Here is a 144179-nt window from a genome sequence, read left to right on the forward strand (position 1 = left end):
AGACTACATTTAACAATAATTTAACAATAAATGTAGTAGTTTTTTTCCACTTTTTTTAATTTGAATCTCTTTAAATTTCAAATAACAATTATGTATTTTGGCAGCAAACCTAGTTGTCAGATAGGCTTACTGGCTGACCATATATAGGCCATGCTTAAATCAATCTAATGTGTCTGTGAATTTGAAAAATGTTTTTTTTATGATTCTTCATAAATTAAAAAATCACAGACATATCAGCATTTTCCTGTATTACCGCATGTTGTCTTCTGTTAATCATTTTTTATTTACATTATGCACTGTTTTCTTTGTTTTGGCTGATCATATCACCTTTCATCATTCATATACACATATATTTAAGAGTGTTGGGATTTGTTTTTTGTCGAGCAAAGTTATTTTTTTTTTAGAAACAACTAAACTTGAATTATTTATAGTGAGTGGATTATGCAGGAGTATGTCTTATTTAATTTTAGGAACATCGAGAGTTTTGTATCATGCAAATGTTTGCTGGTGATGACATAGTCCTTGAACGATCTTACCTTTCTTTTTTTACACTTTTTTGAAATAGCTTCCATTTATATACTATATAAGAAATGGAACTCGTACTTCTTTTAACAATTTTTAATTTTCCATTTATTGTTCAATATAGGAGCAACTGATTTTCATATAGGTGGTAGTATACAGGGTGAGATAAAAAATTTGCAACAAAGTCAAACACCACAATTTTTACTTTTTTTAATTCATTGAATAAAAGTAAAAAATGTGGGAAATAGCATCAAATTTTAGCATATGTTTAGATTTATTCGAATTGGCCACTTTTGGCACGAATTATGGCTATCAAACGGTCACACGCTGTCCGAATGTTGATCTTCAGTATTTTGACCCATTCCCCGCTAAGCGCTTGCTTGAGGTGATCGACACTTTGGTATTTTTTAGTGCCAACCTTGCTTTCCAAAATACTACAGACACAATAGTCCAACGGATTGGTATACGGAGATTTTGATGGTCATTGTGCGATGGAATTGAAGCTAGGAACCTCATTTTGTATCCATTCTTTGGTGGCGCGTGTCGAGGCGATGATGCTGAGTCCTATTGAAATGTCCAAGGTCTGCGGCCAAAATGTGTTCGTACCCAAGGCTTTAATACACCCTCCAGAATATTTTTGCCATAATATTCGGCATTTATTCATGCCACGGTCGATTAATACGTGCGGAGAGAGACCATCGGCTGTTATGGCGGCCCACACCATCATGGCCGGTGCTTGAGGTCTGGTGCCCAACCGAAGGTGCACATTTTCAGCTGACCTCTTTGGCAAGTAAACACGATTATTTTGTTTGCTTACAAACTGCTGTACAAGGAACATTTTCTCATCGGAGCGGAGAAAACCAAATTCGGCAATCCACCACTTTCGACCAAGCGAAGCAACTCTTTAGCTTTTTTTGTCTATTTTCTTTCTTTTGCGGTGTAAGTTCTTGCACTTTTTGGAATTTCCATGGCTTTACCCCGAACTCATTTTTCAATATTTGGCGAATGGAATATTGCGATATGTTCAGCTCACGAGCCATTTTTCGGCTACTGCGACGCTGGTTTCGAACAAGTCGCTCTTGTACTTTTCGAACCTTTTCTGCTGATGTTGCTGTTTTCTTCCGTCCACTTCTTTGACGTCGGGCTACGTTACCAGTATCGCGGTAACGAGCGATGGTACGAGACGCAATATATTTATTCACATTTAAATGCAGGAGTGCTCTAAAGATAGCCACTTGTGATTTTCCAGCCAAATATGAAGAAATCACACTATCACGCTTAACTCCCATCACGAACAACTTTTTTTTTTTCTGGAAAATTCTAACCAAAATGCTTTTGTACGCTTGTCAACAATATAATGAGCTGTCACTGGAATAATTCTAACAGCTGTCGGACGAACGGCTTAGAAATGACATCAGTCTGACGTTGGTTGCAGTTTTTTCATCTCACCCTGTATTTGGAATTCAAAGCATTCCGAGCTGATTCTAAACTAAGTTCTCAATCCTCAGCACCAAATTTGTAAAAGAGTGAACTCACTGGAATTCGAGCGGTAACGCTCTCCTGGGATCAGGAAAGGAGGAGTGAGAGTGTTTTCCTCGTTGTTGAGTAGGAGCAAAATTCGTTCGAAAATAAGCAAATTTTAGTGTTAGTGACTTCTTTAATTTTTGTCATACCGTTGTTGTATTTATGTATTTATCACACCCCCTTCCCATTCCCCCTTCTTCTCCAATGCCTTTTGCTATTACACACAAATCAGAAAACTAAATATTTTGTCCACTCATATACTCTTATTAAGCAAATCATACTCCCTAATTAATTAAATTTAACTTTTTATAGCGATATCTATCTTAAATAGCGTAAAAAATAGATATAGTGAGTCTAAGCGCATTTCTCTCGATTTTTAACCTTAGAGACAATGGTGTATTTTATTTTTCATCAAATTTATTTTTTATATTTTCTTAATAGTAATATGTACTGACTGCATGGTTGGTTTCGGTTTATGCATGCATGGCAACTGCATCCGTTTATTTAACATTTTTCATAATTTATTAACAACCTTCTCTCATAATTCTATAATAGAGACAAACAATTATCCATTCTCAAATAATGTCGTCAATATTAATTCAGTCATCTTCATAATATTTTGCTTGGTTTTTGAGGTCATTAACTGGTTTTAATGTAGTGAATGTTATGTTAAAATCATAAATGTTATAAAAACACATTTTTTTGTATAATAATTATTTTTTATTTTATAATAATTATTTTATCTTATCTTTCTTTTGCCCCCTCCACAGGTATGCTGGACGTCCATCTGGCGCTTCAACTGCTACCGGATCAAAGGCCCAACATATACGCGAATTGAATGCCTTGTTGAATGATGCCATCCATGTTTAAGGCGTTTGCTACGGCTACGACTCTTGGCATCAGGCGACAACAGCGCAATGTTAATATATTTTATAGCATAACCCTTAAGAGATATTTTCAATAATTTTGCTAGTGACATTAGGGATGCCAAAAACCAAACATCCCTTTAACGATAGAAACAACTCAGTAATGATATTTGTTTGTTTACAAAAAAATGAAAAGTGTAACTTATTTTTTTCCTACATAAAAAACCCTCTACCAACATCAAACCTACTCTCTTTTCCGATTGACAACAAATGTTATGATTTATATTGCAAACATCTATTATAAAATAAAACAAAAATTAGATAATTTTTCTGTATAATGCAATGTGAGGGTAAGATGATGAATAGTCAAAACTTGTAAGCAAATCTCTCAACAAAAAAAAAAAACAACAACTTTAGAAATACGCAAAAAATAACGAATACAAAGAAATATTTTTAAAACTTAAAAACAAAACAACAACAATAATAATTTTTATTTTTAATTTTATTTATTTTAATTATAACAAAACAACAACAAAAAAACCTAATAAAAAAGGTAACAAATCCTTTGAAATTTATTTTTTTTCTCATTATTATTTTTCTTTTGCTTGTTTGCTTGTTTAAATATACATACATACAAACAATTGTGCACATGCAACAACCAACATGTTCGATGTAGATGTGCTGTGTTGAATACATACATAAATATTTACTTATCAGGGATTTATTAAATGTAAATTTTTATTCTGTCTTCATCATGTACTTTTTACCATCAAAACGTTTACGATTAACTCTCTCTCTCTATCTCTTGTCATTTATAAGTTCAATTTTGTTTCAAGTATTATTAGTTTGTTTGCTTTCAGAGATATATATATTTTTTAGTTTTTTTTTTTCTTTTTTTTTTTGTTTTTGAAATAAATTTATTGTGCCTCTGGTTTGAAAATCAAAACAAATATATGATTTTTATTTATTTATTTAATGATTAGTTTAAAAAAAGTGGGTACGTAAGAACATGGGGAAAGTTTGCATAAAAGAAAATGGGAATTCAATTTTCTTTCCGACAAACTTTACCCGAGGAAATTGGCCTAAGCAGATTATGATCAGCATTCAATTTGATAATGAACAAATAAAAAAACATTAAGTTCGGCCTGGCCGAACATTTAATACCCTCCACCTTTGGGTAAAGGAGACATTAGAACCCACAAGTACCACTTCCATTTTTTTTTAATTTTATTGAATGAAAGTAAAAAATTAGTCACCTTTGGCACGAATTAGTCACCTTTGGCACGAATTATGGCCTTCAAACGGCCAATTAAACCGTCACACACTGTCCGAATATTGCTCTACGGTATTTTGACCCATTCTCGGCCAAGCGCTTGCTTGAGGTGAACGACACTTTGGTATTATTTAGTGCCAACCTTGCTTTCCAAAATACTCCAGACACAATAGTCCAACGGATTGGTATCCGGAGATTTTGGTGGTCATTGTGCGCTGGAAATGAAGCGAGGAACCTTTTTTTGTAACCATTATTGGGTGGCGCGTGCTGAGTGCGAAGGTGCTGCGTCCAGGGTCTGCGACCAAAATGTTTGCGTGCCCAAGCCTTTAATACACCCTCCAGAATATTTTCACAACAATATTCGTTATTTATTCTGATGTCACGGCCGGAGAGTGACCATCGGCTGTTATGGGGGCCCAGACGATCACCATGGCCGGCGCTTGAATTCTGGTGGCCAACCGAAGGTGCACTTTTTCAGCCGACCTCTTTGACAAGTAAATACGATCATTTTGTTTGTTTACAAACTGCTGGACAGCGAATGTTTTCTCATCGGAGAATTCGACAATTCTCCATTTTCGGACAAGCGGAGCAACTCTTTAGCTCTTGCACTTTTGTAAGTTCTTGCACTTTTTTGAATTTCAATGGATTTTCCCCGAGCTCATTTTTAAATATTTGCAGAATGGAAAATTGCGTTATGTTCAGCTCACGAGCCATTTTCGGCCACTGCGACGCGGGTTTCGACCAAGTCGCTTCTTTACTTTTCGAACCATTTCTGCTGATATTGCTGTTTTTTCCCTCCACTTCCTTGACGTCGGGCTACGCTACCAGTAACACGGCAACAAGCGATGGTACAAGACACAAAATATTTATTCACATTTAAATGCTGGTGTTCTCTAACGAAAGCCACTTGTGGTTTTCCAGCCAAATACAAAGAAAGCACACTATCACGCTTAAATTCCATCACGAATAACTTTTCTGGAAAATTCTCACCAAAATGGTTTTGTGCGTTTGTAAACACGTATACTGAGCTGTCACTGAAATAATTTTAACAGCTGTCGAGCGAGTGGCTTAGAAATGACAGCAGTCTGAAGTCGGTTGCAGTTTTTTCATCTCACCCTGTATTCATGGGAAAATGTGTAAAAAATCATAAAAATACCAAATATCGGTCCTGTAGAAATTCCAATTTTTAGACAAATACGTGAAAAATGTGGCAAAAGTCATCAAAATACCAAATATCGGGAGGTAACGTTAATATACCCTCCTTTCCAAGGTGGAGGATATAAAAATAAAATCATATGGTAGTTCTGCCCTACCATGATTTTATGAACTTAATTTTCTTTCCACAAACTTTACACGTGCAAATTGGGCATATGCAAATTGTTATCATCATTATTCAACTTGATATTGAAAAAAAGATGGAAATTAACTGTTTACCCCTGCTCGACTTCGAGGAAGTTTCACTCCTTACTCGAATTCGAGCTAGTTTTTCTGTGGTCTGCTTTTTGGGAAATGAGATCGAAATCCTTAAAATTTTTGTCTATTTTCAGTTAATTATGGCTTAATATTGTTTTATTGAACGAAATGCCTTTTCATATTTGCAAATTAATTTAAAATAAAACTATTCTGTTTTCTTAAAGTTGTTATATAACTAAATGCGATTGGAAATTAACAAATATCTGATTAAAAAATACATTTTATCTACAAAAACTACTAACACATATATATCATTTATTATACAAAATCAAAATTAAACAACAAAAATACGGATCACAAAAAATAAGGACATTTATAATGAGTGATAAATTAAGATACTTTTTTATTGATAAAAAATTCAAAAAAAAAAATGGTAACTGGATCAAGACAGTGAAAAAACGGATGTTAACACAAACATAACTATCTTCAACATCTTTTTTTATTGAAAATTAATATTTTCACTAACAAATTTTACAAAAAAAAAGTAAAGTAAATTATATAAAACTTACTTACATGTTGACATAAATTCAACAAAAACTAGTATAACGTTTATTAACCATTTTGGCGAAACAAAGTTCGGACACGAACTTTATAAAAAAAATAAAGCTTTAGTAATGTAAGGCTTCTATAGAAAAATATTAGTATTGAAAATGATTTAAAAATTACAAAAAAAAAATATGGCACCTTCTTAAAAATAAAAAAACACTAGAAACAGAACACGATGACAAATCTTTGATACTGCACCTAACTCGATATTATACAGCTAATGGTAATAAGAATGGGACATTTTGTATGCATTATATTAGTTGTATATCGTACGTACAGACATATGTAAACAAGAATGTATAGTATGTTTACACCAATCTAAGGTAAATAAGTAAGTACATGGAGAAAACTGTGAAACCTCTGCACCAATCAGTTTATAAGAATGCATAAATATTTGTTTGTTTATTACGAAACAATAGAAATACAAAATGAAAAATCGAGAAAACCCGAAACTTGAAAAATTAATTCAATAAAATACCTACACCTATTTGAAAAAGGCATTTGGTGGTCTATATTTTTTTGGATAAGGGCCGATTGTAACAATCATTGGGAATGGTTTTTATTATACTGCATGACATAAAAACAAAGGTAAGGGTACATAAGCAGTTTGTCATCATGGCTAGGCATATTAATGTCATATTATAATGGAATACGATGGCAGCTGTAAAAAAGCTGTAAGTTCGGCCGGGCCGAACTTTGAATACCCTCCACCTTAAGGTAAAGGAAACATTAGAACCCATTATGACCCACAAATACCAATTTTTAGACATATTCGTGGGAAAATGTGGCAAAAATCATTAAAATACCAAAAATCGACACACGAACTAGGACCCATTATGACTTACAAATACCAATTTTCAGACAAATCCGTGAAAAAAATGTGTCAAAAATCATCAAAATACCGAATATCTGGAGGTACCGTTATATGGGAGCTATACCAAAACGTGGACCTATACATACAATGTTTCGCCACCGCAGCCAGACCCAATTATTAGACGTCCTTGGAAATCCTTGAAAAAATGTGGCAAAAATCATCAACATACCGAATATCGGGAGGAACTGTTATATGGGGACTATACCACAAGGTGGACCTATAATTACAATGTTTCGCCACACGAACTAGGACCCTTTATGACCTATAAATACCAATTTTTAGACAAATCAGTGAAAAAATGTGGCAAAAACCATCAAGATACCGAATATCGGGAGGTACCATTATATGGGGACTATACCAAAACGTGGACCTATAATTACAATTTTTCGCCACACGAACTAGGACTCGTTATGACCTACAAATACCAATTGTCAGAGAAATCCGTGGAAAAATGTGGAAGTACCATTATATGGGGACTATACCAAAACGTAGACCGATATATCTCATTTTCAATATCAACCATCCTAGACACAATAAAAATTGCTCTGCTAAATTTTGGCGCTCTACGTCAAATAATATGGGCTGTATCGTGATTTCAACAGACAGACGGACATCATTAAATCGACTGAGAATTTAATGCTGATTATGAATATATATACATTATGGGGTCTACGACGAATATTGAGGGATGTTACAAACGGAATGACAAAATTAATATACCCTCCTTTCCAAGGTGGAGGGTATAAAAACTGCAACAAAATATAAACGTCATATTTTTTTTACATTTTTTTATACTCTCCACCATACTATGGAGGGTATATTAACTTTGTCATTCCGTTTGTAACTCCTCGAAATACTCATATCAGACCCAACAAAGTATATATATTCTTGATCAGCGTAAAATTCTAAGTCGATTTAGCGATGTCCGTCTGTCTGTCTGTCTGTCTGTCTGTCTGTCTGTCTGTCCGTCTGTCTGTCTGTCTGCCTGTCTGTCTGTCCGACTGTCTGTCTGTTGTAATCACGCTATCTTTCGAATGAATTGAGATAGGTGGCTAAAATTTTGCACACATGTTTATTTTTCCAGTAGGCAGGTTAAGTTCGTAAATGGGCCATGTAGGTCCACGTCTTCGTATAGCCCCCATATAACGGTACCTCCCGATATTCGGTATTTTGATGATTTTAGCGACATTATTCACGGGAATTGTTTCAAATTTGGTATTTGAAGTTCAAAATGAAGTTCAAATACACCCTAAGGCGGAAAATTATCCGTGCAGGTCCACGTCTTCGTATAGCCCCCATATAACGGTACCTCCCTATATTCGGTATTTTGATGATTTTAGCGACATTATTCACCGGAATTGTTTTAAAATTGGTATTTGAAGTTCGTTTTGGGAACTACAGTCTGTGACAGAAAATTGTCTGTGCGGGTCCAGCTCTTCGTATAGCCCCCATATAACGGTACCTTCCTATATTCGGTATTTTGATGATTTTAGCTATATTGTTCACCGTTTATTTCAAGTTTCGAATTTGAATATGGTAATGGCTTATAACCACAATGCCTATGTATGTCCACGTCGTATAGACCCCAAAATAAAGGCTATATTCGGTATTTTTAAAATTTTAACAGAATTTTTTAAGGATTTTATTTTTTGAAAATTTCCAAATTCGTTGCAAATGGTGGAGGGTATTAAAAGTTCGGCCCGGCCGAACTTACTGCTCTTTAACTTGTTTTTTTTAAATTCTATCGAATGAAAGCAAAAATGTCGGAAATGGCATCAAATTTCAGAATAAATTTAGATTTGTTCGAATTGGTCACCTTTGGCATGAATTATGACCTTTAAACGGCCAATGAAACCGTCACACGCTACCCGAATGTTACTCTGCGGTATTTTGGCCCATTCCCGGCGCTTGCTCGGTGATCGACACTTTGGTATTTTTTAGTTTCAACTTTGCTTTCCAAAATACTTCAGACACAATAGTCCAACGGATTTTTATCCTGTGATTTTGGTAGCCATTGTGCACTGGAAATGCAGCGAGGAACCTCATTTGTAACCATTCTTGGGTGGCGCGTGCTGAGTGCGATGATGCTGAGTCCTGTTAAAATGTCCAAGGTCTGCTGCCAAAATGTTTTCGTGACCAAGCCTTTAATACACCCTCCAGAATCTTTTCGCGATAATATTCGGAATTTATTCTGATGCCACGGTCGATTAACACGAGCGGAGAGCGACCATCGCCTGTTTATGGCTGCCCACACCACACCATCACCAAGGCAGGCGCGTGAGTTTTGGTGGCCAACCGAACGTGCACATTTTCATCTGACCTCTTTGGCAAGTAAACACGATCATTTTGTTTGATTACAAACTGCTAAACAACGAATGTTCTCTCATCGGAATACACCAAATTCGGCAGTTCACCACTTTCGGCCAAGCGAAGCAACTCTTTAGCTCTTTTGAGTCTATTTTCTTTATTTTACTGTTGCGGTGTAAGTTCTTGCACTCAACGGCTTTACCCCTAGCTCATTTTCCAATATTTGCCGAATGGAATATTGCGATATGTTCAGCTCACGAGCCATTTTCGACCTCTGCGACGCGAGTTTCGATCAAGTCGCTTCTTTACTTTTCGAACCATTTCTGCTGATGTTGCTGTTTTCTTCCATCCACGTTCTTGACGTCGGGCTACGCTACCAGTATCACGGTAACGAGAGGTGGTATGAGACACAAACGATTTATTCACATTTTGCCGAAATGCTGGAGTGCTCTAACGACGCTTGAATTCCATCACGAATAACTTTTTTACGCTTGTAAACAATATAGTTAGCTGTCACTGGAATAAATTTAACAGCTGTCGGACGAGTGGCTTAGAAATGACAGCAGTATGAAGTTGGTTGCAGTTTTTTCATCTAACCCTGTATACCTAACTGAAAACATAAATTGACAATTTCAAATTTCATTATTGTCTTTTTTATTATTTCTTAGAAAAATAAAAGAATTTTAAATTTTATATTTTTGAAAATCACAAAATGTTGCAATTGAGGAGGAATTGCATTAAATCTATTGCAATTGTAAAACAAGGTCCATCATATTTTAGGGATGAATGTAAATTACTTGTGGTGAGTGATACAAAAACAAATGATACAATATCTTGGGAAAAATTCAAATAATCTTCCCATTCCCCCCTCTTGATATTAGAAAACCCAAAAAGCAATCACTGGATTTATAAATCGACGCCACGCCAGTAAAACTGCCAAATCGGAAGAACGCAGGCCACCACTGCCAACAGCGGTGGGTGGTGGTTCCAGTGCCACATATGTTGAGGATATGTATCGTGCCTGGCAACGAGATCCAACTTGTGTTCATACGGTATGTAATTTTGGGTTTCAATTGGAAATGGTTGTTCCTTATTTTGCATGGTTTTCAGTCGTGGGATTCTTATTTCCGTTCGGGTGTATATGAGCCTGTACCTGCCGAGTCCCATCCCCAGCGTAATACAATGTCCATATCCCAATTCTGTAGTGGTGGCGGTTCGGCCCAAAAAGCCATAGATGATCACATTTTAGTTCATGATATTATTCGCAGCTATCAAACTCGTGGTTTTCTGGCCGCGAATTTAGATCCCTTGGGGATTATAAGTCATAATAAGACGATGACAAAATGTGGAATGCAATTGAATGCAAATGAAAATGTTTTCATCAAGGCTGATTTTTTCAAAGGTAAATATATGGAGCTATTTTTTTTTTGGAAGACCTATAGATGTCAGAAAGCCTACAGATTGGAATCGGAAGACGTGTAAAAAGTTTTTTTCTGCATAATTTGGTATAGAATCTTCTCGTAATTGAATATAGATATCTGGTAGTAGTCCGTTATATAATTTTTATACCCTACAGTACATAGTGGTAATGCCTTTATATCTTTGTGCATTTATTTCTTACATGGAGAAGGAAGCGAGATAGACCCATAGTTACTTTTGAGGATCTTCATAGAATAACTTTTCGAGTCGATTTATGCATATCAATCCGTATATCCATGTTTTTTTGTAAACAAAAAAGTCGCATTTGTTATCCGATTGAGATGAAAATTTTTAACCTATTGAAATTGGTGAAAATCGGTTCAAATTTAGATATAGCACTCATTTATATTTTCAACCGATTTCGCGGTAATTGTGCACCAAATGGCCAATACCAATCCAAATGGCCTGAATATTGGCACATCCGACCAACTTCAGTCTAGAAGTAAGTACATCAAATTTGGTGAAAATCGTTTCAGATATAGCTATAGCTCCCATATACATGTTTTATCCGATTTGGTGTTTAAGTCCCTCATATGCGTAATATGCACTCCACAAGAATAATATTTAGTACCCGATATCAGATACAGCCCAGAAATACTTCTGTCAGATTTTATTGAAATCGGATCAGATTTGGATACAGCTAAATATTTATCCGATATCAGGTTTATTGTGCACCAAATGGCTCTTATCAACACAAATGAACCGAAATTTGGCCATTTCGCCCCTAATTCATCCTAGAAACAAGTACTTCAAATATGGTGAAAATCGGTTCAGATATAGCAATAGCTAACATATACATGTTTCGTCCGATTTTGTGTTAAAGTTCCTCACATGCGTAATATGCACTCAACAACAAAGATATTTGATACCGGACATCAGATACTGTTCGAAAATACCTCTGCCAAATTTTATAGAGATCGGTCCGATAAACATCTTCATCGAATTTTACGGTTATTATCCACCATACAGAGTGAGATTAAAAAACTGCAACCAACTTTAGACTGCTGTCTTTTCTAAGCCACTCATCCGACAACTGTTAAAATTATTCCAGTAAAAGCTCATTATATTGTTTACAAGCTTACCAAAGCATTTTGGTGAGAATTTTCCAGAAAAAAAGTTATTCGTGATGGAATTCAAGCGTGAGTGTGTTATTTTTTTTATTTGGATGCAAAGCAATAAGTGGCTATGGTTAGAGCACTCCAGCATTAAAATGTGAATAAATCATTTGTGTCTTGTACCATCGCTCGTTACCGTGATACTGGACGAAAAAAAAAACAGAAACATCAGCAGTAATGCTTCGAAAAGAAAAGAAGCGACTTGATCGAAACCCGCTTCGAAGTGGCCGAAAAATGGCTCATGAGCTAAACATATCGCAGTATTCCATTCGGCAGATATTGAAAAATGAGCTCGGGTTAAATCCATTGAAACTCCAAAAAGTGCAAGAACTTACACCGCAACAGAAAGAAAATAAACTCAAAAGAGCTAAAGAGTTGCTTCGCTTGTCTGAAAGTAGCGAACTGCCGAAGAGAAAACATTCGTTGTCCAGCAGTTTGTTGGAGGTTGGTCACCAGAACTCAAGCACCAGCCATGGTGATGGTGTGGGCCGCCATAACAACCGATGGTCTCTCTCCGCTCGTATTAATCGACCTTGGCATCAGAAATAATGCCGAATATTATCCTGAAAAGGTTCTGGAAGGTATATTAAAGCCTTGGGCAAGCAAACATTTTGGCCGCAGACCTTGGACATTTCAACAGGACACAGCACCACCGCACTCAGCACGCACCACCCAAAAATGGTTAAAAATGAGGTTCATCGCTTCATTTCCAGCGTACAAGGGCCACCAAAATCTCCAGATATCAATCCGTTGGACTATTGTGTCTTGAGTATTTTGGAAAGCAAGGTTGGCACTAAAAAATGGCCGTTTGAAGGCCATAATTCGTGCCAAAGGTGGCCAATTCGAACAAATCTAAAATTATTCCATAATTTGATGCTATATCCGATATTTTTTGCTTTCATTCAATAAAATTTAAGAAAGAAAAAATGTAAAAATTATGTCGTTTGACTTTGTTGCAGTTTTTTTTATCTCACTCTGTACAACAATGTTATTTGGTACTATAGGTACCAAAGCCTTTGCCAAATTTGTTAAAAATCGTTTCAGAAACCCATGAAACGCATTCCAATAAGGTTCGTAGTTGGTATGATCACATAAATTTCCAATATAAACCTTTTTATTACGGGAGCTCTACTAACTACCCTTAGAGGTGTAGGGTATCATATAGTCGGCCCCGCCCGACTTTTCACCTTTCCTTACTGGTTAAATTTAATTTTTTACAGAGGACAGAAATTTGGACCAATCCATCAAATTGACCGGAGCAACAACCAGTATTGGTGGCGATGAACAGGAACTAAGTTTCCGGTAAGAAATTAACACCTTTAAGATTTGACATTTTTTAAAACTCTTCCTGCAGTGAAATAATTAAACGTTTGGAAAACATTTACTGCGACACCATGGGCATTGAATACATGTATATATTTTGTCCGAAAAAACGTAGCTGGATACGGGAGCGAATTGAAAAACCAGGTCAACTGCAAATGTCGGCGGAAAAGAAGAAACTGATTTTATCGCGTCTGATCAGAGCAACGGCGTAAGAAAAGATTGGAAAAAGAAACTGAATTGAAGTTTTATTCATTTTATTTTTAGTTTTGAAAATTTCTTAGCAAAGAAATGGCCATCGGAGAAACGTTTCGGTTTGGAAGGCTGTGAAGTGTTGATTCCGTGTTTGAAGGAAGTTATTGATCGTTCATCGGCCCTGGGTGTTGAATCGTTTATTATTGGCCTAGCTCATCGTGGCCGTCTGAATACATTGGCGAATATCTGTCGCAAGCCATTGCATCAAATTTTTGCACAATTTCGAATACTGGAGGCAGAAGATTCGGTAAGAATCTTGAAATTGTATTTTGGGGGCTAGAGTCCTTTGCAATACTCTCCAGCATTTCTTGGTTACAAGCTCTTTTTTTGGCTACAAGTTTTTTTTTTTTTTGTGTTGAAGTTACAGTTATCAATCAATCAATTTAAAGCCGTAGTCTTTCTCTTTCTCTCTCTCTCTCTCTCAAGGTCTGGTCTAATTTTAAAACTATTTCTCGTATTTCCCTTACAGGGTTCCGGGGATGTCAAATACCATTTGGGCACCTACGTGGAACGTTTAAATCGTGTCACGAATAAAAACGTACGAATTGCCCTCGTTGCCAACCCCTCCCATTTGGAAGCGGTAAATCCCATTGTCATGGGCAAAACTCGAGCAGAACAATTCTACAAAGGCGATTCGGAGGGACGTAAAGTTATGTCGATTCTCATACATGGTGATGCTGCCTTCTGCGGTCAGGGAGTGGTGTATGAAAGTATACATTTATCCGATTTACCCTCGTATACAAATCACGGAACCATACACATTGTCATCAACAATCAAGTGGGTTTTACAACCGATCCACGTTTTCATCGTTCATCACCGTTCTGCACAGATGTGGCCAGGGTTGTGAATGCACCCATTTTACATGTCAATGCTGATGACCCCGAGGCGGCGGTGTTTCTTAGCGGTTTGGCATCGGAATGGAGAGCTACATGGCGTAATGACATAGTTCTCGATTTGGTGGGTTATCGTCGCAATGGCCACAATGAAGCTGATGAGCCAATGTTTACCCAGCCTCTGATGTATCAAAAGATACGAAAACATAAACCGGTGTTAGAATTGTATTCGGAAAAATTGGTTAAGGAAATGGTATTGAGTGCCGAGGAGTTGAAAGCGCTTGTTGCGGAATATGACCAGATTTTGGAGGAGGGCTTTAAGGAAGCCGACAAGGAACGAAGTATTAGTGTAAGTTGCAGGAGAACAATTTGAAATTATTTTTATAAATTAAAAAAAAATACAAATTTTTTTTAGTATAAGGACTGGATAGATTCTCCATGGTCTGGATTTTTTGATGGCAAGGATCGCATGCAAATGCCAGCGACAGGCGTTAAGGAAGAAGTTCTATTACATATTGCACAGAAATTCTCCACCCCACCACCAGCAGAAGCTCAGTTTGTAATTCACAAGTAAGAGAAATATTTTGAAGATAATTTCGGATTTATACCGAAATGCCGAATGTAACAATTCTATTAGGATCTATTTGACGAAGTGGACCTGCATAAGAAAAATTAGCCATTACAATATTCAATTGCGAAACTTGAAAAAAATTAGTGAATAATGTCGCTAAAATCATCAGCATACCGAATATAGGGAGGTACCATTATATGGGGGCTATACCAAAACGTGGACCTGCACAAAAAATTTTCTGTCATAGGCTGCTAATGCTATGGATGCAAAATTCAAATACCAAATTTTGAAACAATTCTGGTGAATAATGTCGCTAAAATGATCAAAATACAGTATATCGGGTGGTACTGTTATATGAGGGCTATAGGAAGACATGGATCTGCACAGACAATTTTCTGTTATTTGAAACATTCCGGTGAATAATGCCACTTAAATCACCAAACTACCGAAAATAGGGAGGTGCCATTATATGGGGGATATACCAAAACGAGGACCTACATGGCCCATTTTCCATACCAAAAGACATTTGAGTAAAATTTTATCAACCTACTTCATTTTGTTCGGAAGCTGGAGTAATTTCCACAGACGGATAGACGGACGGACGTCGCTAAATCGACATAGAATTTTATGCTGGTCAAAAATACAGGGTGAGATAAAAAAAATCTGCAACAAAGTCAAACGCCATAATTTTTAATTTTTTTTTATTTTATAGAATGAAAGCAAAAAATGTCGGAAATAGCATAACATTTTAGAATAAGTTTAGAGTTGTTCGAATTGGCCACCTTTGGCACGAATTATGGCCTTTAAAAGGTTAATGAAACCGTCACACGGTGCCCGAATGTTGCTCTGCAGTATTTTGACCCATTCCTGGCTAAGCGCTTGCTTGAGGTGATCGACATTTTGGTATTTTTTAATGCCAACCTTGCTTTCCAAAATACTCCAGACACAATAGTCCAACGGATTGGTATCCTGAGATTTTGGTGGCCTTTGTGCACTGGAATTGAAGCGAGGAACCTCATTTTGTAACCATTCTTTGGTGGCGCGTGCTGAGTGCGATGGTGCTGAGCTTTAATACACCCTCCAGAATATTTCCGCGATCGAATTAATACGAGCGGAGAGCGACCATTGTCTGTTATGGCGGTCCGCACCATCACCATGGCCGGCGCTTGAGTTCAGCTGACCTCTTTGGCAAGTAAACACGATCATTTTGTTTGTTTACAAACTGCTGGACAACGAATGTTTTCTCATCGAAGAGAGCGAAAACCAAATTCGGCAGATCACCACTTTCGGCCAGGAGAAGCAATTCTTTAGCTCTTTTGAGTCTATTTTCTTCCTGTTGCGGTGTAAGTTCTTACACTTTTAAGAATTTCAATGACTTTACTCCGAGCCCATTTTTCAATATTTGCCGAATGGAATGTTGCGATATATTTAGCTCAGGAGCCATCTTTCGGCCACTGCGACGCGGGATTCGATCACGTCGCTTCTTTACTTTTCGAACCATTTCTGCTGATGTTGCTGTTTTCTTCCGTCCACTTTCTTGACGTCGGGCTACGCTACCAGTATCACCGATACTGAGATGGTATGAGACACAAAAGATTTATTCACATTTAAATGCGGGAGTGATCTAACGATAGCCACTTGTGGTTTTCCAGCCAAACATAAAGAAATCACACTACTATCACGCTTGAATTCCATCACGAATAACTTTTTCTGGGAAATTCTCAACAAAATGCTTTTGTACGCTTGTAAACAATATAATGAGCTGTCACTGGAATAATTCTAACAGCTGTCGGACGAGTGGCTTAGAAATGACAGCAGTCTGACGTTGGTTGCAGTTTTTTCATCTCACCCAAATCTGAGCCGATCTTGATAAAATTTTAGGCACTTATTTTTGAGCTACGTCTTATAACTGGTAACAAGTATTATTCTTGTGGAGTGCATATTACGCATGTGAGGGACTTTAAAACCAAATTGAATAAAGGGCGCTATAGCTATATCGGAACCGATTTACACGAAATTTGAAGTACTTGTTCCTAGGTTGAATTCAGTCGATATTGCTAAGATTCAGTCCATTTGGGCTGATGTTTGCCATTTGGTGCACAATAAACCTAAAATCGAATAAAGAAATGTATGGGGGCTATATCCAAATCTGATCCGATCTCGATATAATTTGACAGAGGTATTTTTGGACTATATCTGATATCGGGTACCAAATATTATTCTTGTGGAGTTCATATTACGCATATGAGGGACTTAAACACCTAGTCGGATGAAACATATATATGGGAGCTATAGCTATATCTGTACCGATTTTCTCCAAATGATGTAGTTGCTTCTAGGCTGAATTCGGTCAGATTTGCCAAAATTAAGGTCATTTTGAATTGATATTGGCCATTTGGTGCACAATTAACCCGAAATCGGTTGAAAATATATATGGGAGCTATATCTTATTTTGAACCGATTCTTACCAGTTTCAATGGAGTTTGTCCTTGGGCCAAACAAATTTTGTTTGAAAAAAATTCATCTCATTCGGATAATAAATGCGACCTGTATTTTGTTCACAAAAATACAAGGACAGACGGACGGATGGATAGACGAACTGACATGTATAAATCGACCTAGAAAGTGATTCTATGAAGATCCTCAAAAGTAAATATGGGTCTATCTAGCTTCATTCTCCATGTTACAAACAAATGCACTAAGACATAATAACCTTACAACTATGTGGTGTAGGGTATAAAAAGGTCCAAAAGGACCACTTTGGTGACTCGCTTGAGTGTTAAAAATGTCCTCGTATTGTAACACTATCTGTAATATTGTCGGATTCTTAGGCCGAACATTTCATAAAGTGCGGAATACGGGGGAAATTTCCCATTTTATTGAGGTTACTTTGCGGTGTAAAATTTCAAAACGCCAATATACTATTCTTCTGCTGCATTTTCAAATCTGCTGAATATTTCTTGTAATTATTGAAAAATATTTATTTTATCGCGCAGTGCATTTTTTTAAAACAAGATTTTTTCGTGGTTTTATTCTGACGACATACATCAATTTTATCTTCATTTCAAATCCCCTCTTTTCCCCACTTTCAGAGGAATAGAACGCATTCTACAAGGTCGTCGGCAAATGATAAAAGATCGTTTGGCCGATTGGGCTTTGGGCGAGGCATTGGCCTATGGCACGCTGCTCAAAGAAGGTGTACACGTTCGTCTATCGGGAGAAGATGTGGAGCGGGGTACCTTTTCACATCGTCATCACGTTTTGTGGCATCAAACCATCGACAGACTAAATTACAATGTTTTGGCCAATCTCTATCCCGATCAAGCCACGTATTCTGTATCGAATAGCAGTCTTAGTGAATATGCTGTATTGGGATTTGAACACGGCTATTCGATGAGTAATCCAAATGCTTTGGTAATGTGGGAAGCACAATTTGGCGATTTCAGTAATACGGGTCAAGCGATTTTTGATCAATTCATATCTTGTGGCGAAATGAAATGGGTACGGCAATCGGGTTTGGTTGTTCTGCTGCCACATGGCATGGAGGGTATGGGCCCAGAACATTCGTCGTGTCGTCTGGAACGTTTCCTACAAATGTGTCATGATGATCCGGATACGTTGCCGCCCTGTGATTGTGAGGATATTGCCTTGCATCAGCTAAACGAGACAAATTGGATTGTGGCCAATTGTACAACCCCGGCGAATTTATTTCACATTTTGAGGAGGCAAATTGCTTTGCCATTTCGTAAGCCATTGATTTTGTGCACCCCCAAATCGGGATTACGGCATCCTTTGGCTAAAAGTCCCTTTTCCGAGATGGCGGAGTGCACGGAATTTAAACGCATCATCGCCGATGAGGGTCCTGCCATGGAAAATCCTGATTGTGTTACAAAATTGGTATTTTGTTCGGGCCGTGTTTATTTTGATCTATTTAAGGCCAGAGCTGATAAGAAGGCTGAAAAGAAAATTTGCCTGATACGAGTGGAACAGGTGGGGATTATATGCATGGATTTTTGGAAAAAAAAAATGTTGTTAAAATTTCTTTTTTTAGATTTGTCCTTTCCCATTTGACCTGGTGAGGGAGGAAATTTTGAAATACAAAAACGCTGATGTTATATGGGCCCAGGAAGAGCACAAGAATCAAGGTGCCTGGAACTATGTTCAACCACGTTTTCAAACGGCCCTTGCCGAAGATGAAGAGTGAGTACAGAATTTGTTTTTATTTAACAATGACATCCATAAAAAATCAGCATAAAAGAAAATATCATTTATAATACTCAATTATAAAAACAAGAATTTAAGATTTCAAAATCAAACAGCGTATTTTCCGTAAGAAAGTACGGGGTGAGATAAAAAACTGCAACAAAGTCAAACGAAATAATTTTTAATTTTTTTTTTTAAATTTTATTGAATGAAACAAAAAATGTCGGAAATAGCATCAAATTTTAGAATAACTTTAGATTTGTTCGAATTGTTCACCTTTGGCACGAATTATGGCCTTCAAACGGCCAATGAAAACGAATGTTGCTCTGCGGTATTTTGGCCCATTCCCAGCGAAGCGCGGTATTTTTTAGTGCCAACCTTGCTTTCCAAAATACTCCAGACACAATAGTCCAACGGATTGGTATCCGGAGATTTTTATGAGCATTGCGCGCTGGAAATGAAGCGAGGAACGTCATTTTCTAACCATTCTAGGGTGGCGCGTGATGAGTCCTGTTGGCATTTTGATGCTTATAGCTACGTTTTTCAATGGAATTGACTAAAAATCCATACAAGAAGTTCTTTATAGGTCCACGATATCGTAAAGCCCACATACAACGGTACCCCCCGATATTTGATGTTTTGACGATTTTAGGGAGGTGTTCCAAATTTCGTATTTAGAATTCATAATGGGCACTACAGCCTATGACAAAAAAGGCCCACGCCTTCAGCATTTTAGCGGCATTATTCACCAGAATATCTACAAATTTTTGTTGTATGAAGTTCGTAATGGATACTACAGCCTGTGTCAGAAAATTGTCTGTCCAGGTCAACGCCTTCGTGTAGCCCCCATATAACGGTACATACAGATATTTGGTACCTTCCGATATTTGGTATTTTCATAATTTTAAAAACATTATTCACCGGAATTGTTTAATATTTGATACTACAGTCTGTGTCAGAAAATTGTCTGTGCAGGTCCACGTCTTCGTATAGCCCCCATATAATGGCACCTTCCGATATTCGGTGTTTTGACGATTTCAGGTACAATATTCACCAAAATTATTTGAAATTTCCTATTTGAAGTTCCTAATAGGTACTACAGCCTATGACAAAAAATTGTCTATGCAGGTCTACGTTTTCGTACAGCCTTCATATAGCGGTACCTCCCAATATCCGGTATTTTGATGATTTTAGCGACATTATTCACCGGAATTGTTTCAAATTTGTTATTTGAAATTCGTAATGGATACTACAGCATATGACAGAAAGTTGTCTGTGCAGGTCCACATATTCGTATAGCCCCGATATAACTGTACCTCCCGATATTCGGTACTTTGATGATTTTAGCGACATTATTTACCGGAAGTCTTTCAAATTTGGTATTTGATATTCGTAGTGGATACTACAGCCTATGACAGTAAATTGTCTGTGCAGATCGACGTTTTCGCATAGCTCCCATATAACGATACCTCCCGATATTCGGAATTTTGATGATTTTAGCTACATTATTCACCGATTTTTTTAAGTTTCGCATTTGAATATTGTAATGGCATATGACAAAAGTTACCTATGCAGGTCCATATCGTCGTATAGACCCTAATGTAATAGCTACATTCGGTATTTTATGATTTTAACAAAATTTTTAACGGATTTTATTTATTTATTTTTTTTTTTTTTGAAAATTGCCAAATTCGTTCCAAATGTTCGAGCTTACAGCTTTTTTACTTGTTAAGATTTTAACAGAATATTTAACGGATTTTATTGTTTTTTAGAATTGCCAAATTCGTTCCAAATGGTGGAGGGTATTCAAAGATCGGCACGGCCGAACTTACAGCCCTTTTTTTTTCAAGGTTCGTATTTGAATCTTCTGACAAAACTTTCCTATGCAGTTCCACGTCTTCGTATAGACCCAAATAAAACGGCTATATTCCGTATTTTTAAGATTTTAAATGAATTTTTAACGAATTTTATTTTATTTATTTATTTATTTTTTAAATTCTCAAATTCATTCCAAATGGTGGAGGTTATTCAAAGTTCGGCCCGGCCGAACTTACTGCTTTTTAATTGTTTTAGGTTTTTTCGATTTTAATTATTATATTTAATTTTTTCCGGTCAAAATCCAATTATTTGGTCTATGCCGAACGCACTTCTATATAAATAAAAAAAAACGAAAAAATCCGAAAAGGAAAACTGTGCCAAGTTCTTTATTTGAATGGTCGTTGTCAAAAAACAAAAGACAGACAAATAGATTTAAAGAGAAAAGAAGCCAAAAAAGAAATGACCACAAAATGTTGATTTAAGTGTGCGTAAATGGCATTTTCTGCCGTCTGAATGTCAGGCAAAACAAACCCACATAATTTGTTTGAGGAACAACAAGAAAAAAAAATTATGAAGACTTCCGACGTTGATATGCAAAAAAACACATGTACATATATACAAAAAGCGATTGAGGCCCTCTAATAGCATTGCACACATACATCTATGGCTATATATGTTTGTTTTGTTTTTGGGAAATTATTAATTTAGCATTAAATTTTATTTTTGTGTGAAAACAAAAGCTTGTACTTGCTAAGTAAAACAACAAATAATGACAACATATTTTTGTCTATGATATGAATAAATGATAAATGGCATGCTTATGCATTTCCGGTGAATATGGTACATAACTACATACATATATGTATATATATGTATATACTAAGTAAACTAAATGTCATAAATACATATATTGTCATGGGATTATGTCAAAAATTTGCTTGCAAATAATAATATTTTCCAATCAAAAATAAATCGCCCCATTAGTCATGATTATTTTCTTGGAATTTATTTTATTTCGGCTGTTTTGCATTTTATTAATAAAAATCCGACGAGGCTAAAAATATGAATGAAAATCATGGGTAAATGTGCTTTTGTGTTTACATTTATTTCTATAAATATTTGAATTTACAAAACGTGTCACTGAAATTGCACAGCTATAATTAGAAAGGAATTCAATTTATATGTATAGGCTGCAGAAATTGTTCATGCCAACGATATTTTGACCCATTATCTTTTGTTATAACAAGAAACCTTATATGGCGCGTTAGTCCAAAATTAATTAATTTTTTTTTTAATTTGAAGTAACTCAAAATTCATAATATAATCAAAAATAATAAAAAAAACAACTAAGAAAGCTGTAAGTTCGACCGGGCTGAACTTTAAATATCCTCCACCATTTGGAACGAATTTGGCAATTCTCAAAAACAATAAAATCCGTTAAAAATTCTGTTAAAATCTTAAAAATACCGAATGTAGCTGTTATATTAGGATCTATACGATATACATGAACCTGCGTAGGTAACATTTGTCATAAGAATTTACAATATTCAAATGCGAAACTTAAAAAAAAATCGGTTATAATGTCGATAAAATCAAAATACCGAATATCGGAAGGTACCGTTATATGGGGCTCTAAGAAGACGTGGACCTGCACAGACAATTTTCTGTCGTAAGCTGTAGTATCCATTACGACATTCAAATATATGGGGGCTATACCAAAACGTGGACCTACATGGCCCATTTTCAATACCCAAAGTCCTGCAGACATAACATACATTTGAGCAAAATTTTATGAATTTACTTCAATTCGTTCGGAAGCTAGAGTGATTTCCACAGACGGACAGAAGGACGGACATCGCTAAATCGACACAGAATTTTATGCTGATCAAGAATATATATACTTTGTGGGATCTAAAATGTGTATTTCGAGGTGTTACAAACGGAATGACAAACTTAATATACCCTCCATACTGTGATAGAGGGTATACAAATATAACTTATTTCAGGGTGACTATATTTAAATTATTATAATGATTTCAGACTCGAACTAATAGCAAATGGGAGTTGGAGAATCATTTAGATGAAAAAACAGCATCCAACTTCAGACTGGTGTAATTTCTAAGCCACTCGTCCGACAGCTGTTAAAATTATTCCAGTGACAGCTCACGTGTCACAGTGGCCGAAAAATGGCTCGTAAGCTAAACACATCGCAACATTCCATTCGGCAAATATTGAAAAATGAGCTCGGGGTAAAGCCAAAAAGTGCAAGAACTTACACCACAACAGAAAGAAAATAGACTCAAAAGAGCTTAAGAGTTGCTTCGCTTGGCCGAAAGTGGTGAACTACCGAATTTGGTTTTCTCCGATGAGAAAACATTCGTTGTCCAGCGGTTTGTAAATAAACAATATGATCGTGATTACTTGCCAAAGAGGTCAGCTGAAAATGTGCACCTTCGGTTGGCTACCAGAACTCAAGCGCCGGCCATGGTGATGGTGTCGCTCTCCGCTCGTATTAATCGTCCGTGGCATCAGAATAAATGCCGAATATTATCGCGAAGACATTCTGGAGGATGTATTAAATCCTTGGGTACACAAACATTTTGGCCGCAGACCTTGGACATTCCAACAGGACTCAGCACCATCGCACTTAGCACGCGCCACCCAAGAATGGTTACAAAATGAGGCCACCAAAATCTCTGGATACCAATCCGTTGGACTACTGTGTCTGGAGTATTTTGGAAAGCAAGGTTGGCACTAATAAATACCAAAGTGTCGATCACCTCAAGCAAGCGCTTCGCTGGGAATGGGTCAAAATACCGCAGAGCAGCGTGTAGCGGTTTCATTGGCCGTTTCAAGGCCATAACTCGTACCAAAGGTGACCAATTCGAACAAATCTAAACTTATTCTAAAATTTGATTCTATTTCCGACATTTTTTGCTTTCATTCAATAAAATTTAAGAAAGAAAAAATGTAAAAATTATGGCGTTTGTCTTTGTTGCGGTTTTTTTATCTCACCCCTGTACTTGTTCAATAAGTCTAAATGATACTAAATATGGTATTTGAGGAAGGGATAGAGCTGGAATCCAGAATTTTGATATTGAACATGTCCAATTATCCGTGAAGATCTGATGTTATATTCTCTTTGACACACTGTGCAATCACTCATTGTAGAAACCACATTTTTCGGCCGGTCGAATAAAAGCCTCCTATAGCTTGTTTACTTATTGTAGTTATTAAAACACACTTTTCCTATTATCGAAAAATTAATCATAACGAAAATATTCAAGAAAAACCACACACAATTCTCAAAGCATTGAAGGTCGGCCGGCCACTCTTCTGAAAACATGAAATGTTTTAATAACTTTGAAAACATTATAATTTATGGTCGTGTTTTCCAAGTGACATTGGAATTATTAACAAAACAATGTGAATACTTTTTCGAAAACGTAATTTACGCAAAAAATCATGTATTTCTACAAAAAAAAATCAAAGAAAAAAACATGTGACATAATGCTAGCAATTAGTAATTGAAATATTTTCAAAAAGCAAGATTCGAAAAGAAAAATAAAGTTCAATGTCAAAGACATGGTTCTTTTTCGCTATGTAAATAGCGATTCTTAAGTGCTGACTGGCTGGCTGGCTAGGTGGTCAGCGACAAAAAATTCTATCAAAATTGACATTAACCTTGCCACAAATTTACACACCCCCACAGACATACAAACAAACATACAGACTTACGCATAACAGACATCGAACAAATTGCAAACTAGAAAGAAAAACCTCAACGATGCGGTAGAATGCAAGACATTTTTCATTAGTCAGAGCCCAATGAAGAAATCCCCAATAGAATTTTCGAAAAAAAAAAAAATGCCTAGCAGCCGCAACAAATCGATAAAATGTAAAATTTCCCAATTTTGATGGGACCTACTCAATTTGTGTATATGCCGACCAAAATACCTGAAACAAATGCAAACAAAAAATAAATAAATAAATAAAATTAAATAATCAAAGTGTGGCGATATGTAAGAAATTTGTTGTTGTAATGCCATTGATCAATTAGCAAATTATTTTGGGGCTAATCAATAATGACGTGTAAAACGATTGATGGCTTGTAAATCAAGTGCCAAAATATATAAACCACTTTTGAATAATGAAATTCGAAATTTCGAACATTCGAAATGCTTTGGCTACAAAACTACAAAATAGTTTTTTTGTGCGCTGTAATTGTGAAATGTCCTTTACACGCGGCATTTATCCAACAGCTCGTGTCTCTCGGACGGGGTCGGGGCAATTTAGAAGTGTGCCAAATTAGTTTTTTTCTGTTTTTCGGTTTTTTTCTTTTTCGATGAACAAAGTAGATGTGTGACCCTGATACTTGTTTAACAAATACCATTAAATCTAGACAAAAAAAAAAACAATCCAAACACCAAAAAGCTTGTTCACATAAAAATAGCTGGCCATATTACGACGAATGTAAACAAATTGATATGTCGATCAGTAGATGATAGAGGACAGAACCGATTTTTTATAAATTGTCATAAAGATTTACAATTATCACTCATTCAAACAATTATCACTCATGGTATCACTCATTCAAACAATTATCACTCATAGATATGAATATGATAGAAAGCGTGGCCATGTGGCGCACATGTGATTATTAAATACAAAAGCATTTTGGTGAGAATTTTCCAGAAAAAAAGTTATTCGTGATGGAATTAAAGCGTGATAGTGCGATATATTTATATTTGGCTAGAAAATCACAAGTGACTATCGTTAGAGCACTCCAGCTCGTTACCGTGATAATAGTTGCGTAGCCCGACGTCGTCGGAAGTGCACGGAAGAAAACAGCACCATCAGCAGAAATGGTTCGAAAAGTAAAGAAGCGACTTGATCGAAACCCGCGTCGCAGTAGCCGAAAAATGGCTCGGGAGCTAAACATATCGCAATATTCCATTCGGCAAATATTGAAAAATGAGCTCGGGGTAAAGCCATTGAAATTCCAAAAAGTGCAAGAACTTACACCGCAATAATAAAATAGACTCAAAAGAGCTAAAGAGTTGTTTCGCTTGGCCGAATGTGGTCAACTGCCGAATTTGATTTTCTCCGATGTGAAAACATTCGTTGTCCAGCAGTTTGTAAACAAACAATATGATCGTGTTTACTTGCCAAAGAGATCAGCTGAAAATGTGCACCTTCGGTTGGCCACCAGAACTCAAGCGCCGGCCATGGTGCTGGTGTGGACAGTCATAACAGCCGATGGTCACTCTCCGCTCGTATTAATATCGTATTAATCGACCGCGGCTTCAGAATAAATGCCGAATATTATCGCGAAAATATTCTGAAGGCGCAAACATTTTGGCCGCTGACCTTGGACATTCCAACAGGACTCATCAAAATCGCACTCAGCACGCGCCACCCAAGAATGGTTATAAAATGAGGTTCCTCGCTTTATTTTTAGCGCGCAATGGCCACCAAAATCTCCGGATGCCAATCCGTTCGACTATTGTGTCTGGAGTATATAATATAATACCAAAGTGCCGATCACCTTAAGCAAACGCTTCGCCGGGAAAGGGCATTCGGGCAGCGTGTGACGGTTTCATTGGCCGTTTGAAGGCCATAATTCGTGTCAAAGGTGACCAATTCGAACAAATCTAAACTTTTTCTAAAATGTCATGCTATTTCCGACATTTTTTGATTTCATTCAATAGAATTTCCAAAAAAAAAAATTAAAAATTATGGTTGTTGGAGTTTTTTTTTATCTCACCCTGTATTTGTATGAAAAGTACTAAATGGTACTGAATTTGGTATTGGGTGAAGGGATAGGGCTGAAATCTTCAAATTTGATATTGAGGTATCTGTTGGTATGTTTATCTGAGATATGGAGGTGGTTGTGGAAATTATACGAATAGTACTAAACAGTACTAAATTTGGTTTTGGGTGTGGGCATAGAGCTGAAATGCTGAAATTTGATAAAGATAACACTGCTGGTGGCTATGACATAGTACATAGTGACATAGTGATTAAAATCTGCAATTTTGATATGAGGAGGTGGTTTCGCAAATGTGTACTAAATTGTACGAATAGTACTAAATGGTACAATATTTGGTATTGGGTGGAGCGATAGAGATAAAATTCAAAAATTCGATATTTAAATTATATTGATGATATCTGTGTTTGAAATTCGGCGGTGGTTTGGAGATGCGACGTATATTTGTACGAAAAGTACTAAATAGTACTAAATTTGGTATTAGGTGAATGGATAGTGCTCGAATCCTCAAATTTGATATTGAATGAAATGAAATGAAATTTATAAACTATAATTATTGGAAATGTACTAAATAGTCCTAAAAAGTGAAGGAATAGTTCTAAAAAGTGAATGAAGGAATAGAACATGAATACCGAAATTTTGTGTTGAGGCCTCTGTAGGTAACTGAGGTTGAGATTCGGAGATTTAAATAGTTTTGCCCAGAAAAATTTGATGTGGATCCATTGTGCAATGTTTTTACTAAAATCCTCCTATCCCAAACAAAAATGTTAAATTTCAGCAAAATCAATTTAAAACATACTCCCTTTCAAAGAATTAAAATTATTATGAATTGTTATGATACTATTCAAATTGTGGATCGATATTAACATTATTTTGCAAGGACATCAGGTATCCATTAAGAACAACAGATACCTATTTGCACCAAAAATGTACCTAAAATCTTCAAATTTCTTTAAATCGGAGAGACCAATCTTCACAATTTTTTGATAAGTGATTTTCCCCTTAAGATTCAAAGGAATAATGTTTCCATTCATTCCTCTTTCGTAAATTAATTAACAAATTCTTTTTGCATTGTAAATAGGCTACAAGATGTACAATAAATCACATTCGAATCAATTTCCCACGTAATTTCAATACATATACTAAAGATTATTAATAATTAATTTTTTTTTAATTCATTAAGAAATTTCGTTTTCGTTAAAAACAAATTTTGAATGATGGTCAACGTCATTGATGCGAACCCATGAATGAAATAAATGTTAAGAATATTTGCGATGTTTCGGGGAAGGAGAGGCAGAGGGAGAGGAGATATTTTTGCCGTAGATAATTTGCCAGCTGGTCAATGTTAAAAATTATAAAGGAATGCTATGCAATTAAATTGGCTTTTTTCGGGTACTTACAGCCATAATATGTGCATATGTATGTACATTCATATATGTCAATATCAAAAGCAAAAGAATTTAACCATAAAACCCACATATTAATATTTGGATACATTTTCATATATTATTTTTATAATCAAAAAGTTGTTGTTTTTTAAAGAAAATTTCTCTTTAATGTTTTAGTAGCTAGAAAATATAAATAAATTTAATTTGTTTTGTGTTGTGTTTTGTTTTTTCTTCTTTTCTCTCGCTACGAACTAAAAACGATGAACTTGTGGCATGACATGGTTGTTGTTGTTGTTATTTTTCATTGTCAACAATAGGCGTCGGTCGCTCTTTTTGCTCTTTTTGTCCGTTGTCGGCACAATGGGGCGTGGGAATATGTTGAGTGTATATATTAGTATGTGTATATGGAAATAATTTTTTAACACTGCCCAAGGACAGCATTAAAATGTTTCGTTAGCCTGTCTATCTGACGAGAGGTTGAGGGACGGCCATTGTGTAGAAACAGAAGTTCAGGTGCAAGGTCTCTCTAAAAAAAATTACAATATTTTACGGGACATTGTAAAAATGTCTCATCGAAAATTTATGTTCGATCTTTCGGGGCGGGTGACTAACCTATAGCATATGTTTCGTTATTGTCGTTAATTTGTTGGGAATAGATTTATGAATGTTTACACGTTGAGGATAATAAAATATTTTACGTTATGTAAAATCAAAAGGGTCAACAATGATGAAAAAATCTAGAAAAATTATTCACATATTTGTTCAGGGACCAGACAATTTTTAAACAATATTTCAAAAGTCCTACAATTCATGCTTTTTAAGCAACATTTTCAGTGACCTTCCAATCATTAAAGTACTTTTGTATTAATTTGTGAATTTGTGAAAAGCCAACCATGAATTTTTTTAGAATATACAGGGTGAAATTAAAAAACTGCAACCAACTTCAGACAGCTGTCGTTTCTAAGCCACTCATCCGACAGCTGTTAAAATTTTTCCAGTGACAGCTTATTATATTGTTTACAAGCTTACAAAAGAATGTTGTGGAGAATTTTCCAGAAAAAAAGTTATTCGTAATGGAATTCAAGCGTGATAGTGTGACTTCTTCATATTTGGCTGGAAAACCACAAGTGACTATCGTTAGGGCATTCCTGCATTTAAATGTGAATAAATCTTTTGTGTCTCGTACCATCGCTCGTTACCGTGATACTGGTAGCGTAGCCCGACGTCAAGGAAGTGGACGGAAGAAAACAGTAACATCGGCAGAAATGGTTCGAAAAGTAAAGAAGCGACTTGATCGAAACCCGCGTCGCAGTGACCGAAAAATGGCTCGTAAGTTGAACCTATCGCAATATTCAATTCGGCAAATATTGAAAAATAAGCTCGGGGTAAAGCCATTGAAATTCCAAAAAGTGCAAGAACTTACACCGCAACAGAAAGAAAATAGACTCAAAAGAGCTAAAGAGTTGCTTCGCCTGGCCGATAGTGGTGAACTGACAAATTTGGTTTTCTCCGCTCCGATGATAAAACATTCGTTGTCCAGCTGTTTGTAAACAAACAAAATGATCGTGTTTACTTGCCAAAGAGGTCAGCTGAGAATGTGCACCTTCAGTAGGCCACCAGAACTCAAGCGCTGGCGATGGTGATGGTGTGGGCCATAACAGCCGATGGTCGCCCTCCGCTCGTATTTTTCGGCCGTGGCATCAGAATAAATGGCGAATATTATCGCGAAAATATTCTGGAGGATGTGTTAAAGCCTTGGGCACGCAAACCTTTTGGCCACAGACCTTAGACATTCCAACAGGACACAGCACCATCGCACTCAGCACGCGCCACCCAAGAATGGTTATAAAATGAGGATCCTTGCTCCATTTCCAGCGCACAATAGGCACCGAAATCTCCGGATACGGAAAAGTACTATTTCGTACAAATATAGTACACACTTCCGAAACCACCTCCATATGTCCAGGCTGCACGTGAACAGCGTCCCTAATACCAAATTTCCGATTTCAAGCACTATCTGTTTGCCCAATATCAAATTGTACCAAATATGGAGCTATTTAGTATATTTAGTGAACTTGTAGTACGCCTTTACAAAACCACCTCTTTATCAGAAATCTACAACCAACAGGCATCCCAACAAAAAATGTAGGCTTCATCCGTTCACCCTCATTGTGGTTCCAAATTTAGTACCATTTTGTTCGCACTTTTAGTACACATTTTCAAAACCGCCTTCATATATCGAACATATTTTCCAACCTTGATTCTCATGCCAAATTTCATTTTTTACGCATTGTCCCATTTTAGAAATTTAGTACCATTTCAGAACTTTTTGTATCCTTCGAATTTCCAAAACAATGTCATACAATTTCCAAAAAACTCTTCGTACATCCTGTAATCTACCAGCGATCCCTCATTCCAAAATTCGAATTCTATCTTATTTCTTTTGTCCGATACAAAGAATAACATTTTTAGCAGGTATTTCCAAAAACTCAACCTTTGTACCAGGACTGGCCCTCTTGTAAAATTTCAAGATTCTAGCCTGAGCCGTTTCGTCAGGGCTTTGATTCTCAGTCAGTCAGTTATTTCACTGCATTTATACAGAGCAGAATTTTTTTAAAAGCACCTCCCTTTCTCTCTTTTGAAAAAAATTTCAATGCCCTACCATTCCGAGATTTTTGCAAAAGAAATTTTTTATAATGACCTGTCTTTAGAGGTATTTTTTAATATATTTAAAAAAATATGTATTCAATAGCCTGCCGATGGTGGATTTTTTTTAAATTTTCTTATAAACTGCCAAATGTAGATATTTTCCCTCATTTATATATTTTAAATTAAAACCAATAATTTTTCTTTATTTTTAAAAATTAGATTTAAAATTTTATTTTGGTATTATTATAATTTAATAGCACATTCTTAGTTTGTTATACAAGAACTAAGATAAATTAATTACTAAAAAATAAATAATATGTACATTAAAAGAAATTTTAAAAAAATAATAAATTATTTGGTATGATAACAAAAATAATAAATATTGGATATTTAGAACAAAAGAAAATTTTATACAAAAATGTAAGGTGAAAAATAATATTACAAGGTCTCTAATCTTAAAAAAATACAAAAATAAATATTTTATCTAAATTTAAGGGGGAAATTAGAAATTATTTATTTTTATGTTGTATTTATTATAGGGAATAATAAATAACATCATCGATTATTTATGTACATAAATTTACTATAAACATTTAACAATAACTATACATTAAAAAAACATCTAATTATGTTCGTTTGTTTACTAATATTTTACACAGTGTCACAAGAATGTTTAGGAGATCATTAAAAAATTTTAAATCAAACTTAAAATTTTTTAATTAAACTCAATAAAATTAGAATAATTAATACAAAAAAAGATTATAATGGATTTAAGAGAAATTAACTAATCTATATGTACACACTCTCAATTATACATAACTAATAAAAAATAAAGTAAAATGGTTTTATTTGCTGCTGTATTTTCGGTTGTCTTAAACTGTTGTGCTAAGAAAGAGAATTACAAGTAATTAATATAGCCCATTTGTTTAAAATATTAGTGGCCCAGTAATAGGATATGGACAAGGTATTGGCATTGTTTTGGGATTAAACCAATTCGATCTGAAACGAAAATGTTCTCAAGCTGATTATGAGTTACTATTTATTGTATTTAATTGATTTAATATAAAAACAAACAAAAAACTAATAAAAAATAATAACAGAGTAGTTGGAATGATATTCGTTCGTTTTCGACTAAAAATTTGTCGAATTTGTGTAACTGTTATACTTAGTATAACAGTTGTATAACAGTTATAAATTCTTCGATTAATTGTGTTATTTTGGCAGAATTAAAATTCATTGAATATGGTTTGAGGAAATAAATCTGATTTACTAACTGTTATACGACGTGGCGTAACATTAAGTTAAATGTGTTATATGAGTCAGAAAGAGTTTATTGAAGAAATGGATGTACCCAATTGCATTTCTATTTTCTCATAAAGTTTGTCACTGCATATAACACATTTAAAAGTGTTATAATTCGAATGTAAAGTCATGTTAAATATAATTATACTAAGTATAATTGACTATCATAAAATTCTGTATTTTGTTTAAATGAATTAAACGAAATAGAATTCCGATTTCCTTTTCTGTTTATAATGTAGTAATCGAGTTTGTTATGTAAAATTTAGAATCCAAATATTTATTTTCAAGTTGATAGATTCGAAATTTAAGCTGTAATTTATTTATCTAAACCATAAAATTGCTTTTGGAAAACTGTTATAACTTAAACTTCAATCATTTTTTGGAATTTATATTAATTTCAAATATCTATAGTTTATTGAAACTGTTATGCTAAACATACAGTGTCGTTGTTATTAATCTTTAAGTTTTGATTTCAAATTAATTCATTAAGAAAACGAATTTTAATCACATTTTTGTGAAAAAAATGAAAACTGTTATACTTTATATAACTGTTTCAGAAATATGTTATGTTTTTTTTTTCATTCAGCAGAGGTCATTTTTATTTCAGATTAAAATATTTATTTTTACATTTTTATAACAGTTCATTGATTTGGGAATATTTCACTTCTTTACTCAAACTGTTTTATTATTTGTTGGGTTTTCAAACTATGTTAATTACGGCTGATATAAATAAAATCGGATATTATGTGTTTCATGGGATCACAACCTGTTTTATAACAGTTCATTTTTAAATAATTTCGATTATTCTCGTAACGATACTCTGTTATACAGCATTAATAAGCGAACGCGAACACACTTTTCCAAGTTTTTTTCATAAAAACTGAATGCAGACTTCAATTTTCACTACAAAACTGTAATAACGAGTCCTTTGATTTTCAAAAACTGTCCGAAAATGACGTGTTTTGTATGTTCGCATAATATATATCAACCGTTTTAAATTTAATTTAATTTGTTTATTGAATTAAAAACTGTTATACAACATTAAAAATTCAGTTCGATTCGATTTAGTTTTCAAAACTGTTATACTTGCTTTTAGATGTTTAAAATGTTTTAATTATTTTTTTTAATATTCGAATAAATATATACGAAAAATTTGTCGTTATGTTCACAAAACGTTTTATAACAGTTTTTTTTTCAAATACATGTGCATTTAACTGTTATTCAATATTGAACATTAAATACGAAACACTTTTCATTAATTTAAAGCTTTTTTAATTAATTGAAATTTTCTTTTATATCCACTTAAAACTGTTATACAGGATTTTGTAATAATGTTAAACTGTTATAATCAAGACATTTGTTGCTCTTTCTGCATAAACATTTCAATATCCGATTTTATTTTTCACTTTAAACTGTTATACTTTTAATTTGAAATCTGTCATAATGTTAAACTGTTATAAGTTTTCGAAATTATTTTTTCAATTTAACTCAAAACGTTTCTTGCTATTTGTGCATAAACATTTCAATATCCGATTTTATTTTTTACTTTAAACTGTTATACTTCTAGTATTAAATCTGTTATAAATTATTTAAGTTTCATGTAATTTATTTGTTTCTTTAGTTATTTATATTTATTGTTTTGTTTATCTTCTCTCAAACTGCAATATTTTATAAAGAACACAGTTTATCCAGGGGTTACTGATTTCATGAACTGTTATATTTAAGGACTTTTCTTTTTACAACATTTTCTTAAAGCATTTTTTTTTTTTTTTTGATCTGCACATTATTTTTTACGGTTATTATTGGTAAAATTTAAAAACAAATATTTTTAAATATTAGTTTTGAAAATATTTTTTTATTTATTTTTTTTAGAACTGTCCTTACTGGTCCTTTAAATTTTAAACTGTTCGAAAAATTGCTATATCTCATAACACGATCTTTTTTTGAATCGTGTTCGATTATTTATAATACAATATTGTTATAATTTCCCGATTATAACAGTTTTAGTTCAAATAAAACTGTCATATTCTCTTAAATTGCACTTCAATTATGAGTACCACTTAAAACCACAGCAAATAAAACCATTTTCATGATTCGGTTCATTTCACAAAGTCACATAAATTTTCAATTATGATTTTCCTTTTGGTTTTTTTCCACCCGTCCACGGAGCGGATTTTTATCATTTTTTGAGATTGATTCCTTTCACACACACTTGTCTGTTTGTTTGGTTGTCTTTCTCACTCTCTTACACTTACACCATATTCCATATACTATACGAACGCCTTCGAGCCCTTTCCGCCCGTTCCTCGTCCTCGGCCAATTGTTCATAGTCGATTTCCAAATATTCCTTGCCACCAAACTGGACCTTGCGACCGGTGTACTTTTTCAAATAGTTAATGTGCGACGAGACCTCAATGCCATCGATATCAATCAAATAGGATATGCTGGTGATTTTCTCCTTAACGCGTCCACGTCGCCAGCGTATTTGTGTGTTGCGGCGATAACGCTCTCCATACAGGACATCATCGCCAATGTTATATTCTTTCTTGTTAATGCACGATTTGAGGGGTTTCTTTTCCTCTTCGACCTTCTGGGCCTCTTCGGGCTCTGCTTCGTCCTCCTCATCATCGGTGACATAGGCAATGGGTTTTTCAAGGGTTTCTACTTCGGTATTAGTTGGCTCCTCATTGGAGACATTGTGGCCAAAGAAGGATGAATCGCTAATGGAAAGTTTGCGTTTTTGACGTTTTATGATAACCTTGTTCTTAACTTTACGAACTTTTTTCGGTTTGGCAGCACCTGCCCCCGAATCGGATTCCGAAACTTCTGTAGTCGAACCGGAACATTCTTCACTGGCACTGGTTACATCCTCGCCCGCCTGAGGACTGGTAATTTCAGTCTCAGATTTTTCGTCTGTTACGGAATCTACGGCAGGAACTGGAACAGGAACATCAACAGTGGTTGTGGGTTGGGTCTCCGTTATAGCAGCTTCACTGGCCTCTGCTTTTTTGGCCTTATCTATGGATGTCTGTCTTATGATTTTCTTAATAATAATTTTCTTTTTTAATTTTTCACCCGGTTCATGGGGTATTTCGGCAGTTTGAACCGGTGCCGGAGCTTGATTTAATTCTGGCATGTTTGTTTTAGAATTATCTACTGTCGCTTCTGTTTGATGATCGCCTTCCGAAAGTTGGTTGGTGGGGATTTGTGTTGCTGCAGCTGCTGCTTTCGGTGTGTCTTCTGTGGCGTCTTGTGTACGACTAATGGAAATTTGTGGAGAGCTGTTGATTTTTGTAGCAGCCTCCTCTGCACTAATTGGCGGCGTTGAGATAGCTTGTGTTGGTGGTGGTGGTGGTTCGGTTGTAACCGTTGACGTTGTCTGATCACCAGTAGTGGTAGTTGTTGATGATATTGATGGCAAACTTTGCTCTGGGGAGGTCGTTGTTGTTGCTTTTGCAATATCTACAGCATGAGAAGGTTCTACGCCTGTTGTTTTTGACACCAGTTGCTCTTCCAATTTTTCACTGGATGTCTCCAATTTTTTGGCCACTCCTTCAGTGCCTTGGTGCTTGGTCGCCTGCAGATTTGTCGTAGCTTTGACTATCACCGCTGACTCCTGCAGCAGATCATGCAAATCTGATCGCTGATCGTTTGCCTCACTGTTCCGATTTGAATTTTCGAGCAATGTAGCTCCGCCAGCATTGGCTAACATGCTGCTGTTGTTGTTGGCAACAGCATTATTCTCGAATTTGTTAGCCAATTCGAAATTCTTTGTAGTTGTAGTCGTTGTCTGTTGTAACCGTGCATTTGTCGCTTCGTTGGAGATACTTGAGTCCGCTATTGTTCGACTATTGCTGGGGATCGATGGTTTTTCGTCAATGGCTATCTGCTCATCGATCACTAATTGCGTTGATAAGATTTGATTCGCTGCTGGTGGCATTTCATCATTTGGCAATGTTACATCCTTGTTTTTCTTCTGATCAGCCTCAATGTGAAACGATTTATTGGATGTCACCGATACATTGTCAATCTTAGCGGTCTTATCACCCACCGATAATGGCGACGCTGATGAAGATGATGATGCTGTTGGGGTACCTGCTGCCAAATTAAGCGTTTCATTTGCTTGCGTTTGATTGTTGTCATCGTTCGATTTCTTAATTGCGGAACGTTTAACTTTAACAATTTTCGGTTTGGGCGTCACTTCCGCCACATTACCGGAAGTGTTTAGTTTACTGGTGATTAATTTCTTCTTGACAATAGCTTCTGAATCAGATGGACGCCTCTGTATGGCAGCTGGTGTTGCCAATTTTACGGCGGGTTCTATTTTTGAACCTTCTACAGCGGCCAAAGATGCTCGACGTGAAGTCGACGTGGGGGTTTTGGTTCTTGCAGGAAGTTTCTTTTTCTTTTTAAGGGATTGGTCATCGAAGGTGTCGGTTTGTTCATTTGATTTTTCTTGCTCTTTTGAAAGAGCAGTGTCGCTTTCTTTGAGGTTTCCAGGTGCCTTGTTGGTAATTTCAAGTTGTTCTGTTGTCTTGGAGGCTTCTAACATGTTGGACGCCACAATATTATCGGCCGATTTTAGAGACAGATCATTTGTCTTTTGAACTGCCAAAGTGGAACTTGTAACCAAAGTTGAGGCATTGCCATTAGGAGCGACAGACAATGGCTTTGTGGCCACTCCAGTTGCAACAACTGAAGGTGTCCCATTTGTCGAATCGGAAACAAGTTCCTTGGATTCCCTTACAATCTCATCTTCTGTAGGTACAGAGGTTTTGTCCTCTTCACTTTGTTTTTGGAGATTTTTGGGATCACTCAGAGAATTAACGTTTGATTCGGTATTATTAACGTTGGGCGCCATTGTTTCCTGTGATGATTTCCCACCATCTACAATTTTTGAAACGTTTTCGTCTGACTTATTTTCAGCTTTTTTTGAATTATCACTAACAAAAGTAGTCTTTGAAGATGATATACCATTTACGTTGGGCGCCATTGTTCCTTTTGATGATTTCCCACCATCCACAATTTTTAAAGGGCTTTCGCCCAAATTATTTTCAACTTTTTTTGAGTTGTCCCTAACAACAGATGTCGAAGAAGACTCATTTGTATCCTTTACGTTGGGCGCCATTGTTCCTTGCACTGTATCCACAATTTTTGAAGCACTTTCGCCTGACTTATTTTCAGATTGTTTGGATTTATCACTAATTTCCAATTTCGGTGATATTTCGTCGAGTTCTGAAGCATTCTCAGCTACTTTATTTTCCATTTGTTTCGAATTATCATTTAAAATTTTGGAATTCCGACGAACTTTTTCATTTGTTTTGTTTTTCTTTTCACTTGTTTTATTTTGTTTTGTTGTATTATCCGTAGACAATTCATCGGCTTTTTGTTTTGCTTTGGATTTTGGTGAGATTTTTGTTTCATTTTTGGGTTTTTTGTTTTGATTTTTCTTGGGGTGTTTTTCATTTTTCTCTTCGGCTTCAGTTTTCACTTCGGACTCGGGTTTAAGTTGCACTGACACACTTTCCTTATTGTTTGCGTTATTTGAATTTTCATTTTCAACTTTATTTAATTTTTCATTTTCAACTCTTAGAACATCCTTAGTCGAGCTGGGAGGGCTTGGCTCCAAAATTATTGAATTTTCATTTTTATTTATACCAGACTCAGACTCTTTAAGAGAGGTATCAGACTCTTTTTCCTTATTCTGAGGAGTCACAGTTTGATCTAAAATTGATTCCTGTCCCTTAGTGCATTCTTCTACAGCTCCTTTATTCAAATCGCTTCCAGGAGTTTTGTCCAGAACTTCATTTCTTGCTGTTGCATTTTCTGTTTCCTTGGATGAAATTTGCTCATCCCTTGGTGCCACCACTCCTCTATCAACTTCATCGGCACTCTTCTCATTCAAATTTGTCTTTTCAATTTTATCCACTTCATCTTTGCCCTCGACTTTATTCTCTCCCTCATCTTCATCTTCGGGGAAAATGCTACGTTTTCGTATTCTCTTTACAAATCTAAAATTGACGGGTTCAGCTTTAGCTTCCTCTGAAGATTCTGCAATTGGTTCAGTTACTTTGTTGGTTCTAGACACCAAGGAAGATGATCCCCTAGTTGGTGCTGGTTCTTCATTTTCTTCGGTACTGTATTGCTTCAGAACACCTTTGACTTCACTTAGTGACGCCGTTATGCGTGCCTTTAAGCGATTCAAACGTTCAATGGGATCTTCATCATCCTGTGAGTCTTGGGAACGTAAACGTCTCTGTTTACGCAACCGTGAACGATCTCCCGTTGTGGCATCCAATGAAAGACCTTGTGTCTGTGTTAAGGAAGGCACTGCGGCATCCAGGGTTGTCGAGGTGGTTCTTAATGACCCTAAAGAGGGAGTTAAATTTCTTTGGCTGGTATTTGAAATCGGCTGGGAATCGGGAATAAGGCGTTGCGAAATATCACTGCCATATCTTGAGTTGCTTAGAGAGCTGTCATTGCCATAACGTGAAGTAACATCATTGCCATGTCTTAGGGAGGTTGGTGTGATGTCATTTCCATATCTGCTGGGTAAGGAGCTCGGTTCATGGCCAGTTCTTGAGCTAAGATCATATTTTGATCCTGATAATGAGCTATCGTGGCCATAACGACTGGGTACTAAAGTTATATCATTGCCATATTTCAGTGAAGTTAAGGAGCTATTATCATTGCCATATCTGGAGCTATTATCATTGCCATATTTATTGGCCAATGAGGTGGTGGAGTCATATCTGGAGTTGCCGTATTTATTTGCTATTAAAGAAGTGGGAGTAGTGCGTCCCGAATAAGATTCAAGGGAAGGCTTGCTTGTGGAAGTACGATTTATTTCGTTGGTGTGTGATCTCGATGTGGGTGTGGACCTGCCAGATGCATTGCTATCTGTTGAAAGCCGTCGGGATGATGCAGCCGCAGCTGGAAGATGATTGTAATCACTTGTTGGTTTTGCTACTGCGCCCGATAGCGTTCTATTACGACCGTTCGCTTCATGTTTCCCAATGGAACGCGTGGCCGGAATCGAGGCCGCCGTATCGCTGGCACTTTTATGACTTTTCATGTCGTATTTCATTTCATCGAATTCCCGAGAATTCCGATGTACATTTGTTTGTAATTTTTGTTCTTCTTCTACTTCTTTTTCTTTTGCTAAACTAATTTCACTTTCTTTGAGCGTTTGCCGTATTCCGCCTATTTGATATTCATTAATTTCCGGATGAACGCCGTGGCATACTTTGCCATATTTCAATTCATCATCGAATTCAAGCACATCTGATTTTGGCAATAATATTTCACTACAATATGGAGTATTGTCGGGACGTGACGTAAGACCGCTTGGCACGCTACCGTTAAGGCTAGACGCTACGTTTGTGGCAGAAACGTTGAGCGGTGACGTTAGCGTTGGTGTTGTTGGAGAGTAGACTAATTGATTTTCACCAAGACCCGTTCCACTGTTATTATATATTTCACCGCCGTATCTTTCAACCGTTATGGTCAACGTATCGCGTACATCTGAGCATTCCACAATTTGGGCAACCTGCGGATTGCAGAGATCATCAAGATCACGTTCACGGTGGTTTCGTGCTCTAATTCTCTCGGTATTTCGAACACTTGTTGTTGTTGTTCTTGCTGGGGGTGTTGAGGCGCGTAATATGTTGGCTACTTCCTCATCAATATCGTCGCCATCATACTCATCATCGGCATCTTCCTCTAGCCCGGCGGCGGCGGTGGCGACAGCGGCATTAAATGTCGGCCGATGATTAACCAAAGAATTTCTAATATTCGCCAAGAGCAAATCATTCTCATTTTGTATATTAATAATAGCATCTGCTTCCATTTTCATTTGTGAGCTATTTTCAAAATTCTCCTTGCTCTCCTTAATGGTTACTGGGCTAATGGATGTGGTTCTGGGAGTATTCGCTCTCTTTGGCCTAAACGACGAAGCATGTTTTTCATTTTGGCAAATAAATATTTTGTCCAATTGTTTTTGTTGTGGTTCTGATGGATTTTTTTGCGTCATGGACCTCGTACCGTCGTTGTTTATCATAAACTTTGTGGTGTTTACATTTGTTCTGGTGTCGGTATTTAAAGAATTTATGGAAATTTTTTGTTTATTCCAATCATGGAAATGAATAAATCGCCCATGGTCGTTTGCCGTCATTGTTGAGCTGATCTCCGCCAGTTGAGGGAATTTCCTATAGAATTTGCGAATCAAACGTTCTTTGAAGGGGAATTTGGTGCTGGGATTCTCTTGTTTTGGAAGCTCTTCTTTCGGGTTACTTTGCAGGGATTTTAAAATTTTGTTTGATTCATAGAGCGCTTGAATTTCATGGGGTTTTAAATTTAACAAAATCTCCTGTTTGGTTCCCCTAGAGGGGAATATATACTTCCCCATTGTTGTAACGAGGGGAAATGGTTTCGCCATTTTAGGATCAGTATTTTCATTTTCGGTTTCCAAAATCAATTGCAATTCTAATGGGAATTTTCTGTGATAGACTCTTCTTCCAAGCCTTGTCAAAGGGAATTTCTTTTCTTTGATTATGTTTGAGGTTAGGTTGAATAAATTATTTAAAGAGAACGTAGATGTTTTAGATGGTGCTGGACTTTCTTGATAATCCTTCACATCAATGACGGATGTCATAGTCTCTGTTTCATTAAAATTTATTTGAGATTTTTCATTAATTTTCTTATTTAAGGTTAGGTTGAATAAATTATTTCCAGCATCTTGCAATGAGGATATGATTTTATTTTTATTAAAATATTGCAAAGTTTTGTTGAAATTTTCCTTAAAATAATAATATAAATAATAATATGGAAACTCCAAAGGATTTTGAAATTTCTTACAAGGAAATTGTTCTTCTTCCTTGAGGGGAATTTCAAGAATCTTAAGCTCCTCAATACTTTCCCCGGGAAATGTGTTTGTAACATTCTTTGTTGCAGATTTAAGCAAAGGAAATTTTGTTATTTTTAATTTGGGCGAGTCCTTTGGCATTTTGTGAAAGGATTTCAAAATTTCGGGAAGGTCCATGAGATCTTTCAACAATAATTCCTTCTTCATGCAATCGTGGGTTACAGAATTCTCTTGTACTTTTAAGGACAATGGAAATTTCAGTACATTAGGTTTTTGAGTTATGGGGAAATTACATTGTATATAACTTATGTTCGGTTTACTCTTGGATTTTTGAGTTAATCTCCGGTATGCATAATAGTTTTCCCCTATTTTGGGTAATTTTTCAAATTCCCCTTGATTTAATGGGAATCTTTTTCGACGTTGATTCATAAATAACTTTAAAGGAAAATGTGTCCTCTTCTCCTTAATCTCTTCATTTTCCTTTATTCTCAATACATCCATATGCTTTGCCTTCCATTTTCTGCCACCTTCCTTTAGGCACCACAATTTATTAAAATCATTAAAATCTTTCTTCTCAATGCCATGATCTCTTAAGGGAAATGTCAAACAACATTTCTCATTATGTTGATATCTCTGACAGGGAAATATTAATGCTGACGTTGTAGATATGCCAAATTGTTTTTGTCCACCAGGTGAGTCATCGATTGATTTCGATAATGCGATCGAATGTGGCGTTGCCGGCATTAAATTAACGTCACATTCAGCTGATGTCATAACGATGTCAATGTTGTCAATGACGTTTTCGCTCAAACATGTGGCAATTGGCATTTTTCCTTTTGCCAATGAAAGAGAATTTTTGGAGTTCTCTATGGGGGATTTTGGAGATTCAGGCACAGGGGTTTGGGAAGGGATTTCCTTTTTCAGTGATTGACCTATTTTTACAATTCAATTTTAAAATATTGATAAAGAAATTTTACAAAAATTTCTCTTGTTCCCAACTCTCTGATTTTCAAAGTGGCTCTCTCACTCTCACAATTAACTGTTAGCAGTATTTTATTTTTTCTATTAATAACAAAATGCTCTCTCTTTTTTTTCTTGTCGCGGCCCGTTTAAAATGTCTTAATAAGTATATTGCAAAAATATTTTCGTTTTTTTTTTCTTAGCTTGTTTCGTATTCACTATTTCAATTTGTTGTCTTCACATAATATTTGAATAACAATATTTAAATATTTTGAAAATATTTATTGTCGTCGGTTGTTTTTTTTTTTGTCGTTCATTTCCTTCGTTTATTGTTCCCGTATTCACTTATCCATCATCACAAAGGGAATTGGGTGCACATCACCGTCGTCAACATTAAAATTTTGTATTTCGTAGTTGGTCTCGCGTATTTCAATCATATCGTCCGCATAAAAAAATTACCACTGAATAGTTGCCGTTATTTATGTGAACAATTGCATTTCATTCCTTTCCTATTCTGCTTTAGGTAACTGAAATTCCTTTTGGTGTTGCTTTCCTCTTTGGCGAGATTTTATTTTTGATTTTTTTTTCGAATGCATTACCAATATAATTTAATTGCAAACAAATTTTCTTTATAGTTGTGTAAGTATATGTGTGTGTATGTTACATTATTGGCTGGGTGTAATACTGCGGTGTAATGGTTGATAGTGACAAAAATGCGATTGGTGGTATGAAAAGGATGGGAATAGATCGAAACTTGTTTTGTGAACTGCAAGAGATGTTTGTTTGAAGCGTATTGTTTTGGGTAGCCACAGGTAGTCGTAGAATATATTAAATATTGGAAATAAATGTGACTACTAAAAATAGAATTCTGAAATTTTGAATATCAAGTATGCATACTGCATAATAGATTTTCGAATTTTAAGGTTATAAAAATTTCTAAAATGGTACAAATCTCCTAAAAATGGTACAAATCTCCTAAATTGGACATACAAGGTGAGATGAAAAAAACTGCAACCAACTTCAGACTGCTCTTATTTCTAAGCCACTCGTCCGACAGCTGTTAAAATTACTGGTACAGTAGCCCCACGTCAAGGAAGTGGACGGCAGAAAATACAGCAACATCAGCAGAAATGATTCGAAAAGTAAAGAAGCGACTTGATCAAAACCCGCGCAGCAGTGGCCGAAAAATGGCTCGTGAGCTGAACATATCGCAATATTCCATTCGGAAAATATTGAAAAATGAGCTCGAGGTAAAGCCATTGAAATTCCAAAAAGTGCAAGAACTTACACCGGAACAGGAAGAAAATAGACTCAAAAGAGCTAAAGAGTTGCTTCGCTTAGACGGAAGTGGTAAACTGTCGAATTTGGTTTTCTCCGTCTCCGATGAGAAAACATTTGTAGTACAGCAGTTTGTAAACAAACAAAATGATCGTGTTTACTTGCCAAAGAGATCAGCTGTAAATGTGCACCTTCGGTTGGCCACCAGAACTCAAGGGCCGCCATAACAGCCGATGGTCGCTCTCCGCTCGTATAAGTCGACCGTGGCATCAGAATAAATGCCGAAAATTATCGTGAAAATATTCTGGAGGGTATTTTAAAGACTTGGGCACGCAAACATTTTGGCCGCAGACTTGGACATTCCAACAGGACTCAGCACCATCGCACTCAGCACACGCCACCCAAGAATGGTTACAAAATGAGGTTCCTCGCTTCATTTCCAGCGCACAATGGCCACCAAAATCTCAGGACACAAATCCGTTGGGCTATTGTGTCTAGAGTATTTTGGAAAGCAAGGTTGGCACTAAAAAATTCCAAAGTGTTGATCACCTCAAGCAAGCGCTTCGCCGGGAATGGGCAAAAATACCGCATAGCAACATTCGGGCAGCGTGTGACGGTTTCATTGGCCTTTTGAAGGCCATAATTCGTGCCAAAGGTGACCTGAAATCCTGAAATTTGGTATAGATGTCAATTTTGGTGTCTATATTTGTTCGAAAAGTACTAAGTGGTACTAGATTGGGTATTAGGAGAAGGATAGAGCCCAAATCTGATATTGAGGTCTCCGTTGGTAGCTGAGATTAAGATTTTGTGGTGGGTTTGGAAATCCGTTCTTCAGTTAGAAGAGATAGAACTGGAATCCTGAAGCATGATATGAATGTCACTGTTGGTCTCTGGAGCAGGTTTTTGATAATTGTACCAAATGGTACACAATTTTGGTAATGGCATAAATTACAGAGCTAAAATCCTTAAATTAGATTTGATCTTTACAAAAATATCTAAATGCTGCTAGATTTGGTATTGGGTGAAAGGATAGAGCTGAAATTCTGAAATTTGATACTAAGTTCACTGTTGGTGTCTAGTGTTTACACATGGAGAAGTTAAAATAGTTTTGCACAAAAAAAAAAATAGATGTGGGTCCATTGTGCAATGGCTTTACTAAAATCCTTCTCTGTAAATTTCAAAATGAAAGATTGTGAAGACTTTTTGATATAAAAGGTAAAGATTTACATTTAAACATTATTCTTTCCGGAAAAGAAAAAACTTTAACAATATATAAAACCTTTTAATAAAAAATTTAGTCAAACTGAACGAATTGTGAAGTGTTGAAACGAATCTCAACTTTTAAGTTGGATTTTTCGCTTATGAAGTAGCGAGCATTTGCTGGTCTGTTATATTATTCCTCACAAAATTTCTCAAATATCCCTCTTATTTATATTCGTTTCTAAACGATGAACGTGTCTAGTTTATTTTATTTTTATTTTTTTCTATACTCTAATTGCTATTGGTGATCCCCTCATACCACACATTTCATCTATTGTGTTTTATTTGCATCTTTTTTGTATTTCTTTTTCAATTTATATTTTTTTTTTTTATTTTTTGAATTTTGTCCCATTGACTTGATGTTCTTGCCAAAATTATTTTGTTTAATATAAAAAGGAACACTCACACACACACAAACATTAATACTTAAGAGGTGGATATCAACCATACATACATACATAAACTTAACAACCGTATAATGACAAAACAACCGGCAATACGACGACACTTTGCCCGTTGTATTGTTGTTGCTTTTTTCTCTGCTGATTGGTTGGTTGGTTGATGTCTCTTTGTTTAGATGCTAGCCGTTCGTTTATATTTTATTGTTTAAAAATTTCTTGGCATTCGCCGTTTATTTAATGTATGTAAACAACAATGTTGTTGTTTTTGTTGGGAATTTTGATTTTTATTTATTTTATTTTGTTAACAAATTTTGCACAAATATATGGGTGTGTGTGTGTTTGTGTCTGGCGCGAATGCTTGTTGAATTAATTAATAAAAATTTTCGCTATTTGTTTTTAGTTTTTTTCTTTTGACTTGGAAATATTCAATAAAACTTTTGATGACCATTGGAATTTTTTGCACAATGTGTGAGAAAATTGTTTTTAAAACATTTTTCTTTTGTATCAATCTTTTTTTGTATCTGCCTCGAATTCTTGTTGAGCATGTAATATTTCACAAAATTTAATTAAACTGTCCATTTTAATTTGTTCATATATCAAAGCGAGAAACATGATTTGTGGCCAATAATCAATTTTAGCCGATTTAGCGGTGTATGCGGCGTATGAGTAACATTTGGTTCAAAGAATTTGTAATAGTACTTATACGCCATCGTATCATCATTAACAACGACGATATTACAAAATGCATGAAGATTGGCAAATTGTTTGCAGAATATTTTAATGCCATCTATGGCCATAGCGTAAAAAGAAGTGATTCACACAGTTGTAAGGAAAATCCATTCTGCATCGGTTGTTATAGATTCAGCAAAATTTGATTTGTTGAAAGAAATTTGATTGAAACTCTGAAGAAAAATAAGTGAGAGAAAATTGTTCTGAGAAGAAAGTCAAAAGAAGACGATGAAATAGTGGATGAAGAGTTGATTTTTTAGAAATTTTGGATCTCGAAATCGGAAATATTTTAAAGGAACATTAGAGGTATAAAAAAATATTTTTAAAAAATCATCTGAAAAATCATCATATATATACTCCGTCGGCGAAAAGTCAAACTTTAAATTTTACATTCGTTCTAACAACTCGCATTAGGCCTCAAAATGCACAATTTATTCAGTTTGTTCAATTTTTTTAATCAAAACTATACAACGTACTAAGATTTTATATTTTCGGAAAAAATAATAGGAGAATGTTTACCTGTTACACCAAAAAGCCTTCAACATCTTTCATTTTGGAGTTTACCGATGTGGATATTAAAACACATTCCACAAAGGACCCACATCTAACTTTTCTGTGCAAAAATATTTCAACGTCTCCATGTGTAAACCATAGACATTGACAGTGACCTCAATTTGAAAATTGAGTATTTTAGCTCTATACCTTCACCTAATACAACCAATCCAAATCTAGTACCATTTTATACTTTTCGAAAAATTATAGCACACATTTCCAAACTACCTCCAGAGACTTCAATATCAAGTTTCGGGATTCCAACTTTATATATTCACTCAATACGAAATTTAGTAACATTTTGTACTTTTTGAACAATTATCTTACACACTTCCAAAACCACCTCCGTTTCTCAATTCCAGATACCAGTGGAGACCTCAATATCAAATTTGAGGATTCCTGGCCCATCTCTACACCCAATTCCAAATTTAGTACTACTTAGTACTTTTCGAACATGACATTTCAAAATGTCAGTTCTATTCCTTCAGCCAACACCAAATTTAGTACTATTTAGCACTTTCCGCACAATTATAGCACACATTTCCAGACACCAAATCCTAAGATTCTAGCCCTATCCCTTCACCGCATGACATTTTACCCAACCACATTTAGTACCACTTAGTACTTTTCGTACAAATTTAGAACGCATTTCCTTAACCATCGCCAGATATCAATTACAATATCAAATTTCGGGATTTCAGATCTATACCTTCATTCAATACCCAATTAAGTACCACTTAGTACTTTTCGTACATTTATAGTACGTATATCCAAAACCACCTCTTAATTCCAGACACTAACATAGACTTCAATATCAAATCGTGGATTCCAGCCCTATCCCTTTACCCAATACTAAATTTAGTTCGATTTGGTACTTTTCAAACAACTATAATACGCCAATATCCAAAACCACCTCCAAATCTCAACCTCAGATACTAAAATTTATCCAAATATAAAATTTCAGAATTGAATCTCCATTCCTTCAAGCAGGACCAAATATAGTACAATTCAGTACTTTTCGTACAATTGTAGTTCACATTTCCAAAACCATCTATTTATCACAAACCAAACACCAACATTAATTCCAATACAACATTTCAAAATTCCAGGTTGACCCTCAACCTAACTATTCCAAAATTTAGTACCATTTAGTACAGTTCGAACACTTAGTACAAATTGCCAAAAACACGCCCTCATTTATTTCCAACCTTGATTCTGATACCAAGTGTCAAGTTTTTAGCTCTCAATCGTTCACATAATAAAAAATGGTACAATTTTACAAGTTTGGTACCATTTTAGAATTTTTCGAAACCTTGAATTTTTCATAGAATCTTTGGTAGATCTATCCTGTACTCCTTCAGTGACTCAAAATTCTTAGGTTGGAAATACATAAAGCGCATATTTGGCTGCCTGAAGTCATCGGCTGGCTTCTTCGTAGATGAACAAAGGAGTTTTAGGTTGACCTAGTTCGATTTTGGCCCTAGGCTCCTTTGTTCATTTCCGAAGAAGCCAGCCGATGACTTAAGCCAGCCAAATAAGCGCTTTATGTATTCCCAGCTTTATTCCGTTTGTCCAATACAAGGTATTACATTTTTAGGTCCAGATAATTGCGACTCACAATAAAGTTATCTATAGAAAATATACATTACATTTTATGTGGTTGGCCAATCATCAGAGTCAATTTCAAGACGATTTTTGGGGATGATAGATATTATAATGAGTGAATTTTAGATATTATTTTTATGAATTGAGGAGTATTTTAGGAGATCGGCAAATGATGACACCATTATGTTTAAAAAACGAAACTTCTTTTATTAATATTTCTGTTTTAATTTTTCATTTTAAAAGTAAGTTCATATACAAGATCGTTATCTGTGTTAACTCCGTTAATTGACCAATCTCAATAAAATTTACTACAAAAAATGTTCAATTCATTGTTGTTTGTCAATTACCACGATTAAACTGGGTAAAGATTTGGTATATAAACGAGCTGCATGATCCAGTTGATACTGCTCAAATTAGTTAAGAAATTCCCACTTACTGTTTAATACATTGCACGCTATACGCAGAGTATAAATATCATTAAATGTGTCTTTAATTTATTTCAGTAGTTACATGAAATATTCAAAAAAAAAACAAAGATACATTTAAAAAACAATTAAATGTTCAATGAACTGATATAAATAAGATTTCAGAACAGATTTCATGTTCCATTTTTTTCAGTTGTGCTTGAATAATTGTGTGGTTGGTCAAGTTTCTTTCTCAATACTATTGGTATTGAATATACATACATATAGTGTATATCAACATACATATATTTATATGTATGTATACATTTTGGCATATTTTAATGCCAACAAATCACACCATATATTCATTTGTATATGTATTTGCGCGGACGACGGGTATAAATTAAAAATTAATACATATGGGCAATTTCACGCCATCGGTACTTGAGTAACAAAATTTATTTTATATGTATATATTTTTAGTAATGAGAATTATAAATAAAGATTAGTTAAAATAACTAATTAGAAACCGACTAAAAGTACGTTTACATACAAATATTTATAATCGTGATAAATGACCAATCGCAATAAATTTGACTATGGAAATATACGCTAATCTTATTATAATGCAAAATACTTAAGGTTAATGACTTCACAACACATGTATGTAAACGCGATGTAAGTCACAATAAATACTTGCCATTTCAAATCTTTGAAATAAGACTAAAAGAACGTTTACATTCAAAATTACCAAAAAATTTCACCATTTAAAAATACACTTCGAATTTATTGTAGTTGACTTCAAGAAACAGAATGTAAACGTTATAAATTGTTGAAAAGCGTATATTGTAGTTTCCTTTAAAAATCTTCTTAAATTTGAAAAAAAAGACATTTTAAATTTTTTGACCTATCAATGTTCCCAAGCGTTGATGCATCTAACTGTATTCTTCTACCATGGATTATTCTAAACACAATAATTATTTTCACATTTATAGTGCGTGCCATGGTAGAAGAATACAGGTAGTCGCTTCGACACAGCTGCTGGGACAGGACTGTCAAACCATTTTTAAAATTGAAAATGTTGAATGAAAAATTATTCAAATTTGTTACAATTGTTAAAAATGTATATCATAACAACCTCCAATTGGCGTCGTACAGGAAAACAAATAGAAATATAATTATTAAAAAAAAATATTTTTAAATTTTTGACATAACATCTACCTGTATTCTTCTACCATGGCGCGTGCTCAAACCAATCTTTAGAACAATCAATAGGTGCTGCCTTATTGTGATTACAACACAATAACAATCAGATAACAAAAAATAAACGAATGTTGAAATTTCGTCTGATTTTGAAAATATAAATCCGTGAATAGCCACATTGAATTATTCGTATTTTTATAAATTAAATTATTCGTATATTTTTATGGAGTGTATATTAAGTTCGTCATTTCGTTTGTAAATCTTCGAAATAATAATTTTAGACATAACAAAGTATATATATTCATAATCAGCGTACATAAACATTTTTATTGTGTAAAAATTTATAGCACATAAACACATATTTGAAATTTATAAAGAATTTTTATGATGGCTTTTCATCATATTTTCGTTTTCTTCATTTAATTTTGTGACGGTATTTGGCAAATTGGCGCATTTATTTGGCACATTTATTGGTTAAAAAACGTCCATTGGATGACGTTCTAAACCGCTTTCGTTTCGTTTCTTGGCAAAAAAAAAAAGAAGAGACATGAACAAGTTTTTTCTGCGAATCAAATGATTGAATTTTCAATTTGTAGAAACTTTTTTTCGAATAAGTGAAATGAAATGTAATGGCGCCCTTTTTTGCTTGCGAAATGTGTTAGAATTTTCAACTAATTAAATGTAGTTTTAGCTTGTTAATTATACAGAAATTGAAATGAATACTTATATTCGGATGTTGTTGCTGTTTGGTTTTTGATTGTTTATTTTTAGCTTGCAAATTCAGTATCATGGTCGTCCCACTGCCGCTGCACCATCGACGGGAAACAAGAAACAGCATGAACGTGAATTACATGATTTGTTGGTCAGCATATTCGGTGAATTAACCGAAGCCGAAAAGGAAGTACTGAAGAAAGAGGAAGAGGCACGAATGGCAAAGGCCAAGGCTGAAGCTGAGCAGAGAGCTAAAGTAGCAAAGGCGGCAAAGTCAGCTGAAAATCCCAAAAATGATAAAACGGATCCTAAGAAACCATCAAATGATGGGAAAAAATAAAACCTTTTGATTGATGAGAAAATTTTCATTTGTACCCAGACATTTTTTATTACATTATATTCAGGCATGTCACAGAAGTTTTACGAAATCGATTTATTTCACCTTTTCCAAATCGTTACGATTTGCTTTTGCTTCTTCAGCACTCGTACGTTTTGACTAATCCGGAAAAAAAATCATTTCACATTTTTGAAATAAAAATATGGTAACTCCATGAAAAAAAATGGTCGTAAACAAATTATTGACAATTTAAAAAGGAGTTTAAATTGTTTTTTATAATATAAACACCAAAAGTAAAAATGCCAGGGGCTTCAATACTTGCTGTAATGGATGAAGAAATAACTCAGCGGTCTACTGAAAAAATTCGTCGCCGGACATTGAGGAACGCATCAGATCCTTTATCTCACTCAAATGCAGAGTAAGGATCCACCAGCAATGAGTTATTTTCAAATTTATTTTAATAATAATTTATTTCTACAGATTTATAACTTATTATCGGCTAAATAAAGAAGCTTTTGTTTTAGTTTTGGAAAAAATTTCTCCCCACCTCAAACGTTCCAATATACCGGCTATTATCCAGCTTGCAACAACGCTTAGGTTTTTGGCTACGGGTGCATTTCAAGGAGTTATAGGTAGAGATGTGGAGCTAAGCCTTGGGAGAAGTACAGTTTCTACAATTATGTGGAGAGTTATTAATGCAATTGAAGCTGAAATTTGTCCACATTGGATCAAATTTAGAATGTCTTCCGAAGAAAAAAGAAAGTCGAAATTGTACTTTTTTGAAAATTATGAAATTCCAGGAATTGTAGGATGCATTGACGGAACTCACGTTAGAATGTCTCAAACCAAACAATTAATTGTTTTTTTTTTTTTGTTTTTCCCCTTTCTTGCTTTTTGGTCTGTCAGTTTTACATTTCTACACCTTCTTCTTCAACACATGGCAATAATTCAACAATACAAGTCTGCCGTTCATTTCTGCATATTTTTTTGCATTTTCATCATGGATTAGAAAAATAATAGATTTTTTGTAAAATAAATTCCAAAAACATGTTCATTCTAAGAGAATTTGGTTAATACAATATTTTCTGTTAAATGTATGTGTCTTCTGTTTATTTTTTACGTTAAAATCACCAAACATTTCAATTTCACCCTGCTTTTTGAAAGTGATATCAAAACGCAAAATTTTTGCGTTTTCCGTTTTTTAGAGAAGCTAAATCCGTTTTCGTTTTCACTCTTGAACGATTTTACATTCTGTGACATGCCTGATTGTCTAAAATTATATATGTTTGTAATAATATACCGATTTTTATTATTTCAAATTTTGTACACATAGCTAATGATGGAGATTGTTTTTTTTTAACTACCCTAGGGGAGAGGGATGTAAAAAATGTAATTAACCTCATTCAATTCCTTACATTCCACACTTTTATTTTCTGTTACTGGAATTCATTCTAAGTTTAGCGTATCCCAAAAATATAGCAGAAGGGAAAGCCATAGAAATAACCTTTACTTCACGAAGCTAATTCCTTTACTTCACGAAGCTAATTCCTGCCTGAAACTGAGCCTTTAAAAAAATAGTTAAATAAATATACGTACATTGATTTATTAATGTGTCGATACATGGCTGCTTGGCATTACAGCATGGAATATTATAAAGGGATGTCAGAGCCGATTTAATATTATTATTTTTTTCTATATAATTATTGTAACCTCTCATAAAACCTCCAATGGGGCGAAATTATCACAAAAAGGCTTAATGTAAACGAAGCTTAAAGGATCAAAATGTTATCATTCTTCAGTGAATAGCTGGTAAACTATAAACGCCGTTCGTTAGTCGCCATTTTCATTTTTAACGTGAACGCCGACAGAAATATTCAACAAGCCTTGGTTCTCTGCTGGAAAAACCGCAAAAAAATAAGTATAATACAATTCGATTCATACATTCTTGATTTCGGAATTATCTCACTACAGACGAAAGACATTGCTTAAATTTAAGCAGCAAATAAAAGAGAAAAAACTTTTCTTCCCTAACGTTTCAAATAAAAAACCACAAAAATAGCGGCTCAACACAAGTGGGTGGATTATTCCCAGGCCCAAAGTCTTTGCTGTTTCTTTGAGAATCAAAATACAATGAACGAAGCAGCATTAGCTGGAATGCTTCCATACGACTCTATCGGTCTATATGAGCAGCCAAAACCACGATTCATCTTTAAGATGCCCAGAGTGGTACCGGACCAGAAGTCCAAATTCGAGAGTGATGAGCTATTTCGTCGCCTTAGCCGTGAAAGTGAGATACGTTATACGGGATATCGTGAACGAGCCTTAGAGGAGCGTCAAATACGTTTTCAAAATGGATGCCGTGAGGGTCATACCGAGATATCGTTTGTTGCTTCAGGCACAAATTTACAATTGGTCTTCAATGCTACACAGAATCCCTATATACATGACAAAGAATGCGATTTCGACAAGGAACATGGTAAGGTCTACATCAAGTCGTATTTCATAATGAATGGCGTTTGTGTACGATTCCGTGGATGGTTGGATTTGGAACGTCTCGATGGATCCGGTTGTTTGGAATTTGACGAACGGCGAGCTATGCATGAAGATGCTATACTACGCGATCAAATCGACAGATATAATCAACGTTTAAGGGAATTTGAAGATTCGAAAAGAGCCTATAGAGAAAATCGTCCCGAAGACTTGGAAGCCGTGCGACGTGGGGTATCATCTGGTGGCATAGGCGTTGGAGCAGCTAGCATGTGGCGACGTTAAATGCTGTGAAAAAAAATACTCAATTATTACCATTCTCGTATGATATTTCTAATAGGTTAGTTTACATTTATAATTAGTTCTAATCTTGCCACTCCACACTTTGGTCACCCCAAAAAATAATGCAATATTTTAAATGATGAAAATATGATTTTAAGTATCTCACATGTAGATGTTGACTGAGCAAAAAAATAATCGGTAAACCAATACGATGTGGGTTTACGCCGAGGAATTAGTATTTAAGTTTTAAATAATAAACCAAATAAAATAAGCATAATTGCTAATATGGACGTAGTTGTGCGACTTGTTTGTTTTGCATATAAGCTATAGAGGTATTTGGTTTAGCTCGATTTATAGAAAATTGGAGCACGATAATACACATTCCTAAATGACGATGCAACAGTGGCTACAAACCAAAAATATTTTTAAATTTTTGATTTATTTAAAAAATGAAAATTTCGATTGGAATTGGGCTTTTCTGTCGCATTCAGTTTCGTACCTTCATAGAGAAACAGGCCCTTAGACTGTTATATTAAAAATCTGAATTGCTTAGTAAAGGGATACATATCTACACTACTTTTAAAGGCGCTATTTTTTATAAAAATTAAATTAAATAGTTCAAAAAGAAAACATTTTTGCTATGTCCATATACTGCGACTAAAATGAACTAAAAATAGTGAGTTTAACATTGCAAGTGTTAATTGGGTCTATGGAACGTGAGTATATGACCCAAATTGGCATATATCGGCTTATGGTACATTTTAGAAAACCATAGATTTCTCTGGCCTATACTTCTACCCTTTAGGAACACAAAATACTAGACTGAAAACAATTCGTTTTGAAATTGTTGTTTGAACCGAACAAAATACACATTCTTAAGAACACAAAATACTAAATTCAAAAATTTGGCTAAAATCTTAAGCCGTGATATGGAGCCTAAGGGAAGTGTAATCCAATCGAAACCCAAAATACCACATTGAAGAAATACACATTTTCAAGATCACTTTAATTGGGAGGTATCATTATATGAGAAGCATTTACGGTTTCGAAAATTGAAAATAACAATTATATTGAAACCTTTTCTCTGCGTTTTATCATCAATATTACTTGTAAAGGACCTACAAGCTACAATATTATTACTTAGCATTAATGTCAATTAGCCCATATATCAGTTTTGGCATTTTAAAAATCCTTGTAACCATCAAAGCTATCCCTTAAATACAATTTTTTTCTTTTGTGCACCTATTCTGTCAAAATATATACACAATTTATATATGTGTGTGTATTATTTTGAATTAAAAAGGAAATAATTTTATATTATTTGAAATTTAGGTGCAACAAAAAGGCATATTTTCCACGTTGTCGGGCAACAAAATTTATTAATTTGTGATGAAACAACATTTCCAATCTATTTTGAATTCAATTTTGTGGAGAAACCCCAATATTTCATTCATATTTTGTGGGTTTTTCCCAATGTAGTAATTTTGTGAATAAAATATTGAAATAAACAAAACCAATTGTTGCATTTTAAAATATATATTTGACACTATAAGACTCCGGCACAGAGTTGCATTTTCCTTGTTTTTTCGAAGTTGAGCAACCTTTCTTATTGGGACATGCTTCTTTACAATTATATTAATTTTTATGTTATTACCTCCATTTAAAACAGGTTTGGCTTAATTATATCTGGAAGCCTCGTGATTTGATTGATCATAAGTATTCGGTTCGATAGACATCACTAAAATAGCCAGTCAGATCTTATTGACAATCAACTCGATGGACAAATGTAAACAAAAGTTCTCTTAAATTGGCTGTTGCAACAATATTTTTATATTATTTTAATGATTGCAATATGACCTCTATTTGAATCATTTTTGGTCAAATTATCTCAGGAAGACTGGTAAGTTGTTTTACAATTTTTCTGGACGTTTTCTAACATCACTATTAATTCGGTTCGATTGACATCACTGAAATAGGCAGTCATCTCTTATTGACAATCACTTAACAAATATGGCAACACATTGCCGGCAGAGGTCAAACAAAACGTCAAAATTATTTTGTTCTAGAACAAACGTAAACAAGAGTTCCCTTAAACTGTTGCAACAGTATTTTTCTATAATTATTTTAATTTTTGTAATATAACCTCTATTTGGATCATGTTTGGCTTAATTATCTCTGGAAGACTGGTAAGTTGTCTGTGGAACAATCCATCTGATATGTCGCGGAACAACATTCATTCATCTCAACATTGTTGTGCACAGCCTCAAACAGACTTCACACCGGTGGATGAAAACAAACTGCTGATTAATGTACCAGACATAGATCATGTTAACTATATTGTGGTGTTCCTAACCGGTGTCCAACCCCTGCCCGATGGCATGTCGGCGGCTGTGTATTTCTCTTGGCCAGATGCCTCAGCGGCACCAACATGGCAATATTTAGGACACATCTCGAACAGTAAACCCTCGGCTATATTTAAAATCTCACAATTGAAAAAGTCGCATGAGCTAGAGGCTCAGGAGAATGCTATGCAATTCGGTGCTCAAGAAATTTCGCATACTGCACAAATTGGTATATCTGTGGAACCAGAAATGACCATAACACAACTAACACCGGCAGTGGTAAGTAGAGAGAGTGCTACTCATAACATGTTTTATTTAATTACTTTCATTGTTTTCTTTGTCACAGTCGAATGCCAATGCTAACTTGCAATTCAGTCAGAAAATGTTGGAGAATTTCTTCAACTATGCCTCCAGTTTCAGTGTAACACCTCATGAACTACCACCGATGAGCAATCAACCAATGGTGCCATTATCAACGTTACAAAACTGGTATACAAATTTCCAAAGGCGCATGGAACAAAATCCCAACTTTTGGAAATATTAAAAACCTGCCTCACACACTGCTTAATTTTGCATCTGTTGGAAATGCTAATGTTTTCATAACACCGGTGGCAGCACCGGTCCATATGGTCATCGTAAAGTTACTTTTTTTAATTTCATTTAGCATACTTGTAATAAGTTAAGACATTTTATTATTATTTTTTGTATGTTTTACTCGATGTGAGAGTATGGTTTGTTAGTTTAAATAACCGAATACAACTCAAGAGTTTTTTATAAAAAAAATTAAATGAAGAAAAAAATACACAAAAGAAAAGACAAATATATATTACCACGAGTTTTTTTTTATTAGAACATACCTAGATTTATTTACTAGTACATACCTAGGTGTATTGTTATGTAAGTATTATTTCAAGATGCAGATATACATATACCATAGAAAATTTTCGGTTGACTGCATTGACTCGCTTCAAAATGCGGCAACTGATATATGAGTCAAATGATATAATATGATCTATGATGGATCATAGCAAGTAGAGTGCACACCTTGATTATGGGTTCAAGGACCGGGATAAACCACAATATACCTTACTGTTATATATAAAATATGTATATTTTGAGAGCTTTTAAAAAATACCTATCTCAAGGCCCGATTACATATTGTGGCAGTTAAAGTGTAAATGGATATTAATTAATATTGTACTATAAAGGGGTTTTTTTTTAAATTAAAATACTTGGGAACGTCTAAAAGTATGCTATAAAAACGCTGTAGATAATTGAGGAAAAAGACACTTTACCGCAACAAGTGGTCAATTATGGTCTGGTAACGGTTTTAATCGGTTATAATCTAAACTGGGTATTGAACTCAGTCAAATATATAGATAAGGGGGCCCGTTTACCAAGAAAAAAACTTTCCTGGAATCAGGTATATAAAATCATTTGATTTCAACAGATGGACAAGTACATATACAGATAAAAAATAAATATTTAAGAATAATCTCGTTTTTTCCTCTGGCAATGCCGCAAACGCCAACATTTTCCATTGTGTTTACCATATGGCACACTCTGCCGAAAGAGGAAAGAAACGTCAAATTAAACCTGTCACTTCCTTGACAGAGAAGAAAGTAGAAAGAAAAACACTACCTTTCATTGGCGAGGACGGACGCACGCTTTTTTTAATATTTTGATTGGATCAAACAAATTATGGCTGGACTTGTCCACTTGGCGAGAATTTGCAGTAAACATCAACAATACTTCAGCAGCCATAGAACTTTCAGTACTTTGGGACGTTATCAATTCTGCAAATTCAATGCTCCCGGTCAGCATCATCGTGTGGCAGCAAATTTGGTAAGTGGCTAATGGATGTACGCACAATTATGCCAACACGTATGTATGTTTGTTTTTTTATTTGTCAATATTTCAAGGCCAATCTGGTTGAGATTTTGTTAGAAAAAACATCTGATACAAATATTTCGTAATAAAGGTACATGTTTGTTATTATTCGACTAATATTCCGGCGTTGTTGTATTTTATTAAAAGAACGATATCTGATTCTGAGATGAAGAAGATATTGGAATCTAGAATGATCGGAATCACATGAATACGAATAAGGTTCTAAGAAGTGATGGGGGAGACTTATAGGAAGCTCCATATGTTGTAGCAGAACTAGATTTGTTACATATTGGTCTGAGGTGTTAGTTCTGGACCGATTGGGAATTAGTTAATTTTGGATCCTAGAATTGAATGTTGTGGAAATCTAGCAATGTTACTAAATTTTACCAAAATATTAAAAGGCAATTTGGTCCCCATTGCCTAAATATTGTGTAGGGCCATCGATCAATACTTGGCAAAATGCAGTTACATGATATTGCTCTGAACCGGCTGACTAAATTTTTACCTTAATGTACTTCATCGGATAGGCAATTGCAAAATTCAACAGCACCGCTTCAGACTGCTCAAATGTAACTTCCATTTTGAGTCTCCCGTTTCAGTTTATGTTTTAAAAGTTAATTTTTTTTTTTAAATCAGATTTACCCGTAACCTAAGCAATATACACAACTCGTTGGCTTTAACAGTTTCGAGAATTATATATTTATAGCTTTATTTTTTATTTCGTGTTACGAATGTTACGTAATTTTTGTAAATTGATCCAAAAAATAAGGTTTCTGTTTTGTATCATTTAATCCTTATCACCTTTTACAAGGTGAGATAAAAAAACTGCAACAAATCAAACGCCATAATTTTTACATTTCTTTTTTTAAATTTTATTCAATGAAAGCAAAAAATGTAATGTAGGAAATGTAGGAAATAGTATAAAATTTTAGAATAAGTTTTGATTTGTTCGAACTGGTCACCTTTGGCCGAATTATGGCCTTCAAAGGGATAACGAAACTAGTGCGATGGTGCTGCCCTTCAGAATATTTTCGCGATTATATTCGACATTTATTCTGATGCCATGTTCGATTAATACGAGCGGAGAACGACCATCGGCTGTTATGGCGGCCCACACCATCACCATGGTCGGCGCTTGAGTTCTGGTGGCCAACCGAATGTGCACATTTTCAGTTGTCCTCTTGGCAAGTAAACACGATCATTATGTTTGTTTACAAACTGCTGGACAACGAATTTTTTCTTATCGGAGACGGAAAAAACCAAATTCCGCAGTCTACCAATTTCGGCCAAGCGCAACTCTTTAGCTCTTTTGAGTCTATTTTCTTTCTGTTGCGGTGTAAGTTATTGCATTTTTGGTATTTCAGTGGCTTTACCTCGAGCTCTTTTTTTCAATATTTGCTGAATGGAATTTTGCGATATGTTAGCTCATGAACCATTTTTCGGCCACTGCGAAAAGTCGCTTCTCTACTTTTCGAACCATTTCTGCTGATGTTGCTGTTTTCTTCCGTCCATTTCCTTGACGTCGGGCTACGCTATCACGCTTGAATTCTATCACGAATAACTTTTTTTCTGGAAAATTCTCACCAAAATACTTTTGTATGCTTGTAAACAATATAATAAGCTGTCACTGGAATAATTTTAACAGCTGTCGGACGAGTGGCTTAGAAATGACAGCAGTCTGAAGTTGGTTGCAGTTTTTTCAACTCACCCTGTATTTTGAAAAGAATTTCGTACGTCTTAGTCACATAGGAAGGGAATAACTTTTTGGCCATACATAAAGAGAAAAAGACAATCCTTTGTTATTTTATAAAATCTTCCAATTTGATCTCAGTGTAATTTAGCTTCTAAAGTCAACGGCTGGCATGTGGTCATTTTTCATGGGCGTTTAGGGAATTTTGGATTTGGTTATTTCTTAAAGTTTGAACTTCTCTTCAACCGATGTTATACGAAGCCTTACTTCATTAATTCTATGGGACACCTCCTTACAAATCGAAAATAAACTCTTCATACTAGGTCAAAAATACTTAGTGTGAATTCATATGTTTTTCGAAAATTAATAACTTTTAAATATGCAATTATTGGCAAATATTTCCACAGTTTCTATATGATATAAATATTTTAGTGAATACTGTTCAAGAAATTTGCTACAAAGATCTATTACTTCTTTTTTATATTGCTATTCAAGCTATGAAATAAAAACTTACTATAAATTCCCTTCATCTTGTTATCTTTGCAGACATTTTAAATTTCACCTTAACTTACTGTCTAAAAAGTATTCTCAAAAAACAACCGAAAAGCTGTTCCTATTACAACAGTGGTGGTGTATATTTTGTATATCTTTTTTGTCTGCTAATCAAAATGGGACGCACTTATCGTTATCGTAAACAACGACAAAAATTAGCCAATGAACACGAGCAAATTAAAGATGAAAGATTTTTACCTGATTTATACAAATATTTAAGTTCGTTAGGCTGGAGAAACAAAAGTCAATTAACAGCCAGAAACTTTGCGGCAACGGGTCGTGGTTTATGTTCAAAATCCCTTACATTAGAAATAGGCTCTGAACTCATCAATTTACCCAGTGATGCACTTTTAAGCATTAAAACCCTTGAAAATGATGAAGATTTTAAAGAATTATTTGATGAAAGCAAATTCGATAAAGACCATAAAATATCATTTCAAGCATTGATGGCATTTTATATTTTATTTCAAAAAGTTCTGGGAGATAATTCAAAATTTCTTGCATATCTAAAATCCTTGCCTAGTTTTTTTACAACTCCTTATTTTTGTCCAATTGCGGAATTGCAATGTTTGCCCGAAAATATTTTGGAAAAAACTGTGGAGCAAAATCGCCTTATTAAATTGGCTTACAATAATTTAAAAACTGTTATAAAAATCACGGATTTTGAGGTTCAATATCCACTACAACAATTTCGCTGGTCGTATTTTGTTGTGAATACAAGAAGCGTTTATGTCTTTGGCAAACAATTGAAATCTGAAAAGTCATTCTTTCAAACTCTTATAACAGAAGATTGCAATTTGGCTTTGGCCCCGTTTTTAGATCTTTTCAATCATTCAGATCAAGTCACTACTCAGGCTGACTTGATACGTAATAGCCAAACAAAAGAACTGGAATTTATATTAACCTTGGAGAGTTGTGAAAATTCAAAAATTCCTCCTTTACAACAAATTTTCATAAGTTATGGGGCCTTGACAAATTTGAAACTTTTGTCTGAGTATGGATTCTTTTTGCCCTCCAATCGTCATGATTATTTTGAATTTTCCCTCAATGATATAGAGAACTTTTTGCACACGGAGAAGACACTTAAAGGCCGAGTGTTTCATAAAAACAAATTTAAATTCATTCGAGAACATAATCTATGTGATCAAATGTTTGTGCATTGTGTAGAGGGTATATCGCATAATTTGCACGTGGTATTACATTTATTGTTCAAAGAAGAAAGTTATTTTCCCAATATACTGAATCAAGTGGCCTTTGGTTCCGTTGAGAATTTGCAAAATGTTAACGAAGATGTGAAACTTTTGTTGAAATTTAAACTTAACGAATATGAAATATTTATTAAATCTTTGGAATCAATCAAAACCTTATCGAAATCAGGAACTGTTGCTAAATCCTATTTGCAAGAATGTCATAAATATCTAAACGATTGTATAGTTACAATTGCATGTTAGCTTTTAAGTTGTTTTATTATGGAAAATAAAAAAGATCATTTTATATGTTTTTATAGAACAAAAAAATGTGTGTGTGTTTTATTTATATTTTGGCATTGGTTTCTTTTTTCTTATTTCTTTGTAGCTGCTTAGCTCCCGCACGACTGTGACCAAGGTGGACGATGGCTCTTCGACAAAAGACCCACACAGAAAGAAGATAACACCATTTACTCCAACGCCGGGTAGTAAATTGCTAGGTGGTGTTTTTGTTAAGAAGGGACCAAAAGGTAATTGTAGAGCACATGTTGGTCAAGCTGGAAATTATTAAATTCCAGTACGTGGAAGTTATCGAGCAAATGGCTGTGTTATCTATTGTATCCTGTCTCTGCCATTCTTACTTTTCTATCTATCTTTTTCAATATTATTTGGTGTTGATAATGAACGATTAGTTTAAATTATCCCCCCTTTTTACAACATTTTTTAGTATTAAAGTCTTCGTAAAGGGTTTGTAGAATGCGTAAGCTATAATGTTTGTCTTGGAAATCCAATCTTTTGTCTCTCTTTTTTTTAGTTTGCCATTTTTATTTTTTCTTTCTACATTTTCTTTTCTACCAAGAATTGTCATGAGATAATATTCCATTAAGCTTCATTTTATGGAAAAGGGTTGACCAGTAGATGCAGCTTGATGGGATGTAAGAAGTTTAAGAATGCATTGTGTTATCCCAATAAAATGTCGATGTCCTAACACTGCAGTCGTTATGATCAAATACCAAATACCAGTTATAGATCTGCTCTCTTTAAGGGAAATTTAAGTTAATCTTCTACTTAAAATAGTTTACTAAAAAGGGAAAGATATTCATCTCCGGTAGAGTAGTTGCGGTTAGGTTAGGTTAAAGACGCACGGAGGTTGATAAAATTTTAATCAAATGTGTATTATGTCTGCAGGACTTTTGGTATTATAAATGGATCATGTAGGTCCACGTTTTGGTATAGCCCCCATATAATTGTACCTCCCTTTTTTCGGTATTTTGGTGATTGAAGCGACATTATTCACCGGAATTGTTTCAAATTTAGTATTTAAAGTTCGTAATGGATACTACAGTCTATGCCAGAAAATTGTCTGTGCAGCCCCCATACAAGGATTCCTCCCGATATTTGGTATTTTGATTATTTTAGCGACATTATTCACCGGAATTGTCTCAAATTTGATGTTTGAAGTTCGTAATGGATACTACAGTCTAAGACAGAAAAATGTCTGTGCAGGTCCACGTCTTCGTATAACCCTCATATAACGGCACCCTTTCGCTATTCGGTATTTTGATGATTTTAGCTACATTATTCACAGATTTTATACAAGTTTCGTATTTGAGTGGCCTATGAAAAAAGTTGTCTATGCAGGTCCACGTCTTCGTATAGACCCTAAAATAACACCTACATTCGGTATTATTAAGATTTTAACAGAATTTTTAACTGATTTTATTTTTTTTTAATTGCCAAATTCGTTCGTGTACCTCGTGAAAAACTATCTAAGAACATGTTTTGTTTCGTTATAACATATGTTTTTCGTGATTTTTTTTATAGTCTATGGAAATCTATCAAAATTTAACCCTGTTGACTTATTCCATTAATTCCAATTTTGTATGTCCAAGAATACGTGGTGAAATAATTGTCTTTCTTTTTCGAATTTCCTTAAGCTCATCTGTGTATATCGTGTTATATAGTATACCCGATTTCGGAGGCATGTATATATCTGAACAAATATACCTATATATACGTACCTTCATTTCTCGACACTTTTATTTGTTCTTCTTATCCTGCCAAAGATCTTATGTTTTTATATATTTTGTCATCTTTTTGCAGGAGATGAAATACTTTTGAGACAATTCTGTTTAAGATGTTTCAAATCACTTCATCTCCTGTAAAAAGAATTTATTTATTTTTTGTTTTAGTAATATTATATTTTTCATTATATATTTATGATTTCTAATAACAAAATTAACAAATTTTATTCGTGTACATCTTTCAACCATTTGAACATAAAAAATATCATAGAATCGTAATAAAAATTATACCCAAAAAGTTAGGCTCGTCCATAGCCACTATAGTTTATTGTTTAGTAGAAATTCAGTACCAAGAAAAAGTAATACAGACACCAATTTTTCATGGGCAGGAGGAAGAATGACCAAAACCCCAACTCTTTTGTTCATGAAACTTTCTATGTACGAATCAAAATATTAATTGTTGCTACGTATGAAAACGTTTTTTAATCTTAAGCTATTTTTATTTGGAAAACAATTCAAATGGTTGCAGAAGTACACTGACGTTTTTCTCTGTACAAATTAACTTTTCCGTTTTTGCTTTGTTTGTAATGTTAACCAAGAAAAAAATCACATTTGATTAACAAAATTTAAACAATAACTAGCAAGAAAATTTGCATTTTTAATTTGTTACGTATGTATATATAAATAAAATTATATGCTTGTGTGTTGTGTTGCCCTGTGGGGATCTTACGTTGTTCAATTTAGTAAATCCCTGCAGGTCCAGCCCAACATGTACAAACATTGCAACAACAACAACAAAAACAACAACTCCAAATACAACCGTTACGACAATGTCACGTTCATCTAGGAGGTGGTGGTGATGGGGGTAGTAATCTAGGAAAATTAGATGCACCAGAAGTGACATCCAAAGATATGATAAGGGCAATGATGGCCTACATTTGGCCCAAAGATGATGCTCTGGTTAGGAAAAGGTAAGTCATAACGAAAATGTCAACACAATAGTTTTAAAACTATTTTTTTTCCTTATACTTAGAGTTGCCATATCATTGGGTCTATTAGCTGGTTCCAAAGTCCTGACTGTCTGTGTGCCATTTTTATTTAAGGGAGCTGTGGATACAATGGGTAGTCTAACAATGGATACACCTGCCGATACAATTCTAACCACCGCCACAGCCATGTTAATTGGATGTAAATTGAAATATTCATTAGATTTTTGGATTCTTTTATAAACTTTTATTTTTTATTAATAGATGGTATTGCCCGTGCCAGTGCGGCCGGTTTCAATGAGCTGCGTAATGCCGTCTTTGCCAAAGTCGCTCATCACTCCATTCGTAAAATAGCCACCAATGTATTTTTACATTTACACAATCTGGATTTGGCATTCCATCTAAACAAGCAGACTGGTGCATTATCTAAGGTGAGAATCTACACGAAAAAAGCTTCGAAGCTCAATCTAATTGATATAAATAATAAGAAAGGAATACTTAATGGACAAATGCGTAATAACCCAACCATATTCCCAATTCGAATCAGCTAAGGTTGTACGATTTAAAGAGACGACAGTCTAAACTACGAATTAATTTCTTCTGATCAAAACATTAAAACATGTGCATTTGGCACAGGCATACCCATTGGAATATATATGCAGGAAAATAAAAGACAAAGGGTTAAAATCAGGGGTAGGCAAATAGTATCCCATGGGATGTCTGTGTGTTCATCAACAAAATTGTAATTAATAAATTGTTTTGAATTTTCTTTCAAAAAGGTTTTGGTAGAATATTTAGTTTTATTCGAGCAGTCGATGAGGAAGTTTCTACCGGATATTTTAACTTCCTATATTATTTTACAGAGAACTTTACAGATTTAATGGTGGAATGTTTGGGTGATATCGAAAACACACTTCAGCACTTTTAAATATTTAATTTTGGTTTCAGAAAAAGGTGTGTCTATTAGCGTTTATTGATTAAAAACCAGTAAAGAAAGTCCTAAATTCGGGCAGGGCCGACTTTATTATACCCTACACCATTTTGCTAATTTAGTTGAGCTCCACATAACAATTAGAAGTTTGTATGGGAGAATTCAATCATACTCCCTATGATTATAACTATAATTTAAAATTCAAAGGAATAAATATGCCGAAGCATTTGTATCTTTTAAATTCGGACTTGTATTGCCCATTTGGTGCAAAATGTATTTGGAATCAGATAAAGATATATATGGGAGCTATATCCAAATCTGAACCGACCTCGATAAAATTTGGCAAAGATATTTCTGAGCTGTATTTGATATATTTCCCTGAATATCGTTGTTACGGAGTGCATATTACGGCTATGGGTAACAAATACACCAAATCGGATGAACAATATATATGGGAGCTATAATTATTTCTGCACCGATCATCACCAAATTTGGCATACTACCGTCTAGACTCAATTCGGTCGTATCTGCCAAATTCCATTCCATTTGGGCAAAAATTAGACGTTTGGTGCACAATAAAATGTAAATCAGACGAAGTTATATATGGGAGCTATATCCAAATCTGAACCGATCTCGATAAAATTTAGCAAAGGTATTTCTGAGCTGCATTTGATATATTTCCCCAAATATTGTTGTTACAGAATGCATATTACGGCTGCGAAGGACAAAAATAACAAATCGGATGAACAATATATATGGGAGCTATAGCTATATCTGAACCGATTTCGATCAAATTTGGCATACTTATTTCCAGGCCCAATTTAGTTGTATATGCAAAATGCCATACTATTCGGGCTGATATTACACGTTTGGTGCACAATAAAAGGCAAATCGGACGAAGATATATATGGGAGCTATATCTAAATTTTTACCGATTATCTCCAATTTCAATAGGGTTCGTCCTTGGGCCACACAAATGTTGTTTGGAAAATTTCATCTCAATCGGATAATAAATGCGACCTGCATTTTGTTCACAAGAATACATGGACAGACGGACGGACAGACGGACTGACATGCATAAATTAACTCAGGAAGTTGTTCTATGCAGATCATCAAAAGGAACTATGGGTCTATCTCGTTTCCTTTTGCCTGTTACAAAAAAATGCACAAAGACATAATACCCTGACCACTTTGTGGCGTAGGGTATAAAAAACTGCAACAAAGTCAAATGCCATAAATTTTACATTTTTTTTAAATTTTATTGAATGAAAGCAAAATATGTCGGAAATAGCATCAAATTTTAGAATAAGATTAGATTTGTTCAAATTGGTCACCTTTGAAACGAATTATGACCTTCAAACTGAGCTGCCCGAATGTTGCTCTGCAGTATTTTGGCCCATTCCCGGCGAAGCGCTTGCTTGAGGTGATCGACACTTTGGTATTTTTTAGTGCCAACCTTGTTTTCCAAAATACCACAGACACCATAGTCCAACGGATTGGTATCCGGAGATTTTAGTGGCTATTGTGAGCTGGAAATGAAGCGAGGAACATCATTTTGTAACCATTCTTGGGTTGCGCGTGCTGAGTCCTATTGGAATGTCCAAAATGTTTGTGTGCCCAAGGCTTTAATACACCTTCCAGAATATATACGCGATAATATTCGGCATTGTTTCTGATGCCACGGTCGATTAATACGAGCGGGGATCGGCTGTTATTGCGCCCCACACCATCACCATGGCCGGCGCTTGAGTTCTGGCGGCCAACCGAAGGGGCACTTTTTCAGTTGACCACTTTGGCAACACGATCATTTTGTTTGTTCACAAACTGCTGAACAACGAATGTTTTCTCATCGGGAAAACCAAATTCGGCAGCTCACCACTTTTGGAAAAGCGAAGCAACTCTTTAGCTCTTTTGAGTCTATTTTCTTTCTGTTGCGGTGTAAGTTCTTGCACTTTTTGGAATTTCAATGGCTTTACACCGGAGCTCATTTTCCAATATTTGCCGAATGGAATATTGCGACGCGGGTTTCCTTTTGTTTATCACACATCTATAAAAGATTCCTGATTTTCGGTGGGCCACTTTTTTATGATTTCTCTTTCAACCATTATCTCAATACCTTAAATATTTTTTAAGTCATTCGTGTTATCTTTTCTCCTCCAAAAAAATTTATAGTTTACTAAATTGTGTAAATATATCAGCGATTCTTTTTAACAAAACATAAATTACTGGGAAAAAAATTCGAAGGCTCTTCAAAAAATATTCTTTAAAAATCCACCTATTGTAGGCTCTTCAAAAATATTCTTTAAAAATCCACCTCTTGTAGGCTCTTCAAAAAATATTCTTTAAAAATCCACGTCTCGAAAGCTCTTCAAAAAATATGAAAATAAATATAAAAAGCAACAAAGTATTACTCGCTGTGTAAATAGAGTTAAAAAGACGCTTTCCATATTTTTTATTTCGAAACACAATCACAAAATAATTTTGAATTTCTCTGCCTAGCCCTGGTTTTAGTTATTAATAAAAATAATAAGTTTTAAGTACTAATGACACACATATTTCGTAGATAAAAAATATTTTATCATTGTAGATTGATTTCTTAATTAGAATTTCCTCCAAGATTGAAGCAAATATCTATAGTTTTTAAAGTAATTTTTCTAAATTTATGAAACGATTTTTCGCTAATATTATTAACAATTCAAATTTATATAATCATTATTAATATTCCTTTTCAACACTTTTCCTTTACAGACCATCGATCGTGGTTCTAGAGGAATTAATTTCGTTTTAACTGCCATGGTATTTAATATCGTTCCCACCATTTTTGAACTGGCTTTAGTATCCAGCATATTGGGTATAAAGGTAATTTCATCAAATTTAATATTCCATATTTCATAACTTATTTTTCACTTCTTTTTCATTTCAGTGCGGTCTAGCATTTGCCGGTGTTTCAATGGGTTGTGTCGGCGTTTATGCTGCCTACACACTCTCGGTGACACAATGGCGTACAAAGTTCCGTGTTTACATGAATCAAGCCGAAAATGAGGCTGGCAATAAGGCTGTGGATTCCCTAATTAATTACGAAACAGTTAAATATTTCAATAATGAAAAATTCGAGGCTGCACGATATGATCAAGTTTTGAAAAAATACGAATCGGCCAGTTTGAAAACCAGTTCAAGTTTGGCTGTTTTGAATTTTGGTCAAAATGCCATTTTCAGTACGGCCTTAAGTGTGATAATGGTTTTGGCCGCCAATGAAATAGCCAAGGGCAATATGACAGTGGGAGATTTGGTTATGGTCAACGGTTTACTCTTTCAATTGAGTATCCCGTTGGGCTTTTTGGGTAGTGTTTATCGTGAAGTACGTCAGGCTTTGTTGGATATGCAAGCCATGTTTACACTGATGAATGTGGATAGTCGTGTCAATGCTCCGGTGAATGCTCCCCCCTTGCTGTTGGGTCCCGATAATGCTTCGATTGAATTTAAAAATGTTAATTTTGAATATGAACCGGGCAAGCCGATTTTTAAAGATTTATCCTTTGTAATACCGGCTGGAAAGAATATTGCATTTGTTGGTGGTTCCGGTTCGGGGAAATCATCAATGGTTCGCTTGTTATTTAGATTTTTCGAACCTAATTCGGGTAAAATATTGATTGGTGGACAGGATATCAGTGAAGTGGATATTGATAGTTTAAGGAAGTCGATAGCTGTGGTGCCGCAGGTGAGTAAGATAAATATTAATATCAGCGAAATACCAAACACGCTTTTGAAAATATTTTCCCCTGCTTAAAAAATTTGTCAATCTAGTGTTTGCCTCTTTGTACCCTACACCGCAAGGTGGTCAGGGTATTATGTCTTTGCGTATTTGTTTGTAACAGGCAAAAGGAAACGAGAAAGACCTATAGTTCCTTTTGATGATCTGCATACAATCACATTCTGAGTCGATTAATGTATGTTCGTCCGCTCATCTGTCTGTCCATTTCTTTTTGTAAACAAAGTACAGATCGCATTTATTGTTGCCTAGATGAAATTTTGCATAAGTCATTTGTTTGACCCAAGGACGAACCCTATTGAAATGGGACATAATAGATCAAAATTTAGATATAGCTCCCATGTATATCTCCGCCGTTTTGCCTTTTATTGTGCCCCAAACGTGTAATATCAGCCCAAATAGTATAGAATTTTCCATGTACGACCAAATTAAACCTGGAAATTAGTATGCCAAATTTGATCGAAATCAGATATAGCTATAGCTCCCACATATATTGTTCATCCGATTTGATATTTTCGTCCTCCGCAGTCTGTAACAACGTTATTTGGCGAAATATATCAAACACAGCAGAGAGATACCTTTGTTAAATTTTATCGAGATCGGTTCAGATTTGGATATGGCTCCCATATATATTTGCTTTTTATTGTGCACCAAAATTTTAATTTTTTCATTTTTTTTTAAATTTTATTTAATGAAAGCAAAAAATGTCGGAAATAGCATCAAATTTTAGAATAAGTTTAGATTTGTTCGAATTGGTCAATTTTGGACGAATTATGACCTTTAAACGGCCAATGAAACCGTCAAACGCTGTCCGAATGTTGCTCTGCGGTATTTTGGACCATTTCCGGCGATGCGCTTGCTTGAGCTGATCGACACTTTGGCATTTTTTAGTGCCTACCTTACTTTTCAAAATACTCCAGAAACAATAGTCCAACGGATTGGTATCCTTAGACTTTGGTGGCCATTGTTCGCTGGAAATGAAGCGAGGAACTTAATTTTGTAACTATTCTTGGGTGGCGCGTGCTGGGTGCGATGGTGCTGAGTCCTGTGGGAATGTCCAAGGTCTGTGGCCAAAATGTTTGCGTGCCCAAGGCTTTAATACACCCTTCAGAATATTTTCGCGATTATACTCAGCATTTATTCTGATGCCACGGTCGATTAATACGAGCGGAGAGCAACCATCGGCTGTTATGGCGGCCCACACCATCACCATGGCCGGCGCTTGAGTTCTGGTGGCTAACCGAAGGTGATTTTCAGGTGACCTGATTTTCAGGTGACTCTTTAGCTCTTTTGGTCTGTTTTCTTTCTGTTGCGGTGTGCACTTTTTGGAATTTCAATGGCTCATTTTTAAATATTTGCCGAATGTAATATTGCGATATGTTCTGTTCACGAGCCATTTTTCAAGTAGCTTCTTTACTTTTCGAACCATTTCTGCTAATGTTGCCATTTTCTTTCGTCCACTTCCTTGTCGTCGGGCTACGCTACCAGTATTACGGCAACGAGCGATGGTACGAGACACAAAAAATTTATTTACATTTAAATGCTGGAGTGCTCTAACGATAGCCACTTGTGGTTTTCCAGCCAAATGTAAAGAAATCACACTATTACGCTCGAATTCCATCAGGAATAACTTTTTTTCTGGAAAATTCTCCACAAAAATGCTTTTGAAGGCTTTTAAACAATATAATGAGCTGTCACTGGAATAATTTTAACAGCTGTCGGACGAGTGCTTAGAAATGACAGCAGTCTGAAGTTGATTGCAGTTTTTTCATCTTACCTGTTCATCCGATTTATTATATGAAGCTCTACCAAATATGCATAGGAGTGTAGGGGATCATAAAATCGACTCCGCCCGACATTTAGACTTTCTTTACTGGTTTACCTATGCTATTTTGCGCCATTTAAGAAATTCATTTTGCAAATTTTATCAAGTTATCCAATTCGACATTTGAACAACACACAGTCTTTTGCATTACAGACTATTGTTCGGGATATATCACTCAATATTTTCCCACAGTTTGCTTTATTTCCTTTAATACTTCTTTCTCACCCATTCCTGATTAAATAATCTAATTTCAACATTTAATTTTTCAGGACTCTGTGTTATTCCACGATACCATCAAACACAATATTCATTATGGCAATTTGAGTAAGAGTCAGGAAGATGTTGAAAATGCAGCACGCATGGCCGATTTGCATGACAACATTATGGGTTGGCCCAAGAAGTATCAAACGCAGGTGGGTGAACGTGGTCTAAAACTTTCTGGTGGCGAAAAACAACGGGTAGCCATCGCCAGAGCCATATTGAAAAATTCACCAATATTGATATTTGATGAAGCCACCAGCAGTTTAGATTCCATTACAGAACATGTAAGCAAATTGAATTCTCTTGTCATATAGCCTATAATTTATATTTTTCCATAAAATTTCTAGAATATTCTGCAAGCCTTGGCGAGAGCCACGAAAGGTCGTACCAGCATATGTATTGCCCATCGTTTATCCACTGTCATGGATGCTGATGAGATTTTGGTATTGGAAAATGGTCAGGTCGGTGAGCGTGGCACTCATGCTGAGTTGCTTAAGAAAAATGGTCTCTATGCTCGGCTCTGGGAAACACAGACACAACAATTTTGATTCGAAACAAAAGGTTAGGTGTTGAAAAATATCTAATTGTAAATAGATATGTTACAAAAACAAAGTTACTGCCTTTTGTTTTAGTCATAAATGTTATGCAGAATGTGTTTTTATTAGTATTAAGTGTTTTTGTTTCTCTGGTTTAATTTGTAATTTAGTTGTAATTGTACCAACGACCATAAGACGATAACCACAAAAAATTAAATATTTAAGATAATAGTAACGGTTGAATTCCTCCCTAGATAATAATGTATGTAACAAAGATTTTACCTGTTAAGTACATTTTGTGTATATACAACAAAGAAAATGGAAAAAACGTCACCTTCCTCCCAAATAAATGAAAAAAAGTAAAAAAATATTCTTTTTATTTTTTCTTTATTGTAAATATATAAAATGCATACATTAAATTGTTTGTATATCACTCATCTCTTTATTTATATTTATAGGATATTTATGTATATAGGTAATTACAAAAATTGGTTTAGGAATGTAAGTAGTTAAATTGTTCTTTATAAGTTTACTCTTGGCACGTATAATATATCTAAAATATAATATTTATAAAAAAAGAGTATTAAAAAATTAACAAATTAAATAATCATCTAAAGATAAACTAAAAATATTTGATAAATACATTATCAACAATATTAAGAGGTCTTAATTTCCTTTTTTAATTGAGAATCAATCAGTTATTGTGTATACAGGGTGAGATGAAATAACTGCCACCAACCAAGATGAAATAACAGCCTGCTGTCATTTCTAAGCCACTTGTCCGAAAGCTATTAAAATTATTCCAGTGACAGCTCATTATATTGTTTACAAGCGTACAAATGCATTTTAGTAAGAATTTTCTAGAAAAAAAAGTTATTCGTGGTAGAATTCAAGTGTGATATTGTGGTTTCCTTGTATTTGGCTGGAAAACCACAAGTGGTTATCGTTAGAGCACTCCAGCATTTAAATGTGAATAAATCTTTCGTGTCTCGCACCATCGTTCGTTACCATGATGTGGACGGAAGAAAACCGCAACATCAGCAGAAATGGTTGGACAAGTAAAGAAGCGACTTGATCCAGACCCGCGTCGCAGTGGCCGAAAAATGGCTGGTGAGCTGAACATATCGCAATATTCCATTCGGTGAATATTGAAAAATGAGCTCGGGGTAAAGTCATTGAAATTCCAAAAAGTGACAGAAAGAAAATGGACTCAAAAGAGCAAAAGTGTTGCTTCGCTTGGCCGAGAGTGGTGAACTGCCGAATTTGGTTTTCTCCGATGAGAAAACATTCGTTGTCCAGCAGTTTGTAAACAAACAAAATGATCGTGTTTACTTGCCAAAGAGGTCAGCTGAAAATGTGAACCTTCGTTTGGCCACCAGAACTCAAGCGCCGGCCATGGTGATGGTGTGGGCCATAACCGCATAACAGCCGATGGTCGCTCTCCGCTCGTATTAATCGACCGTGGCATCAGAATAAATGCCGAATATTCTGGAGGGTGTATTAAAGCCTTGTGCACGCAAACGTTTTGGCCGCAGACCTTGGACATTCCAACAGGACTCAGCACAATCGCACTCGCCTCGCACACGCACCCAAAAATGAGGTTCCTCGCTTAATTTCCAGCGCACAATGGCCACCAAAATCTACGCACACCAATCCGTTGGACTATTTTGTCTGGAGTATTTTGGAAAGCAAGGTTGATACTAAAAAATACCAAAGTGTCGATCAACTCAAGCAAGCGCTTCACAGGGAATGGGCCGAAATTCCGCAGAGCAACATTCGAGCAGCGTGTGACGGTTTCATTTTCCGTTTGAAGGCCATAATTAGTTTCAAAGATGACCAATTCAAACAAATCTAAACTTATTCTAAAGTTTGATGCTATTTCCGACATTTTTTGTTTTCATTGAATGAAATTAAAAAAATGTAAAAATTATGGCGTTTGACTTTGTTGCAGTTATTTTTATCTCACCCTGTACATTATTAAGAATGTATTTAAGTTTATATTAACAGGTCTAAATTCCTTTCAATCAGCTTTTTTGTACATATAATGATCAAATTAATCTTCTGTTCCAGAATCTGCAAAATTCTAAAATTTTTGCAAAGGGAAAATCGGTTATCGTAGTAAAAAGTTGAACATTCTTGTAGTTCTAGAACAGACCATTAATTGATTGTGGAGTTTGTCATACATAAGGGCTCACATATATACTTTTAAATTCTCCTTTTCAATAACCGAAATATAAATTAATTAATTTTCAAAATAACATTGATTCATTTCAAGAACGCTTTCTAGGGAAAGATTTTTTAATTTGTCATTTTTCAACACCTTTAAAATCATCAAACTATTCATTTCTAATACACTTATCAGTTTCATGTATCTTTTCAATACAAAATTGTCCATTTAAAAATATTTATTTTTATTATAAATGCAATTAATCCTTATCTCGTATTTTCATAGGAATCGGCACCCCGTATAACAAATATAGTATGCAATTACCCATATGTTGTAGGAAACGTTTGTAATTCTCTACTCTTGTCTTAAATTCTTGCCACAATGGCAGCAATGGTTTTTCTTTTGTTGTATTGTCGATGATAATGTTCTCCTGTTCCATGGTCTTGTTGACATAGGTATAGAGATAACAGGAAGGTTTCATACCTATTGTTGTTATGTGATGCATAACTCCGACGGGTAGACCAATACTTTTGCCTGCTGTCAAAAAATACGATTCATTGTCACTTTCACTTTTGTAACGGACATGACCCTCCAGTATGGTCAACGAAACATTTGTCAAATCCGGCGATATAAAGTGATCCAATGTTAGGCCTGGAAAATCAGCAACAAACATAACATCTGAGTAGTTATTCCATGACAAAACATCATCGGCTATGTTACGCAATCGTGGACGCATATGATTTAATTCGGTTAGCAAAGGCAGAGACCAGGGAGTTCTTTTAAATACCGACCAATCGGCTGTTAATAAATCCACTCTGGGATCAAACACACGCTGTTGGAATCGACCATTCATTGAACACCAAACATCAATGTATATGGAAATATTTGTGGAACTCAAAGGGCTACCACGTGGATTACGCTGATGCTCATAGTCGATATTACGTTTTATACATTTGGCATACTGTTGCGCCATATCGGCATATTTCATCCAGCGATCATATTCCGTAAAGGCATAAGGATTTAAATAATGTGTTTTATTATTGGAATTATCCACAACCTTAATTGTGGTCATTATGGTATTGTACGAGTGGACCATCATATCCCAGGAGTAGCCATACAGGCCATTGGTCCAATTGTTATAACCCTTAGTAATGAAATGGGAATAGGGTAAAAATAGCTGTAATGCACAGTAAAACAGAACAAAAAATGTTTGTAAATATTCTGTTTTGTTGCATTTGTTGTTTATGTTCAATTGTTTCTGACAGCCTTTGCAATAAAAAATGGGATTTTCAGATTTATCTTTGATTTCTTGTATTTGGTTTGTGGCCTTTTGGGATCCATTCATTTTGGCTTTCTTTTCATCTTCATTTTGTAATTTGTCCTTTTTCATCAACTTTTTGTAGAATTTATTGAAATTTTCTCTATTCAGCTTTCTCGGCCAATCAAAACCGAAAAACATTGGCACTTGGGCTAGGCAAACCCATGGGAACATACCTGCAGGAAAAAAACAGAGGAATTAAATTATGGATACATGTGAATAAAAGTATAAGAATAAGGTTAAGCTAAATTTTGAAAACATGGACCAACACGTATAGTATACCTTAATTCAAAAAGCCGAATTTGAAGGTTTCTAATATAAAAAAGACCTATTGAGGATATAAGAACCCTTTAAGCAAGTTTGAAACGTTGGGTTGTAAATTAATTAAATGGGCGCCTGTTGTAGGTGAAATCTAAAAGGTTCCAAAGATACAAGAGGGATTTTCCCAACATCTTAACGCTGTTTCAAAGCCAAATTTGAAAACTTGGACTAACGACTACATGATTGGGTGCCAGTATACCTTAATTCAAGAAAGCCACAGTTGAAGATTCCCCTCCTAAGTTTCAAGTGTTGGGTCGTAAATCACATGTTTTGGGCGCCAGCTGTATTTGAAATTTAGAAGTTAGATGTAAAATACTCCTAAACTAAAATAGGAAGTTTCCAAAGTTATATTCCACAGATGCTTATTCGTGACGGAATTCAAGCGTGATAGTGTGATTTCTTTATATTTGGCTGGAAAACCACAACTGGCTATGGTTAGAGCACTCCAGAATTTAAACGTGAATAAATCTTTTGTGTCTCGTCAGGATGTGGACGGAAGATAACACCAACAGAAATGGTTCGAAAGTAAAAAAGCTACTTGATCGAAACCCGCGTCGCAGTGGCCGAAAAAGGGCTCGTGAGTTGAACATATCGCAATATTCCATTCGGCAAATATTAAAAAATAAGCTCGGGGTAAAGCCATTGAAATTCCAAAAAGTGCAAGAACTTACACCGCAACAGAAAAAACAGACTCAAAAAAGCTAAAGAGTTGCTTCGCTTGGCCGAAAGTGGTGAACTGCCGATGAGAAAACATTCGTTGTCCAGCAGTTTGTAGACAAACAAAATGATCGTGTTTTTTGCCAAAGAGGTCAGCTGAAAATGTGCACTTTCGGTTGGCCACCAGAACTCAAACGCCGGCCATGGTGATGGTGTGAGCTGCCATAACAGCTGATGGTCGCTCTCCGCTCGTATTAAACGACTGTGGCATCAGAATAAATGCCGAATATTATCGCGAAAATATTCAGGAGGGTGCATTAAAGCTTTGAGCACGCAGTTTTTTTATCTCACAGCCGTTTAATGCCTTTTTTAAAGGTATCATTTACCCTCGGCCAAGTTTGAAACATTGGGGTGACAAATACATGTTTGGGCGCCAGTCGTGCGGGAAATTTCAAAACCAGAAGTCGATGATCCCTAATATAAAACATTTAGTTTCCCAAGTTATATTCAAAGGCCTACCTTCCCTTCAGTTTGATACATTAGGCCGGCAATTATGATTGGGCGCCAATACAGATATTAAGAAAAAATAAATCGAATATCCCTAAAATAAAACAGAGGGTTCCCACGACCGCTTGACGCCGTTGAGGGTATAATGTCCTCTATAGATTGTACATGTCAAGTCCTGTGGAGAGAATTATGAGTTCTTCAATATATACGAAACTATTTAACCTCAATCCTTAACAAAATTAATACCATTAAGACAACACAGATATCGTCACGCATACAAGTGAGATCATTCCATTGCATTCGTATAAAAATTTCGATTTGACATTTTAAATAATAAATTTATATCGAACATAAAACCTAATCTCACAATTTTATATCAAACTTGACATTTTGAAATTATCGAAAGAAAAAAATTACAAAATAAATTCAAAATAATTAAAGCAATTACACAACTTACCAATTACAAACAGCCGGGAATTCATCAAATGAAAACTGACCATAAATGGTGTGGCCAACAGGCGTGTCTTGCTGCAAGTCATGAAAAACGCAATACTAAAATCAAATATCGCCGTAAACCAATGGACAATTAACAAGTCGGCCAAATCCTCCGATAATATCCAACGAAATGGACTCAAGACCCAATGACGACTCAGCGAAGACATTGCATAGCCCGACAGCCATTCGGCGGTAAGTTTTTTCATGCCCGCATACATGTAGAGTAGGAAAAATTGAAATTTAATGAGAAAATAATTCCAATATGGCACCGTGGATGGCATTGCAGGGTTCAGGTACTTATCCAAAGAACTGGAAAGGAAATGAGAAGTAAATGCAATTAATTTCTCGTCTCGAATATATTGCATTCATACTTACCAATAACGATTGGCCTGACTAAAGAGCAGCAATATTCCGACCAATCCAAACAAATAACTGTGATTATTCCATGCTGGCTTATCCAAAAGGAAAATATACCAATAGGGTATTACAAAGGCCAAACAGCTGAGACGAAAACGATAACCCAACATTATGCCAATGGCGCCCAACCACATACACAAGTAAATGCAACCCATAATGGGAAAACTGAACACCTGTATGCTATCGAATAGGGGAAAATGACAATGTAGTGGTTCACCAAATCGTACATCTAAGTTGCCACCACCCCGCTCCTCGGCCATGTCAATTAGCATTGCAGCGCCTTTAAATACAATGCATTACGATTATAATCGAAATTTAAAGATTGTATTCTCCCTATAACTTACCATAGAACATACGAAATACCCCCAGCGTAGCTGCATCTACTGGCCGTTGTAACCATTTTCTAAAATTACCATATGTTTGGAAAGTCTCAACCTCGTAATCAGTCAAATATTTAAATATTCTTTCTACCGCACTATTATTAACTTCCTTTTCGGAGACTAATTGTTTGATTCTAGGTTTAATGGAAGCCTCTTTGGATTTTTTACATTGTTTTATTGTAGTTTCTTTTTGGGTTTCTTTTGAGTCTTTTACAGTTTCCGGATCTTCAGATTCGGTTTTAGTTTCGAGTTGATGCTCAGTTTCATTGGAATTTCCTAGTATTTCACTTGCAGTTTTTAGAGTATCTAAGGTTTTCTCTTTTTCACTTTCCATATTATCCGTGTTTTATTCTGGAATGTAAGAGAAAAATTAAAAGAACATAAAAAAAACGTCAGTTTTTGCCGACTGAAACACACCACGCTGTTCAAAGAGGTGGAGAAAAACGACCCTCTGCAAGATTAGAAAATGTTGGATAAATAATTTTCCGTAGTCCAAAGTCCAAACCTTGTAGAGTGATCTAGAAAGTTCCCGAGGTGAGGTCAAATGTCTGGGTATATTAAGTTTGTCATTCCATTTGTAACACCTCGAAATATACATTTTAGACCCCACAAAGTATATATATTCTTGATCATCATAAAATTCTATGTCGATTTAGCGATGTCCGTCCGTCTGTGGAAATCATTCTAGCTTCCGAGCGAATTGAAGTAGATTGATAAAATTTAACTGAAATGTATATTATGTCTGCAGGACTTTTGGTATTGAAAATGGGCCATGTAGGTCCACGATTTGGTATACCCCCATAAAGGTACCTCCCTATATTTGGTATTTAGATGATTTTTGACAATATTTATCGGAATTGTTTCAAATTTGCTATTTGAAGTTCGAAATGGATGCTACAGCCTTAGACAGAAAATTTTTTGTGCAGGTCCACGTCTTCGTATAGACCCCATATAACGGTACCTCCGGATATTCGGTTCTTTGTTGATCAACGGAATTCTTTCAAATTTGGTATTTGAAGTTTGAAATGAATACTACAGCCTATGACAGAAAATTGTCTTTGCAGGTCCACGTCTTCGTATAGCCCCCATATAACGGTACCCCCCGATATTCGGTATTTTGATGATTTTAGCGATATTATTCACCGGAGTGGTTTCAAATTTCGTATTTAGATTTCGTAATGGGTACTACATACTACGACAAAAAATTGTCTATGCAGGCCCACGACTTCGTATAGCCCACATTTGACGGTACCACCCGACATTTGATTTTTTGACGATTTTAGGGACATTATTCACCGGAGTTGTTTCAAATTTCGTATTTAGAGTTCGTAATGGGAATTACAGTCTATGATAGAAAATGGTTTGTGTTGGTCCATATCTTCGTATAGCCCCGATATAACGGTACCTCCTATATTCGGTATTTTGACGATTTTAGCTACATTATTCGCCGGATTTTTTCACGTTTCGTATTTTAATATTGTAATGGCTTATGACAAAAGTTGTCTATGCAGGTCCACGTCTTCGTATAGTCCCCAATATAACGGTATTTTTAAAATTTTTAGAGAATTTTTAACGGTTTTTTTTTTAAATTTCCAAGTTTGTTCCAAATAGTGGAGGGTCTTCAAAGTTCGGCCCAAAGTTTTTAATAAAGCAAATTATTAAAATAAATATATAAATTATGTTTTAACACTGATTTGTAGATAATTTAAAAAAAGCTTAGAGAAATTGGACTGGTGGCCAAGTTCTTGCTGTTGAACAGGTCTGATCTGAATAGTATACACACTAATAGCGCATTTGTATCATTGACATCGACCAGTTTCGTTGTCCTAAAAAGAAATCATTTAAGAGAAAACAAAAATTAACCCACATTAACCCAATGGGTTAATTTTCTATAGTATGAACGTGCTATAATACAGTCCACGAGACATGGTAGAAGAATATAGGTAGACGCGTCGACACAGCTGCTGGGACAACGAACTGTCAAACCAATTTTGGAATTGAAAATGTTGAATGAAAAATTATTTAAATTTGTTAAAATTGTTGAAAAACGTGAATTATAATAGCCTCCGCATGACGTAGTATAAGAAAACATATAAAAATCTACTTATATTTGAAAAAACATTTAAATTTTTTGACATATCAATGCTCCCAAGCGTTGATGCATCTACCTGTATTCTTCTGCCATGCCAATACAGTTCATAGATTAACGCAATAGTAATAGCGACTTCGGAGTCAACTCCAAATCATTACAGATAAATATCTGTCTCTCTCTCTCTCTCTCTCTCTCTCTCTATACAAATATCTCTTAGATCACCAGATCTTCTAAAAGCTTTAAGATCGTCAAAATAAGACCTAAAATACCTTAAAATCTCCGGTTACTTTTTCAATAATACTCAGTCATCATCCCTTTTTGAAGAAAACAAAAACATCACACTATTTTGTGTTTTATTTCAAGAAATTTTATTTTGTTTGGTTTTCTTTAAAAATTTGATATAAATACATGCATGCATTACTTTTTGTTCTGTTCTGTTTTGCTTGGTTTTTATTTCTTGTTTACCATTCCCTTTGTTTTTTGTATACTAAATATTTAAATTGTTGTTCTTGTCGGTTTATTTGTGAATATTATTGCGTGTTTTCATTGAATTATGAAGAAGAGGTTAGAGAAAATCTCAATGGAAAAGTGGAAATAATTAAATTTAATTCGTATAAAGGTAAGTTGAGGTCCCAAATTGTTGGGTTGAAAATTCGAAATCATTAGAAATTCATTCCCTTTTCCATTTATTTTGCGGGAAAGAAATCTACTGCCTTTATACGAATAATTATTTAATTGTTTTTATGGATTGTTTCATTTTTGCCGTTATTGTTTTGCATTATTGTTTGTATTTTCCATATTTTTTGTTTGTTTTATTTTTTTAGTATTTTATTTTTATTTTTGAAAATCTCTAAAATCGTTTACGACGACAAGCATTTGGAAAAAATTTGCTTCAAACTACATTTTGGTTTTGGATAATATTTTAAAATGACAATAAATTGTTAATAGTTGTTTTTTAAGGATCATTTCTAATACGACAATTGTTTTCTTGTGAATATTATTCTATTTTCTGTTTTTTTTTTTTCTGGTGATATTTTGAAAAAGAAATAAGAAATTTAGAGTTTTATAAAAAGAAGACAAATAAAAAAGGAATGTTTTTATTTTGGGAAATAAATAAAATTTTTATTTTTTAAAAAATAAATAGAAAATTTCCAATTTATTAATTGTTTTAAGAGAAGGAATTAATTTTTTTCTTTCGTTTAAATTGTGAATTGTTTTGTATAGAAGAAATACATATACATATAAATATAATTGAGAATACAAATAAGAATACTATTAAACATGTATGTGGGTGTAAAGTAATAATACATTTTTCAAAATACATTCAAGATTTTCATACATTTATGTAATTATTTTAGTATAATCATTTATATTTTTTGATTATTTTCAATATTCAATTTTAAATTTACTTTCACCTTTGTTGGGGGGAATATACTTAAAGATAATCTTTGGAAATATTTGAAATAGAAATAGTATAATATATACGATTAAATATGTATGTATGTCTTTAAAGTCATTATTATTCATCATCATCATTATAATGTTATATATACGCCAGTTGTGCCCATTATCCTTTTCTCACCCCCTGGGTTATATTCGAAATTTTCTTTTGGCAAATTTGAAAGTAACCCTTTTGGGGGAGTTGAAGAGTTGAGGCGAACCGGCTTCAACTACAGTAAAAATTGTATCTTTTTTTAGTTTGGTTTTATGAGGGGGGAGATTTCTTTCGTTACTTTTAAAAATGTTTGCTTTTGTTAAGTACCTATTACGGTTTGTAATTTTACGACAAATATATGTATGTGTGTAATTCAAATTTCTAATATTTTTATACTTTTGGAAATTTCATTATTTTGTTTGGTTTTGGTTTGCCTTCATTCATTGATTTCTCAAATATTAGTGGTAGTAGTAATGGTGAGTTTTCTGTTATAAATTTCTAAAATATTTAAAGTTATGTTTGTTTATCTGCTGTGTTTTTTGTTTGTAATAATGTTTTTTTCTTTTTATGAAATACAATACTCTTTTTTCATCATTATGTTTAATTAAGCTTTTTTGGAATTGTGTTGAAAATTTATTAGTTCTTGTTGTTAGATTTGTTGTTTTAAGCAAATTCTCAATTACATTTGGTTTTCAATTGCAAAAATTTGAAAATTTTTGAAATATATAGATATATATGTATGTTAATTTATATAAAAGTAAATGTATGTATATGCAATACGAAGTCATCAGAAAAGGGGGAAACACATTGATTTGTATGTAGATTGGGGGAAAACGCGTAAAAAATTCTAGAAAAATTGCAAATACTTTGCTGCTGGTGTTGTAGTTTGTTCATTGCCTTGGCATGGTGGTGCATACTTTAGGGGGTTTCCGATATTTTTCTGTTATTTTGTCGGTATCCACTTCTTGCAAAACTACTCTCCAATATATTTCTCTTTTCTCAATAGTTTCTTTCTTGTTCATAAACATGTTCTCTCTTCATAAACACTCTCCGCCTCTCACTTGTTGTGAGATACACATTCTCGTCAGTTGGCATTCTTTGTTTACAATTGTATGTATTCTTTCTCTCTCTCTCTCGAAATCCACCCCCCATTGAGTAGATAAAAGCACCCTTAAATAAAAACAAAACTTCGAAATCAGCAGCTCCTCTTCCAGGTGTCCCATAAACGCCATAAACATCCACTTCTCCAGCAATTATTTTCACGCCTTCCCTTTCACTTTGTCGGATCCCCTCGGTCTGTCTTTGCATTGCACACCATCATTCTTTTATACCTCCCTCCATCTTCTCTCAGCTAGACTGACTGACTGGTTTATATTAATTTTTTATTTTCATTTTGAGAAATTTCACAATTTTTCTTCCCTTAAATTCGATTTTGATTCAATTGGGAACGTGGTGTAAATGGTGAGACCATAACACCACTGGGCCAAATAGCCTCGTTGAACAGTTCATTGAAGCGATAATCCGGTATGGAAATCTTGAATTTACAATAGGACAAGGCAGCTAAATTGGCATCATTTTTCACCAATTTGGTGCATTTCACCAGATTCTTGTTCATTTTCAACTCCTCGGCCAAGTGTTCAATGATGTCGTCCTCAGTGGTGGAGGTGGCAAATTTACCCACCTGCACCCAACGGCCGTAGTCGCAGACGACCTGCAAACGATCCGAATTGCAGTTGTTGCCGACGACAATCAAACTGTTGGTCTGCTTTTTCACGTCGTTGGCATTGTTGGTGTTCGGTCCCATTTGGAAATACTGTTGGTACATACGACCCTGTATCTGGTTGACCCCATTCACCAACTTGTTCAGCTTATCCTCCATGGCCTGCAGTTTGGTGGCCATGGCTTTGGGCGACTGTTGGCGACAATCGTCACAGCTGAAGACGATCATGGGGTTCTTTTGTATGGCCTCATACAGAGCGTCGTCGATGTTCACACAGGTGCGGTGGAACTTCTTTTGGCAAGCACAGGTGATGCCCTCCTTGGCGTTGATGGCCTTTTTGCACTTGACGCAGTTGTCAGCCATTTTTGGTCGTCGGTTGTTGCCGCCGGTGCCCGCTGCAGTCTTGTTTGCTGCTTTCGGTGTTGTCGCTTGGACGGGTGATTCAGCCGACCCTGAGTTGTTGGCTGCTGTTTGAGCGTCCGAGGAGTTTTCTGCCTTTGGGGATTCCACTTTTAATGATTAATTACTCACAAAGGAGTCAAAATTTGGCCTCAAGAAAAATTCCAAAATCGGTTACAACTTAACACCCGAAATTTTTTGCTTCACTTCTGAGCTGATATTTCACACAGAGAAATCGTAGGACCGAAAAACAGCACACGGATTGGATAATTTTCCAGCGCTGGACTATTTCTGCCACAAATCTCTAAAAAACACACACCTACCTCCTGGTTGGTTGGTGGGCTGGTGAGTACTTTGCCGTCGTCGTGGTCGTCGAATTGCACAAATACGAAATTTGTTTTTGCTTTTTGTTGCTGTTGGCTTGCTTTGTTTCTATGGATGTAACAACGTTTGTGTGTCTCGTCGTCGTCGCCGCGTTACCTCCACTGGATACATACACAATGTATGGATGAGAAGTTCTTTGGTTTCTGCTGTTTTTGTTGCTGTTGTTGTTGGTATTATATTCAAAATGTCTAAATTTTTGGGGTGTTATAAGAAATGAGAAGTGAGGGAGAATTGAATTGAAATTATTTAAAGAAGAATTGCCGCTTCCGCCAAACTAGATTTTTATGATCCGTACGCTCCGAATGCCGCTGTTCAACTGTGCTCCGTAACCGGCTGTTGGCTCAAGCATTGGCTGTAGTCATATCGACCGGCAGACCGGTCATGCGAACTGGAACAGAGAGTGCAAAAACAACCCCTATGGCGGGGCGGCTTTTGTTACTGTCGACGGTGGTGGTAGCGGTGGTGATGGCGCTGGTCTTTATGTTAATATGGCCTTTAGTATCTTGGTCCTACAAATCAACTCTCTTTTGCACGTATGTATGTACATAGGTACTGTGGTAATACTCTATGGGATAGCCAACTTTATTCCACGCATACATTTAACCACTTGGATACAGTGGTAGCAAGGATATTGGTTCGGTAATATATGATAACATGTGATTTTTTAAACAAATTATTCTTTTTTCGGTCTCTTTTTAAAATAGGGTGGGAAAAACTAAAATGTCCCTGAAAGAAGGGCTCTTATTCCCGATTATTGTAAATATTTGCCTGGAATTCTTACGAATCATGTAATTTAAGGTACGTTGGATATATTATTTAAGGCTCGATTGCATTAAATCAATGTTTTTATACTTAAAAGCGTTTCTTTTTAGATTAAATATTCCGGATAGCGTCTAAAAGTAGACTTCAAAAGTGCTGCAGATACTTGTGAAAAAGTCACTCCAACATCATGTGTAATCTAGCCTTTAAGGCCCTATTTTACATATGTTTGAGGTCACTGTTTGTTATAGAATAGTTTTAGATAGAAAAATTGGATGTGGGTCTAATGTGCGATGGTTTTATCAATATCCTTCTCGGCAAACTTCAAAATGGAAGATTTTGTAAATGCTAAGCATTTTCCTATTATTCTCTTCAAACAAGAAAAAAAGGAAATAAGAAGTTTTGATTTAAAAATTTTGTCAAACTGAAAAAAATGTACATTTTGAGTACTCGAACTGTTGGAACGAATTTAACATTGTAGCTATACTAGCACTAGTTTTAAATAAAATACAAAATGTCTGTTTAAATTACTTTCTAGTTGCTTTAAATAGTAAAACAAATATTTTTAAATTGTCGAGGTATTTAAGAGCTTCTTCTATTTCGCTATCTGCATTTTCGACTTTCAACTGTCATTCTCGGTATTTACCTGCAGGGTGAGATGAAAAACTTCAACCAACTTCAGATTGATACTGGTAGCGTAGCCCGACGTCAAGGAAGTGGACGGAAGAAAACAGCAACATCAGCAGAAATGGTTCGAAAAGTAAAGATGCGACTTGATCGAAACCCGCGTCGCAGTGGCCGAAAAATGGCTCGGGAGCTGAACATATCGCAATATTCCATTCGGCAAATATTGAAAAATGAGCTCGTGGTAAAGCCATTAAAATTCCAAAAAGTGCAAGAACTTACACCGCTACAGAAAGAAAATAGACTCAAAAAAGCTAAAGAGTTGCTTCGCTTGGCCTAAAGTGGTGAACTGCCGAATTTGGGTTTCTCTGATAGGAAAACATTCGTTGTCCACATACTGCTGGACAAACAAAATGATCGTGTTTACTTGCCAAAGAGGTCAGCTGAACTCCAGAACTCAAGCGCCGACCATGGTGATGATCGCTCTCCGCTCGTAATAATCGACCATGACATCAGAATAAATGCCGAATATTATCGCGAAAAAATACCAAAGTGCCGATCAACTCAAGCAAGCGCTTTGCCGGGAATGGGCCAAAATTCCGCAGAGCAAATTTCGGGCAGCGTGTGACGGTTTCATTGGCCGTTTGAAGGCCATAATTCGTGCCAAAGGTGATCAATTCGAACAAATCTAAACGTATTCTAAAATTTGATGCTATTTCCGACATTTTTTGCTTTAAGTTAATAAAATTTAAAAAAAAAATGTAAAAATTATGGCGTTTGACTTTATCTCCCCCTGCATGAAACTGCGACAGTGAAACTTAAAAAATAGGATAATTTCTTGATCAAGTGGCTGGCATAATGAAATTGTATTTGAAGGTAACCATAGCATTTTTATGTTCCCTAACTCAATTTCGAGAGGATGAGATGCCAGATTAAAGAATAGAGCTATCTTTCGCTTCTTGTTCCATATTTTACGATCTACGATCGATTTCCAAACTACTGGCAAGTCAGCGGCAGAAATTTGCTCGAAGTCGATCTGATTTTCCCATAACCAAAGGCATTTTCTTCTGGCCCGTCCACTATTCGTGCCAAAGGTGACCAATTCGAACAAATCTAATCTTATTCTAACATTTGATGCTATTTCCGATATTTTTTGCTTTCATTCAATAAAATTTAAAAAAAGTAAAAATTAATGCGTTTGACTTGTTGCAGTTTTTTTATATCACCCTGTACATCGTAAATACACATTTGGTATAGAAATAAGTAATTAACCTTTTTGCCTATTCTCGAACAGAAAGTTTATCTTTGTTTGATGATTCAATAATTTCCACTTTTTCTTTTAATGTTAAACACGTCCGTTTTTATATCATTTTCTGAAGTGAACCAATAACCTGAACAACCTGTAACTAAATGTAAATGCTGTACAAATAGCGTGGATCCCCCAAATACGATGTTGAATATCAGAGCCGAGGCGACCAAATTCATCGGCGTTCACAACTTATGATAACATACGCCGCCACTGTTATAAACAGTTTTACGTAAACTGCCAATTGTACGCTACACATATAGATTACATGGAAAAGGAATTAAAGGGCTAAGGGATTACAGAGCCGCACTAAAATCCAGCCGTCGTTTTCCATTATAATTTGACATTAATATGCCTAGCCATGACTTCAAGCTTCTTATGTACTTAGCCCTTAAGGTAGATGCATCAGTCCTTTTTAATTTTTTTTCAAAATTACTAAATTTGTTTATGTTTTTCTATGCGACGCCTATCGGAGGTTGTTATAGTATGAATTTTTTAACCATTTTTTCAAATTTCAATAATTTTTCCTTCAAAAATGTCAATTCTAAAATTTGTTTGGTACTTCATTGTCCCAACAGCTGCGTCGATGTCAATTTTTTCTTGTTTTAAAATCGTCATATTTTGTCTAAACAAAATAGTGTAAGTTAGTTAAGAGAGTATCCACAATGGGAGATTAAAAATGTCTATTTGAAGCTGTGACAGATTTTGACAGTTGTCCATTGAAGAGAGGTATCCGCATGAGTCAATGTTCACTGGGAGGTTTGACTGTATACGCTCAACTATAGCAAAAGTTTTTTTAGGGCATCTTATACTGAGTGGTTTTGTTTGAGAACGATATTGAGTTATATTCGGAAGTACCTAAATATGGAGGAGAGGTGCGTTTTGGTTCCATGACAAAAAGTGGGACACACAATTATTATCAGCTAAATCATTTCAAAAGTTAGATTCATTACCACAGAGTGGCTTGTGCTGATCGTATTCCAATTTTATTCTGATCGATAATATGTATTTCAGGTGCTCACAAATAGAGGAAAGCACAATTATTACACCTCTCATGCTATGTGTTGCCCATAAATTAATAATTTAAATAGAATACCCAAAAAAAAACCTCCATACCACTGTGTACTGTGTGTATGTAATCACAAGGGTTGCTTTTCGCAACTGTGATATAGAAAATGTCAGTACCCCTAAAGGCGACTTGTTTTCATCCACTTTGTATCAAATATGTTATTGTTGTTCTCTGAGTATTTTTTCTCAATTGACTGCGGCCTCTTTGTCATTACAATTTTATTCTCTTTTGGTCATGTGTTTTATTACGAATTATTTTCATTGTTTTTCACCTACAGCAACGTTGGAATACTTAATTTTCATCGCACAGAGGGTTAATGGTGTTCCCCCAAAACAAGTTTTCTATTTGCAATTTTCCAAATTTTCTAACAGATTTAATTTTTTTTCTCGTATATAGCTTTTAATTCTATTCACCAAAAGGGGTGATATTGGCGGCGGTGGTGGTGAATGTCATCGTAAGCCGGTGGCGGTGGTGCATTTTTTTCGGCACGCTCATCTGTCATTTTTGCCAGAGGGTGGTGGTTGCCTGGCTGACTGACTGAATGGCTGGTTGTTTGGTTGAATTGTGATAAGTGCTATCTACTTTTACATGTTTAGACAGCAGAATGTAGGGGGTGGGGTGGTTTTGTATTATAGGTATCTACATTGTATTCATATTTTGTATGTACCTACATTTACTTTGTAAATTTATGTCTGCGTAGATACTGGATGATAACCTTTTCCAAAAATAGAAAATATGTGATTTTTTTGCCATATATTACCATTTGTTTCAATAAATATAATTGTATGTTGGATTTATTGTAAGTTCCTTATGATAAATCCAACATACAATTATATTTATTGAAACAAATGGTAATATATGGCAAAAAATCACATATTTTCTATTTTTGGAAAAGGTTATCATCCAGTATCTACGCAGACATAAATTTATGTATACACTACATACGTCATCTTCGCGCTACATCTAAAGCACGAACTTTGAAGAAATCTGCGAAACAATTTCGCATTTTATGAGAGCTGTGATTATTAACAAATTTGGGCCCTTGTGGGAGGGATACCAGAAGGAGAGCACCAGGAACGTATGGTTATATTTTACAGGGAAAAAAAATATATTTTTTTGATAGCTGGGCCCCCGAAAGTGAACATCCCTGGATAACACCGACAAATCACATATTCTTGGGAGATCTAGTTTTGTCTCTATGGAATAGGAAAATATAATAGAAAATCGGGCACTAATTTTACATATTATGAGAGTTTTAGAATTGAAAATTTAGACATTTTCGGGGGATGGTACGAGAAGGTGTTCACTCTGCACCTGAGTCTGACTTAAATATTAGCATGTGCCAAGATTAAAAAACGTTGGTCTCTCGATTCTCTGACTATAAAATATTTTGTGGAAACGTTCCAGAACGTGTGGATTGACATATAATACATTGTCACAATTGCTTTAATATAGGCAAAAACATTGGGATATGTTTACTTTGAAAACAATCGATACTAAATTCGCATTTTATAAAAGTTATTTTATTACTAGCCTACTACTTAGTGAGCGAAAAGTCCAACTAAAAATGTTGAATTCATTCCAACAATTCGTTTTGGGACTTTTTAGTACTCAAAATACACAATTTGTTCACTTTTCGTACTAAATTTTCAGACCTCCAAGGTTTTATATATTATTCAAGTTTTCCCTCTTTTGGAAAGTATAATTGGAAAATGTTTACCTTTTACACCAACTAATCTTCAAATCTTTCATTTTAAAGATTGTAGAGCGCTTATTACTAAAACCATTGAAGAATGGACTCAAATGCAATTTTCTGTTCAAAGCTATTTCAAAATCTTTTCATAATAAAAAGTGCCCACCACCATATCTAAATCATAGAAAATAACATTGACCTTAGTATCGAATTTCAGGATTCAAGCTCTGTCCTTTCACTCAAAAGCAAATTTAATGTCATTTATTACTTTTTGAACAATCGTAGTACGCATTTCCAAATCCACCTCCTTTTGTCAAAGCTATATACTAACAGTGGCTTCCACGTCAAATTTAAGAATTCTAGTTCTATCCTAAAATCCAATCCCAAATTTATTACCATCCTTTTCATACCGATATACTACCCATGATCAAAACTACCTCCTTCTCTCTTCCCTAGATACCAACAGTAACCTCGGTACTAAATTTCAGAATTCCGTCTCAACACAACACCCATATGGCATTTTGCACCTTTCGTACGATAATAGTACGCATTTCCCAACCGCAGACACCAGCAAAGACCTCTACACAAATATCAAGATTCAAGTTCTATCCCTTTACCCAATATTAAATTTAATAATTTTTGTTCAATTATAGTATACATTTTCAAAATCACCTCCATAACTCAATCCCAGATACTAACAGTGACATCTATAGCAAATGTAAGGTTATTGAGCTCTATTCCTTCACCCGATACCAAATTTGGTACTATTTAGTACTTTTCGTACAAATATATGATTAATTTCTAAACTACCGCCAAATTTTAAACCATCAGTTATCTAAATGTCAAATTTCAAAATTTGATTTCAATACTTCTCGCACAATTATAATACACATTTCCGAAAGAATCTCCATATGCCCAGGCTACACATGAACAGCGACCCTAAGATAAAGTTTCATATTCTAATTTAGTACTCTTGCATTTGTAGTACCCATTTCCAAAACTAATCCTTTATCACAAACCTACCATATACAGGGAGCCTAATATAAAATTCCAAAATTCCAGCTCCATCCATTCACCCTTAACCAAACAATTCCAAATTTAGTACCATTTAGTTGGCACACTTTGTACACATTTCCAAAACTAGTTTCATATATCAAACTTACTGTCCAACCTTGATTCTCATACCACATTCCAAGTTTTTAACTCACATATTACCAAATGGTACCATTTTAGAACTTTTCGTAACCTTAAGGTTCGAATTTCCAAAAACTCTTTGGTACATCCATCCTGCACTCCATCAGTGAATATCATTCGGAATTTCAGAATTCTAGTTCTATTCATTTTGGTGTGGCTCTTTTGAGGCTCTTTAGAGTCCTTTAGCTCTTTTGAGTCTATTTTCTTTCTGTTGCGGTGTAAGTTCTTCCACTTTTTGGAATTTCAATGGATTTACCCTGAGCTCATTTTTCAATATTTGCCGAATGGCCACAGCGACGCGGGTTTCGATCAAGTCGCTTCTTTAATTTTCGACCCATTTCTGTTGATGTTGCTGTTTTCTTCCGATCACTTCCTTGACGTCGGGCTACGCTACCAGTATCACGGTAACGAGCAATGGTACGAGACACAAAAGATTTATTCACATTTAAATGCTGGAGTGCTCTAACGATAGCCACTTGTGGGTTTCCAGCCAAATATAAAGAAATCACACTATCACGCTTGAATTCCATCACGAATAACTTTGTTTTCTGGAAAATTCTCTCGAAAATGCTGCTGTACGCTTGTAAACAATAAAATGAACTGCCACTGGAATAATTTTAACAGCTGTCGGACGAATGGCTTCGAATTGACAGCAGTTGTTTGCAGTTTTTTCATCTCACCCTGTATATACAAGTCATTTATGGAAATTTGACCAAGTAAATTACAGATAAGAAATTACAGATAAGGAAGTTATTTTTTAACATGAGTTACTTTGAGTTATTTGCACCATGACACCTACAAAAAATTGATCCTAATCCCCCATTTACTTCTCGTAAAAATTCTATAAAACTTAAATGTAATGCTCGAATCGAGTATTAAGGTGTATAATAATAATTCAGAATGACCATAGACTGGGCACATATATTCTAGCTCGTTTGATGCATTGGTCCATTACGTTCAGTCTTATAGCTCTTTGAAAATCTTTCATATATTCTTAAAAATCTACCTTTATTTGGCGAATTTGTTTCTAATGCGCTAGGTGCAGACCTCATTGCTTGGTATACACTACAACTATATGTGCGTGGGACTTTCTTTTTTAAAATCATACGTATTATCTATAGTTGTCCACCAAACCACAGATCTTGGAATAGCCATAGAAATGTATTTTAGAATAGACAGGATACCATCTTGGAATTCTAACCCAACATAAGTAACTTTAAAATTGCTATCATCACTTCTCAAAAATAGCCACTGTCATGTCGATTTGGTAGTAACTTAACACTCTGCTAGTTCGAGGAAACCCGCCTCTCGAATATATTCATTCCAGTTTATAGTACAATGTTTTTCTTTTCTACATTTTCTTTCTTTTCCCATTTTCTTAGGACAATATTTCACATCATTTCAAGACACTTAATCTATTTCACTTAAACAATTGACCTGTTATCGAATCATTGTTGTCAATGTAAATTCTTTGCTCTGTGGAGTCTTTACATCGATTTAAAATGTTTAATTTTTACTTACCACTTCCTCTCCTTCAGTATTTCCTTACACTAACACTTCACACACAAAATATTTATAGAAAATTCTTAATTTTAATACAATTTCACTTAGCACTTTGTTGTTTTTTTTTTTTTTTGTTTTATTTGTATCACGTGTTGTTTTTATTCTGGAAAATTCGTTGCCATTCAAAAATAACACCAACCAATGCCAGCAATGAAAACAATAAACTATGTCTGTTTACAACTGAAGCTGGAACAATTTGGAATATGGCTTTTTATAGGATTACATGTCGACATCCCAATCTTGTGCGTTGGATGGATGTAAACAAAACGAAGTGGCACAATGGGTTGGAGTTTTCCAAGTAGAGGATATTTTAAATGTTAAAAGGTCGGTGTAGTAGCAGATATACAGGGTGAGATGAAAAAACTACAACCAACTACAGACTGCTGCCATTTCTCGACAGTCACTCGTTCGATAGTTGTTAAAATTATTCCAGTGACAGCTCATTATATTGTTTACAAGGGTACAAAAACATTTTGGTAAGAATTTACCAGAAAAAAAGTTATTCGTGATGGAATTCAAGCGTGATAGTGTGATTTCTTTATATTTGGCTGGAAAACCACAAGTGGCTACCGTTAGAGCACTCCAGCATTTAAATGTGAATACATCTTTTGTATTTCCTACCATCGTTCGTTACCGTGATACTGGTAGTGTAGCCCGACGTCAAGGAAGTGGACGGAAGAAAACAGGAATATCCGCAGAAATGGTTCGACTTGATCGAAACCCGCGAAAAATGGCTCGTGAGCTGAATATATCGCAATATTCCATTCGGCAAATATTGAAAAATGAGCTCGGGGTAAATCCAATGAAATTTTAAAAAGTGCAAGAACTTACACGACAGCGAAAAGAAAATATACTCAAAAGAGCTGAAGAGTTGCTTCGGTTGGCTTCCGTTAGACGATTGTGTCTGGAGTATTTTGGAAAGCAAGGTTTGCACTAAAATATATCAAAGTGTCGATCACCTCAAGCAAGGGCTTCGCCGGTAATGAGCCAAAATACCACAGAGAAACATTCGGGCTGCGTTTGACGGTTTCATTGGCCGTTTGAAGGCTATAATTCGTGCCAAAGGTGACCAATTCGAACAAATCTAAACTTTTTCTACATTTTTCTATTTTCGACATTTTTTGTTTTCATTCAAAAAAATTTTAATAATGTTAAAATTATGTCGTTTGACTTTGTTGTTCACTCTGTGATTTCTAATTTTTCAAACCCTACATAAACGACCCTACCCATGAATAGGGACCCTAATGACAAATTTCTGATTTCTGACTAAATCTAGTACCATTTAGTAATTTCTGTATAATTGTAGCTCCAAAACCAAGATCGTACTTATATCCGCTCATATGACTCCAATTGTACCAAATTAAGTGCATTTTAGTTCATTTGGTAAACTTATTGTTCGAATTACCAAACCCTCTTTAGTACGTATTTTCTACACAATATCAAAGACACGTATTTCAGATTTCCAGTTCAATCCTTCTCCTAAATACCAAATTCTATACAATTTGGTACTTTTTTTGAACGTATTTCCAAAACCACTTCTATATATCAACAAACCCCACCTAACTGATTTTGATACCAACATTTAGAATACCAACTATATTATTTCTTTATTTATTTCCATAAATACCAACTTGAGTACCATTTAGTACTTTTTAGAACTGTTTACATAATAACCTCCAAATATCAACTCACCGTGACTTCTGCATTTCGAAATTTTTTTGCTTTTGTTGGCGAGGTAGCATAAGGAGTAGACTAATATTGCCCATCTTCCAACTCGATGTAAGTTTGGAAAAATATATCAATGTACCCAATTTGGGCCAATTCAAATACTCTCTTCGGAAGTTATCGTTTCCATAGACAAATGTCTAGATCGACCAAAAATGTCCTGACACGGATTTTGTCCAAAGGAACATAGGGTCTAACTCCATTATTTTTATCAAGAAAAATTTTCCGTATCTCCCATAAGGATGTGTATATAATATGTTGAATTTCAACCCAATGTGCCGCAACGAAAATAATTCAACACATGATTTTGCCACATTTCGGTTATGCGCATGTCATCTTCCAGATGATGTGGAAACTTCTTTATTTTGTGATTTTTAAAAGGTTGCACTTGATTCAAGGGAAAGACATCTCAAAATTCCTTAATGAGTAGTTGTCCTACATTTTGGTTTTTTTGCTGTTTTGGTATGAAGGTATTGTAAATAAGGAAGTTGTGGGTTGCATAGGCTATTTCTGGTTTTAAGGGTTCGTTAATCGTTTTTATCCTTTTGATGTTGAATTTAATCAAAACAAACGCCTTGTTATTGAACAAATATTTACACAGTCTATGTTGGCGACAGCAATGACGACGTGGACGACAGGTAGATGTTTGGCGCCACATGTTCAATGCTTGTGGATTTAATGTGCGATGTAATGCCATACGTACGCATTAACAATTCAAATGTTTAAGGATACAGTGTTCTAATAAACAAAAAATAATACTGAAAACATGAAAAATAACGACATTGGAATATATATGATTTCTAAAGTGGGTTGGTTGGTATAAGGGCAAAATTAGGCCCATATTCTGTCATTTAATATCGAAAAAAATGATGAATTTTTTTAATATATCTGTCTTAAAAGCCAAATGTTGAATTTAAAAACATTTTGTTGTTGCAAAATGGTCAGACTTAATCCCATTTTTTACCCAAAAATTTTTTTTGTCATAGAAGTTATTTTTGTTTTGTTTTTATAAAAACAACAACAAAGAGATTAAGCCTGACCATTTTGTAACAACAAAATACGATGGTATCCCGAACAAACAAGCCAACACTGTTCTAAAAACAATATTTTTATCACATCATAGCATACACAAATTATATCGTAGCATAAATCGTAATATTTCCGATATCGAATGCAAAATTTTGACCCTAACCACATTAACTCGTCACAGCAAATCTCGATCGAAACACTGTGCGGGAGGAAAATGTCTTTCCTAACTTTCAAAAAGAGGCAATTCACTTTAAAAGTGTTGATGCTGCAATAAACCATATTTACTAAACATTCTCTAGACATACCGATAATTTATTAATGTATGCAAAGAAAAGTTTTCCTCGACATTTGAATATTTATAAAATATCCTTATTTTCATCTCATCGTCATAAAATGTTGATAGTTTTGTAAGGAAAAATATATATTTATACATATTAAAGGAATTTTTGCAGACAACATTTCATGTTTAATACCAATGAGGTAGCTGAATAATGACTATAAGTAATTCCGGACTATTTTATGTCAAAATCCTGATTTTTACGGCTAGGAAGCAGTCTATCTCGCATCTTGAACAAATATTTTGCGGGTCGCTGAGATGTGGGTTTTCACCCACATATTCGCCGAGATATATTAAACAATATTTGAATCTGAAGAAAAAACATTCCCCTAAATTTCATTTGTATTCAAATGTATTCAAAAAGATTTTTCTTGGTAATTTTTGATGGTTTAGATTTATATGTCTAAAGAAAATTTACAAATACTAACTATAACTCTGCAATAAGCTTTAATTTTTCAATAATAATTAAAACATTGATTTCATATATAAAATAGATTTTTCTTAAAAAAAAAGATCCTAAATCTTTATTTGAGTTGAGTTGATTGAATGCGGTCCATATACAGTGTAATTAATTAATTAATTTTTTTAAATTTTTTTAATTTTACTGAAAGTAAAAATGTCGGAAGTAGCATCAAATTTTAGAATAAGTTTGGATTTGTTCGAATTGGTCACCTTTGGTACGAATTATGGCCTTCAAACGACCAAAGAAACCGTCACACGCTGTCTGGATATTGCTCTGCAGTATTTTGGCCCATTTCCGGCGAAGCGCTTACTTGAGGTGATCGACACTTTGGTATTTTTTAGTGCCAACCTTGCTTTCCAAAATAGTTCTGACACAATAGTCCAATGGATTGGTATCCGGAGATTTTGGTGGTCATTGTGTGCCGAAAATGAAGCAAGGAACCTTATTTTGAAAGTGCTGAGTGCAATGGTGCTGAGTCCTGTTGGAATGTCAAAGGTCTGCGGCCAAAATGTTTGCGTCGCCAAGGCTTTATACACCCTCCAGAATATTTTCGCGTTAATATTCGGTATTTGTTCTTTATTGTTCATTAATACATCATATAATTACATTATTTTACGAAGCCTGTGAAAGGCTTGTCTGTAAAATATAAAATTCATAATTTATGTATGTACAAAATTGCTTTTACACACTGCTATAGACTTCATTACACACTGCTATAGACTTCATTTTTATCCTCTATTATTACATTGACATAATGAAATTACTTTTTCAGAAAATACTTCTTCATGTTTTTTATTCTACATAACTTATTTCTAATTTCTGGAATCTCCGTTGGAAGTTCATTAAGGATGCTTGGGAGAGCGACATTTAGCGCGAGCTTTCCATATTCGTTTTTATATTTCGGTATTTTGTAGCGTCCTTCTAGTCTTCTCCGGGTATTTTGTCCGTGGTTTATTTTTTCGGCTAGGTTTCGGTCGCCAGAGAATTCACCTACAACTGCAATTGAAAATATTTGTTTTATATTTAAGATTTGCAGGTTGTTGTATATATGGCTTATGTTGTTCGTTGACGCTGGTTCATATGCGTTATTGTACAAGTAAAATGATTTTTTGTGAATGTATTTAACAATTCGATTTTGTGTTTCTTGTAAAATTCGGCAACATCTGGCATTTCCCCACGCTGTGATCCCATGTCTCAAATGCGATTCAACTAGGGAATAGTACGCTTGTTTTAATACATAAAAAGGTGCACAGTTGCCTAGATGATAAAGCGCAAACGCTGATTTTCTTAGTTTTTTCTGAAGGTTTTCGATGTGGATTTTCCATTTAAAGTTTTGATCTAAATGAATTCCCAAATACTTGTAATTTTCTACGATTTCTAATTTCGTTGTACATTTTTCTTGATTGTTTTGTGAAAGATTTTCATGAATGCATTCATTATCATGAAATATTATTTGAATGTTGTGTTTGGGGGCGCTTTTTGGTCTCATATGCATAACCTTTGTTTTGTTAGGATTGATAATAAGGCCGTAATCATGACACCATTTGGTGATAATATTAAATTCCTGCTGCATTGTTGCGGTTGCTTCTTTTATATCCTTATGTGATACTATTATTGCGGTATCATCAGCGTATGTGTACGAAAAACTGTTGTGTAGGTTGAGCGTCATTTCGTTTGAATATATTAAATATAGTATTGGGCCCAATTTTGAGCCCTGTGGGACACCGTATTGTGTTGGCATTTCTATGCTGTTTGTATTGTCAATTCTAACTCGAAACGATCTGCATGTGAGATAGTCTTGAAACCACTTCAAACATCTTCCTCTTATTCCAGTTTTTTCCAGCACATTCACTATTCTCTCATGAGACAGCGTGTCGAAGGCTTTGCTGAAATCGATAAAAAGAGCTATGCATTGCTTTTGTTGACTTAGGTTTTTATTTATATGATTTGAGAAGTGACCAAGGAGTTGATTTATATTCTTGTTTTTCTGGAAGCCATATTGATTCTCGTTTATAATTTTATATTTAGTTAAGAAACTGTTAAGTCGTCGAACTACAACCTCTTCCAAGACTTTTTCTAATATAGGAAGAATTGAAATGGGCCTGTAATTTGCGTAATCTGCTTTACTCCCTCCCTTGTAGATAGGTCTTATGAGTGATTGTTTCAGTAGCTGAGGTATTGAAAATTCGGATATGCTTTGGTTTATTAATTTTGTTATAATGGGGGTGAGAAGAGTAGCATTGTTTTTTATGTCAATAGGTCTAATATTATCCATGCCGGCAGATTTGTTAGTATTTAGCGTCTTCAGTATACCATTTATCTCAATTTCTGTGGCATTCTCGATGAAAATAGAATTAGGAATGATTCTTTCTACACGCGTATTCAATGTTGTTATATCACAATTATGAATTATATTTATAACATTTTGGCTAAATTTTAATGCAAAGTTATCGGCTATTTCTTTAATATTTTCGCCATTGAAGCTGAGCTTGATATGTTCATCTATATTTTTTGTTTTCTTTCCAATAACCTGATTTATAACTTGCCATGTTCCACGCATATTATGTTTATTTTTAATAAACTGATGATATAAGTGATCGTTTTTAGCTTTAATTATGATTTTATTTAGTTTATTATTAAAGTTTTTATAGAGGATTTCGTTCGTTTTATTTGATTTGTTCTTATTCCACTTTTTGTATAGTTTGTCTCTAATAGCACAAGAATTAAGTATAAATTGATTCATCCATGGGAGACCATTGCGATTTTTCTTTTTTAAAGGTTCAGTTGATGAATTTTCGTATATTTGGTTAAATGTGCTATATATATTATTATATAGTTCATTTGTATTGTTTGATGTGTTGATAATTCCTTCCCAGTTAATATTATTCTTAATTTGCCTTATAACATTGTTGGTATTAATTATTTTATATTGTGTGGTGTTATAAGTATCTTGCTTTTCATTCTCGTTGATTTCATCCACACAGACAAATAAAGAATGGTGATCTGATATATCGGTCGTTACAATCGCTGAGTAAGCTTCTTTTAGTTTTTTATTCCATCTGATGATGACATGATCTATGCAAGTTTTTGTAGATCTCGTTTCGTCTTCTCTTGTTGGGAGGGAAATCATACACTTTAATCCATTTGTTGATAGAATACTATGATATTTTGAAGTTATTGTGTTTTCTTTAAGAATGTCAATGTTAATATCACCTATTATTAGTAGTTTTTCTCTGTTATTAATATTAATAAGCATTCGTTCGAGCTCGAGCAAGAATAACGTTGTGCTTTTGTTTGGAGGTCTATATCGCCAATAATGTGAAACGTGAATGTTTGTTAACATTAACACTTATTCTTCCAATTTCAGCCGATGTCATGTTTACATTCACGTTTTTGAATTGCATGGAGTCTTTTATATATACAGCAATCCCTCCTCCTTTTCCAACTCTGTTAAAAAATATGGAATTAAATCCATCTATGTTGTAAAATGATATCTCTTCATCCGTTATATTAGTTTCGCATAGTACTATCAAGTGTAATTTGTTTATTATTCTTGAAATATTGGTTAGAAAATTCAAAAAATTTTTCCTAAGAGACCTTATGTTCATATATATTACAGAAGCAGAAAAATTCATATATTTTGCTGTAATTTCATTAAAGTTGCAAATTTTATCTTTTATATAATTCATTTTTATATTTATTAAAAATTCACGTAGTTTATTAAAAAAAAAAAAAAAAAAACAATTAAAATGGTATATTTTGGTATTGATATAAGTGTTTGTTGATGAATTTCTCTTTACTATGTTATTTTTCTCACTGTGCAAAATTTTGTGGGGTAAACTGTTATTATTTTAATTGGTATCGGTTATGCTTTCCAAATCAGCGCTATTATTTATTAAGATGAAACGTGAATTTTCATTCTTTCTGGCATAAATGCATCCGTTTCGGACCCAAACGAATTTCCATTTACACTCCTTTGCTCTGGTTTTGGTCATCCAAAGTAAGCGCCTGTTGTGCGGCGTTAATTCATCATTTAAAAAAATGGTATTTTCAATTCCCCCTTCATCAGTTCCCTCGCATACTTGTAGTCGGTGTCTGTTTATTTTTTTCATTATCTCTCGTTTTTTGCTTAACGATGAGAACACTATAATGATTTTGTTCTTCTTATCTATCTTAACAGTTCTCTCAATATCGGAGTTGCAAATTTCCACTCCCGTTTTCTCGACTATTTTGGCTACCAGTTCACTGACCTCAATTTTCATGTTTTTAACATTGCTTATTTCAATGTTTTTGTTCAATGCATTTTGCTCTAACTTCTCTATTCTTTGGTTAAGCATCTGAATCTGTGCGCATCTCTCCTGATCTTTCTTATGTAGTTTTTCAATTTGTTCACTTCTCTCTCTATCTCTCTCATACAGGTCGAGTATTTGTGTTGTTAGTGTTGAAACGTTCTTGTTCATATCATCTCGCGTTTCATCCAATTTCGTACTCATTGTTGTGATACTCTCCGTGAGTTGTTTTATGCAGTTTTCTAACTTAAAGAAACCGATTTTTAACTCTTCTATGTCTCTGTTATGTGATAAGTTTTCGTAGTTCTTATTTAACGAGGATGTTGGTGTGTTAGTGTTTTTAAATCTCTTGCTACAGCTAGCATCATCGCTCTCGGTTCTTTGTTGTTTGCTTTGTTGACTGCTAGAGTTATGTTGATAGTGCTCATTTTCAGTTGGTAAAACCAAATAACCAATGTTGGGAGATTTTGATGTACACTTTTGACATCTCCATCCAACTCTTTTCGAATGGCTCATGCTTTTATATGAGTTCTCAGAGAGTGAGCAACAAGGAGAAAAATGATATTGTCCATTACAGTAATGACATCGAACAAAAAAATTGGTTTTGATCTCCAACAAACATTGTCCGCAAATATTTTTGATTTGTTCCTCGGTCGCCGACATTTTTTATTATTCTTTTTGTGGATAGTTCACAGACGAATCGAATAGATAAAATGGCTGGGAAATTAATTGTTTTTTGATTAATTGGACTTAATGATTTGCCAAGAGAATTGATTTTATTTAACGTGTTTGCCGACGGCGCGTGCGATCTCTTTGAAGGCTACAGCGAGACTCTTCTGATTCACGAAACCATTAATACGAGCGAAGAGCGACCATGGACTGTTATGGCGGCGCACAAAATCACCATGGGTGGCGCATGAGTTCTTGGGGCTAACCGAAGGTGCAAACTTTCAGCTGACCACTTTGGCAAGTGAACACGATTATTTTGTTTGTTTACAAACTGCTGGACAACGAATGCTTCCTCATCGGAGAAAACCAAACTCGGTAGTTCACCACTTTCGGCCAAGCGAAGCAACGCTTTAGGTCTTTTGAGTCTATTTTCTTTCCGTTGCGGTGTAAGTTCTTGCACTTTTTGGAATTTCAATGGCCTTACCCCGAGCTCATTTTTCAATATTTGCCGAATGGAATATTGCGATATGTTCAGCTCACGAGCCATTTTTCGGTCACTGCGATGCGGTTTTCGATCAAGACGCTCTTTTACTTTTCGAACAATTTCTGCTGATGTTTCTTGACGGAGGGCTACGCTACCAGTATCACGGTAACGAGCGATGGTAAGAGACACAAAAGATTTATTCACATTTAAATGCTGGAGTGGTCTAACGATAGCTACTTGTGGTTTTCCAGCCAAATATAAAGAAATCACACTATCACGCTTGAATTCCATCACGAATAACTTTTTTTCTGGAAAAATGCTTTTGTGCGCTTGTGAACAATATTCTGAGCTGTCACTGGGATAATTTGAACATTTGGCTTAGAAATGACAGCAGTCTGAAGATGGTTGCAGTTTTTTTCATCTCACCCTGTATAACGATACTCACCGATAGTCGGTGTTTGTAAACTCTTAGTCACATTTACCGACGAAATTCTTTCAAATTTGGTATTTTAGAAGAATTGGTAGATGGCAATCCTTGAAGTATAAAATTGTCTATAGAGGTTCCCGTTTTGGTATGGCCCCATATAACGGCTTCAGTCACTTTATGGTTTTTTGATAAGTTTAAATGATCCTAATGGTCTTACTGGTTTATGATGTTTGAATTCAGATTCTTTTACATAAAAATGTTTACGTAAAGTTTGGCCCGGCCAATGTGTTGTAATTGTTTATTCCCCACAAGTTTATCACTTCTCCAAATTTTCTTATAATTGCAATACCCAATAACCAGTCTGGGCTATGGAAAGCTCCAAGTGGATTTGAAAGTACTCGGTTTTTAAATAAAAACCCTCAGCGACAAATTTTCAAAATGGAAAGACCATAGATCTTATAAAAGGCGTGGGGAGTAGAAAAGCTTCGGATATCGTAGTGTGAATATAAGATATATCGAACCACTTCTTCTAGAGAAAACCAATAAGAAAAAGTCAAAAGTCGGTCGGTCCCGACTGTATGATACCTTACATCATACAAAACAATTAATTTGAAGCAGATCATACCACCTATCAATATTTGGCTTTACAGCACTTATAATTTGGTTTCAGGGGGAACTAATATATATTAGAGGCATATCCAACTCTGAATCACTAAATTTGACGGAGACATTTTTATCTTCTACATTAAATAACATTGCTATAGAGTGCATGATATCACTTCGAGAACGATTATATTAAAAAATATATATACATCGGAGCCGAGTTCCACAAAATGGAAACGTACGTCACGAAATTAACTTAATTTGAGCAAAGGTATTTCCGAGCTCTATAAGATGTCCGGTACCAAATATCATTGTTGTCGAATATTACGGATGTGAGGGACTAAAAGGCCAAATCGGATGAAACATTTGTATGGAAGCTAAAGCTATATCTGAACCGATCTTCACCAAATTTATGTACTTGCTTCTAGACTGAATTCGGTCGGATGTGACAAAAATTCAGGTCATTTGGACTGATATTGGCCATTTGGTGCACAATTAACCCGAAATCGGTTGAAGATTTATACGGGAGCTATATATAAATTTGAATCGATTCTCATCAATTTCAATAGGGTTCGTCCTTGAGTCAAACATATAATGTTTTGAAAATTACATTTCAATCGAATAATAAATGCTACCTGCAGTTTGTTCACAAGAATTCATGGACAGACGGACTAACATGCATGCAATCGACTCAGAAAGTGATTTTAAGAAGATCCTCAAAAGTAACTATGGGTCTATCTCGCTTCCTTCTCCATGTTACAAACAAATGCAAAAAAAAATAATACCCTTACCACTATGTGATGTAGTCTATAAATACTGAGAGTGGTGGTATGTTTTGGCTGGGATGCCGTTTGTTTATTCTTCACATTTTTCTTACAAAAGAGAATGAAACTAACGTTTTTCTCACAATGAAGTTGCTGGACAATTCCTGCAGGCAGAATAACGATAGATACCTTATGTTTCTATTGGCCGCAAATTATCACGGCAAATTGTCAGAACAGCTAATGTCACACAGTGCTATACCATTCTTCCCAAGAATACAAACGTGCTTTTTGCTAGCCTCTGAAGCCATATGTACCCAAGAGTACGGCACTGGTCCCCTGGATATCCTAATTGTTTTTAATAACAAAACACACAGTACCAATTTTATTTGTATGTTATAATTTTTATTTATTTGAAATTAAATAATGCAACCATAAATAAATTATTTCTTTACCTTTGTTTTTTGTTTTTGTTTGTTTATAATAATCATCTAATCATTTCATCATTATTTAGTTTTGCATAATTTTTTTACACCATATTTGTTGTTTATTTACTTTTTATATTTCTGTTGTGGTTCTTCTTTATCGTTTCCTTGTAGTTGACTTTAATTATTCATTTGTTTGTTTTGTATTTTTTCCCAATAGTGTTATTAAGTATATTATATATGTATGTTAGTATGTATGTAATAATTCCCATTGTTGTTAATAAGTTTTGTTTTGCATTCCACTGCTTACTTCGACTTCTCGATTTTATTTTTATTATAATATTTGGATTTTTGTATTATTTTGGAAATTTAGTTATTTATGCAATAAGATTGAGTTTTTTTCACTTTTTATTATTGAAATACATTTGTTTTGCTAGTTTAAGATTTTTTTCTTCTTTCTTTATTATTATTATTATTATTGGAATATAATTGTTTTGTTATTATTATTAATTTTTCTTTTGTTATATAGTATTATTTGCATTGTAGTTTTTGTTTTGTATTATTATTATTAATAATAAATAGATTTATTTACCATTATTTGTTAAGTATTCTTTCTTTGGATTTTCAATTGAGGTTATATTTGTCTGTGTGTGTGTGGGTGGATGAATGTATGAGTGTTTGTGTGTGTTTATTTTGGGTTAATTGTTGTAAATAAGTGTTGAAAATTTCAAATAGTTGAAAAAAAGAAATTGAATGAGATTTTTTTTTGTTTTGGTTTTGTTGTATGGGGAGTTTTAAGCAATTTTAACACTGTTTTTGTTGTTGTTCTTGTAGTTTTCCTTTTTAGGTTGTAATAGTTAGTTGTTGTTGTTTTTGCAGCTGATTTTGGTTGTTATTAAAACTAATTCTCTTATACTCCGCCTGCTGCATGCTGTTTGGTATCATCTGCGACCAAAGATGATGTACCACCACCAGTGCCAGCAGCCTGTGGTGGTGGTTGTGGTGGTGGCGGCATATAATATTGTGGTGGATACTGGGGCTGTGGCTCGCTGCCTATTAGACCAAGTTTATCTGAATGATTGGAGAAAAAGGGAAAAAGAAAAATATATTAAATTAGTTTAATAAAATCTATTTAATTTTGTGGACACATTTTAACATTGATTAAAATACAATTTTGTTTGAATTACAATACTATTAAAAGCTTAAATAGACATGTATAGATTATTAATAATTATATTTTAATATATTTTTGAATATTTTAAATATTTTATATACATTTAGCCTTAAAATACAAAGTATGTTTTAGGTTTAGTTTGTTAGTTGCAGAATAACTTTTTTTAATGTTTCACAAGAGAAAAGAAAATTCTCCTCGATTTATAACATTATACAATCCAATGTCGTAACCACAAGAATGGATCTGGTAACCTATCATCCACCCAAAATATGCATAATAAGCAGCTTAACCAATGCGAAATGCATTACATAGTAGTGAATATGTGATATAGTGTCTTTCTGGGTTTCCTTTTCATTGGAAATTTCAGATCAATAATCACGTCTCGAAAGTGAAATAAAGAAATTAAAATCATAAACATAAATTATTCGCCTCGTTAAGGCAATACTAAATAATTATTAAATATGTTAATATTTAAACAAAAAAATCCCGTTTAAAAAAGGGCTTGGACCGATTGAGAATGTATGGAAACTTATTATAGGGATCGTAAAATTATTACTCTATGTAACATTTGCAAGATCTGAGTTGGGGAAGGCAAACTCCAAATGGAACGGATAATAATGAATGAAAACTTTCAACGGTTTTTAGTCCCCATCCATAAAAAAGACCTCATTTACAGGGTGAGATGAAAAAACTGCAACCAACTTCAGACTGCCGTCATTTCTAAGCCACTCGTCCGACAGCTGTTAAAATTATTCCAGTGACAGCTTATTATATTGTTTACAAGCGTACAAAAGCAGTTTGGTGAGAATTTTCCAAAGAGCTAAAGAGTTGCTTTGCTTGGCTGAAAGTGGTGAACTGTCGAATTCATCGATTAGAAAACATTCGTTGTCCAGCAGTTTGTAAACAAACAAAATGATCGTGATTACTTGCCAAAGAGGTCAGCTGAAAATGTGCAACTTCGGTTGGCCACCAGAATTCAAGCGCCGGCCATGGTGATGGTGTGGGCCGCCATAACAGACGATGGTCTCTCTCCGCTCGTATTAATCGACCGTGGCATCAGGAAAAATGCCGAATATTATCGCGAAAATATTCTGGGGGGTGTATTAAAGCCTTGGGCACGCAAACATTTTGGCCGCAGACCAAGAAAAATGGTTAAAAAATGAGGTTGATTGCTTCATTTCATGCACACAATGGCCATAAAAATTTTTGGATACCAATACGTTGGTCTATTGTGTCTGGAGTATTTTGGAAAGTAAGGTTGACACTAAAAAATACCAAAGTGTCGATCACCTCAAGCAAGCGCTTCGCCGGGAATGGGCCAAAATACCGTAGAGAAACATTCGGGTAACGTGTGACGGTTTCATTGGTCGTTTGAAGGCCATAATTTGTGCCAAAGTTCACCAATTCGAACAAATCTAAACTTATTCTAAAATTTGATGCTATTTCCTACATTTTTTGCTTTCATTCAATAAAATTTAAAAGAAAGTAAAAATTATGGAGTTCGACTTTGTTGAGGTTTTTTTACCTCACCCTATATGTACGATTTAAATATAATTTATTGGATGAACCGATAGTGCTTGAAATCTGAAATTTAGTATAGGGTCGCCGTTCATGTGTAGCCTGGATATAAGTAGGTGGTTTTGGAAATGTGCCTTATACTGAGTGGTTTGAAATTAATATTTGGATTACTGATGGTACTTAAAAAGATTACTAAAGTATAGGGCTGTAATCCCCAAATTGAGATATTTAAGCCACGTTGGTAACTGAAATTGAGATACGGAGGTGGTCTTGGAAATGTGTACTATAATTGTACGAAGAGTACTAAATTTCGTATTGGGTAAATAAATTGAGCTGAAATACTGGCATTTTCTGTGGATGGTGTCTGTGGTTGAGAGAAGGAGCTGGTTTTGGATAATTGCACTTAATGTTACTAAATATTGCAATGGGGGGAATTACAGCGCTGAAATCCTGAAATTTGATTTTAAGGTCACTCTTGGTATCTGAGGCTGAGATATGGAGATTTTTGTGTAAATTGTACTATAATTGTTCAAAAAGTACTAAATGGTTCTAAATTTTGGTACAAAGTGAAGGGATGGAGCTGAAATCTCAAAATTTGATATGATGTCACTGTTGGTGTTCGTAGTTGAAAGAAATTTGATATTTGGATTACTGATGGTATCTATGTTTGAGATTTGGCTGTGGTTTGGAAATGCGTCCTATTTTTGTAAGAAAAGCACTAAATGGTACTAAATTTGGTATTGGTACTAAATATGGATAGAGATCAAATCCTGAAATTTGATATTTAGATTAATTAAGATATCAATGTTTGAGATTCGTCGGTGGTTTGGAAATGAGTCCTATCTTTGTGAGAATAGTATTAAATGGAATTAAATTTGGTATTGGATGAAAGCATGGGGCTCGAATCCCCAAATTTGACATTTAGTTCTCTGTTGATAGCTGGAATTAATATATATGAAGGTGGTCTTAGAAATGTGTACTATAATTGTACGAAGAGTACTAAATAGTAATAAATTTAGTATTGGGTGAATGAGTAGAGCTGAAATTTGGAATTTTGCTATGGTTTTGGAAATGCGTTCTATAATTGTACTAAATGGTACTAAATTTGTCAATGGGGGAATTACAGCGCTGAAATCCTGAAATTTGATATTGAGGTCGCTCTTGGTATCTGAGATTGAGATATGGAGATAGTTTTCAAAATGCGTTCTATGATTGTGCAAAAAGTACTAAATGGTACTGAGTGAAGGGATGGACCTGAAATCCCAAAATTTGATATGATGTCACAGTTGATGTCTGTAGTTGAGAGAAGGACGTGGTTTTGAATATTCGTACTACGAACGTACGAAAAGTGCAAAATGCTACATAATGTGCCGTTGGGTGTTGTGTTAAGACGTGGTCTCTGTTGGTGTCTATGGTGGAGAGAAGTGCATATATGTGTAGGGTATCATAAATCGGCTTTGCCCTATGTACACCGCTATTTCTATTTTTCCAACAAAACATTTTGATGCACAAGACGTGAATGTACGACTAGAATCCAACCATTTAACATTAAAATTTGTTGGAAAATATTTTTTTTAATTCCTTTTATTTCTGCCTTGATTATTTAATGTCCTCTTATAGTTTTTTTTCAAACTCAGATAGAATTTTAAAGCCAATTAGTTTTAAAAGCATAAAGAAACACATATATTTGCGTAGTACATTTACGACAAATAATTAAATTAAGAAAATAAATATAAAATATAAAGGCATGTTTTACAATGTCGAATAAAATTGGATGCGAAAACAAAAAACAACAATTCCACGTTTTTTTTTAATTTTGATTTTTATTTAATTAAAAAATCATAAATTAAAGAATAAGGATTTGTGTTTTTGCATTAATTTTTGGGACACTGTAAAACAGGCTGTAAAAGTTATAATAAAAAATAAACAACCCAAACAACAATAAAAATACCACAATTAAAGCAAATTTCAATTATTATCGCCAATAAAGCCCATTTATGAAAAAAAAAATCAAATAAATCCTAAAATTTAGCTGGCTTACAATTTTGAATTTTGCTTTTCATGTTCTTGTTTCGTGCATTAATTTTGAGCAGAAGGGTTTGTGTCAGTGTGGATGTGAGTGGGAATGGATTGTGCTGGTGGTGGTGGTGGTGGTGGCATTCCTTCATTTTCATTCTCATTTGCTGATGATAATGACTGATGTTCGGAGATATCGGGTGCTTCGCCAACGGGTTCGGGTGCACTTTGCTCATCTGCAGGCAACTGATGGTGATGTTGTTGCATTGAAGAATCTGAATCCATTGCAACAGCACCGCCATGCTCAATATGTCCCGAATGATGTTTTGAATATTCATGCGGATATTGTTCATTGTATTGTAGTTGTGGTGGTGGCTGGGGTGTTGATGACGAACCACCGAAGAGTGAGTCTAAACATCAACAAAAAAATAAAGTTTTGTGCAAATATTGTACGATAGATATATAATAAAAAAATGTATTAATATTGGTGTAAAATTAAAAAACAACACAAATTAAACAATTTAATTATTTGCTTTAAAGGATAATATATAAAATTAGACAAACAAAACATACGTATTTGGTGTGAAATACACATAATGAGAGTTTTACATATGTATTTGTAAATTTTCCCCAAATGTTTTTTTTTATTAATAAAATTAACAAGATGACAAAATGTATTTTTTATGAATTTTGTAAAGTATCGGATATTTAAACATTTCTCGTATGACTGCTAGCTTTTGAAGCTTAAAATCCATTTAATTGTGAGGAAACCCACTTATATTAGCTCTACCTTATTTTAAGTAATTTCTTATAAATAGTTTACCTTTAATTAATTGTTTTATTTATGTATATATTTAGATTTTCTTATAAAATATATTTTTTGATTTGTTTTAATCCTTCTCATCTTTCTCTGTAAAATTAATTTTAAAAGTATTTTGTTAATTTAAAATTATTATTGAACTTGTTAATTTTTGAACGATAGTTCTGATTCAATCTAACTTCACAAAAAATATAATTTCTAGCCATTGTTAATGTAGTTCGTAGATGATTTTTTTATTAAATATCTTACGAAATGATTGAATATTTCAAGTATAACAAAAAAAAAAAAAAAAAACATATAAATATGTATGTGAACCATGTTTCACATTTGAGAAATGAATATCGAATAAAAACGTAAATTCAAAAAATTTTAAATCCAAAATACAAAATCATGTTGGACTATGTACGTATACGTAATGATATGACTTATGTTCAGTATACGCTCTATGGATCGATTTGGGTATAATATATCTATTATATTTATATGACATTCATTTACTTTTATTTTTATACAACAAACATTTTTTATACAACAAATGATGTGATACAGTCATATCCTTTAATTACGAATGTTTAGATTTTGGACGAGGAACAATCTGTAAACTGATGACTGATGGACGCTTATTCGGGGTTTCCCAAAAGTCGACACTTCTTGGCAGAGTATATGCGACTTTTGGGTATATATGGCGGATGTATAAACATAGATAACTCAAAATAGGGCAATAATAAATTAAATTAGAAGTAAAGTACATTAAAGCAAAAAAAATATACGTATATTTGAGATTTAACTGGTTAATTGTTTTTATACATATAAATACATTCTATTTTAAATAATTTATTTAGAATTATTTGAAGCAATTTTTAAATTATTATAACTTTGAATTCTTGCAAATCTGTATATTATATTTATGATTAAGGTTCAAAATTATATTCGTTAGCGATATTGTATATTTTTAACAATTTAAAAAGCAATAAGTTCGGCCGGGCGGAACTTTGAATATCCTCCACCATTTGGAATGAATTTGGAAATTTTCAAAAAATTAAATCCGTTAAAAAATTTGTTAAAATCTTAAAAATACCGAATATAGCCGTTATATTGGAGTTTATACGACGCGGACCTACATAGGCATTGCTTGTTATAAGCCATTACTATATTATAAATGGTGAATGATGTAACATCATCAAAACACCGTATATAGAGAGGTACCGTTATATCGGAGCTATACGAAGACCTGGACCTGCATAGACAACTTTCTGTCACAGGCTGTAGCATCCATTACGAACTTCAAATACGACATCTCAAACAATTTCGGTGAGTATTGTACTTAAAGTGTCAAAATACCGAATATAGGGAGATACTGATATATGGGGACTATACGAAGACCTGGACCTGCATAGAAAATTTTGTGTCACAGACTGTGGTTCCAATTACGAACTCTAAATACGTTATTTGAAACTACTCCGGTGAATAATGACGCTAAAATCTTCAAAATACCGAATATTGGGAGGTACCGTTATAGGGGGGCTATACGAAGACGTCAACCTGCACAGACAATTTTCTGTCATAAGCTGTGGTATCCATTACGAACTTCAAATGCCAAATTTGAAAATTTGAAACAATTCCGGTCAATAATGTCGCTAAAATCATCAAAATATGGAATATCCGGAGTTACCGTTATATGGGGGTTATATGAAAACGTGACCTACATGACCCATTTACGAACTTATCCTGCCTACTGGCAAAATAAACATGTGTGCAAAATTTCGTTCGTAAGATAACGTGATTACAATAGACAGACGGACGGACAGACAGATGGACATCGCTAAATCGTCATAAAATTTTATGCTAATCAAGAATGGATATACTTTGTTGGGTCTGACATGATTATTTGGAGGAGTTACAAACGGAATGACAAAGTTAATATACCCTCCATAGAATGGTGGAGGGTATAAAAATATGACAGCTGATAGATCTATAATCTCTGATTTTTATACCCTCCACCATACATAGTATGGAGGATATATTAAGTTCGTCATTCCGCTTGTAACTTATCGAAATAATAATTTTAGACCCAACAAAGTATATATATTCTTGATCAGCGTAACCTTCTAAGATAATTTAGTCCTGTCCGTCTGTTGTAATCACGGCACAGTCAAAACGAATTAAGATAGGAAGCTAAAATTTTGAAAAATTTTCGAAGATAGGCTATATCGGTCCACGATATCGTATAGCCCCCATATAACGGTACCCTCCGATATTCGGTATTTTAATGTGTTAGCCACATTTTTCAATGGAATTGTCTGAAGTTCTACATAAGGAGTTTTTTTGCGAGAGACAGAATTATCAATATTGGTCCACGATAGCCCCCATATAACGGTTCACCCCGATATTTCGGAGTTTTCTGAATATCCACACAGGGAGTCTTTGTGAGTACTTTACCCCCTGAAATAGAATAGAACCTTCCGATATTCGTCATTTTTTAAATTTTACCAGAATTTTAAATGGATTTTATTTTGTGAAAATTTCCGAATTCGTCCAAAATGTTGGAGGGTATTCAAAGTTCGGCCCGGGCGAACTTACTGCTTTGTTACTTGTTATTTTTGAGCTTTTATATTTTTCCATTTTCAAACTACTTAAAAAATTTTGTTTTGTTATTGTTGAAGATTCAATCAGTTGATTGCTTAAGCCTGTAGTATACCCCATTTGGAATAACTTTTTAACGAAACCGACAGCTTCGCAATATTTGCTGGTGAAGTAAAGCCAATGGGGGAATAATCCGGACTTAAGCAATCAACTGATTGAATCTTGAATCAATAACAAAACAAACACATATCAGCGAAAGCACGCGCAATGGTATTTAAAACAAACAAAATTTTTGCAAATTTGTGAAAATATTTTTCATAAACTATCTGAAGTATATTCTTGGACAGTTAGAAGGACTATCGAACTCGTATTCATGTGATTTTTTAGAATCCTTTTTTTAATTTTCAACTTAATTAATAATCAATAGAACATTTAATAATAAATATTTTCTTTAAGACTACAGGGTAGTAAAAGTTTTATGAATATTTACTGAATATTTTTTAAATATTTTGTGTTAAGATTAATTACCAGCTAAATCTCAAATATAGGACAAAACATATACAAAAATCACACAAATTTAAAAAAAATAAACATATTATACTGAACCTGTTAAAAGCTTTTTAGGAATGATCACAATAGTATTGTTCGAAAACTCAAAATTAATGTGAAGATATTATAAATGATGGATTAATCACATTATTATGGCTAGCCAAGTGGATGAAAATCAAATCAAAACCTTGTTCAAATTTACGCAAAATTACCTAAAAAGCAACAAAATTTAATGAAAATAAAAAATTAGAAAAAATGTATTTTTTTGTTTTTGCGAAAATGTACATGATGTTGCTAACTATACACTTATGTATATTTGATTTTTTTTAATATGACGAGTGAATGATTAAATACAATGTAATATACATATATCCTTGTGACATCCTTAACGATTTCAATACCTTTTGTATGCATTCTTAAAATGTTACTTTTAAATCTTAGATCTAACTGAAACTTACTTGCAATAATGCCCACAATAACGAGTCCAATGACACCCATTATAATCATCATCTGTAAATTGTGATGTGCATTTAAATAACTCATATTGAATGAGAAAATCATAACGGCCATACCTTCAAATTTTGCAACCAGAACTTTCGTTTCAATTTACCAGCCTGCTGTTCAAATTGTGATGCACCCTGTTGCAGTGCATCGGCACGATCATCCAATTCAGATAGCTTTTGATCTCTTTCGAGTACCTTTTCAACATTTGTTCGCATAATATCAACAACCTTTGAAATGAAGATAAGAGCAATTATTGAATTTAATTTGAACACGAGAATGCATAAAAACAGATTAGAGTGTGGGAAATTAGGCAAATAGTACATACAAGGTGAGATAAAAAAAACTGCAACATTTTTTTTACATTTTTACATTTTTTTAAAAATGTCGGAAATTCCATCAAATTTTAGAATAAGTTTAAATTTGTTCGAATTGGTCACCTTTGGCACGAAGTATGGCCTTCAAACGAAACCGTCACATGCTGCCCGAATATTGCTCTGCGGTATTTTGGCCCATTCCCGGCGAAGCACTTGTTGGAGGTCATCGACACTTTGGTATTTTTTAGTGCCAACCTTGCTTTCAAAATACTCCAGAAACAATAGTCCAACGGATTGGCATCCGAAGATTTTGGTGGCCATTGTGCGCTGGAAATGAAGCGAGGATCGTCATTTTGTAACCATTCTTGGCTGGCGCGTGCTGAGTCCTGTTGGAATGCGGCCAAAATGTTTTTTTTTCGATTAATACGAGAGGAGAGTGACCATCGGCTGTTATGGTAGCCCACTCCATCACCATGGCCGGCGCTTGAGTTCTGGTGGCCATCCGAAGGTGCACCTTTTCAGCTGACCTATTTGGCAAGTAAACACGATCATTTTGTTTGTTTACAAACTGCTGTTTTCTCATCGGAGGCAGTTCACCTCTTTCGGCCAAGCGAAGCTACTCTTTAGCTCTTTTGAGTCTATTTTCTTTCTGTTGCGGTGTAAGTTCTTGCACTTTTTGTAATTTACCCCGAGCTCAATTTAATGAGCTGCCACTGGAATAATTTTAACAGCAGCCGGACGAATGGCTTAAAAATGACAGCAGTCTGAAGTTGGTTGCAGTTTTTTCATCTTACCCTGAATATTAAAATGACAACAAAAAGTTCGAACCATATTCGTCTTGATCTCACACTTTTTCTGTTTTGCATACAAATTTAACAATTTCGGAATAAGAGTTTTACAAAACTTACCTCATCGACTTGTGCCTGGGTTTGTTGTAATCGTTTTTGTGCCGCAATCTGTTGAGGATTACGTGGTCCTCCAACAATCTCGCCATCACCACCCTCACCGGCTGGTGGGGCATCACCTGCTGGAGGGGCATCGGCTGCTGGTGCTGGTTCCGCCCTATGAAAAGTAAAACAGGCATTAATTATTAAATTGCAACTAAATGTTTTCAAACGTCTCAAAATGATTTTACAGTACTCAACAGAATTACACAGTGAGAAATGTTTTTCTTTTTAATTTTTTTACATGAGCAGTTTTCTTTTTAGCCTCTCTACAGATGAACACGAAATTGTAATAGCCAACCATAAGTTTCTTATGAATATAGATTGTGTTGCAACTTACTCTTCCTTTTTCTTATCTTTCTGGCCCATTGTTTACAGATTTATATATTAACAAACAATACTGGTTGTGGAGAAAAAGAAAGTAAACATTGGCAATTATTTCAAGTTTGTTTATTTGGCGTCAAACCATTACTTAAAAATCGATGATCAATATTTTACTTTTTTTCAAATACTTTCGATTCTAGCTGTTTGAAGCTACTTGGGAAATAGGGTATTTATTGGTGCAACTTAAATGATTTAAGTGCAGTTTTCTAAACTTATTTAAATAAACATTTTTATAACAAATTTGGATGTCTGTCCAATATGAGACTTTCTTGGTAATTTTTAATTGGGCGCCATATCGGGTTTTTCTTTTTCCTGATCATTTTAGGAAATAATTAAAAAACATAGGATTTACAGCTTTCTGCTAGCAAACCTGTTCCACTAGGTAACATTGGCAATAGCCAATGTTTGATCCACCATATCCTATTTCCCCCAATATAAAGTTACCCCCCGATATTCGGTATTTTCATGATTGTAGCCAAAATTTTCAATGATATTGTCTGAAAATCCACAAAAGATGTTCCTTCTAAGCACTTTACCCCCTGGAAGAGTATTGTCTATATAGGTCCACGATATCGTATATGCCAAATATAACGGTACCTCTCTATATTCGGTATTTTGATGATTTTAGCTACATTCAATGGAATTGTCGAAAAATTCAAGCTAGAAGTTCTTTTTAAGCACTTTACTCCCTGGAAGAAAAATGTCTATACAGTTCCAGGATTTCATATAGCCCACATGCAACAGTACCCCCAGCTATTAGATATTTTGACGATTTTAGGGACATTATTCAAATTTCGTATAATTCCGATATATTCGGTATTTTCAAGTTTCGTATTTCAATATTGTAATGGCTTATGACAAAAGTTGCCTGTGCAGGTCCACGTCTTCGTATAGATCTCAATATAACGGCTATTTCCATATTTAGTTTAGGATCTTGAACTTTCAGCCAGCAAGTCCGTTACACTGGGTAATTATCGGACAAAAGTGTGACTCACAAACGATACATTTGGCTTTCTCAAAATGCCAGATCGATCTCACACCTTATTAACCGTAAATACCTTATTCTTTTAAAAATTCTCAGAGACTTGGACCTTTTTGGTGGGTCCTTAGTATTTGCAGTCGCTGAGCTCATCGTTTGGTCCTCTCTCATTTTCTATTCTATTACCAGACCTTCAATTAAAGGTTGTAGTAATTCGATCGAAGTTGAGCGAGAGCACTACTTGGAATAGAAACCAGTAAAAAAGTCAAAAGTCGGGCGGTGTCGCCTATATGATACCCTACGCCACTATGCATATTTAGTAGAGCTCCCGTAACAAAATAATTTATTTGAAGTAGATCTTATCAACATTTAGCTTTAGAGCAGTTATAGTTTGGTTTCAGAGAGAACTAACATAGGGCGAGATGAAAAAACTGCAACCAACTTCAGACTGCTGTCATTTGTAAACAAACAAAATGATCGTGTTTACTTGCCAAAGAGGTCAGCTGAAAATGTGCACCTTCGGTTGGCCACCAGAGCTCAAACGCCGGCCATGGTGATGGTGTGGGCCGCCATAACAGCCGATGGTCGCTCTCCGCTCGTATAATCGACCGTGGCATCAGAATAAATGCCGTTGAAGGCCATAATTCGTGCCAAAGTTGACCAATAAAATTTAAAAAAAGATGTAAAAATTATTGCGTTTGACTTTGTTGCAGTTTTTTTTTGTCTTACCCTGCATATATTCGAACATACTCATTTAGAGCAATTCTATTGGCGCTATAGGAGAATGATGTTCTACAGAATGATACACTCAGACTTGTTGCACCTTAATTTTCCTAACGAAGTAGATTCCAAAAAATAAATAGAAACAAAACACAGGGTTGATTTCGGAATGTCAATTACAGAGAACACAGAGCTATCTTCGACTGTCTCTTGAATAAACGTTTTCTTCATAATTTGTAGAGAAGAAAACTGTGTCGATCGCAAATATTTTAAATCGTCAAAGTAAAAAAATAATAAATAACAAGCAAAAAAGCTGTAAGTTCGGCCGGGCCGAACTTTGAATACCCTCCACCATTTGGTACAAATTTGGCAATTTTCATAAAGATGTAATCCGTTAAAATCTTAAAAATACCGAATGTAGCCATATATTAGGGTCTATACGACGACGTGGACCTGCATAGGCAACTTTTGTCACAAGCTATTACAATATTCAAATGCGAACCTTGAAAAAAATAATGTAGCTAAAATCATCAAAATACCGAATATAGGGTGGTGCCATGGGGGTTATAAAACGTGGCATAGGCTGTAGTATCCATTACGAACTTCAAATGCGAAATTTGAAATAATTCCGGTGAATAATGTCGCTAAAATCATCAAAATACCGAATATCGGGGATTCCGTTATATGGGGGCTATACGAAGACGTGAACCCGCACAGACAATATTCTGTCATAGGATGTAGTATCCATTACGAACTTCAAATGCGAAATTTGAAACAATTCCGGTAAATAATGTCGCTTAAATCATCAAAATACCGAATATCGGGAAATACCGTTATATGGGGGCTATTCGAAAACGTGGACCTGCACAAACAATTTTCTGCCATAGGCTGTAGTATCCATTACAAACTTCAAATGCGAAATTTGAAACAATTCCGGTAAATAATGTCGCTTAAATCATCAAAATACCGAATATCGGGAGGTACCGTTATATGGGGGCTATACGAAGACGTGGACCTTCATGGCCCATTTTCTGTTTTATGCTGTAGTATCTATTACAATTTGACACAATTATATTGTTTATCGTTTCCTGTGCAAGGTACACAAGGGGTTGCATATCAGCATCTCGTAAAACCTCGCCTATATTTATCTCTAACAACAATAATCAAATAACAAATCTTTGTGGTAGTCTGTATATGCAACTATATTGAGCAAGTTTTGCAAGGAGAGATTCCAGGAACTGCTGAATTATTTACTGACTAAGAAAGTATGAAATTTGAACGATCCCAGTTGTATATTTTGAGGTATTGCAATTGAAATAACAAATTTCTTCATTTTATGATGGAGAGTGGTTAGTCTCCTATGTGATTTCTAATGAAAGTATTTTATGGAATGTTCGAGTTCACATACGTGAGTACATTAATTTATTTTGCACTCCCGCATTCGAACAATTGTACCAATTGTACGTAAAAACGAAACTGGTATAATGTATATTTTAATATAAATCCCAATTATTTCACTTCCATAATCCATAACAGCCTTGCCAATCATGTATCTCTTGAGCACATTCTAATGTTTTCGCGTACCTGTGATAATTTTACCCCCACACCACTATGTATACATTGAGTTTATTCTCATATGGACATTTCCCACAATTCTCAAGGAAATGATTTTCTTTTGTTCTAAGGACATCTTTTCTTATTGGTCAACAAGGCGCTTTAACGGTTTAATGGGTTTTCCCAATACCTTTCTTTCATTTTATTTGTAATAAAGCATAATTGGACATCTTTATCTTTGTTCGCTGATATCCTTTAAAATGTTGTTTCCGCTACCCTGAGCGATGGTGGAATGCGTGTTTATCAATTTTTTTTTGGGAAAAAATGCTATTAAGCTCTACCGGTATTTGTTTTAAAAATTAAATCGGACACAACTTTTAGCATTCACTGTATTGTATGGTGTTATTATTGGTAGTTTTATATATTTTTTTTCTGGCACATGAGTATTATACACTGTTATACAGATTTTGGACATCATCACAAACAAACAAACGAACAAACAAAAAACTTTATTCAATTGATAGCCAGAATTATGACGCTAGTAACTGTCACCAGATGAATCATGGATGGAAAAAAAAGTTTGAAACGATATCGAAAAAAGATGATATGACCTTATATCACACGCACACACAAACACAAATGCAATAGTATACGATTTATATATGTACGTCTCTACATACATATATTATTTTATGCATATGCAATTTTTCTTTCTACGTCACACATTTCACACGCAAAAAAAAAATGTTGATTTTTTGATGGATTTGTGGAAAAATTTTCCACTTCGAAATGAAGATTTGGCTTACATAGTATTTATTTGCTATTACTATATATATATTAGATTTTGCACTATAGGTGTGGGCGGTATACGCTTAGTATTGAATGGTGCATAAAATCATTTAATTAATTAATAGAGGCTAAACCCGTTTTAAAAATTTGCACTTGAACTAAAAAGAACACAATGCACACGAATGAATTCCACAGAACCGAATGAGAACAATGGTTGGTGTCGTATTTCTTTTGAAATTTTTGTTCTTCCTTCTTCTTTTACTGGTGCTGCTGCTACTGTTGAGCGAAGGAATGATGGCTAAAAATGTGTACAAGTGTGCAGAACGAGTACTACCAAATAGGGTTGCCAAGTGGTTTATTATTCTTTGTCGTTTTTAATACAAAGGAAATGGTTTAATATATGTATGAATATGTATTAAACATAATTGAAGACTAAAGCAAAAAAAAACTACAAAATTCCTGAAAAATCCTCAAAATTTGTATTGTCCCAATTAATAATTGTCACAGTTTTATTTTCATTTTCAAGGAATGTTTATACTACTTAGCTTATGCTTTTAGTAAAATGCTCCATATAGAATGTGAATTATTTTTCCTAAATGTCAAATACCTGGCAGATTTTCATAAAAAGAGGGTAGTTTACCAAAACTCTGTAAAATTATCATTACTTTTTGAAACGATAACTTATTTCAAACATTAAATGTTTACCTTCTCTTATTTGGTAAAGGTGAGAGTACATGTACTGCTCGCAGTCTTCGCATGGCATATTTTGGGACACATCATAAAGGGAGCAAAGCTGCTTATGTACCCTCACCTTAAGATCTCGCCGAAGTTTTAGCACAATTTTGACAAATAACGTTTTTAAAACCTATCGCATTTAATTTAAAAGATCTATACTTCCCCTTTTCATTTCTATCATTTGTCAATAGCTTTTTTATGTATTGAGCAGTATTTCTAAAGTTTCAGGTATTTACGACCCAAGAACGAAAAATCTAATTAATTTAATTTCTAAAAAGCAGTCGATTTTTTACACATTTTAATAGAAAGTTTCATATTAAATACAGCTTATATATCTTTTTTAATGTCCAAGACAATCCACCGGAAGAATCCGTAGATCCCCTGATTTTTTGACGTGCAATTACATAAGGTATGATCTCAGTTGTTCAAAATCAGACTAAGCCCGACGTCAAGGAAGTGGACGGAAGAAAACAGAAAAATCAGCAGATATGTTTCGAAAAGTAAAGCAGCGACTTGATCGAAACCCGAAAATGGCTCGTGAGCTGAACATATAGCAATATTTCATTCGGCAAATATTGAAAAATGAACTCGGGGTAAAACCATTGAAATTCAAAAAAGTGCAAGAACTTATACCGCAACAGAAAGAAATTAGACTCAAAAGAGCTGAAGAGTTGCTTCGCTTGGCTGAAAGTGGTGAACTGCCGAATTTGGTTTTATCCAATGAGAAAACATTCGTTGTCCAGCAGTTTGTAAACAAACAAAATGTGCACCTTCGGTTGGCCTCCAGAACTCAAGCGCCGGCCATGGTGTGGTCTGCTCTCCTCTCGTATTAATCAACCGTGGCATCAGAATAAATGCCGAATATTATCGCGAAAATATTCTGGAGAGTGTATTAAAGCCTTGGGCACGCAAACATTTTGGCCGCAGACCTTGGACATTCCAACAGGACTCAGCCCCATCGTACTCAGCACCCAAGAATGGTTACAAAATGAGGTTCCTCGCTTCATTTGTAGCGCACAATGGCCACCAAAATCTCCGGAAACCAATACGTTGGACTATTGTATCTGAACAAATCCAAACTAATTCTAAAATGCGATGCTATTTCCGACAGTTTTTGCTTTCATTCAAAAAAAAATTAAAAAAACTAAAAATTATGACGTTTGACTCTGTGGCATTTTTTATCTCACCCTATATGAAGGTTAGAAAATATATAAAACGTCTTGCTGATTGTCTTATGTCATCGGCTGACTTCTTCGGAAAATAACAAAGGAGCCTAGGGCCGATATCGAACTAAGTCAACCTAAAACTCCTTGGTTCCCCTACGAAGAATCCAGCCAATGACTTCTGCCAGTCGAAAAGCCTTTTATGTACTCTCCCCCAAAAATGCTTTTTTGAGTGGTTTAAGTCATCGGTTGCCTTCTTCATAAAAGAAAAAGGAGCGTAGGGTTAACAAATATAAATAATGGGCCGAAATTGAACTAAGTCAACCTAAAGCTCCTTTGTTCTTTTACGAAGAAGTCAGTCAGAAAAGCGTTTTATGTACTCTCACCTTTAAATTTGACAACATAAATTAATGACAATGCAGAGCTGGATATTTTTATTTGAAATGAGGTAACATACTTAAGGTCTCAACACAGTAGAAGATTATTTATCTTCCTAAAGACATAGATTGGCTTACAATGTAGAAGAAAAAACTTATCGTCAGGGAAAATTGTAATTACTTGAGGGAACCAAACAACCTCCCTCTAATGTGGGTCGTTATTTCAGAATATATAATTTCCCTTTTAAGTCAGACACTACTTCAACAAATAAATTCTACAACATTCCTACATAAACCAAAAAAAAAAAAACAAAATTGGTAGATTTTACTCTTTTATGTCAGCTCCTCTTGGTTCCCCTTAAATTAAAACATGTGCCCATTTTATATTTCTTCTATTCAAATAATTTGGGTTTCCTATTAAAACAAGTGTCCGAGTTTCATAAAAACCGTCTAATTTCATAACAAAAATTTTTACAAATTCTTTTTTAATAAATACCAAATAAACGTAATTGGCAACCCTAACTACATACGATATAAAGTGGTTGAAAGAGAAAGGGCTGGCGAGCGAGAGAGTGAGAGGAAAGGAAACGGAAAACTAAAATCGATTTTGTTCACTTACATGTCTTTGGTGTACGAAGCTTCTTTAACGGTTTTTTGTTGTTGTGTTGATTGGGGTACTTTTTCTGCCGCTATTTACGTCGCCGTTGGGGCTCTTTCTTACACTGGTCGCCTGCTTGCCTGCCTGTGTGTGAGTAGTGAATGGAGGATGTTTGTTAATGGAGGGAGAATTAGTACACACTGAATGATTTTGTGGCCCAAACAAAAGTATGTCAGTGTTTGTGTCGGTTATAGCCAGCAAACGTCTGATGACGACTACAGCATTGAGAATATTCTGCTGGCACTCTGCTCTCCAATCTTTGAACACTATAGCTTTTTGAGTGTGGGGGTGTTGCAGGATGTAGAGGAAAACGACTTTACTGCTGGTGGTGGTGTTGGCAAATCTTCTTATACACAGAGAGAGGGAGAGTGAGAGCACAGGGGATTATACGCATTCGTTGTTAGTCCTTTAGTGTGTGTGTGTAGCGATAGCTCTCTCTTCTCCGCTGAGGATTTTTTATGTGATATTTGTTGTTGTTTTCTGCGCTTTTAGTTAGTTAATTGAATGAAGTCAACTATTTAACGAGCTAGTGACAAAGACAAATGATGATGATGGTAACTCGGGTAGAAAGGAGCACAATTATACACAGGCGCGTTAGAGTCCTGTCAGTTTTTTGGTGTTTTATTCTTTTCGGAAGATTATGGAAAAAAGCTTTTCACAACTTTTGTACTCTCCTTTTGCAAGTTTGTTATACTCTGCAACACTGCTGAAAGAAAAAAATCTTCGGTTAAAGAGGAAATATTGCAATTTTTATGTAATTTTTTCCTTTTGTCCATAAAAAGGAAGGAAAGGATATGTTTTTTTTTTTTTTTTTGATTATTACAACATTGCAATATTGTAGTTTTTTAATGTTTATTATTCATCATACTGCCTTAAAAATATTATAGGTAATAAGTTGGATTTTATAATATATTTTCATAATCCATTAAATATAAGGCATTGAATGATTTTTTTCTTCACAGAATTTCCACAAACTTCCATCGATATGTTAGATTTAGATTTTCTTTATTGTGTCATTTTGGCTTTATACATGACATTTATTTTCATTTTGTTTTTTTTTTTTTTAACAATTTTGTAGTATTTCCACAATAGTATTTCTATTTTTTCTTCTTATAATTATTAATATTTTATTTTTTCTATTTCCCTTACAAGAGCTCTGCTCAATTTGTCGCACAATCGTATAGAAGATGTTTTTATTCTCGCTTTCTTAACGCTTACAATATAAATGTTGAACTGTTTGGATTTTCCACCATTCATTTGGTGAAAGCTCTTCTAATCGTGAATTCTATAACCGTTATACACAAGTATTTCTCACATTTATGTGATGGTATGTAGCAGTAACGGTTATACACTATTATAAGGCTATCTCTTTTCTTCTCACCGTATTTATATACATTTTGAAGAGAGAGGTAATGCCAGCATTCTCATTGTATGGATTATAAGTTAGGAAGCTTGCGCCTTGAGTAGCAAGTACTGGGTGTTGCTGAAATCAAAATATAACACTTAACGAAACCAGCGTGACCGTTGTGCCACTAAAGTATCAATTTTGCCACTTTTTTTGGGATTTGATACCTTTGTGCCACTTTTTTATTTTGATCCTAAATGAGCCACTTTTTTGAATTTTTGTGCCACTTTTTTATACTTTGTGCCACCTTTTTTATACCCTCCATTAAGTTTGTCATTCCGTTTGTAACACCTCGAAATATACATTTTAGACCCCACAAAGTATATATTTTCTTGCTCAGCATAAAATTCTACGTCGATTTATCAATGTCCGTCCGTCTGTCCGTCTATCCGTCTGTGGAAATCACTCTAGCTTCCGAACGAAATGAAGTAAGTTGAAGTAAGTGCAGGTCTACGTCTTCGTATAGCCCCCATATAACGGTACCACCGATATTCGGCATTTGGATGATTTTACCGACATTTTTTTAACGGAATTGTTTCAAACTTGGTATGTGAAGTTCGTAATAATTACTAAAGCATATGACAGGAGATTGTCTGTGTAGGTTCACGTCTTCTTATAGCCCCTATATAAGGGTACCCCGACATTCGGTATTTTGATGATTTTAGCGACATTATTTACGGGATTTATTTCAAATTCTGTATTTGAACTTCGTAATGGATACTACAGCCTATGCCGGAAAATTGTCTGTGCAGGTCCAGGTCCCTATATTCGGTATTTTATTTACTTTAGCTACTTTATTTCGCATTTAAATATTATAATAGTTTTTGACAAAATTTGCCTATGCAGGTCCACGTCGTCGTATAGACCCTAATATACGGCTACATTCGGTATTTTTAAGATTTTAACAGAATTTTTACCCGATTTTATTATTATTATTATTTTTTTTTTTTTTTTTGTGAAAATTGCCAAATTTTTACCACATGGTGGAGGGTATTCAAAGTTCGAAATTACAACTTTTTTACTTGTTTTAAATAAAGTGTGAAATAAATTGTGCCACTTTCTGTGCCACCATTTAAAGTGATATGTGCCACTTTTTTTAAGAAATGATACTTTTTGTGATACTTTTTGAAAATTTCCAGCGGTCACACTGAACGAAACACATGTTTTGTAACACTAAACTACAAATATGGAAATATTTGCGATTGTTGTGAAATTCATTTACTGCATGTCCTTGATGATTTGAAGAAACAACGCATGACTGTCAGAAAATGACATTTAATGTTGGGAATTGGTTTATTTTATTATTATTTTTATATTTGGGTACAGAATTCTACGTAGCTCCATTTTTGTACTTACACCAGAGTCGACCAGTTGTGGAATTCTCTAACTCATTTTTGAGTTACCAACAAAAATAACCAAAAAATTATGAAATAAAAAAGTTAAAATTTACTACATTGGTATCTATCGGTAGGTCATAGAAACTACTTTGATATCGTGGTTAACTTATCAAAAAATTCCTATATTACCGAAATTACAAGCATTTTAAATTTAAGGACTTTTGTGGGTAACTCAAAAAAATGAGTTAGAGAATTCCACTATGCTGGTTCAAGGATGATACACTTTATTATGTTGCGGTAGATGGCGTTGGTAGAATAAAAAGTGTTAAGTCACCATATCATGACACTTTGAGGTTATGACACTTAAAGTTACGAAATCTCTACCATAGTAGAAGAATCCAGGTAGTTGCACAGCTGCTGGAACAATGAACTGACAAACCAATTTTGGAATTGAAATTTTTGAATGAAAAATTATACTTATTTGGAAAAAAATTAAAAAAAGGACATCATTACAACCTCTGACTGACGTCATATAGGTAAACATATACAAATCTACTCAGTTTGAAGAAACTTTAAAAAAAAATTGACATATCAATGTTCCCAAGCGTTGATTCTGTATTCTTTTACCATGATCTCTATCTAAATTAATAACGCGATTACATACAGAATATCTACCCGGACAAAACCTGATAATTGGCCAATCATAATAATTTTAATGTATGCAGGGCCGAAAGACGTCCTTCGGCCTCTATCAGACGGAATGTATCAAATTTTCCATATATGTAAGTTCCATTTCAGCTGTGAAATACATTAGTAACATGGTACAAGAATATATCTAGATTCATAAACACTCGCGAACATTGATATGTCAAAAATTTTTATCATATCTCCAAAAATAAATGGATATTAAAAGCTTTTCTTATACGATGCCAATCGGAGGTTGTTATGACATGCATTTTTCAACAATTTTTACAAATTTCGATATTTTTGATTCAAAAATTTTAATTCCAAAATTGGTTTGACATCTCATTGTACCAGCAGCTGTGTTGATGCACGTATCTGTATCATTTTACATGATTAGTAAGTTACATATTTACTTTTTTCGATCCCTGTGAGGTTGTTTTAAAAAACTATTCAAAACAATGACCATTTTCTTATTGTTTCAACTAATTCATAATCCGGTTGTTAAGTCTCTTATTAACGTGATAACGTGAATACCCCTATTATTTAGGCATAAACACTGTATTGTCTTAAATCATATGATCGTTTGTTTTCATAAATAAAGTAATGAATTATTTCTTGTTTTTATGAGGAAGATTTTTTTTATTAGATTATCGTTTTATTGAATAAGTATGCATTAGCGTTTTTAAATATTTTTTAAAAATAAATACAAAAAATGCGTCGTTTCTCCCATGTGAGCATATGATATGTTAACGCCGTTACAACTGTCAAAGTCTGAGGCAACACTGGACTCTGATTTGCACATCGACGTGTCAAAATACGTCGTTGTCACTTGGCAGGGACAGGAAAATAAAAGTAAAAGTTTTTCCCTGTGTTTACGCCAATTCCTTTGTGCAATTATAAAAATAATACACGTGAGAATAATATTAATTATCTTCCATTTAAATAGTGTACATAAAGTTCATATTTTTTCAGTTGTGCACACGTTGTAATCCAAAAATAATACTTCAGTTCGTGGTGTACAAACAGCAGAAGCAAAATGGTTTTAGCAGATTTGGGTAGAAAAATAACAACTGCCTTGCACTCGTTGAGTAAAGCCACAGTTATCAATGAAGAGGCCTTAAATTCCATGCTGAAGGAAATCTGTGCTGCCCTCTTGGAAGCTGATGTCAATATTCGTCTGGTCAAGCAATTACGTGAAAATGTTAAGGCTGTCATCGATTTTGATGAAATGGCTGGCGGCTTGAACAAGAGACGCATGATACAAAGTGCTGTTTTCAAGGAATTGATTAAATTGGTTGACCCTGGCGTGAAACCATATCAACCCGTTAAAGGAAAACCAAATGTTATTATGTTTGTTGGTCTTCAGGGTTCCGGTAAGACCACAACTTGTACCAAATTAGCCTATCACTACCAGAAACGTAATTGGAAATCATGTTTGGTGTGTGCTGATACATTCCGTGCTGGCGCCTACGATCAAGTAAAACAGAATGCCACCAAGGCTAGAATACCTTTCTATGGTAGTTACACTGAAATTGATCCCGTAGTAATTGCCCAAGAAGGTGTGGATATGTTTAAACGTGAAGGTTTCGAAATGATTATTGTCGATACTTCGGGTCGTCACAAGCAAGAAGAATCATTGTTCGAGGAAATGTTGGCGGTTGCCAATGCTGTTAAACCCGACAATATCATATTCGTAATGGATGCCACCATTGGTCAGGCTTGTGAAGCTCAAGCTAAGGCTTTCAAAGAAAAAGTTGATATCGGTTCAGTTATCATTACAAAGTTGGATGGTCATGCAAAAGGTGGTGGTGCATTGTCAGCTGTAGCGGCCACAAATTCTCCTATTATTTTCATTGGTACCGGTGAACACATCGATGATTTGGAACCGTTCAAAACGAAACCATTCGTTAGCAAATTGTTGGGTATGGGTGATATTGAAGGATTGATCGACAAGGTAAGTAGTAGTCGTGTGGGAGGAACAGTCCTACGACACTGTGTTTATGAAATTGTTGAAAAGGAAGAATATGTCGCGGAATAATGGTTCATAGGTCTTCCTGTGATCATTGTATGTGTCAGTCGCCTGATTTCAATAATTAGTTACAGTTTTTCGTCAACAAATTAAAAGAAGAAAGCTGATAATTGGAATGTTATCAAATTGTAAGAACTTTTTCATACCTCAATTGGAATGATTTTTTGATTTGGCTCCGAACTCGAATCTTGTCCCAGTATAGTTATCCAAGTAGCGAAATGAATTAGATTCTTGATAAATTTAAGTCGATGGAAACTTTTGTAATTTTTCGGAAAACCTTGTATAACCATCATTATACCACTTCATCTCTCTTTTTATACCTTTCCTAAAGTCGATTATTATTTTTAGTATTAAAGTACAATGCCACAATCGACATATTCCTCTTATTCTAAAAAATCGAATGAATACCGTATTTAAATAATTTTTACATACCATTTTTACTTGCAGGTCAATGAGCTTAAACTCGATGGCAACGAAGAACTGTTGGAAAAAATCAAACACGGTCAATTTACCATTCGTGACATGTACGAACAATTCCAAAATATAATGAAAATGGGTCCATTCTCCCAAATTATGGGTATGATTCCCGGTTTCTCCCAAGACTTTATGACCAAGGGTGGAGAACAAGAATCGATGGCACGCATCAAGCGCATGATGACTATGATGGACAGTATGTGTGATGGTGAACTCGACAATCGTGATGGAGCCAAATTGTTCAGTAAACAACCACAACGCTGTGTTCGTGTTGCCCAAGGATCGGGTGTCCTCGAACGGGAAGTTAAGGAATTGATATCACACTATACAAAATTTGCCGCTGTTGTCAAGAAAATGGGCGGTGTTAAGGGCTTGTTCAAACAGGGCGATATGACCAAAAATGTTAATCCCACACAGATGGCAAAACTCAATCAACAAATGGCCAAAATGATTGATCCTCGTATGCTGCAACAAATGGGTGGTGTTGGTGGACTACAAAATATGATGCGACAACTACAACAGGGAGCTGCGGGTGGTCTGGGCGGTTTAGGGAATCTAATGGGCTTTGGCGGAAAGTGAGGTTAATGTGCTGTGACTTTGTCTAACAATGAACAGTACCATTGGAAATCTAAACATATTTATTTACTTTGTTTGGGTTTTCTTTAGTTTATTATTTAGCAATATTATTTGTTAAGTGGATGTTTTGTCCGAACTCCCACCCTGTCATCATAATAATTATCAGAAAAATATATCAACCTGTATGCATTGTAATATTCCGGTATAAGTTGTTAACAATAGAAAAGAAAAACAAACGGTTTATGTTGTTTAAACAAATCGTTCAAAAATTCCCAGGAATTACGCATGTAGTTCAATTTGAATTAAGACATCTACAAGACCATTTGAAATACTATACTAAAAAAGAAATGAACAATTTTAGTCGTTTAGTAATATATTTCTAAATTGATTAAAATAAAAAATTCGTGTTTTATATTAAACTATACATTTTTATTTGAAATGCGAATGTTGTAATTGATTAGTATAATGGTAAGCCTGTTTTTTAGGATTTCGTTAGGATTTCGAGAAAATGAGGTAATCTACAATGCGACTTGCTACTTCCATTGGTAATTAGTTGAAATTTTCGGACTTTCTACAGTGAGCATTTTTTCCTGTTAGAATTCAATAACTTTTAATATGATAAATAAAGTTATTTCAAAATTATATGCTCTTCTAAGTTTGGAATTTTACTGAGGAACACTTATGTGGACGATCATTGTCGTGGACAATCATCGGAGTATTGTCGCCTTATTATATGTTTAGTGGCCTCTAACAGATTGTTCTAAAATATTTAGTAAAGGTAGTACTAAATCCCGTTTACTATGATTTCAAAGCAGAACAACCAAGTACGATTTTGGCTACTCGTCAATGTTTGAATAATTTTTGATTTTAAGCCATTTTTTTTAAATGCGCTCTAATAAAAAGTATTTAGACTCTACAATTTAGAAAATTGACAATAGGGTAATTATACCCTCAGTGATATGGCTAGAGAAGGTAGTCGAAATAAGGGATTAACACTAGGTCTCTTTGGACAAAATCCGTTTCAGGACATTTTCAGTCGAGCTGGAGATGTCCGTCCTCCGTCTGGCTGATGCGCACGATAACTCTTGAAGAGTGTTTCTGATTTGGTCCAAATATAGATCGAGTTCGGACATAGACAATATCGGTCGATCAGAAAAGGTCGAGTTTTTTTTTAAAAAAAAAAAGAAGCATAGGAAGAGAAAGGATAGTTAGATTTTGCTCCAACTTTACAAACCCTAATATTTGCATTAGAGCTTGGACAGGTGCGAAAATGGAGAATATCGGTCCACTCCACCAAGTACATCCACCACAAAGGATCAAAACTTTGAATATCCATTAAGCTCATAAATTAACATCCGATTCCACTCAGATTTGGTACATCTCAATATTTCCATCAGCACGAGATCTGTTATAAAGATGGTAGAGATCGGACCATTCCATCTGGTACCTCCCCCAAAAAGGGTCAAAGTTTTGAATAACCAAAACGATTATAAAATCCGAAATAAGTATCCGGTATTCTTCACATTTCACGCATTCCATTATTTCTACTAACACAAGATCTGCTGTGAAGATGGGATATATCCATCCACTCCTCCTGGTACTTCCCCCCTCAAAGGGTCAACATTTTGAACACCTATGAAGCTCGTAAAAAGCGAAATTAACATCCGATTCCGTTCAGACTTGGAACGTCTCAATATTTTCACCAAGACAAGATATGTTATAAAGATGGTACGAATCGGACACAAGATAAATTGTGAAGATGATATATATCTGCGAACCCCTTTTGGTATCTTTTATCTGTCGTACATTTTGAAACAAGTCAGTCAGCGATTCTTTACAACCAAATATTTCTCTCAGCCAGAAACTTGCAATGAATAAGAAATTTATGATTTTCTTGTAATTTTGCCTATACCAAAATTTTTATCTGTTTTAGATGAAGTATTAAATGGAATACTTCCGTCGACTATATCTGGTACTTCATGCACATTTTAACATCATGCAAAAGTTATCACATATTTCACACAAAGTGAAGAAAGTAACCAATATAATCCAAACCTGACACGTCGCAATGTTTATATAACATTTATTTCGGATCGATACGAAATGGACAATATTGCCCCATTACTGCGGAATCAACTTCAATTTGAATAATCATAACAGAAGTCAAAATATATTTAAAGAATCGAACATTGGCTGGGAATATACATCTGTCGGCAAAACCGACTGATACTTTTTACCTTGAGATACGAGTCTGGATTTATAAGGAGTTTTACCTACTAGGGAAAAAATGTGCAAATTAAGGGTAAATTTTGTACTGTACCGTGCTGCACATTACCAATGGCTGAGCGTGCAACTTTTTGAGAAGAATAGATGTGGCATACTTTTAGGCGCTACAGTCTAATGAAATAATGTATAGCGTTGGATTTTTTTAATACCAATAATAATTTGAAATCTTAAGCAAACCGAACAAAATGTATTGATTGATTTCAATCGTATTTCCTATATACACCTTAATTATGTAGAAAATATAAAAATATTATCTGCCACAAACACTTTTCATTTTTGGCTCACTTATTTTCAATCGTTCTTGTCTATTTATCGTTGACATGTAAATTGTATACACATAAACATTTTAATAGCCATGATGTTTCTTTATACCTTTTTTAACTCTCCCCCTTTTTAAATATATTTAACATACATATGTATATGTAGTTTTTTGATTGTAGGTGTATGTGTATGTGTGCTCCAAACACTTTGCACTTTAATGGCAAACATAAAAAATGCATGTTTTTCTACCAGGCCAACAGTATTTTTAATTCAATGACGGGTTTTCTTGCATATACTTTTTGTGGGCTTTCTCCCCTATCACAGACATCACATTGTTGTTATTAAAGCGTTGAGACACAAAGAAGAATGAACGAAAGAAAGCCATACAGCCAGTAGCTACTTAAATATTCTGTTGGTATAGTATCATTATCATCATCATTACAGCCCAACGAACTTTTTCCCTAAAACCAAACAATTTCTTTTTTGGTGGTATGTACTTACACATACATGTGTGTATTTACGTTCCGGTGTCTTGTACATTACACAGTGCTACAGAAGAAAGAATGAGATTAAACATGTTATGAAGACATGTCGAAATAAAGGGCTATTCGTTTTCGATGCCATTAAAAACGAATCTTTTAATTTTGCACGAAGGTCTGACGATAGAGAATTTTTGTTTTCAAAGGTGTTGTTTGTTAAACTTAATTCTAAACTTTTCAAATCTTTCCCTTATTGTTTAAGTACGCATATTTCACATTGTTCTGTTATATATAATCTGTAGCTTAGTGTACAAAAGAAAGAGAACTCTTGTGATTTTCTACGTGAATTCTTCTCGTTCAACGGAAACAACCGCCAACCTTACACTTTCAATAGCTATGGCCAAACGTCGCACTCTTTCCTTAGTTGTATCATAAAAAAAACGAAATGCGTGCTGTGTGGCTGACAATGTTACCGAATAATAATAACAATCTCCCATTGTCATAAAACCCATCATTAAACTGTCAATGGAAGATGGTCATAAAATCATCAAACGAGTCAAAATACCAGGCAAGCAGGAAACTCAAATAACTCACCAACACAACAAAGTAAGTCTGGGACGAGAGTAGGCTTGTTTGACTGAAGCAATTTGGGGTAATTTTTATAGCGCCGCATAAAACTCAGTGAGTTTATGTAAAGTTTAAGGGTTGTCGGCTAATGGCGGAGACTTTTTAAAATTCCAAGCATAAATCTTTAATGACCGTTTTGAAATATAAATCAGTTTTGCTAAAGGGTAAACATTTTGTTGATTTCTGTGTGACTCAATATGGGCCAAGCATATAAGTTAACTTTGAAACTGGATCTAATGTGTGAAATGTAATTTGAATTTAGTAATTTTAAATTACAGACAAAAAGATAAAAATTTATTGAAAAGCGTACTATTGGAATGGGGCAAAAAAGGGAAGTTAGGACTCTGACATTTTTTTAACTGTCTTTGTTAATTAAAAAACAAGGTAAAAAGTATCAGGCGGTTGTACCGACAGATGTATACCCCAGTCTTGTGTTATGATTATTCAAACTGTTGCCCCTTTATGGGGGAGGTTCCGAAGCAGTTGGCCAATATTGACCATTTCGTATCTGACCTTAAACTGATATAAATATTAAAAGGTGCCAAATTTTGACTATATCGACTACTTTCTATACTTTATATGAGACTAGCTGAACCCGGTGCGCTTCGATACCCCTTTTGATTTTATATGCATTCAAAATTTTATTTACGAATATATGTTGGATAAAAAAAAAAACAAATTAAAAAATGAAAAAAAAAAAAAAAATATTGCACTACTTTAATGCGTTAATAAACAAAACCATTAGAAAAGCAGTAACATGACATGCATACACGAAGGGTTTGTCCTTTGGATTTATTTATTTCATAGCAAATACCAAGCGTGCAGTGGCCAAATTGAGTGGCATTTCTACTCCAATTAGTGAATTCGAGGTAGCAACATACTTCCCCGTAATAAGCATATTTCAAATAAATTGTTGTGTTGTTTTTTAGTGTTAGCCTAAGGCGTTGTGGGTTAATGGTTCTTATTAAAATTATATCCCAATCTGATCCGATTTAAATATAATTTTAAAAAATTTACTTTTACACTAAATTCCGCCACAACTTTCATATTTCATTGAAATTGGTGCGTCAAATATGTGAGCTATATCCAAATGTGAACCGATTTTAATATAATTTTACTAATTTATTTTCTAATCAAAATCCCGTCATTTTTGGAATCGAACATACATATCGTGTATGGTGCATAAAATACATGAAATCGGTCGAAAATATATATGAGAGCTAATCTAAATCTGAACCGATTTTAATATAATTTGACTAATTTATTTTCTAATCAAAATCCCGTCACACATTCCCAATTTCATTGGAATCGAACGTACATATCGTGTTTGGTGCATCAAATAAACGAAATCGGCTGAAGATATATATGGGAGCTATATCCAAATCTGAACCGATTTCAATATAATTTGACAAATGTATATTCGTTTTAATTTCCGTTACACATTCCAAATTTCATGGAAATTAGAGATACATAGCGTTCTTGGTGCATCAAATACATGAAATCGGTCGAAAATATATATGGGAACTATATCCAAATCTGAACCGATTTCAATATAAATTGATAAATTTATTTTCGGATCAAATCCCGGTAAACATTCAAAATTTCGTTGGAATCGAACATTCATATCGTGTTTGAGGCATCAAATGAACGAAATCGGTCGAAAATATATATGGAAGCTATATCCAAATCTGAACCGATTTCAATATAATTTGGGAAATTAATTTTTTAGATAAAATCCATCACACGTTTCAAATTTCATTGAAATTTGGGATACATAGCGTGTTTGGTGCATCAAATGCTTGAAATCGGCCGAAAATATATATGGAAGCTATATCCAAATCTGAACCGATTTCAATATAATTTGGCAAATTTATTTTTGTTCCAAATTCCGTTACGCATTCCAAATTTGGAGACTGTATCTGTAATCGATCAATAGATATGTGCCTACAAAATCTAAATTTTTGGGAGGTACCTCCGATTCTGATGCTATATCTCCACTTCCAAGTGTAATTTCAAAAATGTATATAGCCTATGTTACTTTCAGGCGATGTTGCAGTATACATGCAAATTTTCAGGAAGATCTGTTCAGCGGTTTTCGAGTCCATAAATTACAAACAAACAAACAAACATACAAACATTTTCCTCTTTTATAGATATAAGAAGATATGTGCAAATATGGAAATATGCGTGAGATGCCAGATATAGCGGACCGGACATAGTAGAAGAATACAGATAGATGCATCAACGCTTGGGAACATTAATATGTCAAAATGTTTAATTGTTTTGACAAAAATGAGTAGATTTCTATATGTTTTCTTATACCACACAAATAGTGGATTGTTATGATATGCATTTTTCAACCATTTTTACAAATTTCAGTAATTTTTCATTCAAAAATTTCAATTCCAAAATTGGTTTGACTGTTTTTTTGTCCCAGCAGCTGTGTCGGTGCGACTACCTGAATTCTTCTACCATGGGACCGAAGTATTCAATTTTCATGTTTCATCTAATACAGATAAAAATATTCGTGTGTGCAAAATTTGAAGGAAATCGATCATTTATATCCAATTTTATTCGAAATCATAAATTCCGATAAATTACATATACATATTTGATTCCTGGTTCAGAGAAATATTGAGATATAACAAGTTGTAAAGAATCACCGAATTGTTTCGCAAGTTATGACAGATACAAATATTGGAAATAGTGACTCTTTGGGGGTGAGCCTTCTGGTACGGCTTTGACAGATATACAGGATGAGATGAAAAACTGCAACCAAATTCAGACGGCTGACATTGCTAAGTCACTTGTCCGGCAGCTGTTAAAATTATTCCAGTGACAGCTCATTATATTGTTTACAAGCGTACAAAAGCATTTTGTTGAGAATTTTCCAGTAAAAAAGTTTTTCGTAATGGAATTCAAGCGTGATAGTAGGGTGATTTCTTTATATTTGGCTGAAAACCACAAGTGGCTATCGTTAGAGCACTCCAGCATTTAAATGTGAATAAATCTTTTGTGTCTCGTAGCATCGCTCGTTACCGTGATACTGGTAGCATAGCTCGACGCCAAGAAAGTGAACGGAAAAAAATAGCAACAGACTTGAAACCCGCGTCGCAGTGGCCGAAAAATTGCTCGTGAGCTGAACATATCGCAATATTCCGTTCAGCTAATATTGAAAAATGAGCTCGGGGTTAAATCATTGAAATTTCAAAAAGAGCAAGAACTTACCTCGCAACAGCAAGAAAATAGACTCAAAAGAGCGAAAGAGTCGCTTAGCTTGGCCGAAAGTGGTGAACTGACGAATTTGCTTTTCTCCGTCTCCGATGAGAAAATATTCGTTGTGCAGCAGTTTGTAAACAAACAAAATGATCGTATTCACTTGTCAAAGAGGTCAGCTGAAAATGTGCTCCTTCGGTTGGTCACCAGAACTCAAGCGTCGGCCATGGTGATGGCGTCATTATTCACCGGAATTGTTTCAAATTTGGTATTTGCAGTTCGTAATGTATACTACAACCTAGGACAGAAAATTGTCTGTGCAGATCGACGTCTTCGTATAGCCCCCATATAACGGTACCTCCCGGTATTCGGTATTTTGATGATTTTAGCGACATTATTCAACGGAATTGTTTTAAATTTGATATTTGAAGCTCGTTATGGATACTACAGCCTATGACAGGAGATTATCTGTGCAGGTCCACGTCATCGTTTGGACCCTAATATGACGGCTACATATAGAATTATTAATATTTTACCAAAATTTTGAACGGATTTTATTTTTTTTTGAAAATTGCCGAATTTGTTCAAAGTTCGGCCCGGCCGAACATACAGTTTTTTTTTACTTGAGACTTCTTAATTTTTTCTTTACTCACCATATACTCCTTAACCAATTAAATAAAAAACATCCTTAATTTGTTTTTTTGTTTTCTTACAGAAAATCAGTATTTTTCTTTATTGATGCAGAAAAAATTCTCAATTATGCTTCGTTTTAGTTTTTTGTTTCAGTTTTCATACTCGTTTCACATGTTTTCATTTTTTTTTTTATTTTTTGGTTTTGTGTTTCATGTCGAGTGTGATCATGCGTTTTTATCAGCCATTTGACAAGTATGTGTAGGTGATGTGTGGTGAAAAATGTCCTATTGTTGTGGTTTCTTGTATCTTATTTGGCATTTGTTTTCAAGGACCCTAATGTGGGGGGACATGAGAGAAAAAATGATGGCGTCGATGTGTTTGCTTGTGGATACATGCATGTGTGTGTCTGTAAATATTTGCCAAGCATGTCCTTCGAATGTTCAATACAATAAATCATATAACCACAAAGTTTGTTTTCTCAGTAACATTGAGCGCATCATTTTCATCTACGGCCTTTGTTTCTTTATTTTTTCATTATGTTGTTTTTGTCCGGTTTTAAATTTTTACATTTTATTTTTTTTTTGTTTCAATTGTTGTCATTTTGGCTGTTTTTTTATTTTTCCCACAACTTCTATTGAGTTTATTGTTTGATGATTTGTTTTTGTTCTAGTATTGCATATATGAATGCATCTTATTTTCATCAGTTTCCATTTTTTCATGATTTCTTTTTCGTATTTTTGTTGTTGTTTTTAATCCTATGATTTACTTATTTTCTTCTTTGATTCTTTTTTTATTTTTTTGGTTTGTTTTACTTTTTAACTATTAAGACTTAAGCAAAAATTAGCACAAAAAGCCTTGCATTCTTATCTAAACTAATGTTGTAGGTTTTTCCCATTTTTTGTTTTTCAAAAAACATTTTGTTTTCTTCTTTTATTTCGTTTTTTTGGTAAAAATTAATGCATTTCCAGTTATAAGAAAGGAAGAAAAGGAGGAAAATTGAAAATATGCTGAGAAAAGTTCGATAAAGAGTTTGCCGACCATTTTCCATTATCCTTGGTAATTCAGACACATTTTCAATTCTCATATTTAGTTCGTTTAGTTTTCAAAGTATATCAAGTTTGTATAGGAATTGCAAATCTGGAAAATACATAAAATCATTACACACATTTTTGTTTCTATAATCAAAAAGGTTTCCTAGAAAATTGTTTTTTTTTTGTTTTGTTTTACAGCTAAAATTAATAAGGAAAAAAATATCTTTCAAAGATTCATTCCATTAATTTGTCCTTGGGAAAAATTTCCTCCAAGCACGACTTAAAAATTAATAAAGAGCAACAAGCGAAATTTACAAGTTCTTTTTTTTTGTTTTTTCATTTTTTTCATATTCTTAAGCTTAGAGTTTTGCTGAATGCGTTTTCTTGCATTTTGTCTTATTTATTTTTATGATTTTTTCTTCTTCATCTTCTGGTTTTGTGTTTTGTTTCATCCATTTTATGTTTTCTATTACTTCTGTTTTTGTTTAAAGCAACTTGTATGTTTTGTTTCTTCTATGAGCTTTATTATTTTTTAACAGTTTTTTGTGGTTTTTGTGTATTTTAGGTTTTGTTTTCTTTTATTTTTAAAAAGTTTCAAAAAAATATATGTTATTCATCATCATCGCCATTTTAACTTGTAAAAAAACTCATAAGATATTGTCCTTAGGGGACTACGTTTTCTTCTTTTGTTTTAAATATTAAATTAAAAAAAAAAAAAAAATAATAATAATAAACAAAAGTATACCAAAAAATAAAAATAACTTTTATATTTGTTTGAGAAACACTGCACTTTTTCGAGTCCGCACTTGGAACTCCTGATTCGATTTGAAAAGTCTAAATGTCACAAACTCGATATCTGTTAATCGTTTTTTTATTCCACTTTCTTCTCTTTCTGTTGTGTTGTTATTTTTGATAATCACTGTGCAAACTAGTGTTCAATATAACTATTCACTGGAAAAGCTCGTGAACTAGTTCAGTAAAAAACGTTGTTTTTAGTCGATTAAGGAGCGCATGAACTGACTCACTACAAATAAACCATGGTGGAATAATACCAATACCAATAATACCAATAATACCAAAAGTCAAACCAATATTGGAATTGAAAATTTTGAATGAAAAATGTATCAAATTTCTAAAAATTTTTAAAACAAGCATAAAAGTATCTGTCGGTTTTGCCGACCAATATTGGCCATATCGTATCGGACCTAAATAAAGATGATATAAATATTGCGACGTACCAGGTTTGGACTTGGTTTTAAAAAGCGTCAGGTACCAGATATAGTCGGCCGAAGAATTCCATTTTCATGCTTCATCTAAGAAATATAAAATTATTCGTATGGGTAATATTACAAGAATATTACGAATATTTATATCCAATTTATGGAAAATCATTAATTCCATATTCATCTCAGGTTTCTGGCAAAAAAGATATATTTAGATATAGCAATTTGTAAAGAATCTTTGACTTGTTCCGCAAGTTATGACATATACAAGTATTGAAAATTGTGACCTTATATCATCTGTACAACAGACATATATCATCTTCAATACAGATATTGTATTAGCAAAAATGTTTATATGTGTGAGATTTGAAGAGTATTGAATGCTTATATCGCTTTCTTTGAGCGTTTTGTTTTTCAAAATCTTGAACCCTGTGTGGGGCAGGTAGGAAAATAAATGGTCCGATCTCTCTTTATAACAGATCTTGTTTTGATGGAAATATTGAGATGTACCAAGTCTTGAATGGAATCGGATGTTAATTTCGCTTTTTAAAAGCTTCATGGATATTCAGAATTTAAAGCCTTTGTGGGGGAGGTACCAGATGGAGTTGACGAAATATCTCATCTTCACAACAGATCTTTTGTTAGTGGAAATAGTGGGATGTGCTTATTTCGGATTTTATAAACGTTTTTGTTATTCAAATGTTGATCCTTTGTGGGAAGGTACCAGAATGAATTGTCCGATCTCTACCCTTTTATTAACAGATCCTGTGTTGATAGAAATATTCAGATGTGTCAATTCTAAATGGAATCGGATGTTAATTTCGCGGTTTATGAGCTTAGGAGGAACCAGAAGGAGCGAACCGACGTATTCCACCTTTACACCAGACTTTGGGTTAATAAAATTATTAGGATGATTGAAATTTGAAGACAATCGGACTCTTACATCGCATTTTATAAGAGTTGTAGTTATTCAAAATTTTGTTGTTGCAAAATTTATAGGCTTTATCCCTTTATTGTTGTTTTTATAAAAACAACGTTTGTTTATTAGTGGAGAACGATGGTAATGTTTACCAGGGGGTAAGGCAGGGAATACCTAGGTTTCGGAAAGAGCCACCAATCCTCATCAGTTCCCTTGTTTTTTGTCTGGGATATTCTCCCCAGATGTTATTTTAAAAATAACTTCTATGACAAAAAACATTTTTTACCCAAGTGACGAGATCGTAAGCTCAATAGAAGAGGAACCAAAGAATTAAATAAAACTAAAATTCTTTTGGAAAGTCTTTTAAATCTTACAACCGCACTTATAAACATTTACATCTTTCTCCACTTGTTATGCTTTCGTTCAACCTGAACGAAATAGCATAACCATGTAAGTTGGTTTTGTCTGTTACAACAAAAACCCCTTCGTCGACCGTGCCTTGTCTATTAATAGAACAGTGTGGCTTGTTTAATAGACAAGGCAGACAAAAAACAAGGGAACTGATGAGGATTGGTGGCTCTTTCCGAAACCTAGGTATTCCCTGCCTTACCCCCTGGTAAACATTACCATCGTTCACCACTAATAAACAAACGTTGTTTTTATAAAAACAACAATAAAGGGATAAAGCCTAAAAATTTTGCAACAACAAAATACTACGGTATCCCGAACAAACAAGCCACACTGTTCTGTTATTCAAAATTTTGAAATTTGTGGGGGAGGTACTTGATGCAGTGGACCGATATTGTCCATTTCGCACCTGACCTAGTACTGAAGCAAACATTAGTTTCTTTTTCTCTGCAAATATTTTTTGAAAATTTCGACCTTTTGTGTGGGAGGTATCAGAAGGAGTGGCCCGATATTGTCCATCTCCGAACTCGATCTAAGCTTGAAAAAAATATAACGACGTACCAAGTTTAGACCAAAGCAGATACTCCCTTCGAGAGTTATCGTGCGCACCAGCCAGACAGACAGGGAGACGGACGGAGGGACATCGCTAGATCAACTCCAAATGTCCTGAAACGGATTTGGTACAAGGAGACTTAGGGTCTAAAACCGTTATTTCGACTAGGCAAGTTTTGGCCGTATCAAATGATATATACCATCCCTAGCCATATGGCTGAGGGTATAAAAATTATCGTACATGTCTAATAACCTATTAGGAAATTCAAATATGAAATTTGAAACGAATCTGAACAATGTCGCTAAACTCATCAAAATACTGAATATAGGGAGATACAGTTATATGGGAACTATAACTAAACGTGGACGTATAGCGTGCTGCGGACGAAACACACATTTGAGTAAAATTTTATCAACCAACTTCAATTCGTTCGGAAGCTAGAATGATTTCCACAGACGGACGCGCGGATAGACGCACGTTCATCGTAAAATAGACATAGAATTTCATGCTGATCAGGAATATATACACTTTGTGGGGTCTAAAATGTAAATTTCGAGGTGTTACAAACAGTATGACATACCATGGTGGAGGGTATAAAAACGAATAATTGATCATGCAATCAACACGAAAACGTCAAATGGTCTTATTTTTATTTTTGCAAAAAATGTGCCACTCGTCTAGCGTGAATAGTTTTGAAAGTAAATTTTAAAATGGAATGAAAACATTTTTTGAATTCACAGTTTTAAAGTAAAAAATTATTAAAGTTTGTTGAAAAGGATATATTTTAACAACATTAAATGACATTAAAGTCCATTTCAGTGGCTTTATCTTCTGTATGACTTTTAAAAATGCCCAATTAAACGTGTTTCCAATATGTAATATTCTTCAAGTTAGTTTCTCAAAATATTCGCAATGCAATGTATGATGCCTTAATTGTGCGTTTGTTATTTAACACATAAAAATAAACAAAAATAAAATAAAACAAAAATAATTTCTTGTTGACGAAACAAATTAGATTTATTAAAACAAAACTCACACTAAAAGAAAAAAAGCAAACAGAAAATTAAGACTAAATAAAAAAACAAAATTATTTAAATTCTAAGCCACTCTCTGTCAAACATTTATTTCACGCTAATCAATTTTATTTTTTGTCAACATTTCAATACAACTTTTTCGTCGTCTTATTCCTCGTCAAACGTATTTTCTTTCTTTTTTTCTTACAAAAAAAATGTAAATCAACTTGCATTTAATTTTTAGTTATTATCATTATTTTACTTTAGCTAAATTAAAAAAACAACAAATTTCTTATAACTAAATTAATAAAATTAAATAAAGTAGAAAATAAAAAAATCACGACCGCCAATGGCTACTGCTTGTAAAATATCCTCATTGGCCGTCTGTCTATCTCCTATTCGCATAGACTAAAAGCATTTCATCATTTGATTTTTGTTTAAACTTAAAAATAAAGTCAATTAAAAAATAGAGCAATAAATTAACTACTTAAATTACAGCAAAAAACATTTTTGTTGTTATTGTTGGTTTTCTATCTTAGAGCCTATGCTTTGTTGGTTACTTCACTAACGAAAAGAGGTCTTAACATTAATTACAAGTAACAAATTAAATAGAAAAAAAACTAGATAGGAAAAATATTTTAATGCAATTTTTCTTGAAAAGGACATTTTAGGAATTATAGTGGAAAAATCGGAAAAATGTTAAATTTGTATTTAATTGAAGAAATTCAATATTTTCTTTTTATAGAAAAGTCCAGTTATATTCCAATATATTCCTTTGCATATTTCGTAAAAAATGAAAAAACTGCATTAAATTTTATTAAACTTCTAATTTCAAAATGTTTGGGTGTGTTTTTTCGTTTTTTTTTCCTTCAGATAATATTGAAAAGGATTTTAAGACTACATCAAAAATGTTTTGTGTTTTTCTTTTGTTTTCTTAATACAATACTAACTTAGACCTATCAAAAAAGGTTACCCTATCATGTAGAGTTTTTATTCCAAAAAAAAAAAAAAAAAAAAAACAAATAATGAAAATCACCTATGTTCTGCCTAAGGTCTTATGTTCTAAGCTTTTGTTTTTTATTTATTTCACTTATAAATTACTTGTTTGCCTTAAAAATTAAAACAAGTTCTTATTATTTAAAGTTTTTAATTTCTTAAATTATAAATAAAAATTAAATGTTAATTTGCTAGGCAAAAAATGACATAAAGAAATCAAAAAAAATATATAAAATTAATCTTATTTCTAGTAACATAAAAATTAAAACAGGACATTGCACAATTAAAAAAATATGAAATAAAAAATAAATAGCATTTACTTTTCCTTAATAATTTTGTATTTGTGATTTTGGGTTTATTCCGATTTTGCGTTGGGGCATTGGGGTTTGATATATGGAATGTGCATTTTATATATGCAATTTAAGGTTCTCTACTTTAACACAAAAACGAAACGAAACACAAAACTTATGTTTTTTTCTCTTCTTTATTTAGTTTGTTTTGATGTTCTTGTTGTAATATTTTAATTTTTTTTATTTTAGTTTTCCTTTTTTGTTTTAAAGTTTAGCATTGTAATTCTTATACAAATTTTATAATCAGTCTAGTTTTGTGTTTTTTCTTTTGTTGTTTCGTTTATTTAGATGTTTTATTTAGATTTGTATGTTTTGTTGTAGTTGTTGTTGTTTTCTTTGACAAAGAAAAAAGTCTTAAAAACTATATAATAGATGTACATACAGACATTTTTATATATACTGTTGATTCATTTGTCATGTCAAAAATAAGGAAGACATTTGGCGTTATTTTTTTTTATTCATATAACATCAATAAGTTTTTTTTCTGCAAATATTTTTCTTCTCATTTTATAGTTTGTTTTTAAGATTCTTTTTTGAGATGAGCCAGGGTTTAGTGGAGTCAGGGGTTGTAGAAAATAATTTTTTTATTCTTCTTATTCAATTAAGGTATGCAGGAAATTAAATGAACTAATAAAGTGGCACCTTTAGTTATAATTGAAATAAAGCACCCATTTAATTTTTCCCTGATTAAATTCTAATATTGTATCTACGTTATTTTGAATTTTCTAAAAAGGAGGTTGCGGGGTTGAACAGTGTATGGCATGACCTCAGAAAAATATAGAGATCTATCACGTGCCAAACGATCATATTTAAATTTCTTTCGAGACACAATTCGATTTTCACATTTTTTTTTCAATTTTAATAAAAACAAGTAAAAAAGCTGTAAGTTCGGCCGGGCCGAACTTTGAATACCCTCCACCATTTGTAACGAATTTGAAAAATTTCGAAAAAATATAATCCGTTAAAAACACTGTTGAAATCTTAAAAATACTAAATGTAGCCGACGTATTAGGGTCTATACGATGACATGGACCTGCATAGGCAACTTTTGTCATAAACCTTTACAATATTCAAATGCGAAACTTAAATAAAGAAATTCGGTGAATAATGTAGCTTAAATCATCAAAATTCCGAATATAGGGAGGTACTGTTATATGGGGGCTATACAAAAACCTGGACTGCACAGACAATTTTCTGTCTTAGGCTATAGTTTTCATTACGAACTTCAAATACCAAATTTGGAATAATCCCGGTAAATATTGTCGCTAAAATCATCAAAATTCCGAATATAGGGAGGTACCGTTATATGGGGGCTATACGAAGACGCACAGACATTTTTTTGTCTTAGGCTGTAGTTTTCATTACGAACTTCAAACACCAAATTTGAAACAATTCCGGTGAATAATGTTGCTAAAATCATCAAAGTACCGAATATCGGGAGGTACCGTTATATGGGGCTATACGAAGACGTGGACCTGCATAGACAATTTTTGTCATATGCTGTGCTACCTATTACGTATTTAAAAGATGAAATTTGAAATAATTCCGGTAAATAATGTCGCTAAAATCATGAAAATACCGAATATCAGGAGGTACCGTTATAGGGGGGCTATACGATAACGTGGATCGACGTGGACGATTTACGAACTTAAACTGCCTACTATGCATGTATGCAAAATTTTAGCATTCGTTCTCAATTCGTTCGAAAGATAGCGTGATTACAACAGGCAGACGGACATCTATAGATGGTCTTAGAATTTTACGCTGATCCAGAATCTATATACTTTGTAGGGTCTGTTATGAATATTTCGAGGAGTTACAAACGGAATGACAAAGCTAATATACCCTGCATAGAATGGCGGAGGGAATAAAAATCGAACACTCGAATATAAATTTTAACCTTTGTGGGATAGGTACCAGTAGGGGTGGGTCGACATCTATCATCTTCGCACCAAATCTTGCGGTAGTAGAAATGTGTGACATTTTAAGATATTCGAATGTTTATTGCCATTTTTATGAGCATTTTGTTCTTCAAAATTCTTAAATGCGCGCCCCACGGGGACTTTTCTTTTAGATCACTGAATTTTAAAATATTCAAAAACGCCGAACGTCGGACAAACGTAGAAAAAAATTTAATCACCTGGTAACTCTACAATACTATTTTATTGGACCATTCAATAGAATTTCAAATATGCGCTCTTATATACATATATATTTTTTTTTAATTAAACATATGACAAAGTCGAGGGGTCTTTCGTTATGGGGGCCATTAATTATTTTACAAACAAAAAAATATTTTAATAAAAATAAAAAAATAAACATATCCAAGGGATTGAGTATAAGAATCGGTTTTAGTTTTGTCATAGCTTGAAAAAAAAACATTGGCTCTCTTTTTTCTTAAAATAGGAATGTCGTATGTTTTGTGTTACGTTTTGTTGAAAAACAAAATTATGCAAAAAAAAATCAGAGAGAAATATACAGGTTTTTTCCTCACAAAATCACAAATACAAAATTATGGAAAAATTACATCAAACTGACCTTAATATTAAATAGCAAAAGAAATCACTAAAACACAATTTTTATAAATTAAAAAATAACAAACTACATAGATAACCTAGCTTAAACATAGTTTTTTTTTTAAACCTAAACTTTCTGTTTTTATTTCATCTGTTTTTTTTTTCATCCTTAAAAACTAAGCATTTTTTTCTTTTACATTTTCTGTTTTCATATAAAACTACATTCTGTTGTTTTCTTTTTTTTCTGTTTTTTTTTTTCACTTCAGTTATTTAAACAATAACTTGCCAGTTTAGTTGTGTTGTTCTCATTTCATTTCTGTTTTTTTTTCGGGATCTTATGACTCTACAACTGACTAAAAAACTACTAAATGTTGTTTGTTTCATTACTTTTCGTTTCATTCAATCATTCTCTCTTCTTTCCCCTATCAGCGTTTGCTATATAGTTTGTGGTGGTGCTATTGAACCCCTATTTCTAATAACATCATTTTCTAAATTTGTCAATTTGTTTACAAAAAT

The 144179-nt window shown here is 34.3% G+C and overlaps 12 protein-coding genes across 27 annotated transcripts in view; 7 read left to right on the forward strand and 5 right to left on the reverse strand.

The window, feature by feature from the left end:
* The window catches only part of LOC101896673 (2-oxoglutarate dehydrogenase complex component E1), a 42448-nt gene extending 39125 nt beyond the window's left edge, over positions 1–3323 (forward strand). For all 5 annotated transcript variants that reach the window (XM_059127517.1, XM_059127516.1, XM_059127519.1 and 2 more), the window contains one exon: positions 2817–3323. In XM_059127517.1, the coding sequence (XP_058983500.1) occupies positions 2817–2916 (100 nt within the window). In that variant the 3' untranslated portion in view covers positions 2917–3323. The remainder of the gene's footprint in view (positions 1–2816) is intronic.
* Positions 3324–10048: 6725 nt separating this feature from the next.
* LOC101888669 (2-oxoglutarate dehydrogenase-like, mitochondrial) lies at positions 10049–51096 on the forward strand. The gene is made up of 11 exons (XM_020038755.2): positions 10049–10187; positions 10267–10437; positions 10496–10787; positions 13200–13281; positions 13334–13510; positions 13567–13801; positions 14024–14737; positions 14804–14958; positions 18052–18949; positions 19011–19159; positions 50116–51096. The coding sequence occupies exons 1-11, from the start codon at positions 10098–10100 to the stop codon at positions 50393–50395; spliced, it is 3243 nt and encodes a 1080-aa protein (XP_019894314.2). The 5' UTR covers positions 10049–10097; the 3' UTR covers positions 50396–51096.
* On the reverse strand, positions 33969–39953 carry LOC101888844 (serine-rich adhesin for platelets). Its single transcript, XM_011296489.3, has one exon. The coding sequence runs from the start codon at positions 39942–39944 to the stop codon at positions 34341–34343; it is 5604 nt and encodes a 1867-aa protein (XP_011294791.2). The 5' UTR covers positions 39945–39953; the 3' UTR covers positions 33969–34340.
* A 1149-nt stretch (positions 51097–52245) lies between the features above and the next one.
* On the forward strand, positions 52246–53455 carry LOC101888149 (protein big brother). Its single transcript, XM_005189021.4, has one exon. The coding sequence runs from the start codon at positions 52523–52525 to the stop codon at positions 53162–53164; it is 642 nt and encodes a 213-aa protein (XP_005189078.1). The 5' UTR covers positions 52246–52522; the 3' UTR covers positions 53165–53455.
* A 1722-nt stretch (positions 53456–55177) lies between these two features.
* LOC101887978 (protein OPI10 homolog) lies at positions 55178–56327 on the forward strand. The gene is made up of 3 exons (XM_005189020.4): positions 55178–55347; positions 55423–55782; positions 55850–56327. Exons 1-3 carry the CDS (start codon positions 55318–55320, stop codon positions 56045–56047), a joined length of 588 nt encoding a protein of 195 aa, XP_005189077.2. The 5' UTR covers positions 55178–55317; the 3' UTR covers positions 56048–56327.
* Positions 56328–57103: 776 nt separating this feature from the next.
* LOC101888322 (iron-sulfur clusters transporter ABCB7, mitochondrial) lies at positions 57104–71522 on the forward strand. Of its 3 annotated transcripts, none has more exons than XM_059127503.1 (9): positions 57104–57348; positions 61211–61352; positions 63604–63817; positions 63880–64034; positions 64097–64263; positions 67512–67622; positions 67687–68481; positions 70627–70902; positions 70966–71522. In XM_059127503.1, exons 1-9 carry the CDS (start codon positions 57205–57207, stop codon positions 71164–71166), a joined length of 2205 nt encoding a protein of 734 aa, XP_058983486.1. In that variant the 5' UTR covers positions 57104–57204; the 3' UTR covers positions 71167–71522. The 3 variants fall into 3 exon arrangements, with proteins under 3 accessions (XP_058983486.1, XP_058983487.1, XP_058983488.1); XM_059127504.1 differs by having other exon boundaries at positions 57105–57348; positions 63694–63817; XM_059127505.1 differs by lacking the exon at positions 57104–57348 and having other exon boundaries at positions 61212–61352; positions 63591–63817.
* Positions 57207–61152, forward strand: LOC105262177 (SET domain-containing protein 4). Its single transcript, XM_011296487.3, has 2 exons — positions 57207–57348; positions 59630–61152. The coding sequence occupies exon 2, from the start codon at positions 59752–59754 to the stop codon at positions 61084–61086; it is 1335 nt and encodes a 444-aa protein (XP_011294789.2). The 5' UTR covers positions 57207–57348; positions 59630–59751; the 3' UTR covers positions 61087–61152.
* Positions 71523–71619: 97 nt separating the features above from the next.
* Positions 71620–91899, reverse strand: LOC101889022 (vitamin K-dependent gamma-carboxylase). The gene is made up of 5 exons (XM_011296492.3): positions 91613–91899; positions 77381–77767; positions 76995–77316; positions 76582–76928; positions 71620–74815 (listed from the first exon to the last, which is right to left on the reverse strand). The coding sequence occupies exons 2-5, from the start codon at positions 77748–77750 to the stop codon at positions 73581–73583; spliced, it is 2274 nt and encodes a 757-aa protein (XP_011294794.3). The 5' UTR covers positions 77751–77767; positions 91613–91899; the 3' UTR covers positions 71620–73580.
* LOC101888496 (PHD-finger) lies at positions 79845–83782 on the reverse strand. The gene has a single exon (XM_005189023.4). The coding sequence runs from the start codon at positions 83024–83026 to the stop codon at positions 82364–82366; it is 663 nt and encodes a 220-aa protein (XP_005189080.1). The 5' UTR covers positions 83027–83782; the 3' UTR covers positions 79845–82363.
* Positions 91900–102955: 11056 nt separating the features above from the next.
* Positions 102956–121941, reverse strand: LOC101894832 (neuronal synaptobrevin). 6 transcript variants are annotated; one of them, XR_009343153.1, is made up of 8 exons: positions 121797–121932; positions 120609–121350; positions 113629–113688; positions 113253–113406; positions 112099–112257; positions 111985–112036; positions 108398–108484; positions 103800–103937 (listed from the first exon to the last, which is right to left on the reverse strand). XR_009343153.1 is itself a non-coding variant. In XM_059127444.1 (7 exons), the coding sequence occupies exons 3-7, from the start codon at positions 113655–113657 to the stop codon at positions 103777–103779; spliced, it is 555 nt and encodes a 184-aa protein (XP_058983427.1). In that variant the 5' UTR covers positions 113658–113688; positions 120609–121353; positions 121797–121941; the 3' UTR covers positions 102956–103776. The 6 variants fall into 6 exon arrangements, 5 of the variants coding, with proteins under 5 accessions (XP_058983427.1, XP_058983425.1, XP_058983429.1 ...); XM_059127444.1 differs by lacking the exon at positions 108398–108484 and having other exon boundaries at positions 102956–103937; positions 120609–121353; positions 121797–121941; XM_059127442.1 differs by lacking the exon at positions 108398–108484 and having other exon boundaries at positions 102956–103937; positions 121797–121931.
* A 2884-nt stretch (positions 121942–124825) lies between these two features.
* On the forward strand, positions 124826–127591 carry LOC101896252 (signal recognition particle subunit SRP54). Its single transcript, XM_005189692.4, has 3 exons — positions 124826–124984; positions 125046–126027; positions 126550–127591. Exons 2-3 carry the CDS (start codon positions 125110–125112, stop codon positions 127153–127155), a joined length of 1524 nt encoding a protein of 507 aa, XP_005189749.1. The 5' UTR covers positions 124826–124984; positions 125046–125109; the 3' UTR covers positions 127156–127591.
* A 7717-nt stretch (positions 127592–135308) lies between these two features.
* Positions 135309–144179, reverse strand: part of LOC101892253 (protein alan shepard) — a 708170-nt gene continuing 699299 nt past the window's right edge. For all 5 annotated transcript variants that reach the window (XM_059127478.1, XM_059127477.1, XM_059127476.1 and 2 more), the window contains one exon: positions 135309–144179. This exon is cut by the window's right edge and continues 4782 nt beyond it. The gene's annotated coding sequence lies outside the window, so the exon portion shown is untranslated.

Source organism: Musca domestica, unplaced genomic scaffold, assembly GCF_030504385.1.
Source record: "Musca domestica strain aabys unplaced genomic scaffold, Musca_domestica.polishedcontigs.V.1.1 45, whole genome shotgun sequence".
Lineage (NCBI taxonomy): Eukaryota > Metazoa > Arthropoda > Insecta > Diptera > Muscidae > Musca > Musca domestica.

Coding starts and splice junctions, on each gene's coding strand:
- LOC101888669 (XM_020038755.2), top strand. CDS start 10,098: ATGTTGCAATTGAGGAGGAATTGCATTAAATCTATTGCAATTGTAAAA. Junction 13,282..13,333: donor GAACAGGAACTAAGTTTCCG/GTAAGAAATTAA, acceptor CTCTTCCTGCAG/TGAAATAATTAAACGTTTGG. Junction 14,959..18,051: donor GCTCAGTTTGTAATTCACAA/GTAAGAGAAATA, acceptor CCCCACTTTCAG/AGGAATAGAACGCATTCTAC.
- LOC101888844 (XM_011296489.3), bottom strand. CDS start 39,944: ATGAAAATGGAAGCAGATGCTATTATTAATATACAAAATGAGAATGAT.
- LOC101888149 (XM_005189021.4), top strand. CDS start 52,523: ATGAACGAAGCAGCATTAGCTGGAATGCTTCCATACGACTCTATCGGT.
- LOC101887978 (XM_005189020.4), top strand. CDS start 55,318: ATGTTTGGCTTAATTATCTCTGGAAGACTG. Junction 55,348..55,422: donor TAATTATCTCTGGAAGACTG/GTAAGTTGTCTG, acceptor TGTTGTGCACAG/CCTCAAACAGACTTCACACC. Junction 55,783..55,849: donor CACAACTAACACCGGCAGTG/GTAAGTAGAGAG, acceptor TCTTTGTCACAG/TCGAATGCCAATGCTAACTT.
- LOC101888322 (XM_059127503.1), top strand. CDS start 57,205: ATGGCTGGACTTGTCCACTTGGCGAGAATTTGCAGTAAACATCAACAA. Junction 57,349..61,210: donor ATCGTGTGGCAGCAAATTTG/GTAAGTGGCTAA, acceptor ATTTCTTTGTAG/CTGCTTAGCTCCCGCACGAC. Junction 61,353..63,603: donor TGTTAAGAAGGGACCAAAAG/GTAATTGTAGAG, acceptor AAATCCCTGCAG/GTCCAGCCCAACATGTACAA.
- LOC105262177 (XM_011296487.3), top strand. CDS start 59,752: ATGGGACGCACTTATCGTTATCGTAAACAACGACAAAAATTAGCCAAT.
- LOC101889022 (XM_011296492.3), bottom strand. CDS start 77,750: ATGGAAAGTGAAAAAGAGAAAACCTTAGATACTCTAAAAACTGCAAGT. Junction 77,317..77,380: donor GGTATTTCGTATGTTCTATG/GTAAGTTATAGG, acceptor TTGTATTTAAAG/GCGCTGCAATGCTAATTGAC. Junction 74,816..76,581: donor TTCCCGGCTGTTTGTAATTG/GTAAGTTGTGTA, acceptor TTTTTCCTGCAG/GTATGTTCCCATGGGTTTGC.
- LOC101888496 (XM_005189023.4), bottom strand. CDS start 83,026: ATGGCTGACAACTGCGTCAAGTGCAAAAAGGCCATCAACGCCAAGGAG.
- LOC101894832 (XM_059127444.1), bottom strand. CDS start 113,657: ATGGGCCAGAAAGATAAGAAAAAGGAAGA. Junction 113,407..113,628: donor AAAGATAAGAAAAAGGAAGA/GTAAGTTGCAAC, acceptor TACTTTTCATAG/GGCGGAACCAGCACCAGCAG. Junction 103,938..111,984: donor TATTGTGGGCATTATTGCAA/GTAAGTTTCAGT, acceptor CCAATCATTCAG/ATAAACTTGGTCTAATAGGC.
- LOC101896252 (XM_005189692.4), top strand. CDS start 125,110: ATGGTTTTAGCAGATTTGGGTAGAAAAATAACAACTGCCTTGCACTCG. Junction 126,028..126,549: donor TTGAAGGATTGATCGACAAG/GTAAGTAGTAGT, acceptor TTTTACTTGCAG/GTCAATGAGCTTAAACTCGA.